The sequence below is a fragment of the Pogona vitticeps genome, chromosome 1 (genome assembly GCF_051106095.1).
Source record: "Pogona vitticeps strain Pit_001003342236 chromosome 1, PviZW2.1, whole genome shotgun sequence".
NCBI classification, from domain to species: Eukaryota; Metazoa; Chordata; class Lepidosauria; order Squamata; family Agamidae; genus Pogona; species Pogona vitticeps.
Window position 1 is genome coordinate 123,820,794 of NC_135783.1, and position 144,179 is coordinate 123,964,972.

Sequence of the window (144,179 nt, forward strand, 5' to 3'; positions counted from 1 at the left end):
GCCAAATTTTGGCTGAATATCAGGGAAAAACCTCTTAACTGTTAGAGCAGTACAACAATGGAACCAGTTACCTTGGGAGGTGGTGAGTGCTCCAGTGCTGGAGACATTCAAGAGAAAATTAGACAACAATCTGTCAGATCTGCTTTGATTTGGATTCCTGCATTGAGCAGGGGGTTGGACTTTATGGTCATATTAGGCCCCTTCCAATTCAATTATTCCATGATTCTATGAAATGTTTTCCAAGCTCAGCATCAATACACTTCAATTTATGGTTCCCAAGCTAGGACCCTCAAATATTCTTGTTTTTCACTGCCCAGAGATCTCAGCCAATATGGCCAATATTCATGGGTTCTGGGGGCTGCAGCTCAGCCACATCTGGAAATCCAAAATTAGAAGCCATTGCACTTTGTTGGACACAGGAGCAATAAAATGAGTGCTGTTCAAGCCCAGAGCTTAAGTCTGTTGACTAACCTATGTCTCCCCCTGCAGGCAGCTTCAAACCCAATGATCCTTTTGCCTCATCTTGAATCAATATCTTGGGACATACACAAAACACATTTGTGTCTTGCTTACATTATGTATCCATGTTTTCAAGAAATAGTGCTTCTGCTAACTGTGCCATCTCTTGGAATGAAGGAAATATATTTATTTATAGATCAAGGCCATATTTAGAGCAAATGCTGAAATTCCAGCATTTGCTCTAAATTGCAGCATTCTTAGATCAGTTACAAGTAAATTTTACCATTGATTTTAATTCAAGGATTGTCACAGAAGTGACATCACGACTGTTATATTCTTTTTCTCTACTCACTTTTACACACCCAAAATGAACACAAAATATTTCTTCATGGTCTATAGAAACGCAGCTGTATCGTTTAAAGTTGAGGGCTACTGTCTTACAGTAAATTTTGACACAGGGGGAAATATGACACTGAAGGGGGAAATGCTTATGAATAGACTGCTACTGAACAAAGTTGGACCTCTGTTGATTAATTCAGTGGGTTGTTGTGCAGATATTTGTCTCACTGCGCTCATTAGGTTTTCTTCCCATTAGGTGGTGTAAGATTTCAAGTTCAGGCCAGAAAAACATGCTAGAGGTTGCCCATGACTGGCAGAGGGATATTCTTATCTAATAGGAATGTCTGAATATCACAGCACAGCCTTCTTTCACAGGTTAGCTTACTTCATGTTTGGTCTTCAGAATTTATGCGTGGAATTTCCCTGAAGTCTGAATTCACAAATACAGAGAGATGGCACCTCTGTGACATTAACCAGCTTTCTGCTCTAATTGCGAGCCATCTCTGACATCTGTTTCTGGCCTTAGTTAGATTGTCAGCGTGTAAATGAAACAGCTGCTCCTGTTAAATTTCCAAAGACTACATGGATAAATGGCAAAAAGTACACCTACACAGTATATAAGTTTATTTCTCCTCCACCCTACCCCTAAGTGAGTCTTTGGTTGAATTTTCGACAAACCCAAAATCAATGATGAGAATTCATGACTGATGCAAATGCATTGAAAGAATTAAAGAGTATGATTATAGTTTATTTAGCTGCAGTGGTGCTCTAACTCCACTTCTTTCGTAAGTCAATCTTTGAATGATTTTTTTATTTTATTTTATTGTGGGAGGGATTCTACTGGAAATCTTTTCACAAAGGAAGAAAGGCATTTTTTTCCCCTGTGTGCAGATCACCTGCTGAAATACAACTTTGGAAGCAGACAGTCCGTGGCCATGTAGCCAATATTGGCTTTATTTTCCCAAAGATGGTTTGTTTCTTGCATTTTGCTTCAGATGCAGATTCGGTACTGAACCACTTTTAACAATAAAAATCAATACAGCAAAATACAAAACCAGACATTCTTGTACCTCCAACACTTTGTCTTCAGATGGCACTACAGCCACGTCTATTGGGCTGTCTTTGGATACGTGTGCGATTAAAATTCCCTGGCGACAAAGAGAAGAACATGTCAGACCTAAAGGTTTATTGAGTTTGTTAGACATTTCAAGGTGCAAAAAAAGGAGTCACTCCTAATGCTATGTAAGATTATTTTGTTCCTCCCTTTATAATTTGCTTGAGGATGTTGGCATAATGGGATGCATATGTTGATTGACAGGAGAGTACTGGATGAAATGACAGGTGTGACCATTGTGGCAGTTGTTGGGACTGTGAGAAAATGTTTCACTGGCTGTTTTCCCCAGTCCAAGGTGTACGTGTGAGTGAGTGCTAGAGAGAGCGAGGGTGGGTGCGTGGGTGACTGAGTGAGTGAGTACAAGGAGTAAATGATGAGTAGTGCAGTAGAGTGAGACGAGTAGGGAGATGAAGTTAGGTTACATGTAGATTGAGAATTTAGAATTCTGTAAAAGACTGTATGAAAGATCTTTATCCTGTTTGTATTCTTTGTTGTTCCAATCCTATATGATCCGTTCTGTTCCAAACAAATAAAAACACTTTTTTTGTATATTCAAACTCTCTTTATTTCCTCATGGCAGTCATTCTATATTCACCCATGTCGGCTTCTTGGTTACAGCTCAAACAAGTTGGGAAAGGAAGAAGAGAAATATATACAGTATCTTTTGGCATGTTTCCTGCTAAGGAACTGGTGGTGGCAACGCCAGCGTTGTCTAAAGGTTCTACCGAAAGGCTAAAATAAAGATCTTTCACAGAGTGAAGTGGAGACTGGGGAAGGGGCCCAGGCGCCTCAAGATGACTGCAGGCAACTGTGCGGAGGAGCATACTGGGAGTTTGATCAGGTCGTGGCAGTGACAGCCACAAGGACAAATCTTTTACTGGTGTAAAAGAGTTGGGGAGTTTTGCAACATGGAATGCAATTATTTTGGTGGGGAAATAAACTGTAAAAAAAAGAGAGAGAATTATTATTCAACCTCTGTTGGTTATTAGGGTCAAACCATGAACAGAATGGGAGAAAACGGTTTGCTTTATCTATAGGGAAGGAAGGACAATTGAAACGATAAGAAAGAATATGAGAGGGTGACTAGGAATGACCTGTGACATTAGCACATGCATGTGCACAAATGCATGCACACAGACAAACACATAAGAGCCCTGAAAAGGAAAATGTGGCTGTAAAATGAGCAGGTGGGACAAAAAGTCATTGCATTTGTGTGTAAACTTCAAATGGAGTCACCTTGAATTCAGGTGGAAAAATGACAATGGCATTTTCTAATGTGTGCCTTTTTGGATATAAATTTTTATTCATTCCATTTAAAACAAATTGTGATAATAAACCTAATAAAATATTTTATTATTCTGGGATTCAGCAGCAGGCAAGCTTTTTGTTCTTCTTGTTCATGCAACCATCATACACCACTAATGACTTCCAGAGAGAGAAGAGACTATGGCAGGACAGATCTAGCTTCAGTGCATGACTATTTCGGTGTCTCACAAAAAGGATTACAATTGGGGAAATGTGCAAGCAATAAAATGCACCTCTTCATTTTCTTTACATGAAGATGAGCCCTTTCCACCAGCAATGCTAATACCAAGACTCCCCATTTGACTGCACACAGTAATCGTTATCTGGAAGAGAATTATAGTTAATATTGACTGGACAGTTACACGCAAACAGCTAATGAAACCTAAGCTAGGTACACATGCATAGCCCTGCTCAGTTCAAAATGAAAGAAGGACTCACAGGGCCTGGGCTGCAGCTATTCACATAAAAAAAAATTCAGTGACACAGAACCGGAAGCCTGTGCAATGCAAACAGCTAGCTGAAAACCAACTCGTATCTCTCTTTTCCATCTAAAGCCGAGGAAGCTGTTTCAGTTCTAAATCTTGTGTGGAATCAAGAATGGACTGGATGAGGATGAATAAACTGAAACTTAATCCAGACAAGACAGAAAGGCAGATCAGGGAACAGGAGGGATGCAGCCTGTCACCAGGAAAACATAGTTGCATGGCTTGGGTGTACTACCAGATTCATCTCTGAAGACGGATGCCCAGGTTTCAGCAGGAGCCAGGAGTGGCTTTGCACATTTAATACATGTGTGCCAGCGGCACGTGACCTGGGCAATGTCTGATCTGGCCACACTGACTCCAGTAATACACTCTACATGGCCCTGCCTTTGGAAAGCAATTGGAAACTTCAGTGGGTCAAAAATTCCAGATTGTTAACTGGGGCTGGACACAGGGGTCACACAATTGCCCTGTTACAGCAGCTCCATTGGCTGCCCATCCATTTCCAGGCACAATTCGAAGGGCTGGTTTTGACCTATAAAACCCTAAATGGTTTTGGTCCAATCTAACCCAATGATCACATCTCCCTCTCTGAGCCTGCCCAGGCTTTAAGATCATCAGAGGAGGTCTTTCTCTCAGTCCCACCACCCTCACAGGCACACTTGGTGGGGACACAGGACAGGGCCTTTTCTGTTGCTGCTCCCAGACACTGGAACTTCCTCCCAGTTCTGATGCCTATTATGCCAATAGCACGGAAGCAGTGCCAAAGCTGCCACCCCATCACCAGTCACTCCCACATGAGCCTACCAAATATTGATACTCCCACCCATTCTCCCTTCAGTTTCCTACATCTTGTAGTTCTGTGCAATGGGCTTATGATTCATTGGCTTGTCAAAACTAAGTCAGAGATCACAATGTACTCCCCTTGGACAACCAAGGTGTGTGTGTGTGTGTGTGTTGTATCTGTAAAGAATGGAGAAACTGTAGCTATCCAGATATTCTCTGATTAAAACTCCCATAACCCACCAACATTGACCATGCTGGCTGGGGCGGATGGGGACTAGAGTCAAGCCTGTTTTGATACTGTATGTTACTAAATAAACCAGCACAAGATGCCAGTTTAATAAGTATGCTTTGATCCTTGCTTCATAAGGCAAGTGTGAGAATCCTCTGGCCTTTGGCATGTTTCGCACCACACTTCCAGTACTACATGACCATAGACCATGCTGAGTGGGGTGTTTGGGAGTTTGAAGCCCAAGACATATGAAGAACCAAAGTTTCTTTGCTCCTGCTCTAAAGGTTCAACTTATTTTTAATTCAAAAGACAATACTTGATGTCAGACATTTGAAACAAGAGAGGTAGATTAAGGATATGACTACCACCAGGAGCAAGAGGTGATGAGGAGAAAACGCCTGGCCTAGCACTATGCTTTTTTCAGGCATGAACATGATAAATAGTATCTCTGTCTGAATAGTTTTACTCCTGCAAATCAAAGGTGGGAGACTCCTGCCCTGGTTCAAAAAAGAACACACACTTCCAACCTGGAGCTTTTCATGATGGCTTGGTAGCTTTAAACTTCTAGAGGTTGTGAAATTGGAGATGACTTCCCTAGAAACAGGATGAGCTTTTTCTCCCAAACATCTCCACCAGCACTGAAGAATCCTTCAACACTCATTAACCCTTATGGGGATTCAGTTCCAACCATTCTCTGCCACAGTTGCCTTGTAAGAAGTTGAAAATCTTGGCCTACCTTGTGACTCTGGTAGACAGGAGGAATAGGCCTTGTAGGTACAAACAGTCCTTTGAGAAGCATTCAGCCCTATAAGGAAGGTGCAAACATTGCTTCAGGATAAAGAGTTACCTTCAAAGGCGGCTGGGTAGCATCTGCAGCTCCTGGTCCTTGGTCCTTGTTCTCCTTTGAAAACTTGCCATCATCTACTAGGGTGCTGTTTGTGGCTTCTGGTGGAACCGGTTGTCTGTTGCCAGCTGCTGCAAAGGGTTTTCCCTTTGGTCCTGCTTTCTGCTTCTCCTGCTGAAGACCAGCTCTAGGGGTTCTTTGATCCCGGATGTTATCACTAGAGTCAAAAAGACTCCCAGAGAATTTGGAGATGGGCTCCTGTTTGGTTTAGGGAACAAACAAACAAGCAACAACTGAAAGAAGAATTGTCCCAATGCATCAGCTATACTAACAACCTTGATATTACATTTGCTATGTAAATAACCATTCTTGGGAACAAGGAACATCAATGAAAACTGGAAAAAAGAAGTGGTATACCATATCAAGCCTAAAACAAAAATAACAAACACACAGCCAAATTGCTTGATAAAGCAAAAGAGACACAAAAAAACAACATGGAACCACCGTAAACAAAAAATCTAACTGCATCTCTCTATACAGTGGCTGTGTTCACATGCAACACTAAACCATTTCGTTGTACAAAGGAAAACTAGAAAATGCCAGTGCCTGTTATGGGTTGATAACTGCCATGGGCAAAGCATGGATACGATACTTCTTCAGACTATGGAGACATTCTGCTTGAAGGATCTGGAAAGGCTGTCATTGAAAAAAGTAATTTTTCAAGCCTTGGGCACCATTCAGCATCACAAAGTAAAGTTGAAGCTCACAAGCTTTGTTCTCCCATCCCACCCAACCCCCGCTGGCCATACAGCTGTAACAACCTTAGAAGCTGAAAGACACAGACTTATTGGATGCTGCAATACAAATCTTCAGAATGCTTGAAATTTAAGTCAGAACCAAAAAACGGGGGGGGGGGGGGATATAGTGCCAAATGATCCTTGTCACATGCAACAATGATTTTTAAACCAAGTGGCTCGCTTCCTATTTTGTTTTTTGTTAACAGGATAACCAACTTTTAAAAATCACTTTAAAAAGTGCCTAAGCTCCGAGTGTAGGTAGTTTTCTCTCCAAATTTTTACACAATAATGATAGAGAAGACTTCTAGACTAGAGATGGGCAGAAAACAAACCATGAACCAAGGGGGAAAAACCCACAAACTGGGCAAATCCGTGGTTCATTTTGGGGGTCATTTGGGGAACCTCGCTTTCACAAAGCAAAACACTGAACTTCTTCATCATTGGCGTTTTGTTTGACTTCGTTTCCCCCCCCCAAAGCCTCCCCCTCAGGTCTCCTCCTCTGCCACCATTGCTCCGCTGGGTAAGGACAGTCAGCTGTCTGGGGCCTCCTTCCTGCCCCAGGGACTCCTAGGAGACTTAGGATATTGTGGGAAGTGTGGTTCTACTGCCCATTGGGCTATATAGAGGGAACTCTCAAGGAATGTTGGGAGCCCCACCCCCACCCCCATACCCTAAGCATCCCAGAAAGTCCTGGGGCAGGAAGGAGGCCTCCGAAAACCTACTCAGGTGGGCAATGTGGCAGCGGGGGCCAGGAGGAAGCTTGGAGCAAGTAAGTAAGGTCAGTGCTGGATTCGATGAAGGGGCGTATGGAGTAGGAACCCCATGAATAATGTTTTTCGTTGTACTTGAGCTACACAGAAAGCCCCCCTTCATTTAGAGTCGGGCCTCACCTGAACAAGCCATGAACCTGCTTGTTTGTTTTTTTAAAATTCTCCATAGTTCCCGGTTCATGGACGCTGACAGACCATGAAGCGTCACAGCCACTGTGGTGACAGTTCATGCCCATCTCTATTATAGAACCCTGGTACAGACTGCAAGATGTGCAATGGAGTGTTTGGTGATGCCAGAAACAGAGAAACAAACTAAAACAATTGTATTCTCAGACACAGATAAACACCCATCATCAGTAAAAGCAATATCTATATTGAATCTGTTTTTAAGATATGAAGTCAGTCTTGGCTAGTAAACTAAATAAACTCTTAGACAGCTATACATGTAAGAATCAGTCTGGGTTTAATAAAGGGAGGCAAGTGACATACCCCACGATAAGGATAACCAATATATTACATACAGTGAAAAGGGTGCACTCCCGTTTTAACCTGAGCTTGCCACAGTTTGCCATACAAACTATAGGTAAAGGTTCCCCTTGACATTTAGTCCAGTTGTGTCCAACTCTAGGGCACGGTGCTCATCCCCGTTTCCAAGCCATAGAGCCAGTGTTTTGTCTGTGGACAGTTTCCATGGTCACGTGGCCAGCGCGACTAGACACGGAACACCATTACCTTCCCACCATGGTGGTACCTATTTATCTACTCACATTTATATGCTTTCAAACTGCTAGGTTGGCAGGAGTTGGGACAAGTGACTGGAGCTCACTCCATTGTGTGGATTCGATCTTACAACGGCTGGTCTTCTGTCCTTGCAGCACAGACACTTCTGCAGTTTAACCCACAGCACCACCACATCCCTACAAACTATAGCTAGCTTTAATTAACTTCATGAATCACAATAAGGTCTTGAGTCTGGAATAAGGTGTTTTCATCAAAAACCTGGATATATAGAGGCATAATGGTTTTATTGTGGAAGTCACACAAAAGCTGTTACTATCCATCCACAGTCAGTGTTTCCAATTCCTCCTACATACCTCTATATTTTAAAAAGGAAAACAATTTTTGGGGGGAGGTTTACTAGGATTTGCAGGCATGCATCAAAACAGGCTTGTCGGTGATCCAAACAAAAGCTCCATTGTTACAAATCAACAACCAGTCTTGGAATCGGCTGTGAAGGCCGGGGGAAAGAGCACGCTGATCTGCTAGTTTCCTACCGTACTACGCAAACACTGCCTGTCATTAAAATACACGTCCACCCAGGAGTGCCAGATAGCCTTTCTTTCAGGCAATATTTGAGAGTGAGGGAGCAGCGTGCCTGAAGTACACAGCTGTCAACATGGCTGAGAACATTTGCAACACTACTGGGCTAGTTCTGGTCTACATGCATTATACTGTATGTTTCCAAAAGATATGTATAAGGGAAGAGCGATTCTCAGACAGCATGCAAATAAAAACCATCCTGCATAAATCCACAAAATACAGCTCTTTGGAATGTTTGACAATTGAGACAGAACCAAATGGAAAAACATGGTACCAGTTTTACTGACTGTTAAGGATAAGCTAATGCTGTGAGGGGCAGAAAAGCAATTTATAGATACTATAGATCATGAATGATTAGATATGAAATTATTCTGATGGTATCCTTACTTTTGAATTTGGAAGCAGGAGGGGCACAGGGCACACAACACTGGGGTGGAACTTACATCCTCGTCAGGATCTTCCAGCTCCTCAGCTTCCTGTTCAGGACTGATGCGTCCTTCTTTCCATTTTTCATTGGCAGAGCTCAGTTTGTATAGGGTGCCTCCTGGTGCATTCTCCTTCCCTTTCAGAGAACCCCAGCGATGGCCTTGGGAGTTCCAGTTGTGGCTGCCATGTAGCTTAGGAGACTTGGGGACCCATTTCACTGACTCCTGCAAAGTGAGCAAGAGCAGAAGATTGAACTGGACACACCAAAGCACAAACAAGCAACCCCTCCCAGGCAGACAGGAGCTCGAGCGGATGACTTCCTTCTCATCTGGATGTGCCAACAGCTAGAGATGCAAATTTTTCAGCAGTTTTTGAGGTATGAGGTGTGTGGTTTTTAAAAGCATAATACAAAAATGTATGGGAAAATGAAATACATGCCATGTTTATTTTCCTATCAAACCTAAAGATATTTTACTACTTTAGCAATACAAAATTCTTCATTCGTAATTGGGTGAGCATGTAAAATTGCCCTATTTGGCATATTTGTGAAATTTTAACATATAAAAGTTTTCATTTCATAGAAGCAGAACTGTGAATATACGTATGCTGCAATAAAGAAGGAGCTGCTTATACCTAAGCAGCTGTATCTTAATTTTAGTATCTGATTGAGAAGCCATCCAGTCACTAGTGGTAGTGAGTGGATGAGTAACTAACTAACCCAATGGCTGAAGTTGGGAATAACTGGGGAGAATGGAATCCAGTTATTAGTTCCAACTAGAGTAGATCCATTGGAACAATGGGATCTTTCTACATCTTGACTTAGCAAGCCCCATTCACTCAATGAGTATAGTCTGCTTGGCACTAACAATTGTATTTATCAACCGACAGGAGTGAAAGAACTCTAATACCAGGAAAGAGGGGTGTACTTTCATCATCAGCTGTTGGTTAACTCCAATTTTTTGGGTAGAGACGTGCCAACTAGCAGGCCACTCGAAAGCTGAAGCCACAAACCCCTGCAGGACTGGTTTCCGTCCCCTTGCCCCTGCCAATTGGTCCTAAAACTCCACCACTGGCACAGTTTCAGAGTGACCACTTATATCTCACAAAAAGAACAAAACAGAACCAACCAACAAAAAAAAACCCCACATAATGTACATAAAATTTACAAATAGTGATTATATATAAAGATGAACATCTGCAAATAATTACCATATGTATTTTAAATGTAAATACCATCACCAGAGTCCCGTTGGCAAGCAGGGAACAGAGGGGCTCCATGGCCAGAGTACTGTACACCATCTTTTCTCTGCTGATCCCCAGCCAGTGATAGAGAAACTGGAGACCATACAATTGACAATATCAGGGATTTCCATTTGCCCAAAATGCTCGGTGGATTCCCCCATTTGTGCCAGCAATGAGGAAACAGGAACCACTCACACAATGGACCATTCCATGCAGGGTCAATAAATGACTGGATACTGTTGAATATTTGACTTCACCATCGTGAGAGATACTGTGTTTGGGAACGTTTCCAACCTCCCCTCTCCTGAGGGTTACCAGAGTTTCTGTTGATGAGCAGCTTCAAGGACCTGTTCGGGCAGAGACGACTTCAACCACAAGGCGCTTTGAAATGAAGAACAATCTTCTGATGACCCTAGACATAAGAGGACTTTCCTTTGTAAAGCCCTATGCATACGCAAAGAGCCATTTGGATACCATTCTGTAATTTCTTCACATTATGAATTGTGAAAGGGTGGTGGCATGTAGTAGTCTGGAGGAACTGGTAAAGACTACTATGAACTAGTCAAGACAAGTACACCTCCATTGCATGAAGCATAGAGACCTAAATTACCGCAAAACATTGCATGGTGACTCAAGCTATCCTTGATTGGGTTATGAAAAATGAGAAGATGGGACTTTGTGTTTGAGAAACAATTTAAGCTGGTGGCCTTCTTCCATACAGCTTGGCTCCTAACTGCCTCCTCCTGAGATGAAGCAATTACACCCTCTCACGATTATTTCATGTATGTGCTGTATTCAGGCAGCAAAAGGTTATCTGGAGAGGCATCGTAGGTGGCTCCTAGAACCTCAAAAGATGCAAACTTAACCCAGCGTGTGCATTCACAGAGACCACAAAGAAGAAGAATGGAGATTTTTGTTCACTTTGAAAGGCAAGCCAAGAGGTAGAGTAAAAATGCGCTCTCCCTCCCCATCCTGTGCTTTGTTTTTCTCTCTTGGCAAGTTAAGACCTTGCAGGAAATAGGAATTATTTCAGCTTGTATTTTAACTGATGCTTCCATTGAACATTTTAGGTTTTTCTCTTTAATTATTCCATTACCTAACCACTACCTTTAGAAAAGGTTGGGCACAGATTTCATTGAGATTAGGTGATGATAATCAGCATTTATAGGTTTTTATTCTCTAAGGATAAAATGGAAATATGCAGGGAATTGTGAAAAGATAACAAATGACAAGCATCCTTATATACAGTCTGCAGCAAAGATGTTATCAGATTTACATTGAACATCCCTGATTTAAGTATTCTTCCCCTTAAAGCAGTTCTGTCTCTAATGGCACCATCTAGTGGCTACTGACACATACAATTTCAAATGTGCGTAGCCGGTTTTCTCTGACTTGTCTCTGTTGCGTCAGGGTGTCATCCCATTTGCTAAATCTCATGGGTCATTTTTTGTTGCTGCTGCTGTAGAAAGAAAGAGAAGGGCTAAAACAGAGCACTACTGCCCTCTCCTCTTGCAGACCCTGTTGTGAGGAAAGATAAGGCTGCCTCTCTCCAACGTCCTAAAGAAAATGTAGATTATTCCCCCCTCCCAGTCATGAGAAGCTACCTGATTTGTAAAGGACACCACTTCACTGGAGTGAAATGCACCTCTTCTGAACACGGAAGGTGGGGAGTCTTCTTGTCCTTGCCTGTGGCTGTAAAACCCCTGATCAGAGAATGGCCCGATCAGTTCTAAAGATGGATGTGCCATTTGTGGAGTGGATAAAATAATCAGAGTCTAAATTATATTAGTGTCCTTTTTGCCCCCCCAAAAATGTTTCTTTATATTCTCAAAGATGTCAGAGTTATGGAAAGAGTTTCTTAACTGCCCAGAGTAGACCTTTGGTCTAGATAGGCAGGATAGAAATCCAATGAATGAATGAATGAATAAATGAATGAATGAATGAATAAATGAATAAATGAATGAATGAATAACCAACCAACCAACCAACCAACCAACCAACCAACCAACCAACCAACCAACCAACCAACCAACCAACCAGCCCCTGGAAAGATAACGTCAACAACCAAGTAACCAAATGGTTAAGTACGTAGTGTAGAAAGGTATGAAACTCTAGTTGTTTCCCTCTGCACTTCATGGAGAACGGAAGCAAGATTTATCTTGACTGATGAGCGGAACCATGGCAAGCTGTCTTTTACTTGGCCCAACCTGTTTCTTATTGTCTGTAGCAGCAGTGGGCAACTTGTGGCCCTTGCTATCCAGTTTCACCAGGGTATACATCAACTCTAGCCAACACAGTGAGTGAAGAGGAAAGATTGGAACTGTGGTCCAAGAGCCCATTCCTGAACTACACTGACAAGAAGACATTCCCCAAGATTTCAGGCAGAAATCTTAGAAAAGCTTCAGAATGGTGGGAATTGAACCAGAGATTTTATGCAAGCAAACCATGTGCTTTTCCCCTGAGTTCACCCCTTCCCTTGCATGTCAGAATGTCATGCATGAGAAAAAAAACTGCTCCTGGCCTCTAGTCTGCCCTTCTTCTCCTGCACTAGCCTACGGAAAACTTAAAATTTAAAAGCAAAGAGTTGGGTGTTTAATGCTGCATGCACACCCAGCAAGACACCTCTAATGCATCCGCTGAAGTGGACTTAGGCCATCATGTATTTCTCTGACTTCTAAAGTGCCACAGAACTCATTGTTGGTTCACTCCAATAAGCTGATGTGGCTAGGCTACCCATCTAGTTAGCCGAAACTATGTACAGTATTAACTGCCCAGAGTAGACCTTTGGTCTAGATGGGCGGGATAGAAATCCAATTAAATAAATAAATAAATAAATAAATAAATAAATAAATAAATAAATAAATAAATAAATAAATAAATAAATAAATAAATGTTAATGTTAATGTTAATGTTAATGTTAATATTAATATTAATATAGATCTACTGTACTTATAAAATAAAACTAGTAATTTCCAACAACAATCACAAAAATGAATCTGTCAGCAATATGTCCATCAAAAGGAACCCTTGGCACTAAGAGTCAAATGACATGATGCTTTTAATGTTCGATGCCCCCATCCCATGTTTTTATTTATTTTGTTTTTAAGATTTTAATGCTCGTAGAAGTATAGAACCCTTTGATCCAGATCCGGCCCAGAGGATATCAGGAGCTGACCATTAAAAGAATTCCCACCCCACCCTAACCTTTCCTTAGAATTTGCCACCACCACCCTTCTTCCATGCATTCGTTAGGGACTGTGTTAAGAAATCTGTTTTAAGAACCAGAGTGTAAGGGGAGAATTTAGGAGGGCAATGCCCTGCTTCTCTGCTGTCATTGATTTCTTGTCACCAGCAGATGGAGCAATTACAAAGAAGGTCTCAAAAGGAAGGTGCTTAACCTCACAGGAAACTTCAACATAATTTTACAGAGAGTTTTAGCATATATGGAATAGCTTTGGGTTCTGGGCTATACATTGCCACTATTCAAAACAGGGCACAACTGTAAGAAACACTTCCATTCTTGGGAGCTTGAAGGGCATTCAGAATTAATATGGGGCACACAAAACAGAACACTGGGACCACTGCATGCACTTATTGGGCAACCACAGATCCACACACAAATTTCCAGGGGGAAAATAATTTACATTACTTTACCAACCCAACTAGAGCAGACCCATTTGAATCAAAGGAATTTACACAGAAGTTGGCTCACCAAATCCCCACTGACTCAATGGCCCCATTCTAGTGTGGCTTACTATGTTAATATGTTAAACAACAAAATTTCACCCCTTGCATTACACATTAATTCTAAGTAACAAGGTTGCCATTATCATTTGGGAGCAACAAGGTAGCTATTTGTTATATTACTGTTACTCTAGCCTTGTAACTACTCAGTGCATTATTCTCTACCCATGGTAATTACCTACAGTAACTAAATTACTTCAAAATATTTTATTTCAAGCTCCAACCCTCTGTGCATTTTTATTCAGCCAATATTACAGTACTTTGTGGTGATGATAGTGAGATCAGCCTAAGACATTTTGTTGTCTTAAGTGGAACAGGAAATAATGCCTCTCACCCAGTCGGGTCAACCTGCATCATACTTGTGATTTTATGGGGTGGTTGGGTAGGGTTTTGTTTGTTTTCTTTTAATATGTCTTGCATGGTTTCAATATTTTTAACTGTATCTTTTAGAATACTTTGTAAGCCTCCCAGAGTAGTTGCATGCTCACTAAGTGGGCAGGGTATAAATAAATAAATAAATAAATAAATAAATAAATAAATAAATAAATAAATAAATAAATAAATAAATAAATAAATAAATAAATAAATAAATAAAAATACTGAATCATGGTATGTGAAGCAAAAAAAATTAAACTCTAGAAGCATCTCTCAAGCTCTGAGCAAAACAATTGCTCAAAATAAATTTAAAATGTAACCACCTTTTAACAGCATCGAAAATGGGCTTCCAGAAGCTGGTGCCTCATGCTTTCTAATGGCATATGATTGGGATAGTGTATCCCCAAACACTTTGAGAAGGGCACTGTTCCCCTACTAGGTTGCCTATGCCTAATGGTAAATTTAATACTGTATGATTGCCTGAAACAATGCTGTTGCCTCTATCAATGCACAGGAAGCAGTACCAGGAAGCTGATGTCCAGATTTGGCTTCTCACTCCACTTCAGTGACAGAAAATACACAAGTTCCTTGCCTCTGCCGTTGAATCGCATGTTTTTTTTGGGGGGGGGGGCCTTCGGTGAACATAACAATTACACAGGTTATAGTCAGATTGTTGGTTGGTAAATGGAGAAACGGGTATGGCAATCCCATGCTGTAGAAGACAACACTGAATGTATCAAAAGGTATCAGTTATTTTGTAGGACAAAAGACCTCGGGGGTCACACGTTTTACTACATAACATGTTTGCTTCTTTTACACTTTATCGTACTTGCAGCCACACACATGAGCCACAGAGAGGGTACGAAGCAGGTGGAAAAGATGTGCCAGATGGTCAGCACTGAAACTGTGCACTGAAGGGCAGGTTGTGGCTGCCAGTTTTTAATATCTCTTGTCATGAGGCATTTTCCCCAGGGTAATTAGCGGATAAGCGGAACCTGACAAAAGTTAGTTAAGGGTGTTTATCCTATCTAGTAAACTGATATCCGACAGTCGCATATGGACATTGCTTGCCATTTGTCTCCTGCTTACACTGTAGAGTGACTTGATGACTTTTCTCTCTGAAACATGTGTGCAGCATTATTCAGCTGTTTACAGAGGACAAGAAAGAGTTAGGGCACATATGTTCTTGTCCAAACACTCAGGGAGGGGTGGGTTCGAGGTTGGAGAAGGCCATCCCTGGTTCTCTGCCCTTAGCTTCCTTGTCACTTTTAAACTGCTAAATAATATCAAAGGCACAATGTCAACTGAATGGTATCCTACGATGGGAGCAAGTGTAGGGAGACATGGTCCCCACTATGCTTGATGAACCTTTCTGAGATTAGGGTTTCAGTTTTGAGGGCAGGAGGAGGAGGAGCCTTGTCTGGACTAAAAAAAAGTAAAGAAATGAAATAAACAAACGAAACCTAACAAAGATTCTTGAACCACCTTAAAAACTATCAAATTTTATTAGGTATGAACTTTTGTGGGGGGCAATCCACTTCAACAAATGGAGTATTGCCTTAGCTGCTGTGCCTGTGCCTGGGTGGGTGGAGGATTACAATCAATATTGTCTTGAGGAAACAAACATGCAAGAACAGTGATCTTTAACAATAGTTATAAACAAACAGCAGTTAGGAGGCAACCCAAACATCCTTTACACTTATAAGCTGGTTAAAATACACAGTGTCATCAAATGTGCCATCTGATGTACCACTGTGTATGTACCACTGATGGTACAGCAGTTTATAGCCCACCCTGGACACAGGTACAACCAACCGTATCTTGTGAGATGGACCTCTGGATCTGTTGGCAAAACAAGTGCCCAAATGAAAATTGGTTACTCATCAGTAATAATACTTCTCATAACAAGAGAGAGAGAGAGAGAGGAACCATATTCAGATGCCTACCGTGTCCTCACCTCTATTCCATCAACACGATCACAGGACCTAATAATGCTATCCAGAACATCAGAAGTTGACACACCTGCCCTGTGTGTGTGTGTGTGTGTGTGTGTGTGTGTGTGTGTGTGTGTGTGTGTGTGTGTGTGTGTGTGTGTGTGTGTGTGTGTGTGTGTGTGTGTGTGTGTGTGTGTGTGTGTGTGTGTGTGTGTGTGTGTGTGTATATCTCAATATTTAAAACCCAGTGGGAATCACGTCACTCATTGTGTGACGATAGCCATTCTTGAAGAAAAGGACTTCAGACACATAGCATAAAACCTGCTACATGCTGCTCACCGAGAAGCACAATGGCAGCATCAGTGCGTAAGAGCTGTAATAAAAAGAGAAGAAGAAAAAAGTGTCTCACTTGCCCACTTCTATAAAAGAAATTACCCGGAGACCTGTTATCAACCGTAACTGTGTGCAGGTGGCTGAAACTGGCATATAACATATAAATACTGTAGATTAAACACGGTGTCCGTGGCTGAACAGGGATGGAAGCTTTATCACATACTCTGTATACACAGAGCAGGTTATCAATGTCCAGGATGTTGCTAATCTTGAGTAACTTTAACCCTATTTCTGTTTGTTGAATGAACAGTCCCCAGGAAAGTGCTAATTTACTTATTGCATTTGAATTCTTTTCAATTACTGCTCCTCACCCATTTCCCCATCAGTGACTGAGACCCAGTAGCCGGTTGCAACTAGAATAGGCCCACTGAATCAGCTGGGATTTGGGGAATCAACACCTGTGTAAGTTCCACTGAGTTAGGGGGCCGTCTCTAGTTGCAACTTACTACCAGAGTTCAACCTATGTGAATAGAATTGCTAAGTAAAGCAATGGACCATAGATTGAAGTGGGATGCAGTTCAATAGCCTTCGCAAATACAGTACATTAAAAATGCTAACCTCTGTTAAATATACCGTAAGAGTCTTCTGTATTATAGGGTTCATTCATACCTGCAGATAGACTCCCTGTACTTCCTTCCCAATCACCCATCCATTCTAATTCTATAAATCCAGAACTTTAGTAATAGTTTTGAGCTGCTGCATCACAAAAAGTAAAAGGAATGTGTATCTACTTATATGGATCATTTGTTAACAAAAGCTCTTCATCTGTCTTCAACCAAAAACTTTTAGTCATACTTGGAAAATACACCTGCTAACTGGGATTAGATTAGATATCCTGCAGTCTCGAGAGACTGTGGTAACATGCTCTGTATGCAGGACTTGGAATTCAAGAGTGACAATCCCTTCCACACTGAAAACAAAGCTGCTTTGGGATGCTCTTTTGTTAAAGCATGTCCCTTTTAACAGTCTGGATCTCACACACACTACATTTCGATTTCACATTCATGGCAGTATATAGTAAATTCATTTATGCAAGTGCCTTGAATATAGTCATATTATGCAGTAGGACTGTCCTATCCACAGGATCAGTATCTGCTGATTAATTTGTCCACTGCCTGAAAATACTAAATAAAAAACCCTCAGAAATACATATTTATATGTATTTCCAGGGTGTATTTACCAGAATGAGTCACTAGACGGAACCAGAGACCATGCAATGCATAGTGTTTGATACTTCCACATTTTTCAACATGGCTGGGAGGGGTTTGGAACTCATCCCCCCCCCCCGGATGTATCTACTATACACCTATAATATAGTTCAATATGACCTTGTTTGTTTGCTTAGCTTAAACATCCAGATAATAAAACCTGCATATCTGTAAGTACAGATAATGGGCAATTATACGATGCACCATTCTAAAGCCTAGTTTGGGAGACTTTGATTTTCATACCAACATGCTCACTATCTCAGTGAAAGTTAGAAGTAGCTCTGCCAAGCATGAACAGGGCATCGGAATGTCACTCCCAAATCAGACACAGAAGTTACTTAAAGACAAAATAAGACATCACAAATTTGATAGGATCACACCAACATAACATGGCATTACTGTTGAGTATAACCCCACTCTTCCCCCATAATGCTTAGAAATTAGGTGTGACATTGCACAATGCCACTAGGCTAAGGAGGGGAGGTGAAATCCCCATTTAGACATGGAATGTTCATATTCGTATCCCTGGAGATAGGAATATGAATATTGGTACCACAGGTGCCTTGGAAAACTGGACCCTCCCTCCCGTACCAGCAGGTCCACTTAGTGCTAGCTGCATGGCGCACCCAGCTGGCATCATTCTTGTCACACCAATCTGGGAAGCAGACTGGCCGGCACTTCCCCACCTCCCCATGCAGTTGACCTCTCAACAGCAAAGTGGGGAAACTCTTCATTCTGCCTCCTCTCCAGAGTGGTTGGCTGTGCAGGAAGGCACCTGTGATGCCAATATTCATATTCCCAGGGATAGGAAGACAAATATCCCATGTCTAATCAAATAGTACAGCACTGAATCAAATAAACACAAAAACAGAGGAAACAAACCATGTAAGTTTTCTTTTCCCTTGAAGTCACTATAGCATCCAGTGCTAGACCCAACTTCTGCTCTGAAATTTGAAAACCCCAACGAGCTATGGAAGACTCAGGAATCCTGCCCAATATTACAAGAGAAGTAGGGAAAGAAGAAATGCAACTTACTCATTGTGCTGCTTCCTCTCTTTTGCATTTTTATAATGCCTACAGCAAATCTAATGCAAATATAGTCCAGGGTGGAAGAGAGAGATGCCTTCATCATTTGAAGTATGTATTAAATCCATGCAGTTGAATCCAGTCTTCAATTATCCGGCAGAAACAGCCTACTGTTCAGATTTGCCATTCTCAACTTTTTTTTTTGCCACAGTCATATACACAATATGAAATAAATATAGGTGAAATCAGGATTGTGTAAGTTGCATAATAAACCTTATAAGATGATGTGTGCTTTTCAGGCATGATGGACCACTTAAGACTTTCTGTGCTAAATTAGGCCATTCAGTGGTTCACCAAGCAGATGCCAGAAGTTTGGTGACAAAGACATTTTTTTAAATTAACCAAACACTTCACTTTAAAATACAAAGTTTTAGAGTTGGACCTCCTCCCATAGGAGTCATGTATATCACAGCACTGAGATGCATCCTATGTTTAGCAGCAACACACTATACCAAAAGCCACATCTGCCAGTGGCAGAGAATGTAATGCTAGTATGGAGACAGGATCCTTGGAAAGGTGATAGCCACATGTGTCCTAGATCCTTACCCTTGTTGGCTCATAACAGCACCCAGAGGGGAATTGGGTGAGTGAAAGTACTGGATTAATGCCTCCTTGCAGCTGGGTATGGAGTCAGTTCATCTTCTATCGAGTCTTCCTCTTTTCCTGCTGTTTTCCACCTTCCCCAGCATTATAAATAGATAAACATCCTAACCATACAGCAGAATCTGACCATTAAAATGCCATTTTTACAGACCTCAAAAAAAATAGCATCTCACTTACAGGTATGGTTCACACATGCATGACCATTATATCATTTTGGTGTAACCTGTCTTCATAAACCTGAACATTCTATCAAACACAATGGTTTGGCTCTTAAGATTAGTTATCAGGTGCACACAGGAGTTCCCCATCCTCTATCACAAAAGCCTTTATAGAGTAAGGGACCCCTCCTCGACAGTGTGGAACAGCATGCAGGGGGATGCTTGGGAGATGAAAGGTGAAGACATGTACTTTGGATCACGTCCTAAAGTTAACTTATGTTGGGAATCAAGCTTACTCTTCAGCATAGTCAAGGAAGCACCTAATCTCCATGTAATGAGTAATCTAAGTGGATAAACAAATTATCAGCCCTTCACATTGATCATCTGAAAACTCTCAGCATCCCTCGAAATGCTTTAAAAAATCAAAATGCTGCTTTGATGTTCCAAACCTGCTTCTCCTGCAGAACATATGGCACAGTAAGATCAAGTAGAACTTTTAATACATATTTTTGTAAGTAGCCTACCTAAATATTCTCAATATATTTCCATTAATATCATGACAGATGTTATATAAACAACATTTCAGAGAAAAATTGGTGTCTGTGTTTCACTACCTCCTACTGCAACCAACTGAGATGTGGAGACAAGTAGAGAGAGTGACTGTGATTAGATATTAACTATATTCTGCATCCCACCCCCTTCCAAACTTCAATTACACATCACGCTCATATAGGTTATCTTTCCCAAAGCATAAAATCCTTGAGGAACAGTATGCTATGAAACATGTAGATAATTCATGATAGGCCTTGCAAGTTTGTAGACCGCTACATTTTTTGTTTCAGTATTTTCTATTTGTCTGTGCAATGTCTTCAACACCTGTGAATCAATTTTCATATGTCACAACCAAGATCACACAATGCAACTGCCCCAAACATAACATGAATTTAATTTTGTCTGCATGTTAAAGTAACCATTTATTTCCACCACCACCCCCTTGTTTTCCTGGCAAGTTGCTAAAACCCACAAAAGTTTGTACATGAACACTATCCTACTTGAGTCTGGAAAAAAATGGTATTCAGCAAATTTATATTTTGTTTTGCCAAATTCAGAATGAATCTGGACCACATTTTATATCCAAATTATATTTGGGGTTAGAACTAAGCAGCAATTAGCATGAAATACAACTAAAATGAATTGAAATGCTTATGTCACCATAAGAAGCAATTTTAGTACTTGAGTAAAAAGGTCTTGAGCCACTAAGATTTTTCTTAATTGTTTTATTAGGTTTTATAGATATAAAACCTTCCACATATGTTTGAGAAGATCATGCCTGTACAGTAATAACATCCATTTTTCACAACTCATGCACTTGCTGTTGTGCATTTTGTTCAGTTTTTGAAATCTGCTTACAAAGGGCACAGTTAGAGGTGGCACCCGAAACTCTAGCAACTGCAATGCTTGCATCAGCTGAAATCTTTTCTTCATCAACAGTTTTTTTCTTAAAAGTGTGTGAGTGCATCATGTCATAAGGCAGTGGCAACCCAAGCATCTTAGTGTCATCGTCATGGGAAGCATGAAGATTAAAAATTGAGCTTTTTGCAAAGGGAAGGTTAAAGTTAATTCTTTTTAAAGTAGCACATTATCTAAAGAGTCACCGTTCTTTTTTTTTAAAGTAATCTCATTGTTCCTAAAATTTTGTTTGAAACTGATTTAGGCTGCATTAAGGCACATATAGATATGACAAATATGAATATCCATGGAGTTCATTGTGCAGAAATAGTAAAATGTACCGCTTAAAATTTCTCTTAAAAACAGAAATACATCTCTCCCTCCCTCCCTCTCTCTTCTTTTTGTTATGAAATTCCTATACAAAATTATAAAATTTACACCATCCGAGCTGCCAGAGAGGTTTTTTAAAAAGTGTCTTATTCCCATATAACTGCTTTCTCCCGATCATAGGTCAAAAGGGCAATACCCAGCCCTGAAGGAGAAGAAGACCCCTGAACAAACAGTAGACCACTCCCCTGTGTAAAGGAGATGCATGATTGTATGGTTGTGCCCCCCCCCCAGTTTATAAGAAAAAGAAACAAACACCTTAAAATCTGTTAAAATGACAACAATGGACATCATGGGAACAAATCACTGGCGAAGAAACAGGAGTTGTGCATGCAAAGAACAAGACTGTGGGGGGGAGGCAGTTCTCAGTGCACGCTGCGCCCTCTGCGTTTCAGAGGCTTGGACTGAAATAAGGCACTTTTCTTCCAGGGAGAAGCACCTTCCAAAGAAATGACACAAGGACGAGATGAGTCGGATTTCTGGTTACACACATGAGAGTTGGTTGAATGATATCCCGGGATGCAACAGTAACGATTCAACAGCGGGGGGGAAGACACAGGAGGCAAAATCTTGGAGGACATGAACCTCTACACGGAAGTGGTCACTCTGTCATTGGAATTATTGACCTCGTTTTTGTTTGAATCCAGTCCTTTAGCAGCATTCATATCATTCCGTAAATTCTCCACTGTCTTTTTCATGTTCTTTAATTCCCCAGGGTGTGGAGTGGCTCGCCTTAGAAGTGTCCTCTAAAAACAAACAGTGGAGTAAGTGATTTTCCTGGTGCTTCCTCTAGCAGTATATAAACACTAAGTGGCTTTTTAGACTTTGAGCACCAACATTTAGGCTCACAGTGAAATGGAAATATAGGTTGTCATCTTTTAAATAGCTGATTACTCTTATCAAGGGAAGTAGCAGGAATTTCAGCTGACAGCTGAAAAGACACAAGCCATGATGTAGGGGAGCAAAACACATTAAAAAGAAAAGCATGACCTCAGGTGGAATGTTACTTTCACACCCAACACAAAGCTCATACTTCTCCTACCACACATATACACAGCACTTCTTTGACTACCAGCACCGGCTCAGATCCATATTAAGTTAAGCTGCACTTACTGGAAACCTACTCAGTCTTCAGGTGCTACTAATTAGTCCCACTAATTTTTATGGGGATGAAGTTAAACTTTGTCTGGATCTAACAGAATGGAATGTTTCCAGTCTTAAGAGTTTGTAAAAGTGGTGCCACTCCTATGATATGTGTTTTTCCCTCAGCTGGCCTTTTAAATTAATAGTTTGGAAAAAGTTACTTTTCGAATAACTACAAGAAGTTACTTTTCTGGACAACATGCCTCTGAATCCCTTACCCAGAAACTCACATTGGTTGTGGGATACTAGTAGCTGAAGTCCAGAAATTTAACTCCTCCAAGTTCTGTGTTCCCTACAGCTAGCTATTCTTTCATCCAAAGGAGATTATCACTCCTATTTCACCAGCAAGGAATTAAAAAGGACTCATTAAAGCCACCGTGCTTCTCTGAAATATCAGACCTTGTCATGATGACACATGGCAAGTTGCTTTTGAAACAGATCACTTCCAAGAACACATTTGTGTTATAACATGGAAGTCTGTGGTCCCCAGAAGATGGAAAGAAGCTGGCTTAGAATGTTAAATAAAACTCTTTGGCAGCTTCAGTTTTGATTGTGAATCAGTGTTCATCGTGAAACAGAAACTTAAGTTGATATGATGAATTTCATGAGCTTTTAAAAGTAGTGGGATCCTGTGTGCACATTTTACCTTGGGTCACTTCATACTTTACATGGCAAACATGCCCATGTGGTCCACACTGAGGTTTGAAAAGGAGATGTACATTTAAATAGTGGATGCATACTAAGATTAATGCTCTTTAAACCCTGATACAGTAGTGGGCATTGTGGTAGACAGGCACTCATTCATGTGTAGCCCTGTTTGTGAGGATTCAAGAGATGCGGTTACGTATTTTCTATTTTGCTTATATGAAATATGACCCCGCTTAGAAAAGTGACTGTAGCACCTGTATGAAAAAAAAAATTGTCTCCACCACCATGTATGAGTTGACTCATGGGTAGCCACTATTAATTATAAAAGGAAGGAAATTTTATATTTCAGCTTTCAATTTTAGTTTTTCTGAAGAATAACTAAAGTGAAGGGACAGCAGAATTTGTATCTTCCATGTGTTGAGACAAGTGCATTACAAAATGATCTGGTCCAACTTGTACATAAGACACGTAAGATACAGAATCTGCGAACACGCTACTTACCTGGTTCTTTACAAAACACAAGTTGGGGAGCACCTAGCCATCCCCTGCTCCCCAGCTGTCACTTTCTACATGCATAAAGCAACATGTGGGCAGAAGAGCATTTCCAGCTTGTATGGAGAAACTCCTCTGAGGACATGCTGATTTGCCATGTAAAGTATGTTGCTTTTAATGAAACAGCATCAATACAAAAGGGATGGGGCAGTTGTTCCCCAGTTTGTCGGTTGGTGAAAACTGCCTAAATGTTGCTTGAAAGAATCTACACATGGCACCAACCTCAGTGTACTAGCACTACATGCCACAAGGCCATATGACAGACTAGACACGCCAGAAATGCTGGGCAGCAAATAGAACCTGACATCATATAAAGATACAGAAGGTATGTAAAAAATGTCATTCCAGTCACAAAATTTGAAAAGAGACAGCAAATCATCTAACAGAGAAATGTAGAAGCAGAATCATCTGTTGTCACACAAACAATTGGCAAGAAAATGCAGGCAAATGTTGTTCTGCATTGCCTGCCAAACAGCAGATGTTGATTAATATTATCTTGATGGCAACTGAATACTACTGTAAATGTAGCTCCTTCCAAAATTTTCCTGGAGGCTGCAGTAACAAAAATCAATGAAATGTATGGCCAGTTTCATGATATATCTCACACAGACTCTTGCTCTGTTCTTTCTGATTTTTTTCTTGCTTTCCTCTTTAGCCTTTCATCACTCTACCATTGGCTTTAGGCATAGTGATACAGGAGATGTGGCCTTCCAGATGCTCCTGGATAGCAATTCCCAGGTTCAGTGAATATTAAAAATTTAAGCCTGGCATTTTTAATGTATAAAAAGCAATCGTACTGGGGTTTCCCCAAAAACTAGTTGATTTAAGTGCTGGTAAACAGTAGAGGTCTCATAAGTGCAGTGACAGGTGCTCCCACTAGGCTCTCCTTCACTGGAGGAGAACACTGACCCTTCCTTCCAGCATGTCGGGACTTTGTTCCAGTATCCAATGTTTATGAAATGAAGTTGGGACAATGGGAGTGATCATGGGAAGGATGATAGACAGTGTGGCAGGGTAGGAGACAATCCAGTCAAACACATACAGCCCCAGCTCAAGGGGCTATTGCTTACAAAAACTCAGGGTCCAGAGGCTACAAACAAGAAGTCCCTCGTTTTACCCTGCTTTCCAAAAACTGCAGGGGACCCCTCTTAAAAAGGAAAGGAAAAAAAAGGAAAAAGAAAACTGGTCATAGCAATATCACATATAGGTGGACTTATTGCTGTACCGATTCTTTAAATAGTGGGGGTCCTGGGGAAAAAGAAGTATCTGTTCAGAAGTATTTAACAACATAACATTGGCACATATTACGATCTGCTCATATTGTATGCATTAACTCTAAGAGAATCAGGAGTACAATGAACCAGATCTACCACCCTGCATTTAAATTCACTTTCTGACAAAACATACCATTTCGTTATCCTCTTCATCTTTTTCATCTTCTAAAAAGCGGATTGCACTAACTCTGTTTACTGCCCGTTCATTCCATGTTTCATCTGACATTTCATTTACCAAGCTCTCCAGTGCACCGCATCGTGGCAGGTTATCTATCGTAACAGAAGACAGCAAGAAGGGAGAGAGAACAGTTTTTGCACGTTACAGGTCGACGTCTCCACTATTCAACAATCCAGATGTCAAGGTTTTTCCTGATGAAAACCAGGAATGGAAAAAACTATGCTTAACAGTATGGCAACATCCTCTTGAGAGATCAACTGCATCTGTGAACTGCCCGGTGACAAAGGGGGAATTTTGTGTATGTCTTCATATGAAAACTGTGAAGTGGAGGGGTGTATGCTTAGCTTTGTACACCCCAATTATTTAGACTGTCTGCCTCACAACTCTCGTTCCAAAATGCTCAAAGCAGCCCCCCCCCAGTTACAGCTAGAGATGAATAATCTCTTATATAATTTTTACGCTTGCTTGCAATAAAACCTAAGAACGTTCAGAGTACCAAAACATTTCGAAGAGCTGTTTCGAAACTAAGTTCAAGCCATTTATTCAGCAACATTTTAAGAGTACAATTATAGGGGAAAGGCAGTCAGGAAGCTATCTGCTAGAAACTATATAATACTTAAAACTTTTGGACTACCATTTCTTGAAAATCTAATAGATTGTACATTTAAAATATGCTATACACTTTTACGCTCCCGTACAGGAAAAGGAGTCTATTTGTTTTTCTCATTACTCTGACCGAAGAAGCCATCTTGCTTCACAGGGAAAATGATCTCCAACTGTATTTACCTTGGCAAGCAGGCTCAGAAGGCATCTGAGGAAGTAAAACACATGTTAAAATCTTTTCTCCAATTTCAGGGTCTGTGTCCGTCTGGAACGTAAGCAAAGGCTGGGACTGGTTGTCAGACAACCACAACGCTTTCAGCTTCAAGCTAGTCAGTGACATGGGAAGATGTAGCAACCTAGTAGAGAAAACAAAGGGGAAATTCTAGACATCCTTACACAGCTACAGAGTAAAAAGGTCTTGTAGCACAGTTGTTGCACTGGCTGCAACAGGCCCGCATGCTCACACCTCTGAAACAGCTGCCCTTTCTCCTTCTAGTAGATGATATAAGCCACCACATGCTCCTGGCAATGTCACAAAAATTTAGGATTTCTCAGACATTCTTAGAACAGAGTTTAGTACACATCACTCCTTCCAAGAAGAATGTTGTTTTACTTCATTGTTTCGTTTTAAGTCCAAATACACAAGGAAAAAAAATGATTACTATACTATGTGCTGTGAAGTCATTCTGAATTATGGCAATCCTTTCCAAGGCTTTCTAGGAAGAAAATGCCCAAAAGTGGTTTACCCTTCCCTTTATCTGGGGTGTGTGTGTGTGTGTGTGTGTGTGTGCATCGCCCTGGGACTGTGCCACTGGCCCAAGGCTACACAGGCCAGCTCTTCTCCCAGGTGGCACAGTGAGAAATTGAACTCCCAGCTCTTATTATTCCAATTCAGGAAGTTATCCAGCCAGCTAAGAATAAATACAGCATATTTATCCAGGTAAGACTTAGCCATTTACATAGTACAGTACTTAAAACTGAAAATTGCACTTTCCTAATGACAAGTGGGTTGTTTCTCCCCTTTAACTCAAAGGTAAGGAATCTCTGGGCCTCCTGATGGTGCAATTCCAAAAAGCCTCAGTCAGTGGTCCATTTTAATTTACTGTGAGAAAACTAAAGGTCGACCCATCCCAGTCTGAATTTGTATCCCTTTCATGCTTCACTTATCTTCCTGGGGAGTTATAATAAGAAGTAGTACTAGTGTACATTCATTATAAGTAAAGGATATTAGGCTCAAGGCAACAGGCAGGAAGTCACAAGTGCTATGAGCACCATGGGTGGGGAACTGTGGCCCTTCTGTTGAAACAGACGACAGCTCCCGGCGTTCATCATCACTCGCCATCCTGCTTGGGACTGATGGGAAATGATATCTAATAACACCTGGAGAAGGCTATGTCCCCTGTCCCTGCTATGAACCAGGATACTAAGACCCTGCATTACCCTTCCGCCCTGCCCCACATTCTACCAAAAAGACAACTTGCATTGCAACATAAGAACTTCTTTATGTAGCACAACAGCTCAGATAACGAAACTATAACCTTTCAGATCTTCTTCATAATGATGGAAGAAAATTAACAGAGAACTCTATAGGGGTAAGAGGGAAGATCCATGGCAGATACAGTGGGGTCTTGACTTAAGAACGGCTTGAGTTAAGAACATTTTGACTTAAGAACCGCTCTCATAGGAAAATATTGACTTGACGTACATACTTAGATTTGAGTTAAGAACTGAAAAAAACCCACGTGGGAGGCAGGGAAAGTGCAAAATTTGAACTTTCAGTTAACTGTTGGCCAGTGAAAAGGGTGCCTGTCTGCTTCCTCACTCCTCCCAGCGTTTAGAGAGTGGATTGGGAGACAGTCTTCAGACTGCCTGGTACTGCCTGGACTGTATTTTCCCTGCCTTCCCTGAACCTTTCTTGATCTAAGAAAAAAAGAAACAAAATATCCCCCTCTAGTGGTCAAAGGCAGAATAGCAGCTTCCCATTAGTTTCTATGGACGGAAAAGAGCAAATACGGATCAAATGGTTTTCAATGCATTCCTATGGGAAATGCAGATTTGACCTGAGAACTTTTTGACTTGAGAACTGCCTTCCAATACGGATTAAGTTCTCAAGTCAAGACCCCACTGTAAACTGCTAGATTCCTCCCGCTAGGCCCAACATCTTCTGCTTGCTTTCATTTTCAGCTAGTCTCTCTCTTTTATGGTTTCCCTTCCATTAGTTCCAGATGAGAGGCAAATGCCAGCTCCCAATTTTTTTATGGAGGCATCCTGAGGGAACAGGAGCACTTTGTATTCAACAAATCCAAAGCTAAGCCTGATCAACCTCGACAGCACACCGTAATTTTAACATTTTTTTAAATTGTGGAGCAACAAGAGCACACAGAGATTTCAGGATATGCAAGAGGAAGGCTTGCAAAAGCACTGGCCTGCCTCTCCAAGGAAAGACAGGTAGCATTCCCTTGTCTTTAAGGCATTCTCCCAAGAAGAAGAGGACTGCATCTTAAGATTTCTGGAGTCCATCTCAGAGCGGGAGAACTCCTGAAATTGTTAGACCAGAACTCCTAAAGCTGGCAATGGCTGATGGAAACTGCAATCCAGCAATATCTGGAGCATCACAGATTTCCCCTACCCTGATCTGTTTGTTGAAACCCAAAATCTTTATTAGAGATCTGATCCCTTCTGTACATCTATTTATTTATCAGCTACTTTAGTAAACTAAATAGCTGGAATAATTATTCTGCATCGCTTCACTAACTCTGACATAGTAAAGGACCCACCTCTCAGTTCAAAAAAGGTAATGACAGGGACAATAAACACATCTGAGTGCAAAAGTATTTTTTACCTATTTCCAGCAACGTCAAGGACATGAAGTTCTGTAGCTTGTGATATCTCAGGAGGAATCCTAGACAACCGATTGTCCCGTACCGATAAAACGTTTAGGCTGCAACATCCTCCAATCTGTTTCATTTAATTAAAGAAGAAGAAGATTGCATTATTGCTGCAGATACAATTTAATGGAGTATTCTTGTAAAACATTAAATGTGAGTACTAACAGCATTACTTTATCAAAAAGAAACAAAGAAAACAAAGAGAGCTGTATTAAACCAACAGTTGTACATTCATATACCTAAAAGTTTGCCCTCTGAACTCAGTTAGGTCAATTTCCTAGTAGGCACACATCAGACTGCAGTCTAGCTATGTTAGCAGTTGGTGTGATAATGTAGCCACTGCTTTTAACTGGGTTTTCCAGTTTTGCTCTATACTCCCATATGCTACTTTGTGGAGGAGATGTTAAGAAATGCATTTACATTAATGCCCGTACAGCTTCAAAGCTGAAACAGACGACAAAAATACTCACTGAAGGCAAGCTTGCGCAGTCAAAAACATGACTCTTTTTGTAGCACAAGAGTGTTTTAAGAAGCAATGGCTCATATTAGTCAAATACCTGCAGTTTACTAAATGGCAGTCACTGGGACTCCTTCTCCTAGAAGTAATATATATTCAATTCCTTCACTTTTAGTATAGAGGAATGCACCATTAAACACCTCTCAACATCAACAACCAGCCATTGACTCCCAAGTTTATTTCAATGACAGATCTACAAGCATTAATCTTGCAACAGGAAAAAGAAAGGAAGGCATTTATCATGTGTGTTCCAGTTGCACAGCCACTATTTGTAACTTTGCAATCCTAAACAGATATATTCCTGAATATATATCCTAAACAAATATACTCAGTTCCACTACAAAATTACTATAATTCTCTTATCCATGATTATTTGTACTCGGTGACAATTTAACGTGGCAAATATTCTGCATCTTGAAGACGTCAACTAACACTTAGATGTTATAAAGTTCAGAACTTCATTTCAAGATGGATGGAGTTCTGTGATAAAAGGCTTCAATACTGCCTATCTTTGTTAACATTTAACACTCCATGACGTGGTTAGCATTACCATAATCAAATTTCTCTTTCAGAGGGAGAAAAAGGTTTCCTTGTAGTTACCACTAATGCTAACAATCAACTTAAAAGGGAATAGTCCTGTTTGAAAAGAGTACAATCCCTGTATCAACAACCCACTTCAAAGCCCCATCTAAGCCTTGGTTAAAAGTCTAAAAATACAGCATCAAACAACTCATCAAATGCCAGCCAAGTTATTTCATTCAATCTGATTTTGGTTGAGACTAATTTTCATATTTCCTTCCAACCGACATCCCTCTTCTCTAACCACCTCTAACAGTATCCGTTTCATCATATAGTATTTTAATCTTTATGGTATAGTTCTGCCAACATAAATATTTTCATTATATTCCCTTTCATAAGAAACAGGCACAATTTCCTATTTTCATGCAAGGAAACCAGTAGTGAAAACATGAGCAAGATGATTATATATTGAATTTCTAAGTTACAGACTCTCCCCACAAATGAGAAACCATGCACTAAAACTTTGGAAGTGCTCTGACAGTTTCACAGGGTGTGAAGTGCCGAGAAACAAAAAGGTCCACTGTCTTCCTAATTGGTGCATTTCTAAAACGCAGAACGGAGAACAATTATTCTGATTAGTGAATGCTAGATGAGTCGGCAAATGATGCCTCGTTGTACACAAGGAGTGTCTGCTCGGAGCAATTCTGTCCCAGGAACAATAAAGCAGAATGAGTGCTTGGCCATGCAGCCTCCTCGAAAGCCTCCCACCAGTTAAGCTATAAACTCCCAAACTTTGGGGGCAATGAAAGTGCAGTGGTGGAGCCAGCCAGTTTGAATCATCATGCATTGAAAGCAGTCAGATGAAGGGAACTAGTGCAACTGTGGACGGAACAATACTTACAAGGTTACAAGAGTTTACCTGACTCAATTTCCAAGCAGCTAACAGTTAAGAAAAACACAAGAGACAGTTGTTTGGTTTTAACACATACAGTTATTTATATGGATTGGACAGCACCTTTCACGTATACACACACACACACACACACACACACACACATCCCATGAGACAATTCCCCCCCCCACCACAGAACTCAACGTTTCCACCACCCTGGCTGGCTTGCTTACACTTACTTACATAGTTGACACTGACCTCGAGTTACCTCTTGGGGAGCAACTTTGAACAATTTGATGGGAGAAATTTGCTCAGTAGACTGACAGCTGTGTGCCACAAGGTGGCTACGTGTCAACTGGTCACATGAAACTACATGGGAAGCTAGTTCCCTGTAATGTCATGCAATGGGGATATCTACTTGTGCCACACCTCAGCACCCATTCGAATTGTGAAGTAGCTGGGTCTCAATAAAAACTTCGCTGGGGTTGGGTAAGATTACCAGCTCCCCATGTAGTTAGTTGCATATATTCTGTTGTATATTTACTAAGCACAAATACTTGGCACATGGCTCTTTGCCACTCTATCCTCTGTGCTTGTGGAAAAGATCCAATGGAGGTGGGAGAGGGCAATACACAGGTATGTCTTATAGACCCCTTGGACTTATCACATAAAAGCTGGGTATTCGGGGCACAAAAAATGCCATGCACATGAAAGCAGGATTCCCCTGGTGCACTCTGAATATCACTTACATGCAGATATTTAGAACACGATCATGGGCTGGTGAGTGGTAACTGCTAAAGTTAAATGCTATGCTCCTAGGAGTCTCTTAGGTGAAAATAAAGTATCCAATCAAAACAAGTCATCAAATGGGACACAATAGCCTCTACTGAAGACCATTACTTGACTCTTTTTTTAAAAAACAAAACCAAACCCTGAACATCCAGACGTTGCATGATGCTCCCTTGCTTAAAGATGATCTTGATACCCAAGAACTTTGCCTGCAAATGCATGTACACCCCCAGGAACATGCTCAACATTTGTTTTCTTAACTGCTTAGTAAGATGTATTAAACTGTCATAAGCAGAAACAGATTCTAGTAAGAATTCACCCCCTCCATCAGATTATTGTAAATTCTGTAAAGGGGAAATCACTCACAAGCAACAGGGTCAAAGGTGGTATGAGAAAACACTTGTGTACACAAAGCCATTAAAATCCAGGAAATTATTTTGTTCAGATATAGCAATCCATTTTATACTTGCAGAAAAGCTGCAAAATCTGATTTAACGGAATGTTTGATAAAATAACAGACAATTAGAAAGGGTTACAAACCCCTGATGGCAATAATAACAACAATAATAATTAAAACTTGGCCTCTCTCTAAGTCAACTGACAAACAGCCAAAAAGGGTTCTACTGAGTAAGAAGAATAGTACATACATTTGCTGTGATACAAGAAATCTCTCTTCTCCCTGATCTGACAACTTAGTACAGACAAAAGCATTTTTATTCTGAAATGCAGCAATGTAGGTTAATTATTTATTATTGAAGCCCAACTTTCTGATTGGAAAGGGGCATACTGGAGCTGTTTCTGCCCTTTGTTACCATATCTATCTACAGAAGAGGTAACAAGAAGATGGGTGGCAATGCCACACAGTGAGTTTTATGCATGCATACATAGGTGTGATCATAATTCCATAAATGCAACATTAAGAAATGACTTACAAATGTAAAGCAAATCATTTGGATCAAGTACCTGAACGCTCATAAGATTGTACACCACCCTAGATAATATTACAGAAAAAGGCTGCTCTGTATCATAGTGTGAAGTAAAGATTAGTACAGGTGTGTGCGTGCGTGCAAATCAGCTCTTAAGTCCTATTGAAATTTAAAAGAGGCAGGAATCAAAGAACCTGCCCATCATTTCAACAAACCCACTGTTGCCTTCATGACGCTGCCTGCTGATATCCACCCACTAATTCACCCTATATCAAACCGTTCACTATTAAGCAACCTAGCCAACTTCCTCTGATCTCACCTGTCAGAATTCTGTGAAGGTTCCATCCCAACACTCTACCATAGAGGTTCTCATTATTACACTTAGGAGTTCATTTGTCATATTTCTGTAGGTGGCACTGATGAATATGATTAGCTGCCAAGCAGCCTGAATAGCTGGTTTATGTAACAGAGACACATAGTTCACCCCTTAGCAGATGGCATTTTAAGCTCCAAAAAAAAAGCCAGCATGCTGGCTGAGAATTTAGAGGTTTATGGGAGTTGTAGTCTGAAGAAGAATATTTTCCAAACTCTGGAAGTTTCTTGAGAGGACACAGGGACAAAATATGTTTTCTTGTGTGAATTACTTTAGCTTCAAATAGCAACTCTATGAATTGACTTTTTAAAAGCTGGCTACAGAATCAATCTACAGCATGAAAAGGCACTGAATAATGCTTACAGCATTGCCTACCTCTGTAGCACCTCATAGCTTCTAGCTCTGCAGTTTAACAAAGTGCATGCAGAGCTAGGCTGAAATGGTAGCCATGATGGGGAAGGTTACATACACTCATGCAACACTCATAGTTTACACTTGGATTGTGGCACACTTACAAGGAACTGGTTTAATTGGCAGGCAAAGACTTAATTGCAGAAGTAATGAAGAGTGGGAAAGGGATGTAAATGATAAACTTTACATTTCTTGCTGCAACCGACATCCTATCCTGCACAAAAGTTCCATAAATGTTGGCAGAAATTTAAAGGGGGGGGATGTGGGAAAATTTTAAAAAGCAACAGCAAACTATTGTGGCACCTTTCTGTACAATTTCAAACATTTCTAGATACACACCCACTAAAGAGTTTACTCAAGGACAGCTGCCACTGTACTGATGTATTTATGTTTACTGGAATTCCACCTTCCCCTCTCCACAAATCTCAAAGACCAGCAGATATTCCTCAAACAATCAAATGAGTAAAATTTCAGAATATATGCATTTTCCAGTTGAATTTATGAAAAGGAAAAACTATTTTACTTTCAATAACAGGATTCTTGTTCTGAAGTTCTTATCAACACATTTGTGTGAGGTAAGATGGCATCTTACCGGCTTGAAATTCAAAACTGCCCAACATCTTCAGAATAATCATATTGTATTAAATTCCATAGAAAGAAACAAAATTGATGGTTCCTGAGAAAGGGTTACAGAAGCAGAGTGCATGTTCTGCATGCAGATTCATTTCATTCATTATTCATTATTCATACTGTGTTTTTTTAAAATCTTGCAGAATTTATTCTTTTAATGTTACATTTTACACATATTTTAGATTGTCGCTGCAAAGTCTTAGGCAATAATGCTGTATTGAGTTATGCCATATGAAACAAATAAATAAAATAAGGGCTTTTATCACAGGGCCCGGAAAGATACCTGCCTGAAATGCTGAAGAACCACTGGCAATCACTCTCGACAAAGCTATTCAGTATAAGCCCATGTCTATATAAAACGTATGCAGCCTTTTGACTTGGGTTACTCCTTTGCTTTTTTGGAATACCTAGCATAAGGAAGTAACTTGAAAGGACCCTTGTTCAAGGTTGTCCCATTCTTGTCCTAAAATATCTAGGGCTGAGGGGTGTGGAACTTGAATCCTTACCAAAATCTCTAGAATATCAGCCCTAGATATTCTCAGTGTGGAACTTAAACAAGTCTGTAAACACAAATGGAGAAAACCAGCCTCCAAGCAGGAAAGGAAAAAAAAAATCTCCTTCAACATAGTTGAATCAGGGAGAATACACAATCTCCCTAATACCTAGTTTTACAGTGGTGCCTTGCTTGAAAAGGATAATCCGTTCCAGCAAAATCGCTGTAGAACAACATCGTCGTCAAGCGAAAGTAAAAATCCCATTGAAATGCATTGAAAACTGGTTCAATGCATTCCAATGGGCGAAATACCTCAGCATCCAGTGAAGATTCTCCATAGGGCAGCCATTTTCCGGTGCCTGTAAAGCGAGGAATCCATCCTAAAGCACAGCTGGGAGCCATTTTACACAGCGGGCGGCCATTTTGAACACCCGACGATCAGCTGTTTTGATCATCATTAAGCGATCATCATGAAATGATTTTTCCCTATTAAAACATTGTTTTGCAATCACAAAAGCGATCACAAAAACTTCATCGTTAAGCGATCTCCTCATCTAACGAGGTAATCGTCAAGCGGGGCACCACTGTACTTTCAGAGGAAACGTCTGGATGAAGAGGATCCACTGAACTGACTTTGAGGGCCTGAGTACTCCATTTGCACGACGTCTATGCCTGTGAGTTAACAGACCGACTCCTCCATCCTACTGATCCTATCTCTGAATACTCTTTCCATTTCTGAAGGCAGTAAATTACATTTCTTCTTGTCATTTTGACTTTCACACCATGTGTGGCTTTTCTTATTTATAGCACATGCTCATGTTTTGCTTAGAGCAAATGTTAGCAATCAGACAGCTACATTGGCAACAAAAAAGGTACTACCAGAATTCTGTCTGCTAACAAAAAAGAACGAAGTAGACTAAATATGCCCAGCAGCAGAGCTCCTGAACAGATTGAAGAACAACAGCTCATTTAACTGGGTGTCATCTAGAAAGAGTTTTCATAAATGTCTCCCTCCTTCCATAGCACTAGACTGCATCAATGATTAATCAATAGATAATAAAAACTGTGTTTTAAAATTTAAAGCAGATTTTATTGCTGAAATAATTTTTATTTAAAAGAAAGCCCTTTGAGATGGCTTTGGAATTCTAATTTAAAATGTAACTCAAAATATCTACCGTATTTTTCTGTTTACAAGACAACCCAAAGTATAAGACGAACCCCCTTTTTCTAACCCCAAATTTAAAAAAAGCAGGGATCAAAGGGCTTCCTTTTTGCTAAGCCCCATGCCTTGCCGAAAGGCAAGGAAAGCGGCTGTCAAAGTGACTGCCGCTTTTCCTCACCTTTTGAGAAGGTTAGCAAAAAAAGGCGAGGGCGCTCCGGCTTTAGCGAAAAAGGAAGGGAAGCCGTTGTTGCCCTTCCTTTGCTAATGAGGCAGGAAAAGGCAGGGTGCACCTCCACCACGGGAGGTGACAAGGCAGCAGTGATCGGGAAGGCGGGGGGGAGGCAGCAGCCAGAGATGCTGGAGCATGTGTGAATGCTCGTTCGCCTATGCCTCCTGCTGTCTCCGCCCCTGGAGGGGAAGGAGGGGATATGGCAGAGACTGAGCTGAGCCCCTCAGTCTCGCTGGAGGTGGTGATCGGGCAGGCGGGGGAGGGGGAGGCAAGCATCAAGAGGCGCTGGAGCGTGTGTGCATGCTCCTTTGCTCCTTCGCCTCCATCTCTGCCTCCTGCTGCTGCCTTGGCCATGGAGAGAACAAGCCGTGAGCTCTGAAAGAGGCAACTGGGTGACAGCGGCAGCAGCAAGAGGCACTGAGTGTGCGCACGCGACTGCTTCCTTCCGTTTATAAGACGACCCTCAATTTTTCCTCTCATTATTTTAGGAAAAACTGTCGTCTTGTACACCAGCATTCCCCAACCTTTTTCGGACCGCGGACCGGTTGAGGGGTAAGGACTCCATGCGCGGACCGGTTCGGGGGCACCCCTGCACTCACAGGTGGGCGTGTCACCCCCACAGGTGGGTGTGTCACGCTTGTGCGCATGAGTGGCACGCCCCTCACGCTCGTGCGTGACACACCCACCTGTTGGGCGAGCCCAGGGGAGGAGACAGGCTCACAAGAGAGAGTAGGTGGGCTGTCAGGGCTGCGCGGAACCCTTTGCCCCATCGCCCTGCGCTCCCGGCCAACAGAGCCCAGGAAATTCAAATGGCCTCCCCACCGGGCTCCTGCCACGGGGTCTCTCTGTGCTGCTGGCTTTCCAGCCAGGCTCTGGGAGGCTGCGCTGCCATTTGCGCAGGCGCACGAGCAAGCGCGTAGGCACAAACATCCTTTGCGGGGGTAAGTGTGTGCGGGAGGGCGGGAGGTCTGTCTTGGCAGCCCAGTTGGACCAGCAATGGGCCGCGGACCGGGGGTTGATGACCTCTGTGCTACAGTAAAATACAGTAATTATGGTATGTAATTCTATATCATGAAACTCCATTAGATATCATGAAAAAAAATCTGCAGTTCTCAAAGTGGGTTTGAGTTTCCAGATAGGCACTGGTTAACAGCAATACAGACTGATGAGCCCTGTTTTCTAACAGTATCTGAAGTCATTCTAAGGGCTTTCTTCTCTTGTCCCCTCTCCTTAACAAGATGCAGTACTGGAACTTCTTGGAATCCTTACCAAAATCTCTAGAATTGTTTTCAATTGTCTCTTTAAGTAAAGCTGATTCTAAGCCATTGCCTCTCCAAAACTGGACAAATTTAAGCCCATATTTTTCTCTCTGAAAGTGTACACCAGAAATGTCAATGAATAGATTATAGGAGTAGGAATCACCACAGGCAAAGAAACTGTGAAAACTAAAAGACAAAGGGCCTAGCGAGCAAGAGTCCATTTTTGGAAAAAAGAAAAAAAAAGAATGATTAAATTGACTCTGATTGTTCATTTCAACTGTGATTTCAATCAAATCCTCCCTGCACAGCACTACCTACCATGCTGTTTGTGTATTTACAGGGAATATAGAAAAACTGTATTTCCCTGCTTCTACTAGCATATTTCTCCACAGGATCATAATTTCTTTGGGAAATGGAAGAGGGCCATTCAATTCACAGAACAACATGGTCGCATACACTCCAAAAGCTATTGAAATCATCACCGCTGCCACCACTACCTCCTCCTCTTACAACATAAATTGTACTAAATTTGTAGTCTGTTTTTGCTGTAACGAAATAAGATGGCTTCCATTCTGTAACTCAGGCCTACGAAAGCTACCTATGCCATAATATACAACTGTTGGCCTTTAACGACTTTTACTTTAGAGAAACACAACCCACCCAAATAACAGAATCCAAAATCTGCTTTCCACAGCCACAGCTCCAGAACCAGAAGAGGTACGTATACAAAAGGGATATGCCAGCAACTATAAAGGCAGACAGGATCCAATTCTGCATTTTGTTCGCACTGATCCTAGATCTGTGAGGCATCTGGCACTCAGATGCCACCTTACAAGAACACACCAGCATAGTGCAGCAGTGCAGAATCTGCATCTCCGATGACAGCATTCTCAGCATCAATGGAATCTCACAGCACTGAGAATCCAACTATAAGTACTAATGTGCAGGCCCAAGAAAGAAAGCAGCAAACTTCAGATCATTTGCTAACACAATTTCAGACTCTGTGACCTTGACGTGAACTTTTGCATAGTAATTTCTGCCATAAAAAAGCTAAATGGCTAACTAGTAACACTCATAATTGCCTTGGACTTTCAAGGGTATTCAGCTGGAGCACCACACATTTATCCACAGTTAAGTGTTCCAGAACACTGCCCTAGCTGGCCTTCAGCTTCCTTTGTGCTTCAGAAAATACTTAAACACTTAAGCTTTGTAGCTTAAGAAGATGCTGATGAAGCAGGGTCAACATTAAGAGCCATCATTTCATAGTTAGGATGCCCATGCTTGAGAATGGTGAAATCTAATTACCTGTGCCAAGCCTCCAGATAGATATTATCCACAGTACATCTGACAGCAAACCTAAGGTTTTAATTGCATCTCTATGCCATTCTAACTCTTCATACTAACCTCTTCATGTCTACTTCCTCCCATCAACCCTGGTCCAAAGACTCCTACCAGCTAATGCTATCTAAGCTCCGTAAGCATTTCAGTTTGTTCTAACTGAGTGAAAAGCAGATACTTCACATTCCATCAAGTTTCCCTGAAATAATATGTAAGAAGAACAGGAGAAAATAAGGGGAAATGGGTACTGCTTACCTCTTTGGGTAAAGACACTAGTTTGTTTCTGTCCACATTCAATACATTCAGCTTCTTTAGCTTTCCAATACTCCTGGGCATGGTCTGTTTCAGATTAAAACAAAAGTGGTGTCAGAATGAATTAAGGGTATTGCAAGATTATCGAAACAGGTTTACCTTACAAAACAAAGAAGTACTGATCTCACAATATTTCTAGCTGTCACATTCCTTTTGTTTGTAAGCATTCGGTCAAGATTGTCCACAGTTGTCCTAGTTTTATCTTCACCATTAGGAGAATGAGAAAAACGGACTGGGGGGGGGGGGGGAGAGAGGACACAAACACTCTATGACTTCCCTATACATGGTGCCAAGCAACTGATAAGCAGGTATCATGAAGCTCACTGGCAGAATACTGTACAGATGAATAGTCTGGGGGAAAATCCTCACATGATATTGGGCAGGGATAGCAGACATGGAGCCCTGCAAATGCCATTGGCTACAATACATATCATCACTAAACCCTGATTATGCTTCCTAGGGCTGATGGGAGTTGAGTCCAACAACATCTGAACAGTCACATGTTTTGCCATCTTGGATTAGGAAGAACACATTAGAATGTGAATTCTGGCTTTATATTAGCATTTGACAGAACAGTAGATCAATTTGCAGATCAGAGTACCCCACTGTTGCATCTCCCTGCTTCATCACTTGCCCTGTCCCTACCGGTGCAACAAGCTAGCAAGGACCAGCTTGTATTCAGTGTGCTGATATGACTAAGTGATATCAATACATAAAGTTGACAGCAGAGTGAGCTGTCTCTATGTACATATGCAGTGCAGGAATCTCCAGACTGTCCAGTAAAGGTACCTGCCAACCTCAAATTCCTAAAACACACAATTTCTTCCTCTTCCTGCAGCAGGTCTTATGTTTGACATCACAGGCAGAAGAATACATTGTTCTGCATTATGCATCTTCCCTCTCTTAAAATGCCTTTAAAGACAGCCGGTCAGAAATTCAGTCAAGCTTTCAGTCAAACAATGAATTTGGGAGATTTATGACTTAAATCCCCTCTTGCATCAATGTCAGATAAGACCACAGCCTAAGTATTTTTTTTCTTAAAAAGTAATTCACATAACCAGTTACAGAGGGCACGTATTGCAAACAAAACCAAAGACTAAGAAAACTGTCTAAAAAGTGGGCAGAGGGGTTCCCCCTCCAAAATGCATTAGAAGGCACTTTTACCCACCAAAGAGTACTGAGGAAAAGAAAATGATAATTATATTACTGGCCACTCCTCTTTGGTAAACAGAACATTGTTGCACATTTATTATCTCCTGGAAGCAATATGTTATGAATAACTGTTACATACAGCACTGATGTTACCTGTCTGTCATGGGTTTGGAGGGAAAGTTCCATCCTATGGGGAGTGGAAGGCGGGACATCAGGAGGAGGGGCTGTACTGTATAAATATGTGATGCCTGTGTGGTGAGGGAGATGCTGAGAGACACTGGGTTGTGACGAAGCAGCAGCTGGGAAGAAGAAGCTGTTGTGGGAGTCTGTGTGTCAGACAGGGTACTGCTGTGTGTCAGAGTACCAACCTGATAGGTTCAGGTGTCTGTTGGGTAGCCAGAACTGATAGGTTCAGGGTCTGTGCTTCAAGTTAAGGGTTCTGGGTGAACCAAACTGTATGCTTGTATGAGTGAGGATAAGCCACGTTACTTTATTTTATTCACCTGATTGTTTTATTTTTCCCTGTGTGTATTTAAATAAACCCTATTCTTTATTTGTTTGAAAATCCATCCCTGGTCTGTGTGACTTCTTATAGGGAATGGTTGGTGGCAGCTTAGTGTAACTGTGTGACATATCCCAGTAGGTCTGGGTTTGTCACATTGATTGGTGTCCAGCGTGTGGGATACGACTGGTCCAGTTGTCCAGTGGTCCAGCAAAGCCTTGGCAAGTGTGCCCAGAGCAAGGGGGGTCTAGTCAGGGACAGTCTGAGGCGCGTAGGTAATCTTCTAGGTGTACCTCACGGGGAGGTGCGCTAGTAGAAGAACGTGCCAACTGGGGAGACTTAGATTAAGGTGCTCTGAGGCAGCCTAGTTTTGGCGGGAAAAAGCTGAGGCAAAACTGCGTAGCAACAGCGAGCTAGCTTGCCAGCTGAGAGGCCCAGCAGAGGGGGGTAGGCTCTGACTCGATACTGTTGCAAGTTAGTGCTGAAGAACAGCAGCAATCTCTAGGGAGAGCTGGTTCTGAGGCAAAAAGGAAAAAAGTGGTCGTTTTATTTTGAGGCTTGACTTTTAAAGCAGCCTGTTCTGAGGGGGGATTATGCCCTTGACTCGAAGCCAGATGGCCGAAATGAGTGAAGTGAAAGACCCCCAGATTGACCAAGGTTCTGAGGATGAATTTGGCTCAGTGCAGGGTGACAGCACAGGAGAGCAGAACCCAGAACTTAGAAAATTGCTCATAGCCCAACAGCATGAACTGAGGATGAGGCAATTTGAGGGAGGAAAGAATGGAGAGAGAGAAAATGGCGTTTGAATTAAGAAAACTGGAACTGATGAACCAGAACAATAATAATAATAGGGATTCTGAGGGAGGCCAATTGTCTAAGGCTGACCTGAAGAAATTCCCTGTGTACCACAAGGGAGATTGTCCTGAGGTGTTCTTTTCCCTAGTGGAAAGAGCGTTTGTGGACTTCTCAGTGAGGGAAACTGAGAAGATGACCATCATGCGATCTTTAATCAGTGGTAGCCTGGCTGAGGTTTATGCCGAGATGCCTGAGGAACTGATGAAAGATTTTGCAGAGTTTAAGAAACTGGTGTTTGCCAGACATGGGATAAATGCGGAGCAGCTGAGACAAAGATTCAGGTCCCTCACCAAGAAGCCAGAGCAGACTTTTACCCAAGTGGGGGCCCAATTGGTGAGGCTGCTTGAGAAATGGCTATCGCAGGAAGGGACAGAGACCTATGAGCAGCTTAAAGATTTGATAGCGCTGGAACAGTTCTATTCAGTCCTGCATGGGGAATTGAAATTCCAGGTGAGGGAAAGGAAACCGAAATCTGTGGCAGCAGCCGCAGAGATCGCAGATTTTATTTCCCAAATAAGAAAGCCCTTGGGTGAGGGGAAATCTGTAGGTAAACCCAAAGAAACCTACAGCAAGTACTCTCAGGGACCAGGGAAAAGCCAGCAAGGGGGAGGGGCCCATGGTGAAGGGAAGCCCTCAGACATGAAACCAAGACCTCAGATTTTGGAGGGAAAACCAAAACAAGATGAGAGAGAATCAAAATACACCAGAAAATGTTATTTCTGTCAGGGAAAGGGTCATCTAATCTCAGATTGTGAGAAATTAAAGCAGCTAAAAGGAATGGTGCCTCAGGAGTCTAGTGGGACCAAGCCAAAAGCTGTGTTCTGTGTCCAGAAAGAGCAAGGCTCAGTGTCACTGAGGGAGCCGGTTGCCATGACTACTCAGTCTGGAACAGCTACCTCTGCTGAGCAGGCTGAGGAAAATGGTCCTCTTGTGGAGGTAAAGCGCTGCTTGCTGGTGAAAACAGATTCTCAGTTGTTTGAGACAGCCGGGGTGGACGTAGGAATACTTGACCGTCAGTATAGGGGGCTGCGGGACACTTGTTCCCAGGTAACCCTATGCCATCCAGATATCATTCCTAGGGAGTTTATAATCCCAAATGAGAGCATGAAGGTGGCAGGGATTGAGGGGCAGGTAATCTCTCTGCCAGTAGCAGAGGTACCTGTCCACTTTCAAGGCTGGAGGGGAGTTTGGAGGCTAGCGATTTCATCGACTCTGCCAGCAGCCGTGCTCGTGGGAAATGACCTGGCTGAACATGTGAAACGGGTGCTAGTGATTACACGCTCACAAGCCACCACGGGGACAGTTCAGGGGGGTAATGATGAGCCAGAGACGGAAGCAGAGGGGAGTTCAGAAGCTGTGGTGGAAACCTTAACCACAGACAGCAGATTTGGACAGGAGCAAAAGGCAGACGCCACTCTCCAAAAATGTTTTGAACAGGTGACTGACGCCCAGCTAACACCTGAAACCCCAGTGAGATTTCTGGAGAAAAAGGGGATTTTATATAGAGAAACCCTGAGAAATATCTCAAAAGGGGGAGATGGGATCAGAAGTCAGCTGGTGGTACCTGAAAAGTATCGCCCCATGATCTTACAAAGGGGGCACTCGGACATGTTTGCTGCACACTTAGGGGTGAAAGAGCCCCTTGATTTGATCAAACAAAATTGGGAGCAGATCACCCAGGATGACCCACAAGACGTTGTGACTTACATAGACACCTTGATGAATGACCTAAGGAGAAATCTAGAGCTGGCAGCAGAAAACCTGCAAGCTCAGAAGGTCAGACAGAAAACATGGTATGACCACAAAGCTAGAGAGAGGCACTTTGACCCAGGGGAGGAAGTGCTTTGGCTTAGGCCCTGCAGAGAGAATAAACTGCAGCTCAAATGGGCAGGACCATATAGGGTCATTTCCAAGATGTCAGACCTGAACTACCTAATAGAGCAGGAGGAGAACCAAGCAAGGAGGGTGGTTCATGTGAATGCCCTAAAACCCTACTACAGAGGGGAACAGAGGGTTTTATTCGCGATAAAAGCAGCTGAGAGTGAGGAAGCGGAATTACCCTTTTGGGAGGGTAGAGGGGAAGTAAAATACAACCCAGAGGAGGTAAAGATCAGTCCTGCACTCACCCAAGACCAGCAGCAAGAACTAAAGATGCTGCTTAGTAAATATCAACAGGTGTTTTCCAACAAGCCGGGGATAGTGAGGGGAGTGATGCATCGGATCCACACAGGGGATGCACCCCCGCAGGCAGTATCCCCATACCGAGTAACGGGACCCTATAGGGACAAGGTGCGGAAGGAGCTGGACGAGATGCTGAGGGAGAACATAATCGTCCCCTCTTCTAGTCCTTGGTCCTCTCCGATAGTCCTTGTGGACAAGCCTGATGGGAGCATTAGGTTTTGTGTTGATTACAGGAAGTTAAACCGTGTAACCACTCCTGATGCCTACCCAATGCCCAGGCTAGACAACCTGATTGAAACCATAGGGGGTTGTCGGTTCATCTCATCATTGGACCTGGTAAAGGGATATTGGCAATTAAGAATTGATCCCAGGGATCAAGAAAAGACTGCCTTTTGCAGCCCTTTTGGTCTCTATGAGTTTCGAGTCCTGAGCTTTGGTCTCAGAAATGCACCAGCCACATTCCAAAGGCTGATAGACCAGACCTTGGCAGGGCTCAGTGACTTTACAGTGGCCTACATTGACGACATAGGGATCTTCAGTAATACCTGGGAAGATCACCTGATACACCTGGAGTTAGTGCTGCAGAGGTTAAGTGCAGCAGGGCTAACAGTAAAGGCCAGCAAGTGTCAGCTGGGTAGCCCAGAAATAAAATACTTGGGTCACATGGTAGGGGGAGGAATGATAAAACCCCTGGAGGCCAAAATAGAAGCAGTTCGTGATTGGCCTAGACCCAACACCAAGAAAAAGGTCAAATCATTTCTTGGGTTGGTGGGCTACTACAGAAAGTTCATCCCGAGGTTTAGCGAGATTGCGGCTCCGCTGACCGATCTGACGAGGAAGACGGCTGATGACCGCATCCCGTGGACCAGCGACTGTGAGGCGGCGTTCCAGAGGTTGAAGGAGGCGTTAATCAACTATCCTGTCCTGCGTGCTCCAGACTTCGACCGGGAGTTCATCATCCACACAGATGCGTCTAACAGCGGGGTAGGAGCAGTTCTGTGCCAGGAGGATGAGAATGGTGACCAGCATCCAGTGTCCTACCTGAGTAGGAAACTCCAAAAAGGTGAGAGACATTTGGCAACCGTGGAGAAGGAGTGTTTGGCCATAGTCTACGCGATCCAGAAGGCCAAGCCTTACATCTGGGGAAGACATTTTATTCTGTGTACTGACCATTCACCATTGCAATGGTTAAAGACAATGAAAACCCACAATAGCAAACTTATGAGGTGGGCTTTAAACCTACAGGACTATGACTTTGAAGTAAAGGTGGTCAGAGGGTCAGTGAACTGTGTTGCTGACGCCTTATCAAGAAGACCTGAAGAATGAAGACGGCGAAAGAACATGGACTATGTGTATATAATGATGACAAAAAGTAAAATGTACCTGTTTTTGAATTGGTTTGTATGAATAAAGGTAAATTGATGTAATGTATATGGTAAATGTTTAAATGCCTATTTGAAATGTTTAACTTAGAATGTAAGTAAGTATTATATGGTATGTATAACTGTTGTTGTGTGTTTTATACAGGTTGTTTTTTGGTGAAAAGCACCTTAGCTTTCCCCCTACAAAACAACTTATAAAGAGGGGAGGTGTTACATACAGCACTGATGTTACCTGTCTGTCATGGGTTTGGAGGGAAAGTTCCATCCTATGGGGAGTGGAAGGCGGGACATCAGGAGGAGGGGCTGTACTGTATAAATATGTGATGCCTGTGTGGTGAGGGAGATGCTGAGAGACACTGGGTTGTGACGAAGCAGCAGCTGGGAAGAAGAAGCTGTTGTGGGAGTCTGTGTGTCAGACAGGGTACTGCTGTGTGTCAGAGTACCAACCTGATAGGTTCAGGTGTCTGTTGGTTAGCCAGAACTGATAGGTTCAGGGTCTGTGCTTTAAGTTAAGGGTTCTGGGTGAACCAAACTGTATGCTTGTATGAGTGAGGATAAGCCACGTTACTTTATTTTATTCACCTGATTGTTTTATTTTTCCCTGTGTGTATTTAAATAAACCTTATTCTTTATTTGTTTGAAAATCCATCCCTGGTCTGTGTGACTTCTTATAGGGAATGGTTGGTGGCAGCTTAGTGTAACTGTGTGACATATCCCAGTAGGTCTGGGTTTGTCACAATAACATTGTTATTTCTTGGCTCTCAAAAGCATATTTTTATCTATGCCATCTTTATTGCATAGTATCTACAGCCAAGACATCCTTCCGGAAACAAGGAAACAAACCTACTCTTGCACTGTTACAATTTAAATTTACCAGTGTTTTTAATATGGAAATGTTAAGCATGATCAAGGAGGCGGGAAGGGAGAAAGACAGAATGAAAGTACAAGGTACTGCTACTTATCCTTGCCTCACAGACACCCAACTACTGTATCTGCCTCTACCCATCCTTGCAAGTTCTAGCCTAAGCAGTGGTTTTTCCATCACTGTGTTTCCCCACAGTGCTCTCTGCCAGATAACTGTGCTAAATAATTTGTGGTTATAAACTACATGTGCTTAAAAATAAATCCATACAGTTTTTAAATATGTTCTCTCATTCATCCCACATAGTTCAGTCCATATTTCTCCTACACTATAGCTTCCTTGTTATGCAGTAAGATAGTAAAATAAAGATGTAGTCAAAATTTTCCACATAGTGATGGAAAAATCACTGCCTAGGATAGAACTTGCAGGGATGAGTAGAGCTAACTGGAACGCTCAGTGGTTTAGGTATCTGGCTGCAGAACCAGAAAGTTTGCCGTTCAATTCCCCAGTGTGCTTTCAGGGAGGAGAGCCAGTCCTGTGTGGCCTTAGGCAAGCGGCACAGTCCCCGGATTCCCTCCCCAGAAGACGGGAATGGTAAACCACTTCTGACTATTCTCTACCTGGAAAGGGTCACCTAAGTCAGAATTCGCTTGTGAGCACATAGTTATTTTTATTAGTCAAATGAGTCAGGACATGGCAATCTAAGCCATCCATTTAAAGAGTAGGAACCAAACTTACTAGCAGCTGGTTTTCTGTGAGAACTAATTCAGTAAGGCTTTCACAGTCTCCTACTGCTTCCGGTAACTGAACAAGCCGATTCTGGTCAACCTTCAAGATGGATAGTTTTTTTAATTTTCCTGCACACAAAAGAGAGCAGTTTAGGCTAATCTGTTTTTAAAAGGCACCAATATCAGTTATGCAGTGTCAAGAAAGAAAGAAGAAAAACATCATCTCCATACAGTAATAGTGACTGTCCTAAAAATATTCAGATGTGTTTGCAAAATACCATCAGGTTCTTAAAACTCGTGGTGCTCACTAACTTACAGTCCTTGAAGATAATGCTTTACTATAAACTTCACTGAACATAGATTTTTAGGACCTTACTTTCATGTACATGTAAGACATTTCATGCGCTAAGTATACATAAGGAGGTCCACTATCCAGTCAAATTAATGATAGTAAACATCTTAATATGTGAAGACATCCCAAGAAACTGCTGCACATCAAGACCCCAACAACATCCACTCATCCCATCACAGACATGTAGATATCTGTGTGTTCTATATGTCTAAGTACATGTATGTGCATGTCTTGAAACTGAAATAGGGAGCACAAAGTCTTCAGTAAAGTACTTATTAGCACATTTACTTCATATCTTTCATGTCAAGGTGCTGTTCACAGGGTTGACTGCCTCGATTTATATTCAATTACCTTGTGAGAAATACTAGGTTGAAAGATTAAGGTTTCCCAATGGTACCACTAAGCATCCTAAGAGAGGAGGGATTTATTTCTAGTTCCAGATCCAACATCTTATCCACCAGCTACAGAACACTTATGCAGAAAGTTAACCATGATCAGGAATGGGCATGTCGAAACATTTCATTTTGTTTTGTTTTTGGTTCTTTCAGTGAGCTGGGCTTCTCTCTTTTTTGTGACTTTCATACACTGGTCTTTTCATATAACATGAAAGGGACTGCCTATTTCAGGTCATTTCACTTCATTTTTGCCTCTTTGTGCTTTCTGCCACTAACCCTAAAGAGCCCATAAAACCTACCTTCAAAAAAGCAGAAGCAAGGTAACAGAGAATCAATCTAGTCCAAAAGCAAGCAACAGTATAGCCAATCACCACCACCACCACCACCAGACAAAACAGTCCAAGCCTCCCAACAAAATACAAACTTTTAACAGAATAGATACATGTAAATTAATCACAGAAAAATATTTAAAAATCAATCAAACAGGGAAAGCACCCCTCAACACATAGAGGGGAATATAGCAAAATAAAATACATGAACATTTAAAAAAAATTAGAAAAGCAAACAAACAAAGGCAAGCAGTGTAATCAAAGTGCATAGAAGATTGGCAGATTTCTCCCCTACCCCAACCACCACCATTTGATGTATTTTCTTCTCTTGTTTGAGTCTAGCATAATAGCCAGAGGCAGGCAGCAAAAATAACCCAAGGAAGGATAGGACCTAAGTGGGAGGCCCTCAAAGACATCGGGGGGGGGGGGGATTCAGAAAATAATCCCAGGAAGGCATGCTGCCTAAGAATCAAAAGCAAAAGAATCAAAAGAAGAAGGGAAAAATTCTCCCAGAAGTCAAGGCGGGGAGGGGGGAATTCAAGATAGAGGCACAGCACAAGATATAGAATGCTAGGAAATCACACACCCACAAGGAAAGATTGAAACAAAAAAAGAGCACTCCCACTGGGTTCCAACCAATTCAGGCCCTTTTACAGATTCAAAATCCCTGCTGCCCTCTTCCTAGACACAGACTGGATTACAAACTTTCTGGGAAATTTGACAAAAGGGTGTAAGAAAAGTTAAATGAAAAAGGGAAACACAAAGGAACATGGCACTTCTCTTTTGTTAATATAAATCATTTGTGCTTTAGGGGTTCTCTTTCAGGAATCCTTGAAAGAACACTGAAACAGCAAAAAGAACTCTTTTCATGGCTCCCCCCCCTTTTTGTTGTTGTTGTTGCTGTTGTTGTTGTTGTTAGAACAGGGAAGTCCATCTCTAATGATGGGAGTTAGACTCGTAAGAGCATGTTTTGGTAGGAGTTCTTTTATTTAATGTTAAAGAGACTGATGAAAGCTAACTAGTGGTCTTATTCATTTATTTCCAGCTGTCCTTCCAGTGATAGACAATAATTTTCTATGAATGAAAAGATTTCATCATTGTGACACGTACTGAATCAAAATAAAAGTGATGACGGATTGCTGTGAGCTGTATCACCAAGAACAGGAAATATCAAAGTAACAGCCAGGATGTTTAGCAAGTGGGAGGAGGAGAAGGATAAAGAGGGGACATTTAGGCAGTATCAGACAGGATACAGAAATCAAAATAATGCTTATGCAAATAGAGATATTTCAAATAAGAGAATCCATGTCAAATGCTTTCTTAAGAGCATTCTCTTACCTGAAAACCATTATACTTCAAAGCAAAGCAAAGCAAAGCAAAGCGTGCTGCTTATATACCGCCCCATAGTGCTTCAAGCACTCTCTGGGCGGTTTACAAGTTAATTATGCAGGCTACACATTGCCTCCCCAGCGAGCTGGGTACTCATTTTACTGACCTCAGAAGGATAGAAGGCTGAGTCAACCTTGAGCTGGCTACCTGGGATTGAACCCCAGGTCGTGAGCACAGTTTTGGCTACAGTACAGCAGTTTAACCACTGCACCACAAGGCTCTTTTCAGTTAGGATTGTTTTATGTAAGCCCATCAAAATAAAAGGTGCTTTACAGAAAGAGAAAAATCTCTGCCCTGTAAAGGATGTTATCTAGATTTCAACAGTGAGGGAGACCGGCAGAGTGAAAGAAAGTAGGATATATTTCAGCAAATTAACTTGTAGGCCTTACAGTTCATTTAAACAGTGTGGGAGGACAAAGACGAAGCCGAAGGATTCACAGAAAAGATGGATCTGAGAAATAATGGAAGAATAAGAGAGAGAGAGGAGAGTGGAGGTGAGCGAGAGGTGGAAGTAGAACCAAGTCAACGATGTGGAAATTTCTGGCATGCACAAGAGCAAGAAAGAACGTACTGTGTACATCTCAATGTCTGTACACATCCCAAGAACCAGCTGCACATCAGGGCTAAGGTACAGAGTAGGAGTAAAAGCCTTCAGGGTACCTACAGGTAATAGAACTGAAGGACTGTAGTAGCATATGATAGAAAGACAAGAGGCCGAGTAAACTCCAACATTTGGGGTGGGTGTTGAAGGATAGGAAGAGATGATTAAAAGGGTGTAGTGGAGGCAGAATTTGGAATCAGAGGAGGGGTGCTACTATTTCCAAGGTGTACAGAATCAACGACTCTAGCAATAGACTGTTATACAAAGTACCAAGAGGCGGTTGCAGTCAAGGTATAAGGAAGCCAATCAAAGCAGAGGAAAGAAAGAAAGAATACAGTGATCTCAGCTATTTATATTTCTAGGTTATTGTAGCTCATATTCTGCAAAAGCTATTACCCATCTTTATGTTCATAATCACTGACAAGATCATATCAAAATATCAATTTGGGAAAATATTTTGAGCACCTTTAATTAGACTGCCTAAAACTAACCTATCCGTGAAACTGAGTGTTACAGTTTGACACACTGTGTCCAAATCTTCTTTCAGAACTACACAAATGGAGTAACTTTTTGAGGCTAGCTGCCTCAAGTTAAGAAATCACCATAGATATTACCAGTTGCATGGTGAGTCACATAGGTCAGTATGCAACAGACAATATTTATGGTGATTTCTTAACTTAAAGCAACTCACCTTCAAAAGTTACTCTACTTGTATTACACCAGTGCAGCTAGGCCAGGGGATTGGGGCCAATTATAACTTGTAATGGTGTTTGTTTTGATACAGAGTCAACTCTTTGTTTTTGTTTTAAAAAAAATCCTGTCCCTTGAATAATAGTGTGAAGACCTATAGAGCAGGACAATTACTTGGCCAAAAGAACACAGAGGAATGACAGAAGGCATAATGTGTACAAACATTATAAGAAACCATAAAATTATAAGAAACCTCATAAGAAATTAAAGCCCACCATGTTAATTTCCTTTTTCACTCTATAAAATGCAGTGTAACATTATGTTAAGCATTGTCCTATTTCTGAGTAAAGTTTTTTTTTACCTTGATGTAGAGAAACGCATGGCATAATGGCAGCTCTAGATAAATCAGACATACTACACATTCTATAGTAGGAAGGCCGAGAACTCTGTAGGGAGCTGCTGTTTTTAGCAGGGCTTTTTATGTTTGTTTATACCTTTCTTCAAATGTTACAATAAACTGGGGTTTAGAGTTACAAGAACAAGCATTTTGAAGCCTTGGGGCATATACCTCCTCCTCTGGTATGGCTACAAGTGAATCTTTTGCTTCCATTTTCAAATAATTGTAGATTCCAGATGAAGCAAATCAATTTGGAAGTTTTAGAAGAGGTTGTTGTGTTTGTCTGTGCAAGCATATCAGGCAAAATCCAAAGGAACAAAACAAGACAAAACATGTGGCACCTTAAAGACTATTATATTTTAATGTAAACTTTCATGGATAATGTCCACTTCTTCAGACATATGGAAAAAACATAAAATGCAGAATGAAATACAGAAAACACAAGTAAAACATTGAGAACATTCACTGCCTTTAAGAATCCTGGGTGTGTGGTTATATCTTATGTGCATTAATTTGTTCCCTATGTTTGGTGTTAAGTTTTATTGTAAACAATGAAAGTTTATTTGGATTTTGCCCAGTTTGAAAGTGTGGTTTATGAATCCAGCTGTTTTAATAAAACACAACTCCAGCTTAGGATTCAGACATAACATTCAAACTATCCAGAAATGCAAAAATAAGTCCAATGTCCTCACGGTTACTCCCAAGAAGGGAAAAGTGAGTGTACACACGTGAAGGTTGGACAAGCTCACTCTTCGTTGCTCTTAACAATGAAGTTATTCAAATGCTGCTTTTATCTTTATATTCTGTAAGATGCCCAGAGTAGATTCCTGAATCTAGATGGGTGGGGTAAAAATGGGACAAATAAAATAAATTAAATAAATAAATCATGCCAAAGCAAACACTGATAATGAGGATGCCGTTTATCAGCACTACATCCAAACCAAACAACTGTTGAAAAAAAAATGATATATGTTAGAAAAGACAAAGTACACATTACTCATCTATGTTTTATTTGGACTGGCTTGAAGAGTTATTCATCTCCTTTTCACTTACCTATGCCATCTGGTAGCACCTCAAGAAGATTCTGAGAGATGAGCAGGTCAGTCAAAGACGTCAGACCACTTATTTCTTCAGGTAGCTTTTCCAGTTTGTTTTCAGAAATATCCAGACACAGCAGGTTTTTCAGGGTTCCTATTTCCTACAGGGCAGAAATCTAACTCATGTTTCAACATGCAATACCCGGAGATATGACAGTTGTCCCATTACAACATTCTTCAGAGCAAAATACTACCCCTCCTTCCTGCGGGGATGACAACCCACATGTGATGATATCACAAGTGAGTCATCAGTAAAATTTATGTGTGCAACTCTGAACATATTTTCAACAGTCCAATTTAATTTGCTTTCAGATTTATGGGTACAGCCCAGTACTGGGAACCAGTCATTAAATTTTAAGCAACACCCAATTCTAAGTACTAACTTAAGGTCAAAAGATTAATATTTAAAAGCAAGGAAGATTAAAACAACTTCCCCTTTCAAGAGATCTAAGCAAATTAGTCCTTGCTAATTCATACTTCAATTAATACGTGGGACTTCTGTGCATTGGATTTTTTGTACAACAAAATGCTTCCACTGAGGTGAAATGTTAATCTTGTTGAACTATACACAAAGCATATTGTACAATCATATGATAAATGGGTCCCAGTTAGCTGGAGACATAGGTGCTAAACTCTGATTGCAAAAAGGACACCCATGATATTTAATACTATTTACATACAGGTACTCCATCCCCTTAAATTCTTGCCTACACACAATCTACTGTATCACTGATGGGCTCTTCAATTTACCAAAATCAACACAGCTGAAAATATGGCAGAAAGCAGATATTCCAAAACTGCTGCTCACACTGGCTGTAAGGAATGTCTCACTAATCCTTCAGCTTCCAATGAATTGAGTAAAGCCTCACTTCACATACACATATATACACAAGCAAAAACTAAGACACATAGTTATGTGCCAGAGGCCAGTGAACATTACTCTGTATGCAACGTCCTCCCAATGTCCAAGTAAGAAATTACTGCATAACTGGGCCTTCTATTCCATTCTCGTCAAATCTAAGTCTTTCAAGTTCTTTACAGAGGATGTAAACAAGAACAGAAAAGCATGAACAACAGAAAATCAGGAGGGCTCTCTGGAAGGTCTGAACACTGTAAGCTTGTGCAAAACATAGGCACCTCAGACACTCTCCAAAAGTCTTTGAATTCTCTGAAGTCTACAACTCTTTGTGCTATTCACATCTGTCTGGGGCATTCTATGGATTTATTAATCCTGCTTATGTTCAATCCCTAAAGGTAAATTCCCTGTGATATCCCTTGATATAACATATACAAGTTCTTTTAACGCTTATATTCCTGAAAAGGTTTGGAAATCTGTATTTAGTTGGCACTGAAAAGTTAAGTGAGATGGCACCAGGCGAAATTCTCTGGGGAGTGAGTTTCAAAGGCACTGTGTCACAATAAAAGATGAGTCACCTTCAGTCACCCTCTGCCTTGCCTCATAACTGAATCAGGCTCATTTGGAAGAAAGTATCCTTGACATGCCCTGATCCTATGCTGTATTTGTAAATGAAAACCTACCTCGCAAATCTGGAAATGGATCAAAAACAAATTGAATTGTGCTACTAAGATATGTCCTATGTGCCATGTTTTACAGTAACAGTAGCTTCTGCATTGTCTCTAAGCTTAGCTGTACAAACAACACATTACTAGAACCCGAAGTGCCAACCTATGCTACCTACCCTGACTCCTGATTTTTACAGCCCCTCTGCTTCTGTGTTTCTCTTTTGACACACTAAAGCACTGGTCTCCAACCTTGGGCCTCCAGATTGTTCTTGGACTACAACTCCCAGAAGCCTTCATCATCACCTCTGCCAGGATTTCTGGGAGTTAAAGTCCAAGAACATCTGGAGGCCCAAGGTAGGGGACCACTGATTAGGATCTCTTTACTGAGTTAAAAAATATTTAGATATGCATATCTGGAAAAGTATTTTATTGATGTCTTTGTTTCTGTTGGTTGCTCGTATATATTTGTATTTGGTTTTGAATACTGCACTGCCCCTCTGAATGCAATTTTTAGTAGAAAGGCAGGATATAAATTTAGTAAACAAATATAGCTAGCATCATATACTGTACTTTCCTCTGTGCTGCGTAAAATTCTAAATGGATATGCAACATATGAAGATGGGAAGTTTTTGAAAGGATGGAAATAAGTTATGTTCACAATAAAAAAAAGAAGTTAATCTTTTAAATAATCTAAAAGTAAATATTTGGCCATCTCATGAGAAGAGAAGACTCCCTGGAAAAGACCCTGATGTTGGGAAAGTGTGAAGGCAAGAGGAGAAGAGGGACGACAGAGGACGGGATGGTTGGACAGTATCACTGAATCTACTAACATGAATTTGGTAGACAGGAGGGCGTGCCATGCTCTGGTCCATTGGGTCACAAAGAGTCAGACATGACTTAATGATTAATCAACAACAACAAAAAGTAAATTTCGTGTTTGCTGAGAAGTGTTTCTTACCTGAGGTAATTCAGCCAGCTGGTTTCCATCCAGCCAGAGGTCTTTAAGGTTATAAAGTGCACCTATAGTTTCTGGCTGTAATACATGAAAGAAAAATGAATAGTACTCCAAACTGTGACACTAGAGCACACAAGGGAATACAGAACAACTTTAATTCAGCCAGATATCCTAGATGGCTCATTCAATAATGAATGAATTCCATAACTGTTAGTTGGGTTTACATTTGTCATATTCATGTCCTTTAAACAGAGTTCTTGCTTAACGGCAAGTAAATAAAACTATGGATAAAAATAAACAAAAATAATTGTGTATCATTCCAGTTCTTGACTGCTCTGCATGCCATTAGCTGGATCAAGGTTGCCAATCTAGTACTTTCATAAAGTGTTGGTTCCAGTGGCTATGCTAGTTAAGGCTTGTGAAATGTAGTTTAAATAACCCTGCAAGGTATCATGTCATTTACCTCTGATAAAGCCATCCTACGAATTTTTCAGAACAGAAAAGAAAAGGCAAAACTCAGCATATCGCAACTTCTTCTGTTTCTGAGTCAAGTTCTACTAGCTTCACACATACACACATATGGATGCACACACACAGACCTATACCTATCCCAAGTCATTGCAAACAAAAGTGAAAAGAAACGCCTTTCCTCTTCATTAAGCTGTAATACACATGGTGCAAGAGGAGAAACTGACAGCAAAGGATTCTTCTGCATGATCATTTTATTATTTTTGCATACTCAGTTCTAGTGACGTTGACTTTCTGGGGCAATGAGAAAACTTTAATCTATCTTTTTAAAAGGGACAACTGTTTTCCAAGTTTGTGCATGTGAGCCTGAGGGCGGATCTGAAGGCATCTCTGGTCAGAACTCTGTCCATCCTGAGAGAAAAGGGGATTAAGAAGGAAGTAAAAAAAGATGGGTGCAAAGGAAAGAGGGACAAAACAAGAGATCCCTGGTGGAAAGCAGGAAAAAGACAAGGAAAGGGACAAAAGGGAAGAACAGTTGAAAGAAGCAGGAAAGGAGAAGACTGGGATTAGTGGACATGAAAAAGCTGGAAAAGAAGTGAGGTGGGGTATGTAAGGAGGGAAAAGGAAGGCAGAAGTGGGAGCAGCAGAGGGAATGGGAGAGAGGAAGATCCTTCCCCTATGGTGGGAATGGATGTGGGTTGAGAACGTGTGGACCTACAAATGGGAGAAGCTCATGGTCCCAAGGGAGGAAGCTGGCAGAAGAAGGAGAGACCGCTCCCAAGAAGACATCATACTGGAGAAAGAAGGAGGCACAAGAGTGGAGGAGAAAGATTCAAGAAGAGAGGGCCAAAATAGAGAGGGAGAAAAGAGAGAAGGCATGATGGATGAATATGCCCAGGACGGTGAGATCTACAGCACAGGAGCCTGGGACCTTTCACACCCAGGAGATTCATCCATGCAAACCCAAGATGATCTGGGGGAAGAGTTGCCCTTGTTGCCACTATCACCAGGGACTTAGAGCCCAAAGGTGTAGGAGGACATTGGGAGCGCATCCTTGAAAATCCTTCCCTAGTTCAGGAGAAGAACCCTTCTTAAACTTTTAAGTTGATTGAACTAGTTTTCTGGATGTTCCCAAAATAAATGTTGCATGTCTGAAAGCAGAACAAGAGTCTTCTGTTTATGAGCAGCCACTTGTACAAGGGACTGATGAGCCAGGCTTGAAAGCAGAACCCCCACAGTGTAATGCACTGTGTTGTGGCCATATGGAAGACCTTCATAAGAATGAACACACTGACTAGACAGTGACAAATATGTGACAGGACAACTCTAAAATTCACAGAATTTTGTTTTTCTTTAGTTCAAACCACCAACCACAAAAAAGGGGCACATCCTCCTAAATTTTCTCAGGTTTTGAAGCTGAAAGCACAGATATCTCTGTTGACCTTTTGGGGGGGGGGGGGAAATGTTCACATGCTGAAAGCTTTAAATTCGAATGATACACTTCACATTAAATAATCGCAGAAAATTGATGATGGAAGATTCGTACTGGGCCTGTACAAGGACTTTATATACAGACCACATCCAATTACAGTAGAAAATTCAGGGATCCCACAACATATTTTAAAGCATGATACATGTTGTGGGTGGTCATGCCTCAGAAACCCAAGAGCCATGGATAGAAGTAACTAGATAATAAGTGTAACATCATTGAGATTTTTTTTTCTCCTTTTGTCAGGAGCTGCTGAAAAATATGGCTTCCACACAACAAGAACAAGAAGACACTTCTGCATCAGGACAGGCATACAAGACAATTGTAAAAGGATTACATATTTAAACTGAAACCGAAGCACATCCCCACTCTTCCTTTTTTGTCTTTAAAATTAGCTTTCATAATCACCGCATAAATATGAACTACCATTATTAGGAATTTAACCTCAGAATATTTTTAGTTGCCTTAGTCTGCCTTCTGTGCACACTTTGTGGTTATCAAATGAGAGCCTATGCTGTTTTTCATTCTTTCATATGTTGACTTCCAGAGGCACAGCAGAGGAGGGAAGGAGGCGAGAAAAGGAGCAGTTGGGATTTTAATCTTGACTAGATTTTCTCAATTTTTGTTGTGATCTTTTATATTTTTAGAGATTCATCTGCTCTGCAAATTTTGGATTTTCTGTCACATGACTTTAAGCTTGTTTTAGTATTACGTTCTGTACCGTTTAATATTAATTATCAGTAATCTTTGTGAAAGGAAGGGACAAGGTTGGCAGTTTTAGGTGTTCTACAAATCACGGTTCAAAAAATATTTACGTTCATGTTTTATTTTAGGAAGCTTTAATCCTTGTTGATGCATTGCAATTAAAAGGTGGAACAGAGATCAAAGTACAGGGCAGCATTCTATAGAGAAGAAAGGGTACAACCCAAAGCACAGAGGCTGCATGTATTCCCTTGAATTCTTATGCACAGCCCTTTATGGACGCTTAAACTGTCCCAACTCTATGGCTGAATTCAACTTCCGATGGATTTCCAGCCTATACCATTCTTCCTTCTAGCACTGAGGAAGGAATGGTTTTTATCACAATGGGCTAAACCGGGGTGGAAAGAGCCCTTTCTTCAACAACTCCCCAGCACACATCCATATATTGATAGCTCTTTCCCTGCTGGGCTAAAGAACTAAGAGAACTATCTCCCCTAGCAAGGAAAGGATGCTGGGATAACATATGGGTCGCTGGGATGTTTGTTTAGTCTTACCCAATCCAAGCTAGCATCACATGCAGTCCTCAGGTCTGAAAAGACTGGACATTTCTCATATTGGGGTAAGAAGATACTAGAACAGTAACAACAGGAATGCCCATCCTTCCAAGCTCATTACTGTTCATCGTATACACACACAACCCCCCCAAAAAAACCCGTCACATTCTCTTTCATATACAGTGGTGCCTCGCTTGACAACGTTAATTCGTTCCAGCGAAATCGTTATAGAGTGAAAACGTTGTAAAGCGAAATTAAAAAGCCCACTGAAATGCATTGAAAACTGTTCAATCGTTCCAATGGGCTGAATAACTCACTGTCCAGCGAAGATCCTCCATAGGGGAGGCCATTTTTGGTGCCTGTAGAGCGACGAATCCGTTCAAAAACACAGCAGGGAGCCATTTTGAGCAGCCGGCGGCCATTTTGAAAACCCAACGATCAGCTGTTTTGATCGTCGTAATGCGAAGAATTGGTTCCCGAAGCAGGGAACCAATCGTCACAAAGCGAAAAAACCCCATTAAAACATCAACCGCAAAAACATCATTGTGAAGCGGATTCGTCATTATACGGGGTAATCATTAAGCGGGGCACCACTGTATACCAAGCCAGAAACCAAGTGACCTTTGTGTAAAACCAGAGATGGCAGTGGGACATCTGTCACTGCCACTTTCATTGTGTCCTGCACTCCCAAACCTGGATCAGCCTTTCATGCTTCTTCGGGGAAAAAGCACAAATATAGGGAGCTGGATGTTATACGTTAACATAATGGAAAGTTTGAAATACTACATAAGTAGATGATTCCACAGAGTGATAGAAAACAACCTAGCTACAGTCAGCACTGATACAGTGGTGCCTCGTATAACGAGTGCCCCGTTTAACGATGAATTCGCATAGCGATGGCATTTTTGCCATCGCTTTTGCGATCGTATAACGATGTTGCCTATGGGGAAAAATCGCTTTGCGATGTTTTCCCCATAGGCACCATTTTCCCCCAGCTGAGCGGCGGGAGCCTCCGAAGGAGTGCTCCCGCAGCTCAGCTGGGGGAAAATGCCTGCGGTGGCCTCGGAAGGACCCTTCCGAAGGGTCCTTCCGAGGCCACCGCTGGGATTCCCCTTCCCCGCGGCTGGCTTCCCCGGCCATGGTCGGACTTTCAGGAGTCCGACCATGCATGGGGTAGCCTGCCGCGGGTGGGATCCAAGCCGCGGGGAGAGGGTGGGGGGATCCGGATGGATCCCACCACCCTCCCCCCACGGCCTGAGGAGGGTGGGAGGCATGGCCGGACTCCTCGCCAGGCACCGCGGCTCCGATCCGATCTGAGCCGCGGTGCCTGCCAAGGAGTCCGGCTATGCCTCCCACCCCCACCCCCACCTCCTTCGGCTTGAGAAGGGTGGGAGGCATGGCCGGACTCCTCGCCAGGCACCGCGGTTCCGATCCGATCTGAGCCGCGGTGCCTGCCAAGGAGACCGGCCATGCCTCCCACCCACCCCCACCTCCTGCGGCTTGAGAAGGGGGAGGCATGGCCGGACTCCTCGCCAGGCACCGCGGCTCCGATCCGATCTGAGCCGCGGTGCCTGCCAAGGAGTCCGGCTATGCTTCCCACCCCACCCCCACCTCCTGCGGCTTGAGAAGGGGGAGGCATGGCCGGACTCCTCGCCAGGCACCGCGGCTCCGATCCGATCTGAGCCGCGGTGCCTGCCGAGGAGTCCGGCTATGCCTCCCACCCCCACCCCCACCTCCTTCGGCTTGAGAAGGGTGGGAGGCATGGCCGGACTCCTCGCCAGGCACCACGGCTCCGATCCGATCTGAGCCGCGGTGCCTGCCAAGGAGACCGGCCATGCCTCCCACCCACCCCCACCTCCTGCGGCTTGAGAAGGGGGAGGCATGGCCGGACTCCTCGCCAGGCACCGCGGCTCCGATCCGATCGGAGCCGCGGTGCCTGCCAAGGAGTCCGGCTATGCTTCCCACCCCCACCCCCATCTGCTTCGGCTTGAGAAGGGGGAGGCATGGCCGGACTCCTCGCCAGGCACCGCGGCTCCGATCCGATCGGAGCCACGGTGCCTGCCAAGGAGTCCGGCTATGCTTCCCACCCCCACCCCCACCTCCTTCGGCTTGAGAAGGGGGAGGCATGGCCGGACTCCTTGGCAGGCACCGCGGCTCAGATCCGATCGGAGCCGCGGTGCCTGGCGAGGAGTCCAGCCATGCCTCCCACCCCTCTCAAGCCGAAGGAGGTGGAGGTGGGGGTGGGAAGCATAGCCGGACTCCTTGGCAGGCACCGTGGCTCAGATCGGATCGGAGCCGCGGTGCCTGGCGAGGAGTCCGGCCATGCCTCCCCCTTCTCAAGCCGAAGGAGGTGGGGGTGGGGGTGGGAAGCATAGCCGGACTCCTTGGCAGGCACCGCGGCTCAGATCGGATCGGAGCCGCGGTGCCTGGCGAGGAGTCCGGCTATGCCTCCCACCCACCACCCACCTCCTGCGGCTTGAGAAGGGTGGGAGGCATGGCCGACTGTGCTTGCAGCAGCGGAAGAGGTGCCCTGTGGAGGAGAAGGCAGGAGCCGATCTGTCATTTCTCCTCCACCGGGCACCTCTTCTGCTGCTGCAAGCACAGTCGGGGCAGTCCTTTGGGAGAAGCCGGGCTGCTCCGAAGAAAGGCAGAAGCCCATCCGATCTCCCCCCCCTCCACACCGGGCAGCTTCTCCCGCTGCTCCCGATGGTTGCGAGGGGAGATCGGATGGGCTTCTGCCTTTCTTCGGAGCAGCCCGGCTTCTCCCAAAGGACTGCCCCGACTGTGCTTGCAGCAGCAGAAGAGGTGCCCGGTGGAGGAGAAATGACAGATCGGCTCCTGCCTTCTCCTCCACCGGGCACCTCTTCCGCTGCTGCAAGCAACTTCGGGGCAGCCCTTTGGGAGGAGCCGGGCTGCTCCGAAGAAAGGCAGAAGCCCATCCGATCTCCCCCCCTCCACACCGGGCAGCTTCTCCCGCTGCTCCCGATGGTTGGGAGGGGAGATCGGATGGGCTTCTGCCTTTCTTCGGAGCAGCCCGGCTTCTCCCAAAGGACTGCCCCGACTGTGCTTGCAGCAGCAGAAGAGGTGCCCGGTGGAGGAGAAATGACACATCGGCTCCTGCCTTCTCCTCCACCGGGCACCTCTTCCGCTGCTGCAAGCACAGTCGGGGCAGCCCTTTGGGAGAAGCCAGGTGGTGGGGGAGAAGGCAGGAGCCGATGCCGTCTTCCCCCCCTCCCCCGAGGCTTCTCCCAAAGGGCTGCGCCCGATAGTGGGGGAGAAAACCGGATAATCCATTCCTATTGGAACGGATTATCCGGTTTTCAATGCATCTCTATGGGAAAACACGTTTCACTTAACGATGTTTTCCCATAGCGATGTTTTTTTTGGAACCAATTAACCTCGCTATGCGAGGCACCACTGTATTACTAATGATTTTTTAAAAAAATTTAAGTCATATTTGAGAAGTGTGGGAATTTGTGTATTAGAAAGGAACACGTCATGCTATATAATAAGCTACTGAAAAGTGGGAGGAGCTTACCAAATTATAAAGTTCATTGTTCCCTAGGTCCAGCTCTTCTAGCCTCTGCAGCTGGGCAACTGACCTGGAAAAACAGAAACAGTGTCGCTGTTGTTCTGCATACGATGCCAAAAGTCAGCCCTTAGCATTAGGCTGGGAAATTTTTTATCTTTTTTATCCAATCATGATATTCAAGCAAAGTTTCAACACTGATAATAAAAAAATTATATTTCAGCGATATTAGCATGTAGTAAGCCACTCATTTAAAAGTAGCAGAAGGAGCCTACCCAAAGAATATGGGAATGATGAACATATTTGGGGATTCCCTGGGCAAAGGTCCTTTCAGATCCTTTCAGAGTGTGACCACATTGGCAAAAAATGCAGCAAATGCTATAAGTTTGGGTAGGCTAGTTTGCATTTTTTTTCTGTTGAATTAAAGGGAAAGGTCAACATGCCTGGAATCCTCCCCATCTACAGTTTTCCTCTTTGCCATTCGTTTTAAACAAACGGATCCATTTGCATCAGCTCAGGTGAAGCAGCTGCTTCAACATATATATATTTATGCAGAGAAGTCTGGCAGCTGAGGGGCAGCGCAGGCAAATATTTTTGCAAATAATACTATTGGGCTAAACACCAATTGGGGAAAGTAAGCAAGCTGCAGGGATGAGGCAAAGAACCAGCTCACTATGTAGTCACATCCTCACTCTGGAAGCACCATTGGTTTGCTTCTAACACAAAAGAAGATGGTTTAAAAATACTGATGTGGAGAGAATGGTTGCAACTTAAACTATTAATGCAACAATAACAACAACAGCAGCAACAACAACAACAAAAAAACCCACAAAACTTACTCAGGTAAGTATGTCAACAAGTTCTCTCTTAATTCCAGTGATGCCAGGTTATAAAGGCTAAAAAGACAAAAGGAATCATATTAATCCTTTCTTTTTCAAGAATGTATTTTTTTAATCACAAGATCTAACCCAATCATTTCCTTAAGGCCATATTTACCTATACCTATTATACTTTTATACATACACAGAAAAAAAATATGGAGAGAACATACATTTTAGTCAGCAGGCTTTTTCTTTTTCTTATCAAAATACGCTTCATCCAAACTTTGGATTTAAAGATATACCATAATTTCTGTTGGACTTTTAGCCTCTTGCTGTGCTAACATGAGTTACTAAGAGGATGCTGAGTGTACCTGTGAAAATACCGATCCAACTTGACCTAAGAAGCAATGATTTTTAACACTGGAGGAATACTAAAGCTATCAGTAAATCTGAATAGAAATATAAGCTCTGGGACATGCTCTTAAACTTTTGCAAAGGAAATATTTTGCATTTAAGAGAAAACAGAACAAGTAGCTGTCAAGTGGCCTCTTGGAAAACATAGACATACGGATGACAAAGCATCCTTTACAAATGTAGTGAAGAATAGGAAAGAGATGGAAGAATAAGTTGTTTTATTCTATCATATAATGGTATGTACGTAACTTGAAAACCTTACATCATTGGACTATAATTCCCAGACTGGTTTGGGAGACTGGCCATGCTGATGGGGGGCATTCTCGGAGGCAGAGTTCATCAAGTAACTTATCCAAGCTCTGATTGCATGACAACATAAAATGCTTCTCTTTCTTCAACAGTTCTAATTAGAAAATATATTTATTTTGTAAATCAATATATTGGTTTCAAATTATGATGTCAAGTGTTTAGAAAAGTAAAAAGATTTAACTAGTCATAACTACTACATTGTGTGTTCATCATCTAAGTGACATTATAGGACTAAGCTTTTCACTTACACCCCATCACAGTAAAAGCCCCATGCAGGAAAAGCCTATCATCACCATAGTAACACTCACAAAATTCTGAGGGTTTTATTTTGAACTAAATAGAACACAAGAAATGGAATATTATCCCAATGCGGTAATCTGTTTTAATCCTTCATCCTCACAGAACAAAATAAAAAAGAGAAATATGCCCATATTTCCTACATCATAACTATATCTGCTCTACACCCTAATGGATTCCAGAGATGTAACCATGTTTATCACTTGTAGTCAGATATAAAGAACACTTGGGGGAACCTTTAGGATGAAAATACTTGCTGCCATGCCTGTTTTTTAATAGACCTGAACCGTGTCTGTCGGATGTACCATTTACTGGTTGGCAGATATACAAAAGTACAGGGAAGAACACTGGCCTCAAAGCTATTATGATGGAGTAACAGTTTATCGATGACAGTGTCATCGAAGCTACCAACATGAATTTGACCCAACTCCGGAAGGCAGTGGAAGACAGGAGGGCCTGGCGTGCTCTGATCCATGGGGTCACAAAGAGTCGGGCATGACTAAACAACAACAACAAAATAGTTTATCTGTGACATTCCAAGCTCAACTATATTAGAGATTAAGAATGGAGTAATCTATGCATAAGAATGCCACTTTTCATGCCATACAAAATTTAAAATCTGGGGGGAAAACTAAGTCCTGTGATAGAAAAAATTTCACTCCCCCTCCCTTAGTCTGCTGTTACCAGAAACATATTTTTAAATAAATGTTATTTCAGCACTTTCACTGCAGTGGCTCCCTTTAAAATCTGTATTTCAGAGCAGGAGTAAACAAAATGCAGCCAGAAATTCTTAAGAGAGTAACTCACAGCGTTCTTCATCACTAGTTACATTAGTTAAGCCTGATGGAAGCTGCAGTCTAACAACATCTGTGGGTTACACTTTTGTCATCATTGCTTTAAAAATAATAGCTTTAAAAAATCTAGCAATATCTTGCACTCTGTGATCACCACATACTATACTGAGACAAATGTGCCTGTACTTGTCTCTATGGCTGCTACAGAAACCTCAGGATGATATTTGATACTTGCCCTGTCCTGGCCGAATCCCACTCTCCCAGACACACACACACACACACCTGCTTCCATGCCAGTGCTACCTTAAGAGCTGGAAGGCAACATCCTTGTGTTATTTCTGTGGAGGTCCCCTGTAGAAAGCAGTGCTGTCAATACAGGCTGCTTGGCGGGTTCAGTGCCCTGCAACCGTCACACATTTTGTAGCTCCAGAGCCTCCTCTGTTTTGTTAGTTAACAACTGCAAAAATTCACAGGGCTGCACTTCAGATTTTTCACCATGGAACGATGTTCCTCAGGTTGGTGCTGTCCAGATGTTTTGAACTACAACTACTGTATCATCCTCAGACAGCCTGACCCACACATCTGTAGAGCAGCAGCCTGTACAAGGCTCCTATGGAATTATACAGTTCCCAAAATGATCAATTCCACTGTCACATATAACCCCATAATTTAGTGTATTTTCCCCCTTAAATGCAAAGATCCCTGAAAAATAAGGTTAACACATGCACACACTTTAAATGTTGTTATAAGAATAAAGCCCTCAAATGTTTTCACAGTCAAGCTCCCAAATCAGTACTTTAGAAGGGTTTTAAGAATCCCACGCAAATAGGTAGACCAAGGCTGGAGAAGATGCTATTACTTAAGTAACTTAAAATCATTGGTTTCTTTCTTCTCTCTCCCAGCATTCCAGTCATCTTTTCTGCTGGAACTACAGGACCAACTACAAGCCCGAAGTGAGTCCATTCTGAAACAATACCCTTTCAGCAAAGCCAACTTAATGGTTAGTTTGAATCTAGACTCATGCTTGAACATGGGAGCTTCTCGGTCAGATGTAAATAATTTGCAGTAATGTTGGCAAGGACTAATGCAGCTAAGCATTAACTAGAACTGTAACAGATGTGATCTATGTATACAAGTATATAGCCCACCCCATGTCCTAACTGATTTGGTACACTCATAATACCTGCGTTTCAGCCTCTTAGAGCTCTGAACATATTAGAATATGCTCTGCTGAGTAAAATTTTTGAATTGGATCTGAAATGGCATATCCCATTAAAATAAGGGCTAACATAGAATAGTAAATCACACTAGAGTAGACCCACTGAATCAAAGGGGATTTGGTGAGTAAACCAAATGGACTACTCTAAATGTAATTTACTATGTTAAGTAAGTCTCAAAGTAGGCCTATTTGAATCAGTGGAGCTTATTGAGGAATTGACTCACCAAATCCTCACTGATTCAATGAGCCTCCTCTAGTGCATCTTACTACACTAAGCAAGAGAATTTTGGCCTCTAAATGCTGGAGAATCTAGACTTTCAATATAAAGTGAGCTTCCAGTGATCTATGAATGGAGAAAGCCTTCAACTCAGCATAACTATGCTGTGTATCTTGAACTAGGTGTGGGATTTTTGGAAGTCATGAACTCCAGCCCCCAGTGTGCAAGAACCTCCCCTGTCAGACTTCTGAGGGGTTTAATCAAGTCGTAATATATGTTTTTATGTTCTTACATTCAGACCCAGGCAGCCATTTTCATCCTGCGGAGAAAACAGGGGAAATAAATGGACGAGGCTGAGCTCTGTGAGAGTTGCAAGGATTTATGGGTGTGGTAGTTGGTGGGTGTGACGGCCTCCTCACACGTCACAAAGGAGCTGCCACGTCACTCACACACACACTATTCACGCTGCCACCAATCATTCCCTCATAAATCTCTTCAGACAAAAATATGATTTTTAAAATAAAAACGTATGTTTATTTGTGAGAACAAAAGGAATGGTAAATCACTTTATCAATTAAAATAAAAGGCAATCTATATAAAGTATCACACACACACTCTCTCTTTCAGACCTTCTCTCTCTCTATATAGCACAGTACTTCACAATAGGTACAAGCCCTAACTCCCTAAGTCCCTAACCAAATCCCTATCTGACTCACACCTCATTCACTCCCCCCTTAAATACCATGGCTCCACCCTCTGAAGTCCCACCTCCCGTCATGCTATAGGCAGATGAACTCCAGCCACAGCAATGACAGGCAGATGACATCATCGCTACTGTAACAGTGGGGTTTTGTTTTGTTTTTGCCTAATGGACAGAAACTGCCACACCCATAAACCCAAAGAGCTTGGCCCTGCCTATCCATTTCTCTTGCTTTCTTCATGAGATAAAAGTGGCTGCAGGAATCTGATTTCATTAGCTGTAAGAACATGAAAAACATCTGTTAGGACTTTGACTGCTTGATTAAAGCCCCATGAAGTCTAGCTAGGGTCCTACAAACGTTTGGGGCTCTGGGTCATGAATTCTGAAAATATCATGCCTACCTTGAACATCAGCTCATTACTGCAATCACTATCTGCCACGTGCAATTACCGTGTTTTCCCGAAAATAAAACAGGGTCTTATATTAATTTTTGCTCCAAAAAATGCAGTAGGGCTTATTTTCAGGGGATGTTTTATTTTTTTAATGTACAACCATCTACATTTATTCAAATACAGTCATGTCATCTTCTTCTGGTTGCTGCATGCTGGTGGAGGGCGGGGTTTCACTTAACTGGGGCTTATTTTGGGACTAGGGTTTACAAGCATCCTGAAAAATCACACTAGGGCTTATTTTCAGGTTAGGTCTTATTTTCAGAGAAACGGGATACGAGGATATTGGCATAGCCATTAAATGCATTAACTTGGGCCTAATGTAGCAGATACAAAAGATGATGACTAAGAAGTTAAGATACAGAAGAGAATTACTCTTTTGTATCTTGGTGCTACAAATGGGAATAAAATTCCTCCAATGGGTGTGCTCAGATGTCACGCTAAATCCAAATTTATATTAGGTAAGATGGAGCAGCTGATGAAATCTCAGGTAGTAAAGCAAGTGAAAACTGATTTTGTTTAATATACTGAAGATAACAGTATTATTTGTATTTTATAAATTGACATACAATATATCCTTGGATTTGGACAGACGGGCACGTTTATATCTGTCCTTTAGGGCAGGGATCCCCAACCTCCTGGTCCGCGGCCCGGTGCCAGCCCGTGGCATTCGCAGGACCAGTCTGTGGAGACAGATCTCCCGCCCTCCCCCCCGCAAACACTCTGTGACAAACCCAGACCTACTGGGATATGTCACACAGTTACACTAAGCTGCCACCAACCATTCCCTATAAGAAGTCACACAGACCAGGGATGGATTTTTAAACAATAAAAAGAATAAGGTTTATTTAAACACACACATGGAAAAATAAAACAATCAGGTGAATAAAATATAGTAACGTGGCTTACTCTCACTCATACATGCATACAGTTTGGTTCACCCAGAACCCTTAACTTGAAGCACAGACCCTGAACCTATCAGTTCTGGCTAACCAACAGACACCTGAACCTATCAGGTTGGTACTCTGACACACAGTAGTACCCTGTCTGACACACAGACTCCCACAACAGCTTCTTCTTCCCAGCTGCTGCTTCGTCACAACCCAGTGTCTCTCAGTGTCTCTCAGCATCTCTCTTTACCACACACGCATCACATATTTATACAGTACAGCCCCTCCTCCTGATGTCCCGCCTTCCACTCCCCATAGGATGGAACTTTCCCTCCAAACCCATGACAGACAGGTAACATCAGTGCTGTATGTAACACCTCCCCTCTTTATAAGTTGTTTTGTAGGGGGAAAGCTAAGGTGCTTTTCACCAAAAAAACAACCTGTATAAAATATACAACAACAGTTATACATACCATATTATACTTACTTATACTTACATTCTAAGTTAAACCATAGCAAATAGGCATTTAAACATTTACCATTAACATTACATCAATTTACCTTTATTCATACAAACCAATTCAAAAACAGGTACATTTTACTTTTTGTCATCAATATATACACATAGTCCATGTTCTTTCGCCGTCTTCATTCTTCAGGTCTTCTTGATAAGGCGTCAGCAACACAGTTCACTGACCCTCTGACCACCTTCACTTCAAAGTCATAGTCCTGTAGGTTTAAAGCCCACCTCATAAGTTTGCTATTGTGGGTTTTCATTGTCTTTAACCATTGCAGTGGTGAATGGTCAGTGCACAGAACAAAATGTCTTCCCCAGATGTAAGGCTTGGCCTTCTGGATCGCGTAGACTATGGCCAAACACTCCTTCTCCACGGTTGCCAAATGTCTCTCACCTTTTTGAAGTTTCCTACTCAGGTAGGACACTGGATGCTGGTCACCATTCTCATCCTCCTGGCAAAGAACTGCTCCTACCCCGCTGTTAGACGCATCGGTGTAGATGATGAACTCCCGGTCGAAGTCTGGAGCACGCAGCACTGGATAGTTGATTAGCGCCTGCTTCAACCTCTGGAACGCCTCCTCACAGTCGCTGGTCCACGGGATGCAGTCATCAGTCTTCTTCCTCGTCAGATCGGTCAGCGGAGCCGCAATCTCGCCAAACCTCGGGATGAACTTTCTGTAGTAGCCCACCAACCCAAGAAATGATTTGACTTTTTTCTTGGTGTTGGGTCTAGGCCAATCACGAACAGCTTCTATTTTGGCCTCCAGGGGTTTTATCATTCCTCCCCCTACCATGTGACCCAAGTATTTTATTTCTGGGCTACCCAGCTGACACTTGCTGGCCTTTACTGTTAGCCCTGCTGCACTTAACCTCTGCAGCACTAACTCCAGGTGTATCAGGTGATCTTCCCAGGTATTACTGAAGATCCCTATGTCGTCAATGTAGGCCACTGTAAAGTCACTGAGCCCTGCCAAGGTCTGGTCCATCAGCCTTTGGAATGTGGCTGGTGCATTTCTGAGACCAAAGCTCAGGACTCGAAACTCATAGAGACCAAAAGGGCTGCAAAAGGCAGTCTTTTCTTGATCCCTGGGATCAATTCTTAATTGCCAATATCCCTTTACCAGGTCCAATGATGAGATGAACCGACAACCCCCTATGGTTTCAATCAGGTTGTCTAGCCTGGGCATTGGGTAGGCATCAGGAGTGGTTACACGGTTTAATTTCCTGTAATCAACACAAAACCTAATGCTCCCATCAGGCTTGTCCACAAGGACTATCGGAGAGGACCAAGGGCTAGAAGAGGGGACGATTATGTTCTCCCTCAGCATTTCGTCCAGCTCCTTCCGCACCTTGTCCCTATAGGGTCCCGTTACTCGGTATGGAGATACTGCCTGCGGGGGTGCATCCCCTGTGTGGATCCGATGCATCACTCCCTTCACTATCCCCGGCTTGTTGGAAAACACCTGTTGATATTTACTAAGCAGCATTTTTAGTTCTTGCTGCTGGTCTTGGGTGAGTGCAGGACTGATCTTTACCTCCTCTGGGTTGTATTTTACTTCCCCTCTACCCTCCCAGAAGGGTAATTCCGCTTCCTCACTCTCAGCTGCTTTTATCGCGAATAAAACCCTCTGTTCCCCTCTGTAGTAGGGTTTTAGGGCATTCACATGAACCACCCTCCTTGCCTGGTTCTCCTCCTGCTCTATAAGGTAGTTCAGGTCTGACATCTTGGAAATGACCCTATATGGTCCTGCCCATTTGAGCTGCAGTTTATTCTCTCTGCAGGGCCTAAGCCAAAGCACTTCCTCCCCTGGGTCAAAGTGCCTCTCTCTAGCTTTGTGGTCATACCATGTCTTCTGTCTGACCTTCTGAGCTTGCAGGTTCTCTGCTGCCAGCTCTAGATTTCTCTTTAGGTCATTCATCAAGGTGTCTATGTATGTCACAACGTCTTGTGGGTCATCCTGGGTGATCTGCTCCCAATTTTGTTTGATCAAATCAAGGGGCCCTTTCACCCTTCTCCCAAATAAAAGTTCAAATGGACTGAACCCGGTACTGGCTTGTGGCACTGATCGATAAGCAAACAAAAGGGATTGCAGCTTCTGGTCCCAATTGTTTGGATTCTCTGCCAAGTAAGCCCTAATCATGCGCATTAGAGTTCCATTGAACTTCTCAGTTAACCCATTACTTTCAGGATGATAGGCAGTGGTTTCCTTGTGCTTAATTCCACAGATTTGCCATAAGCGTTTCATGAGCTTTGATGTGAACGATGCGCCCAAATCTGTGATTATCTCTGAGGCAAATCCCATCCTGGACATATACCCCACCAAAGCATCGGCCACTGTGTTAGTTTCAATGTTAGTCAAGGGTATGGCTTCAGGATACCTTGTGGCATGGTCCACAATTGTTAGAATGAACCTGTTCCCCCTCTTTGTGGCCTTGGGCAAAGGTCCCACAATATCCACCCCTATGCATTTGAACGGAGTGTCAATCACAGGCAAAGGGCACAACTTTGCTTTGGTCCTGTCGCGGTTATTCCCCTGCCTTTGACACACATCACATTGTTTACAGAACTCCCTGATCTGCTTCCCTATGTCAGGCCAGTAGAAATTCTGTGTGATTCTCTGCTGTGTTTTGTTCACTCCTAAGTGCGCAGCAAACATGTCAGAGTGCCCCCTTTGTAAGATCATGGGGCGATACTTTTCAGGTACCACCAGCTGACTTCTGATCCCATCTCCCCCTTTTGAGATATTCCTCAGGGTTTCTCTATATAAAATCCCCTTTTTCTCCAGAAATCTCACTGGGGTTTCAGGTGTTAGCTGGGCGTCAGTCACCTGTTCAAAACACTTTTGGAGAGTGGCGTCTGCCTTTTGCTCCTGTCCAAATCTGCTGTCTGTGGTTAAGGTTTCCACCACAGCTTCTGAACTCCCCTCTGCCTCCGTCTCTGGCTCACCATTACCCCCCTGAACTGTCCCTGTGGTGGCTTGTGAGCGTGTAATCACTAGCACCCGTTTCACATGTTCAGCCAGGTCATTTCCCACGAGCACGGCTGCTGGCAGAGTCGATGAAATCGCTAGCCGCCAAACTCCCCTCCAGCCTTGAAAGTTGACAGGTACCTCTGCTACTGGCAGAGAGATTACCTGCCCCTCAATCCCTGCCACCTTTATGCTCTCATTTGGGATTATATACTCCCTAGGAATAATATCCGGATGGCACAGGGTTACCTGGGAACAAGTGTCCCGCAGCCCCCTATACTGACGGTCAAGTATTCCTACGTCCACCCCGGCTGTCTCAAACAACTGAGAATCTGTTTTTATCAGCAAGCAGCGCTTTACCTCCACAAGAGGACCATTTTCCTCAGCCTGATCAGCAGAGGTAGCTGTTCCAGACTGAGTAGCCATGGCAACAGGCTCCCTCAGTGACACTGAGCCTTGCTCTTTCTGGACACAGAACACAGCTTTTGGCTTGGTCCCACTAGAATTCTGAGGCACCATTCCTTTTAGCTGCTTTAATTTCTCACACTCTGAGATTAGATGACCCTTTCCCTGACAGAAATAGCATTTTCTGGTGTATTTTGATTCTCTCTCATCTTGTTTTGGTTTTCCCTCCAAAATCTGAGGTCTTAGTTTCATGTCTGAGGGCTTCCCTTCACCATGGGCCCCTCCCCCTTGCTGGCTTTTCCCTGGTCCCTGAGAGTACTTGCTGTAGGTTTCTTTGGGTTTACCTACAGATTTCCCCTCACCCAAGGGCTTTCTTATTTGGGAAATAAAATCTGCGATCTCTGCGGCTGCTGCCACAGATTTCGGTTTCCTTTCCCTCACCTGGAATTTCAATTCCCCCTGCAGGACTGAATAGAACTGTTCCAGCGCTATCAAATCTTTAAGCTGCTCATAGGTCTCTGTCCCTTCCTGCGATAGCCATTTCTCAAGCAGCCTCACCAATTGGGCCCCCACTTGGGTAAAAGTCTGCTCTGGCTTCTTGGTGAGGGACCTGAATCTTTGTCTCAGCTGCTCTGCATTTATCCCATGTCTGGCAAACACCAGTTTTTTAAACTCTGCAAAATCTTTCATCAGTTCCTCAGGCATCTCGGCATAAACCTCAGCCAGGCTACCACTGATTAAAGACCGCATGATGGTCATCTTCTCAGTTTCCCTCACTGAGAAGTCCACAAACGCTCTTTCCACTAAGGAAAAGAACACCTCAGGACAATCTCCCTTGTGGTACACAGGGAATTTCTTCAGGTCAGCTTTAGACAGTTGGCCTCCCTCAGAATCCCTATTGTTATTATTGTTCTGGTTCATCAGTTCCAGTTTTCTTAATTCAAACGCCATTCTTTCTTTTTCCAGAGCAATTTTCTCTCTCTCCATTCTTTCTTCCCTCTCCATTCTCTCTCTCTCTCTCTCTAATTCAAATTGCCGCTGTTTCTCCCTTTCCCTTTCTTCTCTTTCCCTTTCCTCCATTTCAAATTGCCTCATCCTCAGTTCATGCTGTTGGGCTATGAGCAATTTTCTAAGTTCTGGGTCTTGCTCTCCTGTGCTGTCACCTTGCACTGAGCCAAATTCCTCCTCAGAACCTTGGTCAATTTGGGGGTCTTTCACTTCACTCATTTCGGCCATCTGGCTTCGAGTCAAGGGCATAATCCCCCCTCAGAACAGGCTGCTTTAAAAAGTCAAGCCTCAAAATAAAACGACCACTTTTTTCCTTCTTGCCTCAGAACCAGCTCTCCCTAGAGATTGCTGCTGTTCTTCAGCACTACTTGCAACAGTATCGAGTCAGAGCCTACCCCCCTCTGCTGGGCCTCTCAGCTGGCAAGCTAGCTCACTGTTACTACGCAGTTTTGCCTCAGCTTTTTCCCGCCAAAACTAGGCTGCCTCAGAGCACCTTAATCTAAGTCTCCCCAGTTGGCACGTTCTTCTACTAGCGCACCTCCCCGTGAGGTACACCTAGAAGATTACCTACGCGCCTCAGACTGTCCCTGACTAGACCCCCCTTGCTCTGGGCACACTTGCCAAGGCTTTGCTGGATCACTGGACAACTGGACCAGTCGTATCCCACACGCTGGACACCAATCAATGTGACAAACCCAGACCTACTGGGATATGTCACACAGTTACACTAAGCTGCCACCAACCATTCCCTATAAGAAGTCACACAGACCAGGGATGGATTTTTAAACAATAAAAAGAATAAGGTTTATTTAAACACACACATGGAAAAATAAAACAATCAGGTGAATAAAATATAGTAACGTGGCTTACTCTCACTCATACATGCATACAGTTTGGTTCACCCAGAACCCTTAACTTGAAGCACAGACCCTGAACCTATCAGTTCTGGCTAACCAACAGACACCTGAACCTATCAGGTTGGTACTCTGACACACAGTAGTACCCTGTCTGACACACAGACTCCCACAACAGCTTCTTCTTCCCAGCTGCTGCTTCGTCACAACCCAGTGTCTCTCAGTGTCTCTCAGCATCTCTCTTTACCACACACGCATCACATATTTATACAGTACAGCCCCTCCTCCTGATGTCCCGCCTTCCACTCCCCATAGGATGGAACTTTCCCTCCAAACCCATGACAGACAGGTAACATCAGTGCTGTATGTAACACACTCCCCCCATGCACACCCACATGCACACCCACACACAGGTGCCCTGCCCACCCGCACATGCGTGCCAGCATGCCCCACTCACCTGCGAGTGTACCTCACTTATATGTGCATGCACATGAGCGCACCACACCCACCTGTGTGTGCACCCCGCTCACCCACGCATGTGCATGCCCCGTTCACCCGCAAGCGCACCATGCCCATCCACACATGCACACAAACATGCCACACCCACTCGTGAGAGCCCCACATGCATGCGCACGCCCTGCCCATCTGCGAGCACAGAGGTTCCCCCCACGCATGGACCCCACCCCCCAACCGGTCCGCTGTTCAGAAACGGTTGGGGGCCACTACTTTAGGACAAAGTAAGTACACAAAAAATGAATATTATACCATGAATTGTTTATGCTCATGCAATCGCTTCCTACAGCATATGTTAAAGCATACTGATTAAAACAAAGTCACAGATCCACCCTACATAATTCTAGAAGGTATCTCACTTCCTCAGTAAAAGATAGGGCACTACTCAGCTGGAAAAAAGACACAACAGAACACAGCATATGGAATGTTTTTTTTTGCGTATATGACCCACAAAAGTACCTTTTTGCTAAGTATAGTTTCTTACTTTATTCCCTCTTTGCACCATTCAATACAATATGCTTCTCTGCAGCTGCAACTTACGTTTAATATACAATTATATATGCGTGAATTCTAGCCCAATGTAAATGGTCACATAGATATATACATGTAGACCCCTGAAGCAGTGACTCACACTCATTGTACAGATAGCACAAGTAATACCAAAGTTACCAAAGTGTTTCTAAGCATTTTCAGAAGACTAGGGAGATGTATTATTCAAATTCAGGCCCCCTCAGACTGTATGTGGGCATAACATCACGCAGGTTATATAAAATAAAACATTACAAGCACAAAGAAGGAAAGCAAATAGATTCAAACAGTATTTTTGAGTACTTCATGTTCTTTCTCTTCCCCCTATGGAGAAAAGTCTAATTTTACACCAATGCATTCTATTCTCCCATTGTTTGCTCCCAGTTTTTGAAATATCTATCTTTATGTAAAATTGTTCTATATATATTTATTGTCCTATTTTTATGCTGTTAGCTGCCTAGAGTGGTCTTAACCGACCAGATAGGCAGGATATAAATAAAATAAAATAAATAAATAAATAAATATTCAAGAAACCCTACACTCAAGAATTGTAATAGGAACATGTAAAATAGACCTTTTACTCTCTTGAGATGTTCAGGGTAGCATTATCATACTGGAAGATGCTATAGTTAAAATGCTGAATAGCTATCTGCATAGCACTTATTTGTATATATATATATGAGAGCATGCCTGCTGCCAGCATTTATCTATCTAAGCAATCTATATCTTAATTCTAACTGTAGCAGAAGCATTCCTTGGCCCATACTGTTCATATGTGTGCGAATTTCTGCAGCTAATTTATGAGATGGTGGGGAACCTCTCAATCACATTCCTGCTCACATTTCCCAACCATGCAATCAAGATGTATTCCATTACCTCATCAATTAGCCACAATTAGTCAAGGCAAATTATGCAAACATTAACATCAATAGAACTACAACCCTTGTATCAAAATATACAGGAACACATGCCCTACTGCATTGAGAAAGGTTTGCTGAATTCTCCCTTCAGAAAGTTTTCTCTTACCCTTCAATTTGAACACAATGCAATCACCCTCAAAGAGTAAGGGTGACCATGACCCCCAAGGGTCCCCAACTCCTCAAACATGTGCACTGTGTATATAAACCTGGAATCCACAACAGCTTACACTGAAATATATATCTCAGAGGTGCCAGAATACTTCTGTATTGTTTCAGCTAAAATAGAAGAATGAATCAAAATCATCTGAAACACATGACTTCAAATCAACACACAATTATTTGAATCTATATGTGTCACACAATACATGAAAATTATCGTTTTTCACAGAATAATTTAGGTGCCACTTGTTTTTAAATATTTAAAAATATACATATAGTTTATATACCTGGCATAACGATAGTTACAATGCTTCCCTGCAAATATCAATTATTACATTTTATTCTAGAAACTGATTATATAAAATGAATATAACATATACACTGATACCCTAAGTGGAATAAACCTTCAGAACATGACCAAAGAGCCCAAAAAACCCACAACAACCATCAAACCACTTTAAGTTCAGTAGCGAGAATATAAAGATGAAATGAAGGATTCTAAGACTGGAATTGATTATTAATGGAGGGATAAGTTTAATTGTTCCTACACTAATGTAAAAGATTTGTTGCAAACAGAAATAAAATATTATCCAAATTAATTAAAATGTAAAACAAAGTTATATAGGATCTAAAGAAGTTAAGTTCTTCAAAGCCTCCACTAACTTCAAATTCTTAAGTTTCTCCTGCAGAAGTCAGTGGGAATTAAAATTATTGTTTAACCAGACTATGTACTGGATAGAATATTTATCTACAAATAAAATAAGCCAAAATGTGGGTTACCAGAAATCAAGAATTATAATGTCGCACTATAAAACTGGTCAGCAGAGCTGAACTAAGGCCTAGTCTAAAGCAACCAGCTGCTAGTGCTATTTTAAGATGAGGGAGACCAAGTATAGCAGATAACAAGATATTAATTTATGACAGAGGCTTCCCCCTCCCCCTTACAATTTTCCTTCCTCTTGTCAAAGCTCTAGGATTCAACTCTTGGGGTTCAAATCTGAAAGTGGTTAGATATCTCAGCAATTGTATGGTCACCTGTGAAGGATTTTGGTGAAAGGATGCTTGGCTTCATGGGCCCTGGCGGATCTCCTCCAATATTCTAAATGAAAGGAAATTCTTCTTCTTTCTATCAATGTACATTAAATCAGGCCCTATTCTTGAGCTTTTAATATCTTCTTTTTGTCATGTCTTGTGAGCAAACAACTAGCTAGCATTGCAAATGTTTTCAAAGCAAGGTTAACATGTCCAGCAATAATGCTATATGTAATATAGGAGAGTGCAGCATGCTGGCTAGAAAACTGAGCTAGGATAAAGCAGGGAACTCCTGCATTCAGATCTGGCCTCTTCCACATACTCATTCTTATAGAGAAGTTAATCCCAGTTACTTAAGATTTCTTCCTCCCCCTCACAATACACACTGTTACCTGCAGTATAGGGGATAAGATTACTGACCTTACCTTATAATTTCCCCTCCTGTTTGGTGCTTACCAAGGGTGCTGGAATGCCACTCCCATCATGTTCCATTCAAACTGGGAATGGCTGCAGTTGCAGATTGGCATATTGGGGCACAAGGGGGGGTGGGACTCAAATTGGGAAACACTGCCGTACAGAGTTACTACAGTGGACCCTTGACTTACAGACGGCTTGACTTACAGACTTTTTGAGTTACAGACTTCTCTGGCCGCAAAATTTAGGTTTGACTTTCAGACTGAGATTTGACTTACAGACCAGAAAAAAACCAAAATGGAACAAAAACGGCCTGTTACGGGATTAATCGGTTTTCAATGCACTGTAGGTCAATGGAGACTTGACTTACAGACTTTTTGACTTGAGAACCACCTTCCAATACGGATTAAGTTCTCAAGTCAAGACCCCACTGTATAAGGATAACTACATAATGCACATGAACAGCTGAAAAGTGGTGTACACATGTAATGCTTTATCACTCTAAATCATCACTAGGTCTTCCTCCAACGATCAGAGGTGGGAAACCTGTGGCACTCCTGATGCTACTGAACTCCAATTCCCATTCGTCCTTGTCAGCATAGCCAATGGACGAGATTTATGGAGTTGAGCCCTAACATTCTCAGTCCAGCCATAAGCACTCTTCTCTGATACAGGGCATTTAAATAATAAAGAAAATACTGATATTCATCATTGACCATCGATTTTAAAGAAATCTGATGGTGAAAACTGGGGAGCAGGGAATAAAGAATAAAATTGTGCACTTCCCCTTCTCTACTTCTCATTCTGCATGTGAAGAGGAGGAATTTTAAAGCTTTCAATTGTAATTTGAAATCAACCACAGTTTCACATTGCATCTGAATATAGGAAAGTGTGGGATGCTCTAACCACTGTTTGTTAACAAAGGAGATCTGACATCTCAATTGAATGAATCAATTTATTTTGGTATAAAACCATAGGAATACAACTAGCACGGTTACAAGATAATACCCTATCTACAGAGAGTTCAAAATTCAAAGTTTAAAATTTAATTTAAAATTTGAACCTTTTAATTAACCCATCTTCTTAGTATGAAATTTAATGAAATATTAGCAAAATTTAGCTATTTGTTTAGTTATAAAAGAGTTTTCATCATTTAAAAGTATTTCCAAACCCTCCTCATTTGCATCTATCTAAACATGGCAGGATAAAACTCTCCCTATGTGGGTGATGAAAGGGGCAATGGAAAAACAGATGTACCATCGATTCCACCTCCCCTTGGGGGCATACACAGCATCTTCTTATATCTCCCTTCGAGAACCTTTGGTGGGATAGCTGAGCAGCGAGCCAAAGTGAAAGCTCTCCTATAGACAGGATCTTCCAGCTCTGAAATACACCTAGCCATTCTCATGACATATCTGGCCTCCATAAAAGCTCTAAAAAGAGATCATGTTCTATCGCGTTGACGCTCTATATCTTGAACCCTTTGTTTGACATGAGATTCCACCTGTGTAATACTCTGAACCAGTAGATCATCTGGTGAGAGACCCAAACTTCCTAGATTGCTTTTAAGAGATCATATCCTAGGTTGAAAAGAGTTTTGAATTATCAAAGGGAGAAGGCCATTTTGGTTTGAGATGCTCTTAAGCCACTGACAAACAGAAGTTATTAGTATTCTAGCTTCTATTTTCATTTGACCCAGTTCTAATTGTATAAGAGCATCAAGGACACCAGGGAGCACTTGTAGGATGGACCGAAAGAATTTAGATTGGATCTTCTCTAGCACACTCAGATCAGTCAAGGAGATTCCCGTTATGTATACCATATAAGAGTTGAGCTAAGATTTTATACTGATACAGCTTCAGTGCTGCCAGGATGAAAAGACCTCCCCTAGTTCGGAAAAACCTTACAATAGTATTAACAGCATGCTTAGCTTTCTCCGCCATCCGAACATAGTGAGCACTATTTGCCCCTGACTCTTGCAAGGTCACCCCAAGTAGATAAATTTGCTCACTTATTCAACTTCCTTCCCTTTTATTAACCAGGATCTCTTTTTAGGGTGTCTGCCAAAGGCCATCACAGTTAATTATCCTTTACTGACATCTCAATTTGATTGCTATTATTTGTACCAGCTGTGGTTACAACACAACATAATTTCCTGTATGCAACAGTTTCAGGAAACAATTGTCTGCTTAAAACCACTTTAGGGACCTTGAAACTTCCTGCTCTAGCTCTCATAGGAAGGGGGCAGGGGTTAGAAGGGTTAGAAAGGCTAGGCTCAGTGGTTTAAGTATGAGAGTTTGAATTCCCACTGTGTCTTCTTAGCAGGGGCTGTTCTTGATGATCCATGGGGTCCCTTCAAGCTCTGCTGTGCTAAGATTATTATAATATATATTATATATGATTTAGCATTCAGTTTGAAACAAGGCAGATTTTATTTAAATCAAACTGATTCCTACAAAAGAGTGGCATTTGTTAATTCTTTGACTTTTTAAATAGATCTAAATCATTACTCAGAAAGTCCTAATTTAATTATGTGATTTCTGCCCCCCCCCAAATGCACTCATGCTATAACCCTAATGCATATTTTTCAGAAATCTCCTTTTTTACGTATCATCCACCTCAAATAATCCACTTTCAATGTTGCAAAGTGCATACCAGAAATGTTGATGAATTGAAAGTTACTGGATGCGGAATCAAGAAGATTGTGAAGGTAAAGGTTCCCCTTGACATTTAGACTAGTCGTGTCTGACTCTAGGGGGCGATGCTCCCCCCGTTTCCAAGCCATAGAGCCAGCGTTTGTCCGAAGATAGTTTCCGTGGTCACGTGGCCAGCGCGACTAGACACGGAACACCATTACCTTCCCACCGAGGTGGTCCCTATTGATCTGCTCGCATTTACTTGCTTTCGAACTGCTAGGTTGGCAGATTGTGAAAGATACCTATTAACTTTTCAGCAAACAAGTCTGCTGCTTTTGGGGTCATTTGTCATTTTAATCATTTAATCAAATGATTACATTCAAATCTACTCTGATCATTTCCAAAGTATGCAACTTCAAAAAGAGAAGGAAAGACTTGACTTCATTTGCATAAGGTTCCAGAGGGATAATAGGCAGAGTTGCTTCTCTGAAGGAATCAGTATCACTTAAGAAAAGTACTGAAAAGAATCCTTGGAGATTTCCAAAGGGCTTCCAAGAATTTCCAACATTATACCATGTTTGTTTGTGGGGAGGGAATCTCCAGAATTGCTTTCAGTCACAGTTGAAAAACAAGGATGATCTGGTCTATTATTTCTCATTTCCATGCATTTCTGCTAACAAGTACGTAGTTCTGGTGACACAAACCCAGTTTGAGAATTATAAAATTTTTTGTATCTCCTCAATTGAGTATTAGGGGAGATAGAAAGATGACTTATCTACAGAGAACTCTTGTGGAATCCAAGAAATAGAAACCCTAATCTAAGAATGCATTCTACAAAACTTCTTTTAAAAACGAAAATACATGTTCTCATAGTAGAGAACTAAAATTTATAATCCTTATTCCATGAGATCTTTGTAATAGAACACCTTTTAATTTAAAGCTATCATTACATTTTTAAAAAGGGAGAGCATTTTAAGAATACAATTAAGCATCTGATTTAAAATTTAAAAATCCATATAATATTTTATTTTATCACTAATTTTTATCATCAATTTCTACCCACTCTGGTCTGAATTGGGTACTGTTTCTAAGCGTATGGAAATCAACTGCTTAACTCAGCTATAAGTATTTAGTCATGCTTCATTCATGACATCATCCCATTAATACAGGACAAGTGTAATATATGCAAAGCAGTGTTCACCAAGTATGAGCATATTATAGTATTCAGAGCCATTCACAAATTCATGAGTTTACGGCTGAAAGGACAGAGAGTTGGCAGCTCATTCTTAACAGTCTCACTATTCCAGCTCTAGATGATGTGGCATATTTGGAACAGACTGAAAAATGTTTTCTGTTCAGAAGTATTTAGTCTGATAACACAGTTTACTCCTGAGCGCATTTCAGATACCAGGTATCTCATTATTAAATATATATATAACTATATATACTAACTTTCCAATATTTTCAGGTAATGCTTGCAAGGAGATATCATTTACAGAGAGACATGTTAGATTCTGCAGTTCAGGAAAGCTTTCAGGCAACCTGCAGAAAGAAAGTTTGAATCAGTCAGAGACAATACAAAAAAGATTTATTCTGTCCTCCTCAACATCTGGCTACAGAGAAGCCACGCCTAATGGCTGAATTCAGCAGTGATCGTATTTAATTACTATTTATTTAGTATACTAATCAGTAGAAATCTTGTAAGAACAGAAATATAAATACTGGCATAAGAGCACAAACATTTCTTTTTAGTGCAAACAATAAATACATTTATTCTTCAAAATGCAGTCCTTAATACCAAGATACCAATTAATATTAGCCCATCATACAAGGGAAGGAAAAAGGTAAATACTATACATAAATAAGCACAAGAGGTTGTGGGTGGGTGGTTCGGTAAAGTCACCATCATGATTTAAAAGCAGGGATAGGTGACTTTATGATATGCCAGGTGTGGACTGGAACTTCCCCATCCCTCAGCCTCACCGTCACATCGGGCTGATATATGTTGTTGAAAGGCATATTGTGGTCCTTGAACAACACACTGAAGGGCCACAACATGCAGTTAACAATAGATGTCCCTCTTGAATTGCATGGGTCTGAGCAGCACAGTTTTCGTTACACATGGATTTTTTTTCCAGTCAATCAATCAGTCAGTCAGTCTTTGCCTCTGGCCATCCAGAACCAGGGGCATGAAAGAGTTTCACACTGAAGGTGTCAAAGTGATCTACTTGCCCCCAAACACAACATATCTAATTCAGCCTCTAGATCAGGGGTCAATAAGGCCCTTTGAGGTTCATGACACACTGTACTGTACAGAAAAGACTATCACCTCAGGAGAGAGAACTGTTCTCTTTTATGTGTGTGAATTAGCTGTATATGCTTCACAGCTATGTTTTGTGGGTCATAACAGTTATACATGGATTTGAACTACACTGGGGTGGGGGAGTCTTGCACCCCAGCGTAGCTGATGGGAGAAGTGTACTTCTCAAATACGTCACTTCTTTTTGGATGGCTTTTCTCCTCAGCTACTCCTTCCCTTCAATTGCTTTCTCCATCCAACTGTTCTCCCAAGGACAAACTAAAAAAAGATCTCCTCTGTCTTACAACTCAGGCAGCATGGCCTTTAATGTTCACTGTTTAGAAAAAAAGCCAATCGATAGTTCATTAAAGTGGAGCAGAGCTATGATACTGAATCTATCCTCCCTGACAAAAGCTAACCATCATCAATCAGCTGCAGGCAACTTTTTCCTTGGCCCTACATGTGAGGAAAATGGATATCACAACCCACGTCAAGTGAAGAAACTGCCACATATTCAGTATCATCTTTTCGGATCTATAAAACTACCCAAGGCTTGACTGAAGAAAGAGCAAAAGATTAACAGCTCATTTTCGGCAGGTGAACACTGCCTCTAAGGAGCTAATTAAACAGTTTCTGTCCTCATCTAAATGTATGTTGTGGGCTAAACAGGAAGCCACTGTTGATATACTGAATAGGAAATACTACAACATGCTAAACATATATGATTCATCCACATCACAGGAGTATACGTAACTCCTACAAAGGCAACAAAGCAGTATACTATATGACCCGAGGCACAATATCATCTTTCTGCCACCGCTCACTTGAAAGTTGGCACTCCAGGATAAATAGCTGATGTTCATCCCTCATATCCATTCTTGGCAGTCCTTACATATTTAAATTGCCATTTTTCTTGGTAAGAACACTTGGCAGTTACAAACGCGTCAACATCCCCTTGCAGACTTCCGTATCTTCGGCTGAGGAAAATGGCTTCCATGTGCCATTTACAACTGTCACATGGTGTGTGAATATTGTACTCCAGTACCCTGATTATCTACCCTGTCAAGCACTAAAACCAGCTCAGAGACTTTTGAAAAAAATACAACATTTTTCCTTTAGCATTTTTGGACTACCCAATCAGTTTTGGATCACACCTTAATCCTCAAGTTTCAGATAACTGCCGCAGACTTTAAAAAATTTAATGTCTTCTGCTTAGGAACAGTATCTGTGCACATGTCACAAATCATTAATACCCCCTGAACTACTTCCTCATCTAACACTCATCATTCTCTCTTTCCCTCTCCTTCTCTGTACAAGCAGATTTTGTGTCCTACAATATGACAGGAATGCAAGTCTGAAGCCAGATAAAAGAAACACATATTTCTCAGCAGAAGCATGCAGGTGGTCTGTACAATACAATCATCAAAGGTCAATTGCCACTGGAAATTATCACCATGAAGCAGTAGGGAAATGTCACATAACATTTGTCTTTGCTAACATTTTCAGTTCTGTCCTCCAGACACTGCTGGTTTTATTTTCAGTTTATTTAAAAATTAATAGATAAATAGTTCCCTCATAAGGAGTGGGTAGAGATAAACTTCACATTTCAAAATGACCAATTATAAGGACAAGAACCACTTCACACTTATATAAGAATTTATTGTATTTCTATGAGGGTTACCTGGTGAGTGGATTTCCACTGAAGTCTGCTATCTGTAGTGATTTGCAAAAGGAGATGCTTTCAGGAATCTCAGGAATATCTGTAGAAGGAAAAAAATGACACAGTTAAAAATAGCAACTGAGAACCAACCTTGCAACCTTAATAATAAAATACAACACTTTTTAAAGATGCTCCCAAAACAAGCATCTTTTGTAACACACTGTCTAGCAAATATTTTTCTACAGCCAATGTTGAATGTCAGTTTGCATTTATGTCACCAAGGCCCACCACTAAGGGATTTCTGTGGAAATCAAATCAAAACAAATGAAAATCAAAGAATCATAGAAAATTTGAATCAGAAAGGGCTTATAAGGCCATCCCCGTACTCAATGCAGGAATTCAAATCAAGGCAAATCTGACAGGCGGTTGTCCAATTTTCTCTCGAATGCCTCCAGTGTTGGAACACTAACCAGCTCCCAAAGTAATTGATTCCGTTGTCATACTGCTCCATCAGTTAAGTAGTTTTTCCAAATCATATGAATTTAATCAAATGAAAACTTTAGAATACAGTAGTTCGAAATATCTCCCTGTTATCTTCAGCCCCTCTCCCCTCAAGGAGCCCTTTTTATCATTAAACTATTAGCTGAGGTAACATACCATTCCTACTCTCTTCTCTTTCTCGAAAGTCAGAAAAGTTATTCTCTAATAGCTGTGGAAGAGGAATGCAATATATCAACAGAAAATAGCAAATCAGTTTCTGGAACAGATTGCAGAAAGCAAAGTCAATGTACAAAGTATGGTGGAAGAAGTGAAAATGAAATCAGGGGAAGTTGATTTACAATTAAATAAACAAAAAACACAAAAACAAAAGTAATGTCCAATCAAGAAGAAAACAGGACTGCTACAATTGATGGCTATGAAGTAGAATAGGTACAAGAATATATATATAGGGAAAGTAATAAAGTGTGGGAAATCTAATGAGAAAACAGAAGTGGAAAGAAAAATAAGACTCGCATGGTCTCCTTTTGGAAAACAATGAAATTCCTAAATCCCAAAAATGCCTCTAAAATTAGGAAGATCACTCATAATTAATGTGTGTTGCCAGTACTGACTTATGCTGCCCGGGCATGGACTTTGACAAAAACTATAATAGAAAAGCTCTCAAAATCTCAATGAGTGATGGAAGACAAATGCTAAATATTAGATTGATAGATAAAGTAAGAAATTGGTTATTTGATAAAAGACAAACAAATAGATGTAAAAGAACAAATAGCATCATTAAAATGGAGATGAGTGGATGACACCATGAGACAAGTATAAGGATGATGGTATAAAGAAATAAATTGAGGGTAAACTTGCGCTGGATGGGGGAATATAGAAGTACCAAGACTAGATGAATAGATGATTTAAAAAGTCTGCAGGACCGGTATAGGTAAGAACAGTGGAGAACAGAAGCAAAAAGGTGAGGACTATATCCAACTTTGGATGTCAGTGGGCTAATAAAGAACAAGAAATAATATGTTAATGTCTTAAGAAAAAAGTCTCACAACCAGATACAAAAGAGGATGAGAATGCTACAGAACAGTGGATTAGACCGGGCTCTGAGACAAAGCTAGCTCTCTGTTCTATATTCACTCTTACAGTACTAACTAAATGGCCAAAGTACAGAGCACATACATAATTAGGAAGACTGTTTGAGACTAATTCTCCACTCTTCTTCACTAAACTGTCACCAAATTTGATATAGCTTTGTTTTTATTAACTACAGTGGAATGCCAGTCATCGTGGGGCTACGATAATGGGGAAAGGGAAGCCAATAAGCCAATATACTCTACGCACAGAGATTGCATTATATTTCCTACACATCAACTCAATCCTACTTCTCTCATGATGTTCCTGTAAGTCAGACCTGGGCAAAGTGCGGCCCGAGGGCTACATTCGGCCCACGTGCCACTCCTGTCTGGCCCGCCGGTCATCTCTCACTGAACAAGTTGAACATCAAAACCATTTATAGCTTTTTGTCTAAAGTTGATCAGTTGCTTATCTTTAACATACCGCAAAAAAACCTCTTTGGTATTTGTGAAGATTAACAAGTTTAAAATAAAAAAAAATCATCACCACTGTTTCATTTTATGCATCCATTGAAATGAGCTTCCTGAACACAAAAGATCTGTGCTAAATAAGACCTTTCAGCCCTGAACTTGCCATATGATCCTGTGGTTTTAGCCAAATGTATAGCACTTTAATAAGCAGGCATGATTATTGCCTCTCAGGGTTCCTTTCCTGAATCTGACAGGTCAGTTTTGTATGATTATAGGAACTTTGCAACTTCCTCCAAACAATTCTAAGCTCCATCATCTGTAACGTAAAAATGGGGATTAGTAACATAGGATTGTCAACCAATGAATTAAAAAATAAGATCAAAACACTCTGAAAGTAGTGTAATGCCCTAGATAAATGTTGTTTAAAGCCTGGAGGACCTATTTCTAGAATGGAGAAGAATTGCTGTTGTGGGAAGAAGGCATAATTCCATGCTTAATTACAAGTAATTAAGCCAGTGGCCAGCCAGGTCTTTTCAACTATTTATTTATTTATTTATTTATTTATTTATTTATTTATTTATTTATGCATTCATTCATTCATTCATTCATTCATTCATTTATTTATTTATTTATTTTATTTTATTTATTTATATCCCGCCTATCTAGTCGATAGACCACTCTAGGCGGCATTACCCTGCAAACTATCTTAATCAGCATTTGATTTGCACAAATGGAAAAAACTGGTATGAGGACATTTTGTCCTGCGATGTTTTGAATCATAGTTCTAGTTCCTTATCACTAGCTGTGCCAGTTGGAGCTTCTGAAACTTGAAATCCAAAACACCTACAGAGTAAAAAATGAAAAAAATAGGGTAGAAATTCATCATCATAGTTTTCCAAATGTATCCCAATTCCTGCTTTTTAATCTTGAGCTTCATAATATAAAGGCTATATAAATCCCAGGGAAAAATTTGATCCCACTTCCTGCAGAAGTTCTAGACTGAAACTATTGAGACCAAGCTCTGAGGCTGAAGCACCACTTCTACATTCTCCAAATCCATTTTTATGTGGTTTTATATGGATGTTGGGTCCTCTCATTACTTAAACGTATTCATCAGAGGTCTTGCATAGACATTTACCTTACAACAAACATGAAGCAGCAGAAAAAGTCTAGTCACCAGCTATGCAAGAGAAATTAACTCATGCACATTACATGCATGCATGCATCCACACACAAGGTCAGGTCACATCATACCCAACACAGAACAGTGATATAATACATCAAGGTGCTTATACAGCATATAGTTTTGGCAGGTGCTCCTTGTGAGGTACACTGAAAGGGTAACACAACCGACCTATCACAGGGTCACAAAGCATTCTGGCTTTGATTTTCATATGAAAGGATCACCTTTTTAAAACGAAGTACAGTATATTAATTAACTGCATAGAACAAGCAAACCTTATTCAGGAAAGCTCAAAGGGGGGAAATGCACCTGTGTAATCTTTCTAATTCTGTTTAGATATGGGAAGAACTAGGGAGTATAACAAATAAAATAGCAACGCAAAATATTAAGTCAGCCACCCAGCCTGCCTGCCCGTCCTCCTTAAAAAGGAGTCAAGGCAGCTTACACTACAGTATAAGACAATGTTTAAAGCTAAAAACAATAAATTTACGAATGCTAAAAAGGATCAAATAAATACCACTCTGAGAAATGGTGAACAAAAGCAATACTAAAAACACATTCAAAACAGTAAGGTACAACAATCCTACTCAGACAGCCGGTCACTGAGGGAAAGCTTGCCTGAAGAGAAAGTTCTCTGTCTGCTTGCAGAAGGATACCAAAGATGGGGCCAGCCTGACCTCCCGGGGGAGTTTCAGAGTCCTGGAGAAGCGACAAAAAGAGGCTCTCTCCCCTAACCCCACCAAATGTACCTGTGAAGGTGGGTGGGACTGAGAGAAAGGCCTCCCCTGGTTATCTTAACACTCAAACAGGCTCATAAATGGAGATGCAGTCCTTGAGATAGCTTGGACCCAACCTTTTTAGGTCTTTATAGGTTAGAACCAGCATTTCAAATTGTGCTCAGAAATGGACTGGCAGTGATGCTATAACGGGGTGGAGGGTGTGTAAATCCCTGTAACCAGCCCCAGTCAGCAATCTGGCTGCTGCATTTTGGACCCACTGAAGTTTCTGAACACTTTTCAAAGGCAGCCCCTGGTAGAGTGTATTACGGTCATCCAGCTGGGATGTAGGTAAGGCACATGGCAACGTAGCACTGTGGCCAGGTCAGACTTCTCCAGTAACAGGCACAGTTCGTGCACCAGTTTTAATTCTGCAAAGGCACTCCTGGTCTCCACTGAAACCTTGGCAACCAGGATTCAAAATTAATCCAGAAATACACCCAAGCTGTGCACCTATGTTTTCAGAGGGAACGTCTAACACAAGCCGCATCCCTATTCCTTGAGCTGCCTTTCAACTGACCAAGAGCACCTCTGTCTTGTCTGGAGTAAATATCAGTTTATTCACCCTCATTCAGTCCATTACTGACACCAGATACTGATCTAGAGTCAAATCAGTTTCCTTGGATTTAGATGAAAAGGAGATTAAGAGCTGGGTGTTATCTGCATACTGGTGACACCGAACCCCCAAACTCCGGACAAATCCCAGTGGTATCATGTAGATGTTAGGAGACAAAACAGAATTCTGAGGGGATCCCACAAGCCAATGACAAGGGTGATGAACAGCACCAGCATTTGAGCTGCCCCCTCCAGGAAGAATCTCTCTCTCTCTCTCTCTCTCTCTCTCTCTCTCTCTCTCTCTCTCTCTCTCTCTCTCTCTCTCTCTCTCTGTGTGTGTGTGTGTGTGTGTGTGTGTGTGTGAGAGAGAGAGAGAGAGAGATATTTAGGAGTGGTTTTACCATTTTCCCTTCATCAGTCAGTTTCCATGGTCAAGTGCAGATTCAAACCTTTTTCTCCATCACTTTATCCCACTATACCACACTGGTAAAACAGTGCCTCCAAGATCCATCCCAGAGAGACAGACCAGAAGGATACCATGGTTGATAGTATCGAAAGCCACTGACAGGTCCAGCAGAACCAAGTGAGGCACATTTACCCTGGCCAGTGGTCATCCATCCATCCACATTTCCCCTGGCATTGGTCATCTATCAAGGCTGACCAAAGCAGTCTCCATCTCATAATCACAGACATGAACCCAGACCGAAATGGATCTAGATAATTCAAGTCACCCAGGAACCCCTGAAGCTGAGAAGTCCCAACCTGCTCCAGCACCTTGCCCAAGAATGGAATATTAGAGGCTGGTTGTAACTATTCAATATTATGGGATCCAAGGAGGGCTTTCTCAACATTAGTCTTACTGTTGCCTCCTTTAAGCATGCTGGGATCCTGCCCTGCTGCAAGGAGGCATTCACCACTCCTCGTACCCACTCAGACAGTCCCTCTCTGGCAGCTTTTATAAACTTTTTATAAGCTATGCAATGTGTGCAGTCATCTGTGGAAAAGGTTACAGTACATACCAATAGCAATACTAAAAATGCTGTCCTTAATAGGTGCTCAATTTAGAACTTAATAGCATATCACAGGAAAAAGATTTATATGATAAAAAGAGAAACCAGAGCATATCACATTCTACTGTAACAAGTAAATATTTGCATATTAATATTTAATGATGGCTGGATATGAATAAATATGTGAGAGATTTAATTCCACACTCTTATTGCTGAAGCACCATAACGCCATTTGAGAAGCCTATAAGAACAGAACTATTATCAGTTTTTAAACAGAACTACAAGGAAGTGAACAATGTTGTTAACGTATATCACCTACTTCCTCGTTCTCTTTATTTACACTGAATAATAAAGCTATGAAACAACCTTTAGTCCACCTGATAAACATACTTATTTAGTCTGTGGGCCTGATAAACTTACTATTATAATGACAGCAATCATTGTCATTGGAATGTGAATACAAGTGAATCAGTTTGCAACAGAGTAGGTGGATGCTGAAAGATTCAAGTGTAGATGTAAAATAAGTGCCCAATGGGAGAAGGCATGCCACAGGAGTAGGGGATGTGTGGACCTCCAGGTGTTGTTGCATGACAATTCTGGTCAGCCCTAGTGAGCCCAGGCTATCTAGAGTGATAAGGGAAACTACTGCCCAAAATATCTGAAGGCATGTATGCCTCTACTCACAGCTTACAGCAAAAAGGAAGAAAAATCAATATAGTGAATATTCAGCAAAATGCCACAGGTCTTAACACAATTCTCTTTACATTCAATTCTTAATCCTCTATAGTAGCGTAACAGCAATACTAGGACAGAGCAACAGAATAAATAGCGCATTTCACTGCGAAAGGGAGATATACAGCACTATATCCTCCGACTACGGCAAATATCTTTTCAGTTGTAAGAAGCCTGAACAAAATGTCTGGTAGCTGGATCCTCTTGCAGACACAGACACTTTAGGAGAGAAAGGCAGGGCAGCTGCAACAAGTTCTGACCAAGGCTATTAAAATGGATAAATGAAGGGATGCAACAGAATTTCCGGTTTAACAAATGCATTTCGGATCCTATGCACAAAGGACAACACTAAAATAAAGCAACAACACAACTTTTTAATCATGAAGGGGACCTGTGGTGGAAAGGGGAAAGGTTGCAGCAGAGATGCTGCTAAGGCCCACGCAAGAATCTGAAGAGTACGTTCTGCTGCCCCTGAATTAGGAATTATAAAGAGCTGAGCATTTTTGCACTTGCTTGTATACTGTAATTGTCACTGCTTCTGTAAGTGGCAGACATGAGCTGCCAAGATCAAGAGCAGAACCAGATCAATTCCAGGAGGGGTGTGGCAGCTCTTCCAGGCAGCACGGCTTCTGTCGAAATCTGAGGCAGCCTCCCACAACATGATCCATGGAGCATTTTGAGTTAGGACTTACATTTAAGAAGATAACAAATGGATTCTTTTTCCTTACTTGAAAGCAGTCTCAGGGGAACCAATGCATATTGGCCTTCAGGGAGCAGATTTCCCCTTTAATCCTGAGTCCCACACTATGACCTTGATCCAGATGAAGGGCCCCACCCTTGGAATTACAGCTACATCATTTCAAAAGACTGATTTTTGAAAACACATGTTCCAGTCACAAAATGCCCAATATGGATCAGGGCCACAGCACAGGACAAAGGGTTGAAGTCCTATACCTCCATCTCATGTATTTAGGCTGGACCCTCAATATTTAAAATGGTGTAAGATAAAGACACAGCTACCAGTTATAGTATCATGTCATTTCACCCATACATCTTTCAAAACTATGCTATATTATACAATGCCGGTGTCTAAAGCGTTCTATGAGACCATGACAATAACCATTTACAGTGGTGCCTTGCTTAACGATGATAATCCATTCCAGGAAAATCGCTGTTAAGCTAAAACATCGTAAAACGAAATTAAAAAACCAACTGAAATGCACTGAAACCCGTTATGCGTTCCAATGGGGTAGAAACTCACCGTCCAGCGAAGATCCTCCATATGGCAGCCATTTTTGCTGCCTGTATAGCGAGGAATCCATCCCTAAACACCGCGGGGAGCCATTTTAAGCACCCAGTGGCCATTTTGAAAACCTGACAATCAGCTGTTTTTCATCGTCGTAAAGCAAAAATCGGTTCCCAAAGCAGGGAACCGATCATTGCTAAGCGAAATGCCCCCATTTAGACCATCGTTTTGCAACCACAATTGCGATTGCAAAAAGATCGTCGTAAAGCCGGGCAATCGTTAAGCGATGCACCACTGTATACTAAAATGTGACATTATTTTCAAGTACCCAAGGCACTAATTATCTCGCTGCAGCCCTCACAGCAAACCTGTAAGGCAGGGACAGGCAACTAGCAGCTCTCCAGATACTGATAGACAAAAATTCCCACAAACCCCCACCACTTGGTATGCTGACTAAGCACTTACAGACTAACATCTGCAGAGCCATACATTCCACACCCCTGCTATAAGGAAAGTCCATATGATTATCCTAGAGAGTCCCCTGACAGAGGCAAAAATCTGAAGCATGAGCTCCTTCCTTTGCAATTCAGCCTCTTAGGCAATGTGTTACATTATCAGCCTTTTCCTCCCACATCTGTCCTCGCAGCCTCTCCCATCTAAACATCTTCTTTTCTTTTTTAACAACTTTATTTTTAAAAAGTCATTTTCATATTCTTCATGCAAACATTTATCCATCATGCACTAAAAGCAAACAAAGAATTATATATAACTCTTTGGTTAGTTTTAGTGTACTTGTCCGCTTTATTCTAAGGGGACAGTTCAATGAATTAAGTCCAACCAGAATGATTTCTATCAGGTGAGTTGCTCTCCGGGCTTCCATTATTAATACACTATATGCAAAGAAGGGAAACCACCTTTCCAAGAAACAATCTTGTTCTGAAACTCCCCGGAACAGTCTGTCTCAACTTTGCTAATGCAATCTGGTGTGATATTACATGATACCCAATGACAGCCAAGCTTTGCTCTTTTCATTCCATTCTTACCCTAACAGCCGTTTTGGCTTAGTTATATGTTAGGAGCTTTGCCTATTTTAAACAGAGTTACTGCAAAATGTTCACAGCTTTTCAGACACGAATACTGAGAATATGTTCAACATTCCGCTCTGCTGGGCTATCACAATAAAGGTAATATATACCACTGTCAGATACCCAACTCTTTCAACCAGAGAATGCTCCACAAGTACACCCTGCCTCCTTTGACACTCCACTCCACCCCAACTCCTCTTTGTTGTGTAGCCCAAAGGCAGATTTCTCTGAGAGTTTGTCATTGCCATTGGCACCATAAGCAGAGCCAGTCGAGACAATGTATACCTGTACCACGGGAAGCTTCCCCATGTCCATATCTTGAATTCAGCAGCTGGCATTCCAAGCTTGTTCTTTCGTTCTACCACTTAGAAAAGAGACTGTACTTTTTTACATATGTACTTGTGAAACTGTATTATGCCGATGTATGGTGGGGCAGCTGTTTGCCTGGGCCTCCAGCTGATGGCTCTTTAAACTTGGGAGTGCAAATGTACAATATCCCAAGCATGGGGATGGAGAAAAAGTGCACATAATTGTATTTTGCAAAATAATGCTATACTGAGACGGTAAAACTTGACTCAGCTTGAACCATGGTGAAAAAAGGATTACACAAAAGAAATCTACGCCTACTCAAACTTACCATTTCGAGACAGATCAAGTTCTACCAGTTGCATGAAGTTGGCTATCTCTGGAGGAAGTCGCTGAATTTCATTGTCACTAAGCCCAAGTTTTCGTAACTTTACAAGCTGGAAAAAAGGCTGAAAGAGAAAACAATGTCCCATGAAATACATACACAGGCTGCAGGCATTCGTACTAATCCATTTTTATAAAAATCACTCTAAATCTGCAGCATAAAAAAGGGTCCTAAAGAAATAATAACAGGAAATGTCACAAACTAGTAAACATTAAGCATCACTCTGTTCATAGAGTCTGTCACAGATAGCCCGCGTTCCAATTTGATTAGGAGAGGGCAAATCAACTCCATGATCAATAAACAGACAATGCTGCGGTTGCTATTTTTGTACCATTATTCTCATGATCTTTCACATGCTTACATATAGTAGTACATCAGGAAAACCCAACTGGGCTGTTTCTCCCATATTCACACATACCGGTGTTTAAAAATGCATTTCTATATTATCCTAATGTTCTTATTTTCACTGTAGGAAAAACACCTGCTGCAAGAACTCTGTAGGCTTGCCCATGGCTATGGATGGGTGCAGATCCGCGAATAAGTGAGTAACAATGTGAATGTTAAGTGTTGACTTTGCCCACTGATCAGAATTAAAATTGGCAGTTATCACCTCTATTTTTGCATTTGATCTGAAAGTAGCATGTATCTCAATAATAGCTGCTGGGGAACAAAAATAAAAGAGTGTACTACAGCACCCACATTGTTTTTTGTGGCTTTCCCAAAGGCTTCTGGCAGGGTATTCTGCAAACAGAATTCTGAAACAAAAAAGGTTCTGGCCCAGTTCAAAAGGACTCTCATGACATTTTTCTATCCAGTGCCTTTCCAATAACTTAATAGCAGCTGAAATCCTATTCGTGTAAATTTGCACCACAAAAATCAGATGACATCATCATCTGGCAACAGGAATATTTAAATCAATTTAGTCAACAGAGTCCTATCCCTCACACTTCGGGTTCTAAGGCTCCCTTTTGTCTTAGGGAAGTCTCGGGAGCCTTGGCACCAGGGCAGATTGGGGGAGGAACTTTTAACAGCCAAAACTCAATCCCATATGGAAGCAGCCTCTGTCAGAACTCACCCTCTCCCATGGGGTTTTGCACATAGCAGAGAATGTCACAATTCCCACTGTGCAGCGGGGTAGTTTTCTACCTGATGACCAAAGAAACTAAAAGGGAACCAAATGCAGGTAGAGGAGATGTTCTACCTTAATGTTGTTACGAGGCTTTCAGTCAGTCCCACAATTTGGCCTAGGGAGTCACCACCATGTTATGGGGATGGAAGCACATTAAATATGAAAATCTTATCCCTATCTATCAATACAAGGAAGAACTTTATTCTCCCATTTACAACAGTAACATCATTGACTCTATTATGCCAGCAACCCTTCAGGGGCACCTACTTCAAGAAGATTATTTCTGCAAACCAATTTGCTCATAGCACTATACCCCATATTTATATTGCATTAATACTTACAGATTTTTTTCTTTAACTGGATATTACCAACTGTAGCAACTGCTGTGTAAACCTCAGTTGAATCAATGACTCAGGATATTAATTGCTGGTTAAGTTATGCTTTTACCAGTGTGCTATCACTACAGAACACAGAGGACAGCATTTCAAGTGCTCAGTGTAGCTGGACATTGATTGATCGAGTTGTAGCAAGGTGAGAAGTACAAGGTTTCTCTTCAATAGGCATTTTCCTTGGCAAGCACAAAATCATTGCAACCTTTACACTGAAATGAGTGGGAAACTCACTGTAAGTGAATATGGACTTATCAAACTCTCAAAGGAATGCCTGAATCAGATAGGGAAAAATATGTTTTTCCTAATGAAGAAAAGGATAACACTGCACTTTATTCATGTCATGCATTAGCTCACATCTTTTAACAAATCTACAGAAGATCTGTACAATTTGCTATGAGCGATAATGGGCCACAAGCCATATAATATGCCCTAATTTTGTTTTCTTCCCTGGTCTTGACAGGGCTGATGCATGTTGTTTAGCAAATCCCGTCAAACCAGAAAATCCAGGCAACCAGAAAAATGTTTAGACAGAAAGCTGTTATTTGTGTTTGTGTATGTGCTTGCTATCCAGCCCTTAAGAGATGAAAAATAATTCTTTCTTGCTTCTTCCTTGTTCCAACCTTGGCCTACATGTCTGACAATAGTAAAAGCAAACAGAAGTTGGGGAGGGGGAACATATTTTCTAACCAAAGTGGACATCTTTTAGCAGAACTCAATGTATGGAATTTGAATTACATGATAGAAGTTCAGAAACCCTAGTAATTCAGCAGATTCTACTGAATTTAGATGTGCAGCTCTTATATCCCAACAAAAGTCATGAGAAGGAGGGAAGATCTTCCTGTTTGCAAACATTTAATTTGAGCTATGCATCAGTGCAACTGCTTTTTGTGGTGATTTCCGACATCATTATGTCAAATGGAAACCCCCAAGTCTGACAACGCCAGACACTGCCTATTTTCAGGTTTCTATCTGGCATGCAGTATAATTATAATACTCCTGTGATGAATGCTTTGTCTTGCCTCCAGTGTTTCGCAAAATGGTGAGCATGAGCAGAAGCTATAACTAGGTTTTCGTAACAGCTTAAATGTAAGAGAGTTAGAATGAATGGGCAACTTGTCCAGAAGTAATCTTATATCATCATCATCATCATCATCATCATCATCATCATCATCATCATCATCATCCAGTGGTCAGAATCCTGTTGCTTAGCAAACTAAGTTACAGTTAGAGTACACCCATGTGAATCAATGTACAGAAGATTTGTCTCACTAAAATCCCCATTGAATCAATGGGCCTACTCTAATGCAATTTACTATGCCTAGCAACAGGATTTTGGCCAATAAATAGATGTAGGTACACCAGAGAATCTCTCTGGGGGCTATTGCTAATAAAGCAAAATACATTAAATGAAAAATGTATTATGTACTCAAAAACTCCAGCTAGTTTGCACACAATATACTAAGTACCACTGCAACAGCAGAACCTTTATGTTCTAAGAATCTGCATGTTCATGAAGGGCAGCTGCAATTCAAAACGCAGCCTTTAATTTAACAAGTGATGATGCACTGAACAAACAATTCTCCTATAAAAATCCTCAGCTCGCATTTCTGAAAGGTTCATACAAATTTAGGAACACTGATCTGGAAATAGAAGGTTCATCCATTATATGGCCATTTACATGCAAAGACAAGAGGCAGAGCAACAACTACAGTACAACTCAGTATCTGTTTAACATGGCCAGGAATAAAAACAGTTTTTAACAGTAATACCAGCTGTCAAACCATAACAGGAGGCTGCAAACATACAAGCCAGTAATTAAAACACTCTTACAAAATAGGAACAAAACATTGGTCTAACACCAGTGAACTGTGCAAGTCACCACCATCATGCTGAATGAAGACAAGAAAAACATGCTACATATTGAATCATTTGTATCTCTCTGTTAAAAGGCCCCAACAGCAGACTATAGGCCCATTCACACAGTGGGGTTGCCTCTAGTTGTTCTGGTATCTTCTGTTGCAGATTTGAATAAACCATCATCATATTTTTTTCTACACCTGGGGAGGATATTTTTTGCCTGGATGTACCAGAATGCACCCAGTCATCCTGTTATCACTTGTCCACGTGCATCTGGAACTGTTTTCTGATGTCTTATTCCCAAAATAGAGACGTCTCTCTCCTATCTCCTCTACTCTCTCACCGTTCACCTCATGGTCTCCTCCCCTTTCTTCTTGTTTTACTTGTCCATGGGGCGTGGAGGGATGGAAATTCACCGGAAGAAAATTTTGCACAAGGAGGCGTCATCAAGGGACACCCACCCACGAAGTGCATAAATCAGTATTGAACAACATAGTATACAAGTGACCACACAAGCTGATCCCGCTCTGCAGCAAACTGGAACAAAGCAGAACGAAACCACACCACTTGACGGTGGGATTAAAAGCCCTGGAAAGCAAGGGTTGTGTTTTTTCTCACACTTTGACACTGTTGGTATTAGTACCAGCCCTGCAATGTGTAGACACCATGATACATCATGCAGGGATGGTATGCATGGGTGCAAGAACAGTTGAAAAAAATGTTCAATGCAAATGGATTCTCTTATGTCTTGGCGTTTCACAAATAAGAAGCCAGGAATCTCAGGCTCATGTGCTTCGTGCTCTCTTTACATGTGGGAACAAATCCTCTGATCCCAGTTTGTGGTAAAGTATAATCAATAATAATCATGTGTCATCAATTCAATTCTGACTTATGGCAACCCTTTGAGTTTGAGGTCAGACACTATCATGTGTGACAGGGTAACCTCAACCCAACACTGAAACCCATACCATGGTTTGGTTTTACAACTGAATCTTCCCCGAGTGTGGACAGCAGTCAAGATGCAATCTGTGACTTTTGCTTTTCTGAACACAGCACATCCGAACAGAAGAAGGATCAGCAAAGCATTCCAATGCACACAAATGCCAGGTGGACGTGCAATTCACTTCCAATGGTGTGACATAATTTTATCCGTGCATTGAGGCTTGCAATTTAACTCAAGGCAAACAGATCAGCTTTTCCACAATACAGTTAACAGAGAAAATAATATACAAAGATTTAGTTTTTTCCTAGTGTAATAATGTGCATTAATACCAATATTTAACATGGCTTACCATAATTTAACTATGACTGTTTTTTCATCACCACAAATAAGAAAGAGAAAAATTGCTGAGGCAGTGACACAGTTTCTGACCCAAAAAGGCCAAAAGAAAATTTTGGCTAATCTTCCTAAAACCGAACTGGCAGAGAAAAACAAAATGGCTTCCAAACTGAAAAATTTTCAAATTGAAATCTTCTCCTTCATAGCATGCAAGGCTATAATAAATATCCATCACCTAGTATGTATCTTCAAGTATTCCTCTGAAATGCAAAATCAGAAGCATTTTTAAGAAGCAAAGAACTATTGAATATATTCTTGAAGGCTTTCACAGTTGGGATCTGATAGTTGTTGAAGGTTTTTTGGGCTGTTTGGCCATGTTCTGGAGGTTTTTCTTCCTAACATTTCACCAGTCTCTGTCGCCGGCATCTTCAGAAGACACCAGAACGCAGACAGAGTTCTAACTCCTGTCATCTGAAGATGCCGGCCACAGAGACTGGCGAAACATTAGGAAGAAAAACTTCCAGAACATGGCCAAACAGCCCAAGAAAACTTCAACAACCAACAGTGGTTCAGGCATCTGACTGTGGAGCCAGAGGTTGGGAGTTCAATTCCCCACTGTGCCTCCTTGACAAGGGCTGGACTTGACAACCCATAGGGTCTCTTCCAGCTCTGCAGTTCTAATATGATTATGTCAGTATATTTCATCACAGCACATTTTTAATTCAAGAAAAAAATGTTAAAGGACAGTACCCCACAGTGTACAAAAGAAGACTGGGGAAACTTTGGTCCTCCAGACATTTTGGACAATAACACTTATACTCCTTTACCATAGGGCCCGCTGCTCAGGGCTTCCAGGTGTTAAAGTTCAAAACATGAAAAGCTAAAGGTTCTGCAACTCAATATAAAGTACAGTATACCTATTGTTGTTGCCATGTGTTGTCAAGTCTTAACTGAGTTATAGTGACTCTAATAGGGTTTTCAAGCTAAGTGAGGCATTTAAGGGGTGGTATTACCAGTTCCACCTCTCCCCTCTGAATTTCCATGGCAGATCTGGAGAATCAAACCCAGGTTTCCTGACTCCTAGTCCATTATTCTACCCACCACACCACACTGGGTACAAAGTACAAAGTATATGTACCTGCTTTGCTCTAATTATAAATATTGATTAGACTGCTACTGTTTTATCCCAAGATTTGTAACTGAATAAGAAATCCAGTCTTAGCGAACCCAGTTCCATTCTGTAAAGAAACAAGGACTGCAACTTCATATGAATTCCCTTTTGCCCCCTTTTTATTATGAAATGTTGCACTATCCTGGGTTTGATACTTGACATGATATGACTTTTATCTGTATGATTTTCATTATGGCTATTGTTATTGTTTGTTTTATTTTATCGTTTGTTAATCACTCAGAATAGTGCACCACATTAATGGGGTGGTATATAAATTAATGAAATATAATAAATAAGGGAAACTAGGATAGACCAAAGCCCCATCCTCCAGATCCATTATTGCCTTTGGAGCAGAACAGGAAGCTCTCTCCCAGGAAGAATCCAGAAGGCAGAAAGGAACAACTGCAGGACTAGCAAAAACTGACTTTAAGGTGAGTAAAGCAAAGCAGGAAGTAACCCTCCTCTAAGTCATCCCATCCTGGCAGACAAATCGAGAGATAAAAGGGACAGCAGTTCATGTCATGACCATTTTCCTGGTCAGACATCCAGGGGGTGACCTAACTTCTGTGGACTTGCTGTCCTGGTGTCTTCCCAGAAGCCCATGAGCTAACTGAGAACAGTGGCTACAGAACCTATATTTCCCCCTATCAAAACAGGAACTTCATGAATGGAGTGGGTGGCAAAAAGGCCTGCCCCACAGACCTGTCTGTGTTAAGCAGCTAGAGATTATGTGCCCTTGCCACATCCTCACCTGAGGCAGGAGAATAGAATATGCTCTCATATAGTTTTCCCACCGTGACAAAGAAGGTATTTTACATGGTAATGTGCAAATCTACACAGTGAATCTAATCAAGCCCAGAAAAGTTTGGGAGCTCAATTCTTATCCTTCTGCTCTCCCAAAATCCTACACGGCATCTTCATCAGACACCAAGATTCAGGACTACATCCTCTTTGCTTCCATGTCCTAAGAATCTCTTTCCTATCCAGATCAGAACACTTGGCCTTCCCAGTGCCATACATTTAATCATTATGCTGAGCTTTAAGACTCTGTCCATGACCCATCATTTCAAGCTGGCTCACACCTATGTGTAAGTAGTGTGTGGTTTTAAGTTGTTGTTTTTAAATAATTGTCCATTTGGATTTTTACAATGTCCTTACACCTAAATGCTTGCAGACAAATGGCACACCTTGCACATAATGGTACTGCTCCAGTTGTAAACATACCTTATCTAAAGGCAACTGAGCACCAAATAATAGAGAGAGCACTTATTTCCACTGTGCACCAAATGATGAAGTGTTTTTTAAAAGCACAGTTGCAACCTATAGCTATTTTGTGATGTTTTACCTCAGACCTCAAGCTTTGATCTTACAAGAGGCACTCCTCCAGTCAAAGGGAGCACCATCAAAAAGTGCTTGCCATTTGCAGTTTTCACAAGCAAACAATCTATATAATTGGGAGCATATATAATTTTATCAGATTGGGAGTAGTCTCTTTTAAATGCTAACAGATCAATTAAACCTTGACACCCTACTGCTAATGTGGTAAAACTGCGGTTAGAACAATGCTTTCCTATTTTTATAGAGAAACAGTTCCTGGAAATTTATAATGGGACTCAATTCCCATTAGACTTGCACATTATGTTCCCACTGAGAGAAGCAATGTGGCGCAGTGGGTGGAGTGACAGACTAGGACTCAGGAGAAGTGGGTTCAAATCCCTCCTTCTCCATGGAAACTCACTAGGGAGTAGTGGCAATGGGAAACTGCTCCTACAACATTGAACATATCTGGACAAACACATTAGCAATGAAATAAAATGTACTTTTCTTTAAGCCTTGGACTCAACACCAGGGACTTCTATTCAGACCAGCAATTTTCAGTATCAAAAACAAAGAAACACTTCTTGGAAAGGGATGGAATACAGGATGCACTCAGATAGCAAGATATTTTATATTTTGAACTGCTTTGGGCATGATCACACGGGCATAGAGGGACCACCTTAAAGGTGATTACATCCAGCGAAGCAACCCTTTCCTGTGTGATCCACCATATTCCAGCTTCCCTGTCTGATCGCACCCAAAGTGTGTGAAAGAATTATCAACACGGTGCTGTGTCTCTCCCTTTAATAATGCCTGATGCATAAATTTACTGTCTTATTTTATCAATTTAGCTCATTATTATAAGTCACACATATATTCTAAAGTGTGCAAGGCATGGTCCCATCTTCTCCTCAAAACTGCACCATGAAATAAGTCAGACTGAAAGCAACTTGCCCAACATACTTGAGTTTCTTGATTAATTGGGGGATAGAACCACCAATCTTCCAAATCCTGGTTCAGTTTTTTAAAACGTTACGCCACACTGGCTTCTCACCAAACCATATGGTTAACAAAATATATTTCTCTCATGCCTATTCAGCAAAAGCACCAGCTTCCTTGATGAGAGAGAAACCGTCATCCACTTTTTCAGTCAGCTCACTTTTAATGGGTGGGCGAACACTAATATAGAAGTTGAATATATCCCACCAACACAACAAAACAAAACCTGAATGCTGACACTTTCAACCCACAGTTTATTTTGGACATCAAACAATTTAAAAGACCAGTTACAAAAACAGGAAACACTCTTTCTTCTTCTTGCTTATAACGAATGGGACCAAACCCGGTACAGAACTTCCAAGTATACGGCTGAAGAAAAGACGTTTCGGCTTCACAGGAGCCGAACTGCACTGGACAGGGAGAAAATGCTCCAGATTCCTAAGACACCAGTATCCAACCAACACCAAACATCTAGGTTCCAATTTTTGTCCAAGTGCACAATGCAACTCTGCCACTATGTACACTCAATCAGCAAGAGTTCACAGGATCACAGCACACGCCTTGAACAAACATAGTAACAAAAAGGACTTATAATCAAGGTGATAGAAATCTCAACTTTTTCCACTCATTCAAAGCGCATTAACAGTGGGGTAGAGGTTCTAATCCATGACATTATTACAACATTTCAAGTTAATTGCTGTAGAGCCTTTTATTTTTTATTTGTTTTTGGGAAAAAAGGGATTTGAATTGACATAAGATTGTAGGAACCCCTAATACTTATTTAGGAAAGAATCCACGCTCTTAGCACATTATAAACACATGCTGATTGTGTACACCTGGAATTACCAAAAGATGTTAATGAAGGGATTACTCAGGAGCCCATCTAAACACATTATAATAGTGGCTCACACTTCCTTTACTCCAGCCATCCCCAACCTGATGTCCTCCAAGTGGTTTTGACTACAACTCCCAGCATCCTGAGGTGGATGGAACTGCAGTCCAAACATCTAGCCAATTCCAATGGAACTTGCAAAGTTTCTTTTTAAAGCTAATTTGTTTTGCAACTTGTTAACCATCCTTAAAGTAATTCATTACTTATTAATTTTTTTAAAGAAATAACTAACTTGTTACCCTCTTTTTAAAAAAAAAAAATCCCTTATAAAATAATAGCAAAGACCTTGAAACATTCCACTCAAATTTCCTCTTAAAATGCTCTTTAAAAATCACTTCTAAAAGGAACTGAAAATTGTTTCTTTGCCTCCCTATTTTCATATCAATTTCAGTGATTATATTACTTTTGAAATGTAACTGCCTTAGAGGAAAAAATAATGGGTTTAACAGGTTACTTGTAATGTGTTACTTTTGATCTCCTGACAACAGGTTGGAGAAAGCTTCTCTACATGAATAGAAAGCTTCTGAACAGAATAATGAAACTCACACCAACAGTACATGGAGGCTACACTGAGAAATTTAAAGCAGCTCCTATTTATACTTCATGTTGACTGACCCTCAATGCCCTCACAAGTGAGTAGCAACTCTTTAATACAGAGGAGGGACTGCGGAAACCAGGTTAAACAACGCAAAAACAAAGACCAGTTAAGGGTACACACTCTTGTCACCTTAAGACACCGAGTTTGCACTTGAGTCACTTTTTTGTACCCTCATCAAATGCTAGCTAGCAGCTGCCTGACACAGAAATGTTGGAGCCAAACGTGTTATGACAACATATCTCACTTTGAAGGAACGCTTCACTCATTGCATTTACATGTGTTGTGTGTTAGAGCCAACTTACAGTGACCCTGATAAGGCTTTCAAGGTAAGTGAAGCATTTAAGGATAGAGATGGGAAGGCCTTGGAAAAAAGAAACAGGAAAATTGGGGCTGGGGAAGGTTTTTTTTTCCAAAGCCATTGTTTGTTTTTCTGGGGAAAAATGGGAAAAAATATGTAGTGTGGAACATGTTCTTATACAATGATAAATAATATGCCTATGACATGGTATTCAAACTGTTTAACGTGAAGACCTTAATGAAAGACTTCTGAGATTTCATGTATTTAAGTTCTCCTCAAATCAAGGAGCAGTTTTTATCAGTTTCACACACACCCCATGAGCTTCCATGGTCAAGAACAGATTCAAACTCAAGTTTCCTGTGTCACTCTATTCACTATACCACACAGGATACCACATATGTTTATGTTAGATTGCTATAAAAGACAAGTTTAAGAATGTCGGCTCTCTTAAATACACTCCAGACATATCCATTTCTTCAGTATCGGGGTGTGACTACATTGAAGAGCTGAATTGGAACAATTTGGCTTTGCTGTGATTTGATTCACAACCTGTATTACATCTGAAATCACAAACTGTGCTCCCACATGGGCTGTAGACTGATTCAGGAGTTCACTGTTCATGCTGATTGCACTGCAAGTTGCAGCCCACAGCAATGCAGTGAGGCTTCGCCCAAAGGTTGGAGCGAAGCAGCTGAACCCCCAATTGAACTGCCTCAGAAATCCCCTAGATGGGGTAGGATTCTTATATGTGTAGCCAGGAAAGAACCACTGGAGGATCTGGTGAACATGTTAGCTGGATGCTAGGATGGGGTGAGAAGAGTTGCAAGTGTCCCCTGATATGGTACAGGAGGACCCTGACAGGGGGTATGTGCCACTGCAAATGTACCAGGCATTTCTGCAGACAAAAGGACTTCCCTAGCTCTCAGCCAAGTATCCTGTCTGGAGATCCTTTCTCCCATCCACCCCCAAACTTCAAACTAGTACATTTCTGAAAAACTTTTCTATAGATAAATAACATAGAAAGATACTCTATAGAACACAGAATATCAAAAATTCGAACAATAATTTTGCAAAATATGTCATGATTCACAACTCAGAATGACTGTGTTCGGGTTCATCCCCTTTCCCACCACCCATCATTTATTCTTTTCCTTACTTTCAAGTAATGCATGGAAGAATTACTGATTGCTGGTAAAATAAACCAGCTTAAACTAGTTTAAAACTATATGGAATCATGGAATCATTCTGAGTTGTGAACCATGATGCATTTTGCAAAATTATTCTTCAAATTTTTGATGTTCTGTATTCTGAGACTGTGAAGTATCTTTCCACATTATTTTTCAATAAACGTTTTTCAGAAATATAGCAGTCGGAGAAGCTTTAAATGAGAAAGCAGCAAACCATACTCACAATGCTTTACTTTTTGCATGATTCCCTGCTCTGATCATCATGTTCACCTGGGGAAGCTGTTTTATGAAGAAGAAGAGGAGGAGGCTTGGGGTAGAAGAGGCTTTTTGAAGAGAGGAAAGTACTGTACTTGCACACACACGCTCAAGCTCATTCTCTCTCAAGAGGCTATATCACTGGAACACACCACCTACAGACATGCCTCCTCATATTTGCAAGAACGTATCAGCTTAGCCGCATGGGGGAAAAAAACCATTTGAATCATTCCTGCTAGAAAAAAGTAGAAGCCCTACAGCGGCAGAGAAAAACAGCTGATTTAGTAACAAAAAGGGTTGGACCAATTCCATTCTGCCTTTGCAGTATGTGGTCAGTAAACAAGAACTTCAAATTCACCTGTTTTATAAGCGGAGGAGCAAATCCTGCAGCATTTTACCATGTAGTTGCACTCTCAATTGAGATCCAGTTAACTCATATTAGACAACAGAAACAGGAATGTTGGTACGTCGTTTAAAAATACCAGTTAGAAAGCAAGTTTGACATGTCATCGTGTTATTATAAAGGGCAGAAACCATCAAAGCCTAAGTACCAAGACTAAAACATCCACAAAATGTGGGTGTGGCCCACTTGTTTTTCCTCCAATGTTTCATGTCTGACAGGATTAGCAAACCATAAAGATTAAAAGGGTAGACAAAAGCCCAGAAATGAACATAGACAATGGGACGATGGGAACCTCAACTGGTAATGCAAGGATTTGCTCTGCTGTCACCAGTTTAGAGAGGGCAGTTGTGCTCAAGAGGCTTCTCCTCCGTGTGACCAGAACTCCCAAGAACCCCTCCCAAGGGTGATGCTGGAAATTGTAGTCCAAACAAAACAATCTTTTCTAGTTTTACTACTAGAGGCTAGCTTGCATGTCTTTATTTCAGTAATGTAATACACTGAAACGGTTGGTTTGTTTTGCTTTCCTGTGGGCAGGGACTTGGCTCTCCTCTCCACCATCACTTTATGCAGAATGAGCAGCAATGGCAGTAAAGATTAAAGAGCATCTGGTGCCAGATTCATCAGATCACGGGGAAAACGGGGAAAGCTTTCACCTCCAGCTGCTGCAGAAGAAACCTATAATCATATATCATTACTGGATGTTACTGAATCTGTGGCTAGTTTAACTGGAAACAGGGACACATAGCTCTTTGACAAGAACTGGAGAATACATGGAACACACTGGATCCTCAAAGTTGGACATGGAAAATAAAATATGCACAGACAACATAGCTAATATATTTTCTATTACAGTAGTAGGACCTGATATTTGGGTGTATCCTTTCTTCGCTAGAACAGTTAATGGAGGCTGTATTATACCATAGGTGAAGCCAGATGGCACTTCACTACTGGATTTGCTAGCAGAAAAACACGTTCTTCAAAAGACCTTACAAATGATACAGTACTGGATCTCTCCTCATAATGCACTGTTGCAAACAATGATCTGAAATCCTAAGTAGAATATAGCTACTTAGTGAGAGACCTTCTGGGATCTGAGATCTTCCAGATGTGCCTGACGACAGCCTCCACCATCCTATTCAATATGACCATGTTGGCTGCAGATGGTATGAGTGGAAAGGGTGGATCAGGAAAGGATGCTGTTAAGCAACGGGCAAGCCCAACAGCTGAGTAAAAGATGGGCCCTGTGAAATAGTTTGTATCTTATTCACCTGCAAGTGAGCTAAAAATACTATAAACTATACAGTGGGGTCTCTACTTAAGAACTTAATCCGTATTGGAAGGTGGTTCTCAAGTTGAAAAGTTCTTATGTTGAATCTGCATTTCCCATAGGAATGCATTGAAAACCATTTAATCCGTATCTGCTCTTTTCCGTCCATAGAAACTACAGTGGAACCTCTACTTAAGAACTTAATCTGTTTTGGAATGGTGTTCTTACGTTGAAACGTTCTTAAATTGAAGCAAAATTTCCCATAGGAATGGACTGAAAACCAATTAATCCGTTCTGGCTGTTTTTTTTGTTATGTAGAGGTGCGTTCGTACATTGAAGCATTAGTTCCCATAGGAACTAATGCAAAGCTGGTTAATACATACTCTACCACTAGGGGGAGAATTTTTTTTAACCTAAGATGACCTAAGGTTAAAACAAGAGCAGGAAAGGTTTTTTTCCCCTGTTCTTATCTTGGATTTCTGTTCTCAAGTAGAAGCAAAATTTAGCAAATGGAGCTGTTCTTAAGTTGGATTGTTCTTAAGTAGAGACGTTCTTAAGTAGAGTCCCCACTGTAAATGCTTCATTTACCATCAAATGAAGGGAGCTTGGGGGGGGGGGGGCGGCAAGAAGCAATATTAAGAAAAAAATTTAAGGATCATGCAGATGTTTTTCAGCAAATAAAGTTAGCGAAGTAACTGGTTAGGTCCTTGTTCACTAACTACTGGGTACATTTTCTTATGAAGGCTCATTTCAAAGTGGTACATCTATTTGAAATTGTTCCATACTATGCATTTTTAACTCTGAAGAGATCTTTTTCTTCAAATACCAAGCATTCTCCAAAATCCGCAGCAACCGTGTTAGCATTCTAGCATCTACATTAAGTAGTTTATGAGGAGAAGGCATTAAAATTTTATCTTTATGGCAGCTAGGCACAAAGTGATTAGCTGTTCTGTGTAAATTAAGAAAAAGGGGCTAAAGTGGGAGCCTGGGAGCTACAATCAAACGGACTATGTTTTTAATATTTATGCCCATATCTAGCTTTCTTACTGACTGCTAATTTGCTAATTTCTCTTATATGCCCACCTGACACAGTCCTTCCTTAAAACAAAGGTGAGGAATCTTTACCCTTCCAGATCTTTCGGACTTGCAACTTCAACAGCCTCTTAATACTGGCTGGGATTAGGACTCTCCAAAGTATTTAGAGGGTTAGTTTTTGTTCCAGCTTTCGATCCACATTTTCTTTCTATATGCTGTCCTATATATTAAGTTTCATTACAAAAAAAAAGGATGAAATCTCTGAAAAATAAAATAAGGGGTCTATTATAATTATTTGCTACTGGAAGCAACTGGGTTTAGCCAGGTGCAGGCCTAGGCGTTGCTGATTTAACATGCCAGAGATCCAGTTTTCCACACCAGATTCACAGAGAGAAGGTTGTCATAAGATGTTATATTCTAAAAACAGTGGAAAAACATGACAGGACGTGACAACTAAACGCAGGGTCCCATCGTATTTCTGAAGATTTGCACTTCCGTCTATCTGGTTTAGCATCAGAAGTTTGTCAGGTGCATTCATATTGCTTTGGATAATGCCAGGATATATTATTTAATGAAAGTTATTGGATCAATGGCTAGCCAGCAGTTTAATCTGTGCATACTTGTGTAGCTCTTTTTTTTTTTTAACAACAGTCACATATTTTGGAAAACTCATGGGGACAGAATCCTACACACCAAAGTACAAATACATCTATTAAAGATTTGTTTAGCCACTCTAGTGCAACTCTCCATTATTAAGAACTTTCCAAGCCACACTGCAATTTTGTCCACATCCATTTCTTCGTAGGCTGAATAGTTTAAAAACAGTATTAGGATATGATCCGTGGAAGATATTCACCATGCAGTATAATCTTTTAATGGAAGAAAGGCACCTGAAAATATTGCAAGTTGTAACAAATCTGACTTATAATATAAACATCAAAACATGAAGTGTAAGGAGATTACTTAATTACTATTTTTATACATCACTATTGGATGTGTCTGCTGGATGGACCCTTGCCCTTCCTAGCCTATGAAAACAGCCAGTGGATGACCAGCCAAGTTGGTAAAAGCTGCCTGAATGCTTCTTTGCACTAAGGCAGGGCTCTACTCTGCCTAAAGAGGCAGCAGTAAAACAGTGACTGAAAGAGCCCTCCTTGAACCCTACATTACAGGACAATTATAGACCAGTATCCAATATCCCATTTCTGGCCGGGGGACAAGCATATGTATTGGCTTCTCAGCCCAAGGGTTCTGGGAGGAAATGTATTATTTGAATTCATTTTAATCTGTCTTCAGGCCTGGTTATGGGAAGAACTTTGATCACCTTGGTGACCTACACCAGGAACCAGAGGGGGGGGGAGTGGGTCCCTGTTGATCCTGCTGAACCTCTCAGCATCTTCTGATACGATCAACATGGTATCATTTTGGGTTGTCTCTTTGGCACGAGAACTTGGTAGTAAAGTTTCACAGTGGTCCTAGTCCATCCAGGAGGCATGAGCCCAAAAGGTGGTGCTGAGGGAGTGCCTATTCAATACAGTGGTGCCTCGCACAACGAGCGCCCCATAGAGCGATGAATTCGCTCTACGGGGATGTTTTTTCGATCGCTAATGCGATCGCAGAGCGACAGCCCCAATGGGCGAAAATCGTAGAGCGAAGGTCGGTAAGCGGTTCGCCAATCAGCTGTTCCGCTGCTACAAAATGGCCTTTCCGTCTCATTCCAGGGAAACTTTTTCTGTTCTAGACCAGAATCTGGAATCAGTAATGGACTGGATGAGGGCAAATATACAGAAGCTTAATTCAGATAAGCCTTTGTCCATTTGTTTGTTTGTGTCAAATAATTTGTGAGCTACCTTCAGTCCCTTCACCAAGAACAAAGAAGCATGAAAATGAAAAAAAAAGAATGAATAAAAATATTTAAAATTGGATAGAAAAATCCAAGTGTTCTCATAGCTTTAATACAGAGACATTACAAATTCTCCTCAAATGCAACCTGAAATATAGAGCCATCCATGACTTAAAGCACGAAAGGAACTTCCTCTATAACTATCCTTCCCAACCTACCCTAAAACATGTTTTCCATTTTGCAAACATGCTTTCAAAAGTTCACACTGTTATATGATCAGATGAGCATTAGCTACAAATTTTCTCACGCTTATAATTGTGAGAACAGAACTGGACTGGGTAACATCCTGTAAGAAGAACAGAAGCCAAGAGGTGACTAATCACCTGTGAAAACAATTATTAGGACAACAATAAGGTCAGAGGTTCTTTCCATCACAAGATACATTTCTGGAGCCCCTGAGATATATTGACAATATCTGTAGTCATTATTTCTCACAAAGAGTCAACACAGTGATGGCTACAGCAATGATTATATATATAGGTCCACAAAGGTTGGTGTCAAATGACAAGCCCCAGAGGTCCACACACTTGCAGCTGACATCCCACAATGTTTGGGAACCTAAGGTTCACAACAACTGGCCAAGAGGATGATCTGAAACTTGTCACTGGCTACTTGAAGCTGAAGAGGCCTGGCCTTATCATCTGCTGGATCGGAGATCTCCCAAGATGAAAAAGGTGCTGAGCCCTTCAAATGGAAGAGCAGCACCCAAGCTGAAATTATTTAGTTTCATATTAAGTAAGGCCTTACTCACAGTACAGTATCAGTTAACATGCCACAGCAGTTTGAAACCCTGCCATGCTTTAAACCTGATGTTCCAGAGAATCTAGGTATTTCAAAAGAGACCGCTCAGACAACCAGCCATCCACTCCAGCAACAAAACTTGGTAGGAGAAATGGAGCTGTTGCTTGAAAGAAACAATAAGCAAAAGCAAAAACTGAAAATATCAGTTCCTTGATTAGAAAGCACCCTCAATTTACAGTTTAATAATACACACAGAAACACATCCACCTTTGTGCCACCTTTCAGGATAAGACTTAAGAATTAGTTCATGGGAATTATACTCCATCCTCTAGATCAGTGGTTCCCAACCTTTGTTACTCGGATGTTTTTTAACTGCAACTCCCAGAAACCCCTGCCAGCACAGTTGGTGGTGAAGGCTTCTGGGAGTTGCAGTCCAAAACTCCTGAGTAACCCAAGGTTGGGAACCAGGGCTCTAGATGACATCAAGTTGAGGAGGATTGCTCTTAAGGCTGTTTTTGTTATGTATTTCTCAAAAAGATCTGATTTCTATATGAGAGGGACAAGCAAAAGCAAAAACAGGAATGCACAACATCCATAACCATACAGCAGGATAGATATCTGATCAGGTGACATGGTACAGTAGTTATTACCTGTTAGGATGCAGCTTAGAGAAAGGGGGCAAGATTAAGAAAGAGAAAATTAAATAGTACTTCTAAGCAGACATTTGATGAACTGCATTAGTTCCATTGGAACAGAGGTCTGTTGGCAGAGGAGATGAAAAGCAAATTCTAACAAGCCAGACTCAAGACAAACGATGAATGAAGTCCTGCTGTGCATTTCATCACAATGCCAATAAATGGAACGTTTTGGTGAATGTTCTTTAAACAGAACTCCGCTCATAGCCAGTTTAGACTATAGCAAGGACCAGCATGGTTAGGCAGAATGCTAGAAATATGACAACTTCTCAACCCTAGAAACACTTCCTGGACTTGGCAAATTGCTCACCAATAGTGAATGTAAAATGAGCATGCCGACAATATGCCCAAAGAGGGACTTTGTAACACATGACTGAAATCAGACAACTCATCAAGCCATGCTTTATGTGAGAAGTGTGCAACCTACAGAGGTCAGGGGACTACATTCAGTCACCCCTGGACTTCGGGAGGGACCCCAACCTCAACATTCATGTGGAATGGAAACCTTTTTTAAAAGAAAAATCCAGCAAATCCCCCTTGCAAACTCTTTCAGACAAAATAAAAATCACACTTTGTGTTATGTAGAAGATATATATGCTGCCACCCTTGCTTTATGATAATAACTAAGAACACAGGCCACAAATCAAATTTCTAAACATAGAACAAGCAAATAATGGTTCATGCCTGCCATCTTTGTCCCGCTCAACTTTCATGTCCACTAGTTCACTAATACCTCCCTGTTAGGAAGAGTGACAATTCAAACATCACAACAAAGCCCTCTTATGTGTTACTGAAGCAAAAGAGTCTTCTTGCATAAAAAGAGTCATGCTTACTGATCCCAACCCCAATACATGTAGACTTCTACACTGATCTGTTTCCATATATTCTGGATATTTTCTAGATAGGAATCTCAAGCCAGAGGCAGATTTCAATAAAGAATGCATGGACAAAAGAGGCACAGCTGGGAAGTGGTAAAAAAATGTAACTAGCAGTACAGTCTTTTTTCCCTTTCTGTGCACAGAGTTCTCTCTACACAAACCACACATGTACTAACTCCAGTTTAAGCTCCCTCTAACTGGAGTTAGTACAAACTATGGTTTGAATACCTACTTCAACACATGGTTTCTTATTGTGATTTGCTGGCCAAACACAAACTTTGGTTTGTCAATTCATACATCACCCCAGCAAACCACCTCTAACCATGTTTCACTCTGATGTCTTAATACTATGGAAATAAGAGTCATTCTTTAAACATCAAATATGTTATGATGAAAGCATTATAGTTCCAAAAAGCCAAAACGACAGACAGACAGACAGACAGACAGACAGACAGACAGACAGACAGACAGACTGACTGACTGACTGACTGACTGACTGACTCATTGATTTATTTAGTGGATATTTCACTTTCCAAAAACGATTGCATTAGGGGCCTTTCCAATGATTCTGAAGAACCAGTTCTAGTCAGGACAGACACTAAGAGCTGGATGGACTACTGGCCAGATTCCACATCAGATTTTTTAAAATCTTCCCACATAAGATGATTCAATATCCAGGCTCCTTCAGGTTTCCTTTAACTACTCTCCAAAAGTTTCTATTTCCTTTGCTATTAGGTCAGGAGTTCTCAGAAAATGTGCAGCAGAGGTGGGAATGATTTGGAATTCTCAATCCCAAGAGCCATCGTTTGACCAGTCAGAAAACAGAGGGCTATTTTCCTCACTGGATCAGGAAGACAGAAATGAAGAAGACACTCTCACCTCCTGTCTGACTTACACGGACACTTTCAGTTCCACAAAACAGTCCTAAATCAAGGAGATACAGTTCTGATACTGCTTCAATTTATGCCACACACCCTTCAACTAAGATATTCTTATACAATTCTTGAAAACAGCCAGAAAAACTTAAAAAGAAAAATAACTCCCCCTTGACAGCTGCTTGATCAACAAGATACACAGGTCAATGCCTTTTTCTTTCATTTTGTCTTAGGACCTCTATGTAGGTTTAATTTTTTTAAAAAAATCCAATCTAATGAAGTTGACTTAAATTATGATACAAACGGATTTACCTACGGGTTTCCTCAACATTCCACTTCTTCCTTTGGAGGAAAATGGATCTAGATTATAACGTTTCAAGGTAGAAAAGTCAGAGAAACTGAGTCCCCTACCCTGCTTCAAGCAGAATTCTACTGTTCATATTACATTTAAGAGCCGTTGTGCATAAGAACTATTTTTGACTATAACCAAAAAGCACTTGGCTTCACATGCTGGCAAGGAGAAATGAAACAGTAGTTAGTTTTCTACACTGTGATGATGGGCTGGATCAGTTCATGGAAAGCATCTCAGTACAATAATCCAGATTGCATTTACCTGGTCAAAGGCAAATAACTAACCTTAGTAGCAAATGTTATCAAAACCCACCATGCACACAAATACCTTGCTTACTCCTCTCTTGTTAGTTTGGAATTCTGGCTGCCAAAGTCCCAAACTTTCCCCACCCCCAAGCTATGAGTACTAGTCCTCCAAGAATCTCAAGACAGTGTACTGGCTTTTCCACTCTCAATTTACTTTTGCAGCAAGCCTGGAATGTAGGTTAGCCTGAGGGGCACTGATGATCCTGAGGTCATGAACTTTATGGCTAGATAGTCATTTAAACCCACCTCTCACCAGTCCTAGTTCAACAGAGGGGAAGGAAGTTGTTGTTGCTGTTCTATAGCATCAAGTGGCTTCTAACTTATCAGAACCCTATATGTCAATATCCCCAAAAATGTCCCATCATTAACAACCCTGAACAGGACTTGCAAATGAAAGAGTGTCATTCTTTCTAGTCAATCAATCTCATGTCATGTTTTCCTCTTTGCCTACTGCCTTTCACTTTTCCTCAGCAAATCCTCTTTTCCAGTCTTCTTATGATATATCCAAAGTTTAATCATTCTGGCTTCTAGCAAAAGCTGATTTGATCTAGAACCCACTTACTGGTCTATGATATCCATAAAAAAGGAACATAATACCTTGTGTGTAATTACAGCCCTGTGTACAAAATTATTTGATGTTTGGATATGACTGCCAAGGAGAATAAGAAAGAAGGTGTGAGGGGAGATGGACGGAGAAACATACGAATGTATATATATTAATAGTGTTAGTATTATTTAAATAAATATTTTTAAAAGACTCCAATTTTTTCAATGAACACAAAGGGAGCAAAATTCAAGAGATCCAACTTAAAAACCTCACACTATAATAAAACTATTAGGCTTAAAGATGCCATGCAACCTTTTGTTACAATGTTGAAATAATAGGCTAACATGGCAAACCTGTGAAAAGAGATACTTAACATTCTGTAACATGTTTGTATCCTAACAAAGCAAGCTGTAATTTCAAGCAAAGTGAAAAGTCCACACTACAGAAGTTCCCGAAAGACAGGTTTATTTAGGTATTACACTTAACTAACCTTTTACAATGTTTAGGTGTCCAAGCAGGTGAGGTCCCCTCCATCCTGTTTCTCAACGACACTAATTTTTAAGTTCATCAAACAAGCTGAGGTTTATGAGACTTTAGCACCACCTGTTTCTATCTAAATTCTAAGATTGCATTGGGAGTCAAGATACTCCATTGCGCAACACTACCTATGCAATTCCAACCATGGACCCACAGGAAAGAACAATGTTGGTCTTTTTCACTAAGAAAGTCAACGTAGCATGATGATTACAGCGCAGGACTAGGACTTGGGATCCCTGGGTTCAAATCCACCTCTTGGCTGCAAAAATACCCTGGATAATCCTGGGAGAATAAAACTCCCACAGTCTACCTAACTTCATAGAGTTGTTGTGACAATACAGATGGAAGGAGAGCCCACTTGACATAGAAAGAAATACAGGACATGAACATAACCAATACATCAATAATCATTTAAAAAAAGGCAGAAATTGCTCACAGATTGTTCTGAGTTTAGGGTTTTTTTTTAAATAGTCCTATTCCAAAGGCAATAATAGAAAAAGAAAGGAGCAGCAAACAGTCATAAAGCAAAACAAAAGCAGAAGCGATGAGCACAAGCTCAAGGTCTGCTATATTGTCCTTCTCTCCAAGTGGTACACTGCCTTTAAGCAAGAAGCATTTGCTCCTCCAGCACAAACCCTGTTGCCTCAGAGACAAGGACTCTGAGCAAGCTTTTCTAACATATATTCATTGTCAGGCCGCAGTCAAGGAACCGCACGGTCCATTAAAATCCATGCTAGGAAGAAATGCTGTGTCCTTCCTATCCTGTGGATCTCATTGCCATGGAATGATCAGATCATAATGCGGCAATGAGAGAAATCCCCCAGTTGTTGCTTTGACTCTTGACAGAATCTGGATCTCGCATTCTAATGCTCCCCCAATCTAGCACTAGGCCCAGTGTGTTTACAGCTTTTCCTACTTTCTCCCTGGAGCAAGTTTTCTTTACCATCCAGTGGCCAAAATCCTTTTGTATGGCTACACAGACAACATGCCTGTTGGAGCCAAATTGCCCCAAGCCAAGAAATCACAATAGACATTGTCAGTTGCATGCTGAGTCATACAACTCAGTATGTAACTGATAGTGTCTATGGGGATTTCTTAACTTGGGCAATTCACCTTCAACAGCTGTGCAGCTTGTGCTACACTAGCACAACTAGGTAACAGAATTTCAGAAAGTGCTTCCTAAATGCCCCCAATTTACAGGCCCCTGCCTGCTTTGTATAACAACCACTGTCCCTCAACCAGCTGCTCTAAGCACTCCTGTTTCTTCCCTTCCAGTCTTTCCTGACCTGTAAGATTTCATCGGAGGTTCGTTTAATCATCCTCTTCTTGCCTCACTGACCTCCCTCCTCAATTCTGCTCCTCAAGCTTCATACTCCACCTATGCTTTCCTTCAAATTCCCCTTAGTATCCTGTCTGTCATATCTCTGAGCTTTCTTGACTATCAACAGCTTGCCACAACATTAGGGACCTCATCTCCATTCTCAGTTATCGCCACAGGCTTTAACCCAGCCATGATGACAACTTTCCATTCCCTCACACAAACGGAAGGGCCAACTGATTAAGTCCCCTATGCTATTGAACACCCAATACTACTACACCAAATCAGCCAGCCTCTGTCCAACCTTCACGACCACAAGAACCACCTGATATATTTCAGCTGTGAATGTCTATAAAGAAAAGGGAAGTAACTACAATAATGAAGACCCAAAAGCACGAAGAGGACACCGACCTGAGTTCATAAAGAATGTTTCAGGGCTGCACATTTGGGCTTACCAGAAGACCTGTCTTAGATTCACTTAGTATAAACAGCAGAGTAACATAGAGAGACGCATGTGTTGCCTCTGTTAACTACAGTATTCTCGTATACCGGACCCATCTCCAGTTTCCTTTAAGAAAATATTATTTGGTCTGAAACCTGGGTAAAGGGATGCTGGGGGGGGGGTAGGGGGGTATTTTATTCATGATGCACGTTATTGTGTATATGTTTTTAAACACGGGGAACAACCATACGGAATCTCTTGGACAGAGTGAAATAACAAAAACTCTAATAAACACTGTAAGAAACTAGAAGTACTGTATATATAAACCAGGTTTGCAATAGTCACTGTATAAAGGAGACTGTTTAAACACTAGGTTTTTCCCTTTGTTCAAGCTCAGAGTGTGCATACCCATGGATGCATTAAACAACAATAAGGAGCAACTCCCAAGATCTAAGTGGCTAGACGACATGGCATTCCTCTCATGGGACCTGGTGCTTTGAGAAATGATCTAGTTCTATTTTGCCAAAGGACAGGATACCTAGGATTGTAATCCCAATTACAGCGGATCGAATGGTTTACTCAGCCAGAGGATAAACTCCAGAAGTGTCACTGAACTGATTACTCAGGAAGACAGTTTTCAGAGAGGGAGCTGTGTCAATCTCTTTCACCAACAACAGGAAACAGGTAGAAAACAAAAGTGAAAGTTTTGTGGCAGCTTTAAAGCTAACCAACTTATTCCAGTGCAAACTTGTTTGGAATGCAATCCAGTTCTTCAGCCACTCTATGTCCCATGTGTCTGAAGTGAAGTGCGATTCACAAACGCTCACACTGGAAAAAATCTGTTAGTCTCAAAGAACACACCGTACGTTCATTTTTGTTGTCTCATCATGACTGAACAACCCGACAACTATCCAGCAAAAGCACAATGCCACCTAGTCCTTATTTATTAGATTCATATTTCATCTTCCTGCCAAACCAACAGGACTCAAAGCAAATGAAAGCGAAATACAGCTGAAATAGAACAGATTACCCACCATTCAATGCACCACCAAAAATATATAAACACATACACAAAAAGAAAAGAATCCACAGCGCCAGTTTAATTAAACCCCTTCAGCAGTAATCCACCTGAAATGCCAAAGGCTACTCTGAATAAACAAGGTATTTGCCTGGTGGCGGAAGGATGGGCCGGAGGGCAGTTAGTGACTAAGCTCTGAAGGATATTTTCGCATCTGAGAGGAACCACTGAAAGGGCCCTTCCTGGAACAGTCCTAGGTATCTCTCTCCCCCCCCCCGTACGGATCCTACCTACGGGGATCATAAGCTGACGTTGCACAAGATTGTCTGTGGCTGGTATTGGCTGCGGGACACAATAGGATGGATTTTTTAAAAAAAAAAACAAGCAAACAACAAGCTGTCGCACAAATGGAAAAGCAGGTCTTGCAAGAGTCGGGGCTGTTGGCAGGAATGCAGGCGCCAATGCCGAGGCTCCTGGGAGGGGGGGGTGTTGTTTTCTGATCACTTTCCCCAACTTGTTTTTTTCCCTTTCCCACCTTCCCAACTCCTTCCTTAGGGGAGCAAAGGAGATGCAAAGGAGAAATACAGACGACTTCCCAGATGCAGCTCTAAGAACACTGGACTTGAGTGCTTCTGTGCGGCGCGACACCTTCCTGATACGAACCCGGGCGCGGGACTGGCCACCGGGCAGGGAGAGGGGCAGGTAGGCGCAGGCGAGGGCTGCATCTCCGCCCTCTCCATGGACCCTCCGTCTCTCCCCCCCACCCCCACCCCCGCGCGCCCTTGCCCGGTTCATAAGTACTCGAAGTGGTACTGATTTGACCAGTTCCCCCCCTCACCCCGCTCCTAATGGCTGCGCCCATCGGGGCACAGCACTTTCGAGAGGGGCCACCCCACTTCTGGGCCGGGGAGAAGAAGCTCACCTCTTGACCCAACTACGACCTCCGGAGGAAGTCCCCCCCCGCTTTTCCCTCCTTCTCCCTCCCTCGCCCCCCCCCCCAATCCTAACCCCGTCTCCGGTACAAACGCACTCCTCCTCTTCCAGGTCGTTTCACACTCACTCTCACACACACACACACGTGTACGTTCCTCGAGTTTCTCCTCCTCCTCCTCCGCCACTCGCGCTGGCTGGCTCGCTCGCCTACCTTGGGCAACTCGCGGAGCTGGTTGGCGTCCAGCAGGAGCTCTTCGAGGCTGCGACTGTAGCGGTAGATTTCCTCGGGCACGGCGGCCAGGGAGCAGTGGCGCTTATCGATAATCTCCACATGACGGTTGCACCGCCACAGCGGGATGCAATGAAACATCGCGGCGGCGGCGGCGGCAAGAACAACACCGCCCTCCCGCCTGCCTGCCTGCCACCCGCCGAAGCCGCGCCGGGCTCTCCCGGCCACTCCGGGCAGGGGCGGCGGGCGGCGGCTCACCCGTTCAGCGGCACCCCCTCCCCTCCCTGCTCTCCTCCCCTTCTCGTCCTCCCGGAGCGAGTTCCAGTTAATCTCCGGCTGCTTTTGCCCTCAGCCCCTCACAGCGTTGGCCCGGGCCAGCGGGCGCGCGGGGAGGTCGGGGGCGCGCGGGGAGGTCGGGGGCGCGCGAGGGGTCCGAACCCGCCCCTTAGCAACCCTCGCCGACGCCGGGCTCCGGAGCGCGCCTCTCCACCAGCCCGCCCGCCCGCTTAAGACGGCACCTTCCTTTCCTTTCTTTCCCCTTGTTCCCGTCTTCTTCTCCTTCTTCCTTCACCAAGTCCCCTCCGAAGCGGCGGCAGCTCCTTCGCGAAACATTCGCCTGGGACAGGAGGGGGGGGGAAACACTTTCCCGCCCCTCTTCACTTCCAGCCAGGAACGGGGCGCAACTCCGGCGCGCCAAGGCACGGGCGGGAGCCTTCCTGCTCGTCTCGCCTCTTCCAGGCCCCCCCCCCCGCTGCCCCCTCAGTCGCTCCGGGCCGGCCTCGGGCGTCGACGCCGAGAAAGCCCAGCCCGGTCCTCGTCCCGCGTCTTCGGGCACCTTCGCTTCGCTTCTCTCCTCCCCTCCCTGCTCGCCTCTCCTCTCCTCATTCATGCGCCTGACCCGGAACATTCAGGCTCTCCCTCCCCTTTTCTCCTGTCCTCGCTCGCTCCCCCCCCCTTTCTCTCTCTCGCGCTCTCGCTCTCTCTCCCCCCCCCTCCACACACACATACACACACACCTCCCCGGCTGACATCACCAGCCCTGAGCCCGCCCCCTTCTCCCCCTCCTTCCCGCTCCGACTCCAGTATCTGACCGTGAGGTTTCGAGACGCCGGCGAGTACGAGAGCGCGGCTTTCGCGTTGTTCCGCCGGGAACCTGACGGGGGAGGCGTGTGTGTGTGTGTGCGTGCGTGTGTGTGTGTGTGTGTCGAGGACGGCGAAGAAAGGCAGCGGGGGGGGGGCGGGCAGGCGCAGAGAAGAGGAGCGGGGCCGGCCGCGTCTGGCCAAAGTTTCCTCCCTGGGAGGAGAGCCGCGGCCACGCTCCGCCACCTTCCCTCCGTCGGTTTGCGAGTCCCCGCCTGGGGCTTCCTTGGCGGAGCCGCCGCGGGATCCTTGGCGCCTGCCCTCGGAAGTCCGTCCCGTGGAAGTCGGACGGGATCCGGAGCAACGGCGGTCTCGGGAGCCGCGCTTCCCAAGGAGGCGACGCACCAGCGCGCGTCCTCGTAGACTCAAAGCCTCTCAAAGTACAGTACAGAAGTGGTCCGAGTTGCGCCTCCCTTTCCCGCCCGCCAGCGGTTTCGTTAATCCGCTTTCACTTCCAATTATTTTATGACCTTTTTATCCTTCAGTTCCTTGAAGGAGCTTGAGGAGAGGGCAGCCTTCATATGAGGGTCTTGAAGGTTAGAGGGGGAATCAGGCCGTGGGGGGGGGGGTCACCAATTATGCTGGAATTTAGTGAATAAAAAATATTCCAGACACCCATCATGCAGGATACCCCTTTTCCACTGAACAATTATATCCTTCCCTGTACTGTACAGGTTTAGGAAGAAAGGCGATTCAGGCTTCCCAGACCTGGAGCCTTCTCGGTGTTTGAGTACAATTCAACCATATGTGTTATATATGATCAGAACATCAGGGTTAGGGATGGCTCTTTTATGGGTGTGGTCTCAAACCCTGCAGGTCTCCCAGAAATTATACACACAGCCCTCTCCCCTCTGGCAAATATACTAGGTATAACTAAAAAACGCTTCTCATACACACTTTTCATCTGAGTGGGCCCCTTCATTCAAATACCAGCATAAGGTTACTCGAAAAACTGAGCAGAGAACAGAACACCTGGCCTGTTTCAAGGGAATTTAGGTAAGAATACTGTTTTATTTCCTCACACAACTGTTGTTGAAGCACAAGACACCTCAGGACTGGGATGGCCAGCAGACTGCCTTCATCTCTATGTCCTCAGTGAGCAGCTCAGATTTTCAGTGGTGGCCATATTGGCTGATCTGCAGCCAATAAAATGTTACTGCAAAAATGGGAGTTCTAAAATAATAATTAAAAAATGATAGAGGCATCAACACACTAACACAGTTCAAGAACAGCATTCCTCATAGGCCAGGGATGGGGGTGTGTGCTATCACTGAGACGTTCCGTGTTGTTTTACTATTTACAGTACATTAAATCTACATTTTAATATAACATGGTTAGAGATTTCAGCATGGGAAGTTTTATCTATAAAAATTTAGTAACGAAACTATAAAAGCGCAGTCTTTTACATATAGATCTCAACCAGCATTCTATGCTGGCTGATAAATTGGCCACACTCTGGATCTGTTTTATGAGTTCTTTTAAAGGAAAGAAGTTGCATTGACGGAAGCTTATCATCATCATCACCATGTGGTCATTTGAGTGATGAGCCTTGGAACTCATGTTTATTGTCAAAGTGTTGCACAAGGGGTCTGCATGCCTTCATAAATGTGGGTGGGCTTACAGCACTGGCTTTCCCTCATCTTCCCGTGTCACACTATTATCTGACTCATGCTAGGCCTTATGCAATGCTATTGCCCCAGTGTAACAGGACTGCTATGAATCACTGCAGCAGTGTGTGCACATTCTATATGGTATTGCACTTCTGACTGTGTGGTATCCCATACTTCCTGGGATGCGCGGGTGTGGTGCTAAAGAATGTCTACTTGTTTCAAAAAGAAACTGCAGTCCAGCTTTTCTGAGGGACGGAGAAGCTCTCTGTTGAGACAGTGTTAACACTTCAACATGGTGGACGGCTGAGGACTGCAAGAGACCCTTCTGAGGGACAAGCCAGAATTACTGAAAAACAGGACATGAGTGGATAATGTGCTTGAGGACAAGAGCTGAGGGGGCAGAAAATGAAAGCAAAGTGAAGTTAATAACTGAAGCTAGGAGGAAACCAGGGCTAAGAATTTGGAAGGATGGAAGGGCCTCCATAAAATTCATAAGACCTTGACTTCCAGTAATTTTAGCATTTCATTTCTCAGAAGGTTCTTTTCCAAAAGCAGATGAATGAATCTCAGTGGGTCTATGGAACTTCTTCTCAAGTTACTTAAGGCCTTCATTGCAATTCCCATCTGATTGTTATTGATAATAAATTGCAAAAACAAAATTATGCTTTGGAAAGTGGGAAGCAACATCAAAGGAAAGAACCAACATTTCCCCAGGAGAGTGTGCATACATATGTGGTCGGAACTGGCTGTTTCCCAGAGGGATTCAGAAAACTATAAATCAGAAACTCTGGTAAAATGAACAAATCTCTTAATAGATGGGGGGGAAAAAACCAAAACATTCCAACCAATCCTCAGTTTACTGTTTGAAAGCTGTGGGGAGATAAACCCGCAGAGTTCTAAACTATCACCTACCATTGTAGAAAATATATCAGATTAACCCCTTTCTTCTCTTCCATAAGACATGCAAATAATGGAATGCTGTTTTGTTATATAAAGCCAGCAGTGACATAATAATACAAGGAAAGCTTTGGAAGTTGACCTACTATCAAACAGAAGTAAATCAATAAACTTATAGGAGTTACCTGTCATTTTTTTTAAATGGGTCTTGGCTTCAAAATGTTCTGGCGGGCAACCAGATGTGCCCAGTAAAACATAATCACATGATTTCTGGCATCATGCTAAGTTGGGTCCCTCTGGGAAACCTGCTGTGCTTATGAATGAGCTTGCATGCTGCTTCCTCATTCCATTTTTGAAGGGCCATGCATGGTTTGTTTCTTGCAAGCTCCAAAAAATAGGCCCAGTTTTGTTTTGTTTTGTTTTTTTGCTTGTTTTGGTGCCCAGAAGCCAAAAGAACAAAGCATAGATAAAAGATCTGTGATTTCTTCAGCTCCACATAACTGCAGGCAGGAGCTGTCCAAAGGTGGAAGCCAGCACGTTGGCTCTCCCTGAGAAGCCGGAATTCCACTGAGCTCTGGCTTGTTCTGACATGCAAGCCCAGTCATACTGGTATCATTCAGGTATCAGTGGCTAATATCAGAGCCTGTTCCAGTGTATTCTGTCCCACCAAACTGGAACCAACATATAGAGACCCTAACAGGACTTTCCAGATAAGTGAGGTATTTAAGGAGTCGTTTTACCAGTTCCTCTATACACACCCTGGGAGTTTCCATAGACAGTGATTTTCCATGTTTCCTGAGCCCTGCTCCATCACTCTGCCCACTGGGTATCTGTGCCTACATCGTACGTTTTTGAAGATTTAGAATACGTACTATAGATCTTTGTTTTCCTGTGTAGTGCACATGCAGAGAGGTATAAATATCTCAGATTCAACAGAAGGGTGACATACGCATACCAGTGATGAAAAACCCAGATTCATTTTGGGAATATCTGAAAATGAAAATATATTTTGAGGATAGGCATCAGTAAATGCTAATTGGCCAGATAGCTCAGAGGGCTGGAGCATCAGGATTTGGGAGTTCAATTCTGAACTATCCCTTCCAGGAGAAGAGACAGCATGTGGTCTGCAACTTTTGGCATCTGCATAGTCCCAGAGTACCACCAGAAAGAGGACCGGTAAACCGCTTACGAGTTGTAGATACCTGGAAAACTGGAAGAGTCGCCCTACTTCAAAATTGACAGCACATAATTATCAGCAAACACTGGCAATGACATTGAATTGAATCAGCATTCAGTGAGGTACCCATTTGGCCATTGAGAAAATTTAATGTCTCTAAAATTTTATATTCTATATGCATGTGGAAATACATGACATTGCAGAGATTTAACAATTTTTTCCCTTCAGTCTGGTATTTGGACAAACGGGCTTTGAATCTGTAGGATTTTAACAACCACCTAGGGAGAACTAGATGTGGCTGGCTACAGTACAGTTAGAACCACTGCAGTAAAGTTATGTCTTTTAGTAATTTCCTGGGAGTAACCTCAGTCTGTTGCAACAAAAACAACAAAACTCTTTAATGTGAAGCTCCTTAATGAATAGCATTGTTTGTTTGACATAAGAGTGTCACCGACTTCATCAGCTGTGTGGAGTGTAGGCTTAATTGTTTTTCACATCCTTAGATGAGGGGGAGGGATGTAATGAGTGAAAAGAAAAGGAGGGTGAAATAAATATGTAGGGTTTTTTTTAATTGTCCCTATTTAAGCCACAAAATACACAACCAAAACTCCCAGTGAATTCTTATAGACTGGATTGTCCTCAATGAAGTCAGGCAAACAGAAGGGGGGGAGGGTTGATAATGATATTAAACAACAGACAACAGTAGGGTGACAACTTATGGGTGGCAACACTTATATCTTTGCATTCTCACTGTATGCAGTGGTTCTCAACCTTGGATTCCCATATGTTCTTGTGCTGCAACTCCCAGAATCCTTTGCCACTAGCTGTGCTGGCCAGGATTTCTGGGAGTTGCAGTCCAAGAATGTCTGGAGACCCAAAGCTTTTAACCACCTACAGTGGAATAACAAAGCCAAAAGGAATTGAGTTGAAACCCTACAAGCCAGCAAGGGAATTTAGTTTTGTCCTTTGTAGCCTACATAGGGACACAGACTTTTTGGTGTGGCAATTCATCTTTTAAATAGGAGGCAATACTTTATTCGCAAAGGCTTTCACGGCCGGGATCTGATGATTGTTGTAGGTTTTTTGGGCTGTTTGGCAGAGTTTTGAAGGTTTCTCTTCCTAACATTTTTCCAGTCTCTGTGGCCGGCATCTTCAGAGGACACCAGAACACAGACAGAGTTCTGACTCCTGTCCTCTGAAAATGCCGGCCACAGAGACTGGCAAAACATTAGGAAGAAAAACCTTCAGAACATGGCCAAACAGCCCCCAAAAAAAACCTACAACAACCAGGAGGCAATAGTCTTTCTGAAAGTCAAATACATTTCTAGAATGTGCATCAGCGAACACTAGCTGGTCAGAAAGCTCGGTGGGTTGGAGCACCAAGGATTGGGGTTGGGAGTTTAATTCCCCACTGTGACTTCTAAGAGGGGTAAGTAACACAATCATAATCTTAGAACTGCAGAGCAGGAAGGAACTCTATGGATCATCAAGGTCCAGCCAGCTCTTGTCAAGGAAGCACAGTAGGGATTTGAACTCCCAACACCCCTGGCTCTGAAGGCAGGGACCTAAACCACCAAGCTATCCAGAGGGAGAACTGATAAACCACTTCTGAGTATGATATACCTAGAAAAATAGAAAGGTCACCCATTTTGAAAACTAAAGAGGACTTCCGCTCCCTTTCAGCTTCATTTCCGGCAGTCTCTGTGGCCCTCAGAGAATTCAGAGGACAGAAAACCAGGGCCTACTAAAGTTGCCTGCTCTTACTCTAACCACATTAATTTGATTCCTCTCAACCACCCAAGGATATATATGTTCTGATATGAGACTGACAGGCTCTTTTGGCCCAAAGTAATGGATCTCCCCTTTGCATGTGAAGCAACTGCATATTTATTGCACATCTGACTTTATATACATCTTTTCCAAAACTGAGGAAAAGACTCGATCAACCATTTTTTTCACAAGCTGACAAAGTCATGCTCTCATTTTCCCCCACCCCACAAAGTCTGTCTAAGATAGAGTTAAGTTGTGTGTTTGTTCTGTTATGTTCTCTGACTGTTTTTGTGGTTGCAGAGAGGAAAATAAATATGAGATAACCAAGATGTTTTAAATCACCAAATCAAATGCAGTTAGAGAGACACAGGTATGTTAGGATGGGGAGTTAGGGGCCTCATGAGTGTTAGGGGTTTGGGGCTTCTTTTGTAGAAATCCTTGCGAGCTTTTTGCCTCACAAAGGTTCTTATGAAAAAATTATAAGAGAGAGAGCTGCGTGATCCTCACAAAATACAAATGCAGGAGAAAGTGACACCTTTATTAGATCACTGAGTAAAATCAATCAGTGCAAGCTTTTGTGGATTCAAATTCACTTCTTCAGGCTAACCACCAGTATCTCATGAACAGCGCAGAAAACCCATAAATGAATGTCCCAAAATTTGTGTCAGAAGTCTGCCAGGTATGTGTTGTGAGTGGGAGGAAGGTACGTATATACAAAGTAATTGGCTGCCTCTGTTTGAATAGCTGGGTGGAAAAATCCAACCACATGTTAGTGGACTGAAGCATTAAAGCACATGCCCCAGAGGCCAGCTGTAACCAGCTTTGAGCTCACCTTAAGAAGCATACCTGGCAGAGGACTGCCATGAATTTCTGGAGGATTCATTTATAGCTTTTCTGCGTGGTCCACAATATACCGGTGCATTCCGGAAGTGGATTTTCATCCACAAAATCTTGTGCTGATTGTTTGAAACTTTTTCAGTGGTCTAATAAAGGTATCAACATCTCCTGTGTTTGTATTATGAAAAAATATGAATACAAGGCAGCTCTTTAAAAAGAAAGATCGTATTCGGCAAGAGGCATGAAGAAGCCACTGCAGTCTTTTATTTACTGTATGTATTTAATACAATAGCCACAACTGTAAGCCATGCACAAAACAGAAGTTAGAGCTATAAGATACATAAATGTAATAAATCAAGTAAAATCTAGAACAACTTTAAACAATCACAAAAATATCACCGTATTACTATAACCAAAATAGATTGACTGTCCTAATGAAATATAACAGTCTTCCTTGTATTGCCAAACATAAGCTTCACTTCTCCCCAGTGAAGTGTTCTGCAAACCTAGCAGTGCATATTTATGTATGCTAATTGAAGTTAATAGCCCTGCAAAAGATAATCACCTTATCTCTGTTTAGTGTTCCAAACAAATGTGATAATTTTGGTTCTACAACGGGAAGACTCTAATGTGCCTGAACTAGTAGAATGTGCCTGCTATATATAACCCATTGTTCTCAGCATGTTCCAGTATTATGGGAATGTAGCCCCACTGCACTCCAGGGCTGTTTCTGCTTATCAGCATTTGTCCATTATGTTAGCACAACGTAAGGTGCCCGGGTGATGGGAGAGGGTGTTGTTCTTTTCCCTAAACACGTTGCATTAGAAGAGTATTATGCAGATTGTGCCAGGGCACTCTTCTGAGGTCCTTCTGTTAATACAGGGATGGCAAGTTCCTGTGCTCTAAAGCATTTTGTTCTCCAAAAGAATGGGGAATCTCCAGTTCACAAGCCAGATTTGGAAGGCAATAATTCAACTTACAAGTTTCTTCAACCACTATTTCTGATCAGTTAGCAGAGATAACAAATAAGAGACTGTATGAAGATGAAACAGCACACCATTAGAAGTAGAGCTCTTTTTAAAAAAGGCAAGAGAGATCTGTTTTACCTAGCAGAAGATTTCCTTAAAACTACACATTGCAGGTTAGTTTGCTATTATTTTGTGATTGATCATCAGGAAATAAAGACAGAATTAGTTTGCAAATCTGGTTGCTCAGGCATGGAGCTTGGAAGGAAGCTACATGCTTTGAGGGGAAGCCCAAGAACAGAAAATACAGTTTTCTTAATGAGAAATGAGAAAAGGTGGAGTGTCTGGGGAATTTGAAGCTATTCTCCTTTGTGGATCACTGTACTTCTGCTGTATAGGAAAAGGAATTTTACCAGAAATTCAAAAGTGTGCAACAATTTCCACTATTACTATATGACTAGAAGGAATCATTTAATTAGTAATGTTAATAATAATAATAATTAAAATTTAATATAGTTTTAAAGTCACCTATATTTGTATATAATTTATTGTAACATATTTTAAAATCTGTGTGCTTAAGTCATGGTATGAAACTTGTGTTAAAATGTATGAGGCACAATCCAGTCCCACAAAGCACTTTTCAATTAAATTTATTTCAAAGGCTGCAATAAAAGCACATACTCCAACAGTCCCGTTAGAGTGCAACACTTCTTGCGCTGCTCATTAATGGCTGCTTCAAAGTTCTAAGGTAAAGGTAAAGGTTCCCCTTGACAATTTGTCCAGTCGTGTCTGACTCTAGGCGGTGGTGCTCATCTCCGTTTCCAACCCATAGAGCTAGTGCTTGTGCAAAGACAATTTTCTGTGGTCACATGGCCAGCGTGACTAGACATGGAACGGCATTACCTTCCCACCATAGTGGTACCTATTTATCTTCTCACATTTGCATTTTGTATGCTTTCAAACCGCTAGGTTGGCAGGAGCTGGGATGAACAATGGAGGCTCACTCCCTCATCTGGATTCGATCTTATAACTGCAGGTCTTCTGACCATGCAGCACAAAGGCTTCTGCGGTTTAACCCGCAACGCCACCACATCCCCTTTCAAAAGCTCTACCTCCTTACTAAAGATCATGGACTAACAGAAATGCTCATTATCATTCTACTTCAAAACTGAAAATTCTTTGTTTAATTTAAAGTGTGGCAGTCACCGGAGAAATAAAAGAAACAGTCTTCGACAGGGTAGGATCCTGGCACCGTTACTTGTTAACATTTATGCAAACGATCAATTGACGTTCCCATAATCCAGAAGTTTCATCTATGCTAATTATTTTGAGCTGACAGTCCAAAGGGAAACCTTTGAGTCCCATTGAGGATCAGCTAACCTCTTTCTTTACATTATAAAAACAGCCAGGTGAAACGTTATGTAACACTAACAGAATGTTGCCACCAACAATAACATACTTACGAAACTGGCTGGGGCAGACTGGGGTGTACACCCGCAAACAAGGAAAACAACAGCTTGGTGTGATAAGTGGGATGAGAGCATAGAAGCTCTCATCGGAGTGCCGTCCACAAGTAAGACCTCCAGGGAGGTACAGACTACTCCCCCGTCAACACCTCCCAGGAAAATACACGAGGGAATAGGTACCCAGGAACTAGAAACAAGTCTGTGAGGTCTAACAGTAGCAACCCAAACGGAGGGAGAATTGGCAGGAAGGGAGGAAAAGGGGAGGTCCATGGCAGAGGCGGGAATGGGGATTATAAATAGGGAAGACAACAATATCCCAGGTGGCTGGGAACTCATCTGGGTAGAAGACCCTTGGACTGGGAAATGGGAAAGGGTAAAAGTACCCGGAGAGGAGGCAGACTATCACAGAAGGAGAGGACCTTCCCAACGCCCATCTTATTGGGGTGAGTCCGAGGCGAGAGAGTGGAGGAGACACTGAGGGAAGAGAAAGAAGCAGCAGTGAGAGAAGCAGAAGAACGTCGTCGTGCATGGCGAGCTGAGAAGGTGTGGAGGGTGATGTACCTCTGGGACCGTGGGGACAACTTGCGGGCGAGGGAGACCCAGTATGGTGAGGGGACGAGGATGACGAGACCGCCCCATTATTGAGAGACGAAGGGACAGAAACAGAGGTGCCAGGTTATGATCCTTTTCTAGCCAGAACCCGGGACGTTAAATCTTTAAACCCGTTTGACTCAGAAGTGTGGTTGCCCTTGCGTGCCCCGTTGGCGTCGCAAGAGAAGTTAAGAAATGAGTCATTTAAAGAAGTTTTTCCTTTGCATAAAGAAATAAATACGAGTTTGGATTTTGAGTTAAAACATACTCCTGGTTTATTTGAACAAAAGAGAGTGAGGAATACCGAACCTTCACACTCGGTCCCTGTGCTACATAGTAGAATATACAAGTGTTGTATGGTATAAATCAGCACATGCCAAAGAAGTGGCGGTAGCTCTTAATGAATGATGATGGGTTATTACTGGCTGCCTGAAACCTACCCCTACTGTTCCTCCAGAAGTATGTCAAGAGGTGTAAGCTAATAATGAATGAAATAAAGCAATACGGCACCAAATCCATCCACTTTATGGACACCAACCTCCTAGACAATGGCTAAAATTGAGGAAACATTTTCTGCACAGATCTCAAGCTCTAAATATTAAAGCAGAAGAAGCTACACTAAATCTATAGAAAACAAAAACAACACACCTTGCCGAATGGATGAATGCTGAAGAGTGTCTCCCATCAGGTCAAGTCTCTAGCTGGACCATCTGGGAATCACTTAATAGACTTCAAAGCACAGTAGGAAGATCAGAAAATAATCAAGTAAAAGGGGGCTACTTGGATACGGGACAAATTTTCTGTGACTGTGGAGAAATTCAATCAATGCAATATTCACATACACTGTATCTTATATGTATCATTTTATGTATACTGTGTAACAATTTTAACATTTTAAATGTGTTTGAATTTCTTCTATATTTCATCTATGTCCATAACTATACATAATGAAACACTCTGGTACTAATAAAGAAGAAGATAACCATCCAAGTGAAATAAGGGTGGTGGCTGACTAGCTGCAGGCATTCCTGAAGGAAATTGATGGATTCATTTCAGTCGGAGGTTCAGGCCATGCCATGGGACTGAAACGGCACCGGTCACCTTGCAAGACAATCTCCTGGAGGAAACAGGCTGGGTGTGTGTGTGTGTGTTCTGCCCCGCAGGTCCTCATTGATCTTTCTGCAAGCTTTGATACCATTGACTGCGGTATCCTTCTGAGATGGCCATCAGGTTTGGGACTTGGAGGCTCTGTTCTTCAGGGGTTGTGATCCATCCTTGAGGGCTCCTTCCAGATGGGACAGCTTGGGGAGGTGATGTCCACAATGGTTTTCAATATCTATATGAAGCCACTGGAGGTGTCACATGGAGATGGTGGTATAGAATGGGGTGGCATAGAATTGGAAATAAATAAATAACTGGGGCATAGAAGTGCTTTTCCTTTAAGGCTACAGCCTCGGAGCGAACCCCATTGAACTGAGTTTATGATGCAAGAGTGAATAGATTTACGATGCAAGAGTGAATAAAACTGCACTGTCAATTGAGTTGCTTTATGCCCATGGGAAATAAATAAACAGAGTTCCCTGCGCTTAACAGAAGGGAAAGAAAAAGCCAGTGCACGCTCAGGGATTTCCATTGTGACCAAGATGCTGCCCCGTTCATAAGAGAAAAAGGAAGTCCAAGGGAAAGGAGGGGTCTATTCCGTAATGATAAGTGCTACACATGTGCAGGGTAAGGCCCTGGGTAAGAAGTTATACATCCTGAGAATAGTGGCATTTAAAACAAACGAAATGCCTAACGAAATTCTAGTCCCTGTATTCACATACATAACAAGTACACCCTGGAAACACCAGTGGACAAAGAGAAGAGCTTCACAGTCCACCCACGACATTTTGTCTACCTTTGCTGTAGGTCTGGAATCTATTACACATGAAAATATGCATCTTCCTTATGAGCAAACTGAATAAATGTTAATTAACTGAATCTGTAAAAATTTTACACAAGCATATCACATGTGTTCAATAGAAACGACATGCCAAAGTCCCTATAGATGTGCAGTGTGACATGTGTGATTTCTAATGGGTCAGTTTCCAGCAAATTCTTGTTATTATAAAGCCCTTCCTACTTCAGCTTCTGATTGAAAGGCCAAATCCTGTTGCCTGGCATAGCAAACTGCACTAGAATAGGCCCACTGAATCAGTGGAGATTTAGGGAGTTTCATTGAGTGTCCTTTAACAGTGACTTAGTATGATGAGGAAAGTCTCCAAGTTATGTGGCAATAGCACTTTCAAAAACCTCGTCATATATTTTTTAAAAACTGGTAGTACTATGACTAGCACATTCACCACACAAAGATGAAGTCCTGGGAGGCAGTCAATGAAGAAATGGAATAAATACAGATAAAAGACTGACCTTCTTAAAACCGTAGCTTAAGACCTGTCCATGAAAGCTCACACTAAATTATAGCCTTTAAGGTGCTGCAACATGTTTGTATTTTTTCATTTTCCATGTTTGTTTTGTTTTTGCCTCACCTTCCTAGGAAAACTAAAACAAAGCAGAATTTTAATTCTGGGATAGGTGGGAGGAGAAAGAGAGACTGAATGAGAGAAATACCCTTGGTTTAAAGCGAAAGTTTATGGCTGAGAAGGCAACATGTGGCAAAGAAAAAATTCAGCCCTCCGCACTTAAAACGTGGAGAGATTGATGCACCCTCTTTGGACTTCAGTGTCTGTCCAAGAAGAGGCCAGCTCTTTGATTCCCTAATAAATGAGAATACCTCTTCCCTTACTTAAGTAAGGAAACCCATTAAACACGGTAAAACTGCCTGCTCCCAAGTAAGATCAATTGGACAAGTGAAGATTATGTAAATGTGAACAGATTTCTATTGCAAATTTTCTGGTTATACATTGCACATCTTATCATAATTCTACAGCTTCTCTGGCTGCCCACATTTCCTGATCTGAAAAAGTTCTGTGGAAGGAACCACCTTGTGATGTTTTCCCCCCTGCCTTTAACTGAAGAGTGGGAGGCTAGGATTCGAATGGAGCTTCCAGCTACCACAGAGGTGATTGTATAAGATATGCACATACACACCTCAGTCACCTTGTAAATAAGGAATTATCCTGAATCTCATCTAGGAGAATTTCTCCTAAATTTCTTCTCCTTTAACATTCTTTTTGAAAGGTTTGAGAACAGTCAAAGTTCTCACAAGAGAATTTTTCTGGCATAGCATGATTTAACACTATCAAAGCCTGTCCTTCATGTCAGCTCTGTCAATCACTAGCCATGTTGTACTGTTTAGTTGTGGTGGAGGTTAAGGTACAAGTAGGGTGCACAAGTGTGTCCATATTTTGGAGTACATGTGATCTGAATTTCTCTCCTTTGGGGTGTATAGCTTTCGGGTGTATTTAAATGTGTGTGTGTGTGTGTGTGTGTGTGTGTGTGTGTGTGCGTGCGTGCGTGCGTGCGTGCGTGTGTGCGTGCGTGCGTGTGTGCGTGCGTGCGCAATTCATTCATTCATTTATTCATTACATTTGCATCCCTCCCATCTAGTGCTGGGGCACTACTCTGGGTGGCTAACAACAATTAAAATACCATGACCCAATGCCACCCACAAAGACATAAACAGAGAACCAAGAAACATTAAAACCCCCGGATATCCCCTGAAAAAAATGGAAACCTGGAAGATTAAATCAAAATCAATGTATTTGGGAAGGCTTTCACGGCCGGGATCTAATGGTTGTTGTGGGTTTTTCAGGCTCTTTGGCCATGTTCTGAAGGTTGTTCTTCCTAACATTTCGCTAGTCTCTGTGGCCGGCATCTTCAGAGGACAGCACTCTGTGCTCCTTTGGGGTGTATAGCTTTCGAGTGTATTTAAATGTATATGTGTGTGTGTGTGTGTGTGTGTGGGTGGGTGGGTGGGTGGGTGGGTGGGTGCAATTCATTCATTCATTTATTCATACCCCAAAGGAGCACAGAGTGCTGTCCTCTGAAGATGCCGGCCACAGAGACTGGCGAAACGTTAGGAAGAACAACCTTCAGAACATGGCCAAAGAGCCTGAAAAACCCACAACAACCATTAAATCAAAATCAGTTTGTCATTCTGTACTAAACATGTTGAAGAAGAAAACAATTTTAAACCACCATGTAAATAAACAAAGAAAGAGCAACAGAACTTCTTGGACTCAGCAGCTTGTTTGGATTTCTAATGAAACTACATCCCTTTACGAAGGTGAGACAGTTGTCTCTAAAATCTCTCTCACAGAGAAGGAAGGTGTTACTCACAAATCACACTCCTCTGAACAGTTAACAGGTGGCTCATTTTGTCCCCTGGGAAACACATTCCAAGGTCAGCCATGTTTCACCCAAATCCATTCATACTCAAGTGGGCATAGAAAGCCACACTTTTCACTCCATAATTACCCCTATATAGTTTTCACTTGGATAAAAGACACAAGTAGAAATTCTAGCTTTCAGAAGGCATCAGGACTGAGAAATAAAAGTGCCGCCTCAGTGAAGAATAGCTGTAAGGTAATAATTCATTTTTATAGACGAGATAATATGGTCATCTCATCAATCACAACTGTAAAGTATCTAGACTCACCATGTAATATCAGGTGAGTAAAAGGGAACTAGTAGACAAGCTGGTGGAATCAAGTTATTTTAACTAATCCCCATGTGGAAATGCCAGCCTTTTCCAAACAAATTAAGCCAAAGTATTTACCAAACAAACTTAATGATAAAGCTCTGGAAGGAGCTGGAAGCCAAACTTGGTAGACATCCAGACTTAATTAACAAGCACAATAATCTTCTTTACTTAATTTTCTAACCCGCTACTAAAAATCTCACCCCGAAATATGTCGTTTTATCGAACCTTTGTGTGTAATATATTGCTTCTAAACCAGCAGCACATACAATTTTACTGCATACCTCTGCTTGGCTCTCAGCATCGCATAAATCTCCTGCCAGGATTTATGCAGAATATTGATTATCCTCCAACGTCAAGCCCTTAATTTGCTGCGTTTGTTTACATGACCGGGAGCAGCTTTAGGATTGTTGTCAGTTGACCAGAGGGAACAGAGAACAGGGCTCCTGCCAGCTAAACCACTGGAAGAGAAAACAGTCCTGCAGCTGCAGGTTTCCTTTTGGTCTCAAAACCAGCAAGCCGCCCTTTCTGAAACTCCCCCATCCACACAACTGTGCTACAGGTACAGGAACACTGTGAACTGTTCCATCTGGGCATAGTACATTCATCTGAGAAGGATGGAACCACCCTCAGCACTATTTTTACGCAGGCATAAATGCTACCCAGAGTTGTTGGGAACACTCCCTCCCTAGTTAGGATGTTATATATCACAGGGGAGGAAATTCAGAGGAATCCATCCCTGAGATGGGCATGTCCCTTCCCATGTTGTTTTTCTGGCCAGCTTGTGGACCAGCAAGTTTGGGTACCTCCTGGCTGCAGAGCCAGAATTCTGGAGTTTGGTCCTCCACTGGGCCCCCCAGGAGAAGCCTTGGGCAAGCTGCACAGTCCCAGAGCATCCACAGAAGAAGGGAAGGGTAGGCCACTTCTAAGTACCCTGTGCCTGGAAAACTCTGAAAAGGGTCACCATAAGTTGGGACCATCGTTATTTTAATGTGTAAACTTATGCCATTCTTAGATGTTGGTGCCTCTCCTAGGGCTTAATTGCTGGGAGTTCTAACCTCAAATATGTGGTTTTTTGGGTTTAATCTCTCTGCTTTTTGATTCAATCAGTACTGCATGACTGGAATGTGAAACCATTGTAAGAATAAGAAATACTCTTTTCGTTGAACATTAGTGGCTTGAAAGTTGGAATTTCCCAGTTAAACGAGGAATGAAGAAACGGCCACTTGGATTGAGTTGTAAAGACTAGTATATGTTCAGCTCTTTAAGAATTTGAGTAGGAAGATTTGATCGACAACCAGCATTTGGGTAGATATGGCCCTTCCCAAAAAGTAGCCATGTTGGTCTGTTTCCGCATCTATAACAAAAAAAATAAACAAAATAAAAACAAAAATAGTGTGACACCTTCAAGACTATCAGAGCCAGGGAGTTAATGAAGGATACAGCTATAGAAACTGACATTTCAGAATGACAATAATGTCAATAACTCAAGTAATGAACTCTAAGAGTGTTGATTATGTAAACAACCTGGCATTTGCTAGAGTGACTGCCTGTCTGTCATGTAAGCATACATCGGCCTTGGAAGCACAACAGTTTTGAACAGGAACTGACTTGGGTGTTTCTTCTCTTCTGAATCAACCGGTGCTAACACTGCCTTGCTGTGTTGTGCACAGGACAAAGGGGACAACGTTTACACAAGAAAAGCAAGGGACACACGTCTGACATCAGACCAGGCAACTAGGGATTTTTTCCAACAATTCCCCGGGCAAAATTCTGGCGCCTCCACTTCAGAAACATGTATTTCCTTCACCTGGAACAAGCCCTAACCTCAGAAGCTCTATTCTAGGCCTCATTTCCTGCTGCAATGATTCCTTAGTGCCACTGCCTCCTAGATGCCATAGAGCAGTGGTTCTCAGTCTTGGGACCTCAGATGTTCTTGGAGTGTCAGAAATCCTGGCCAGCACAGCTAGTGGTGAAGGCTTCCAGGAGTTGTACAGAAGTCCAAGAGCATCTGGGAACTCAAGGTTGGGAACCACTGCTATAGAGGGTGCCTCTCAAAGAACGATGACACCCAAGAAGATGAAAAAATCTGTCCATTTTGCTTCTTTCTTGTATTCGATTTGAAAAAATCTCCAGCTCTTTCTATCCCACATAAGTTACTTGTGAATATTGGTGAATTCTACAAAAATGACCTAGATTTACCTCTCTCCGCCACATTTGCACACAACAAATTCCATAGGTTTCCCCAACACAGAGAGGACCAGGTGGTACCTATCTGTTATAGGTGATGAATGTGGTTCAATACACAAGAAATCAAAGCCAGACTTTTACAAACTCAAAGCCTTCAATCTAAATGGACAAACGTGTCCGTCTCACTTTTTCCCATGTTTAGAATATTTTAACCCCCAAGTTCTGTTCCTACTGAATCTGCACATTTGGAAAACCCTTTGTTCCAGTTCACTTTGGGGATGGACAGAACTAGTGAGCATGCATGCACTTTGCATCACATGTGCAGCAAAGCATTTTTGATGGACTGGCCCTTTGGCCTTTAGTTGCACAGCATCACTAACAGACAGGTGACAATGATTTGGTGCACATGTGCCCTCTCTTATTTCTGAAATGGTTAACCTGAAACTGGCTCAAAATGAAAAAGACCTGTCCTACCCCATCCCACACCCATTATTGAGACTCCTTTAGAAGTGAGTAGAAGTTGAAAGAGCACTTATTGCCTTAGATGTGCGGACAAATTTTGCCAGTTGACCAGAGGAAAAATACCCTAGTTGACTCTCCATCAACCATCGCTTTAGCTCCAGAAATCTTTTCACAAGACAGAAGGGAACAAAACTATCCTGCCATCTCCACAAACAGCAATCATCTCAAAGCAATAGGAACAAAAAGCAGTAAAAACAATTGCAATGACTTTAGATGCTTGTCCAGGGGTATGACTTGACAAAGTAAGGAAAAGAAGTATAAATAACTGAAAGATGGAGAAAGTTAATTTTTAGGACTTCAGCTCACAAAGTATCCCAGGCAGCATGTCCAGTGTTCATGTTGGTTGGAAACTGACCATGGGACCTCCTGGAAGTGTAGCACAACAGGTGATGTTTCCAGTCTCTGGAACAACCCACCTGGGATATTTTCCCTCTCTGGGTTCAGGACCATGTTTTTGACATAATCTCTGCCATTCCAAAGGTGCATAAAAGCAATTAGCAGCCTCCAGTAGATTAGAAGGTTGCATACATACCAATCAGGTAGTACTTAAGTGAACAGGTTGTATGAAATACAACCACTGTTTACACTTCTATTTAAAAAAATCAACCTCTCTAGGGGTCCTGGTGATATAATAAGCCCCACGGCAAAACTGAAGTGGCGAATGCTGTTAATCATTGCATTTAAGGCTATAAATAGTCATAGTCATTGAACCTCCGCAACTCTTTTCTTGTCCTCTCTATACAGGGAGAGATTGTACATGGGCAAGCCCTGGTCTTTTGTGTCGTGGGAAAACCTGATTTGTGAATCACATCAGGTAGGCTGTTTTGGACTTATTCTAATTTAGATTTGATTCACGAAACAAACAAGGCGAGAGGCATGTGCACAGCCTCCGAGGCTTCGTTGAATTACACGCAGTATAAAAGGTGCCGTTTCTTCAGTTCAGTGGCTCCAAGGCAAAGCAGGAAGTGCTCACAAGTTTAGCCCACGAGGGTGGCAATTTCTTTTCAGGCAACCTGGAGTGCCACCACCTCCACAATTTCTGCCTTGAGCTTGAAAATGAAGGCAGGAAATGCATGACTAATAATCAAGCCGAGGGTGCAACTTTATGCATGCATACCTGAGACTGGGAACAAACCCCATGGAGTTCAACAATGCTTGCTTTTAACTACATATGTATAGGAGGTACGGATAGGGTGGGGGAGCATGTGATAATTCACTAACTCTATGCCAAATTCCCACAAGGGTTGAATTTTGCTGCCTTTCAATACATCGGCTCTGCCGACACACCTACTTATCCACCCAGAAACTTTTTCATTACATTGACGCACAAAAAGTTTATATCGTTAGAAGACAATTCACTTTACATTTTTAGTCAACCATTTCCAGAATCCCCAGCCAGACCAACTTTTCCAAGCCCTACATTTAATGCACACTTGTCAAAACCATTCTCTTTGCAAAATGCATTTTTTTAAACTAGGTAGCTAGATGGACCAGGTTTTTTTCTCCTCTCTTCTTTTCTTTTCTACAAACAAGGCATTGCTCGCAGTTTTCCTTCTTTTCTGAGATCACTTCCGGCTTCTTCCTCGCCAACCTTTGATTTAGATTGAGTAGCATACCAGCAAGCAGAGAGACCAGTTCTAGGGGTTTATTTAAGCAAATGTAACCATATTTTCCTCCTGTACATGCTACCCAAATAAATTTATTTTAGAAATCAATAGCATGCTTTTCCTGTTCCCTAACATCAGCTCACTGGGCGGCAGGACCAAGCTACAGAGCCAGGGCTCAGAAGTTGGATTCTCCACTGTACCTTTTGGGAGAAGGGCCAGTCTGCGTGGTCTTAAGCGAGATCCACAGTCTCAGAGCACCACCACAGGAAGGGGATGAACAAACTATTTGCAAGTACTTCATGTTGCAGAGCTTTGAATTTGTAGTAAAATTCTTTTTTTGCTACACAGTAGGAGTACAGAGATACACAGCGGAGAATAGCTAAAACTTTCCCAGAGTCAACCCCTTTCTTATTAACTGGTACTTACAGTCTTAGTAGCTCACTTTGAGTCATTTGTTGGAGAAAGAATAAAAAATGTTTCTTCTCTTACAGTTGCTTGAAATTACAGACTTTTGCGTGCCGCTTTCTTTACTGCACATATATTTAGCATACAACTGAACAGATCAACAGCAAACAATCAACTGCCACCATCTTGGAAAAAAGAGAGGAAAAGAGCATTCTCAATAGTCACACTCTGTGCACCAGTCAGCAGCACTGGCAGAATATTAAATCCCGAATAATGCTTAGAGACACACACTCTGAGGGTTCGGGTCCTGGCTCTACTTTTTCTTCAAATAAATTGACAGACTTTCTTGGTTTAGAAACTGGTATTACATTTATTGGATTGTTCAGCAAACAGCCTATACAGGCATGCCCCGCTGGACGATTACCCCGCTCTACGACGAATCTGCATTATGTTGACGTTTTTGTGATCACTTTTGCGATCGCAAAACGATGGTTTAAATGGGGAAATTTTGCTTAGCGATGATCGGTTCCCTGCTTCAGGAACCGATTTTTTGCTTTACGAGGATCAGCAAACAGCTGACCGTCAGGTTTCAAAATGGCCACCGGCTTTCAAAATGGCCCCCCGCTGTTTTCTAGGATGGATTCCTCGCTATATAGGTGCAAAAAATGGCCACTGTATGGAGGATCTTCGCTGGACGAGCAGGTATTCAGCCCATTGGAACTCACTAAACAGTTTTCAATGTGTTTCAATTGGTTTTTTCGTTTCGTTTGACGATGTTTTCGCTCTACAGCGATTTCGCTGGAATGAATTAACATCGTCAAGTGAGGCACCACTGTATCTACAAAGGTATTCCAACCATTCTCTCCCTCTAACAACGGGTTAGGAGGGGGCTTCCAGTCTTCAGCTTTGAACGGATTAGTCTCCTCGGTATTCCAGGGTCCCAGCCAGTCCTGGGTAAAGTCTGTGTTTAATAATTGTCCATCCTCCAATTCCAATAGGAGTACTGTATCCTCGTCCTGGCCATCTGTCCAGATCGGGTTTCGGGAAGAGGCGTTCTTCAGCCATAGTCTCCCGAAGGACCTCTTGGCTGCTGCTCCATCATCAGCCATTCTAAACTTTCTCTCCTCTCTTTCTCAACTTTCTCCTTTTCCTCCCTCAACTTCTTCTTTCACTCCTTAGTCTCATGCTCCCCCAAATAGGAGGGCTTTGGGGTATTTTCACTCTTCCTTCGAGCATCGGCCTCTTCCCTTGGGACCCTCAGCTTTTCCACCTTTCCTGTTCACGGGTCCCCCAGCCAAATCCACTCCCAACCATAGCCCCATCTCCATTTCCACCTGGGGCTGTTGTTCCTTTCCCGCCAGAATATTCCCGCCTGCTCCAATGGGTCATCCCCTTCAATTTCTCCTCCATGTTCCCTGGGTTTGCCTCGGGTGGTCTTCTCTCCCTGGGAGGGGGAATGGGTGGTGTTTGCACCTCCTTGTTGGCAGAGGGCGGGAGGGACGGCACTCCCGTGAGAGGAATCTTCCTCTCACCAACACACACACACACACACACACACACACACACACACACACACTCCTTCTTCAGACATAGTCATCTTGGGTATTGTTGTAGCAACAATTCTGAGTGCTGCAGGCTTGCTGTTAAAAATCCCCAAAACAAATTATAACTCTTTTCCCGTTGTTTATAAATGGCTGCTGCTAGCTCTAGCCATATCACTGGAAGGGGCACAACAGCAGGATTTTACACATCTGGACTCTGCAGTGACTAGAAAAGGAAGCGGGGGGGGGCTGAGGGACAGGGACCACACCAGGGCCGGCTTTCATTGGGCACTAGATAAGGCCTGCACTTCCCATGGGCCTCCGGGGCTCTTCCTTCTACTTGCCCTGCCTGCTTGTTGCCTCTTGTTCCCAGTCCTCTCTCCATGTAAGCAAACAGCGAGGAGGGGGTAAAGAAAGGAGCCGGAGCTTCTCCCTGTCTTGCCTTCTTTCTCTTGGAGCTGCTGTTGCAGGGCTGAGCCAGAAAGGCAAAGCAAGGGAATGGCCTGGAGCGGCAACCATCGTGAAGAGGCTATGCAGGGAGATGGATGGATCGACACAGAAAGCATTGGGGCCCCAAAGCCACCACACAGAGGGGACTGCGCTCGCCAAAGGCATCCACAGAACGGTTGCATCGCTGCTAGCCCATGGGTGAGGCCCCAAAGAAGTTGGATTTCACGTCCCCTTATCCTCAAATATATTATTTGGTTTCCTGTCTCTTTCCTCTCGCCACGCTATTTACCGAGTTAAGCATTCTAAAAATACCTTTAATACAGATTACTACGTTTTCCCTGAAGCTAAATCTCCCCCAAAGAGCAATTATTTTGCTGCTGGGCTTTTTAATGGCAAAATATCCTGGCACTCAGGGAGAAGGAGAAGCATTATTTTAAAAGATACATTCGGTACCAGGCAAGGTTCCTCCCCAATCTGTGTTTGAGAAGAAGGGAAAGCTTGTGAAAATGGTGGGGTTGAAAGACAAAGGGATTTTAATTTGGAACATTTGAATAAAAATGAGAGAAGCCAAAAGGCGCTATATCACGATAATATGCTACGAATAAGGATACATTGCTTTGAACTGCACGGCCTTTGATCCTGTAAGGAATTGCACCACGGCCAGTTCTTGTGGACCCTTGTTTTTTCCGCCAGCTTTTTAATATTTAGTATTTAAATCATGCACTAGTCCTGTTATTGATGCTCATTTCATAATACCACACGGTGAGGAATTCTCTCTAGAAGTCTGTTTCACTTTCTTTGGACTAAACGAGCCAGATTCCTAATCTATCGGAAGCTGTGTCATAATATTTGGTAAGCTTCAACAACATCAAAATCAAGCCAGCGTTGAGCACAAGCTAGTTACAAGTCTGTGATGATTCACAACACTGCCTTAACACTGCTGTTGTTTTTACGGGTCTCTCTTTTCAAGTTCATGAGCTGATTCTTGTAGTGGAATGTTTCCCAACCTTCGGTCTCCAAATGTCACTGGACTCTAGTTCCAGCATCTGAATGTTGACTATCTATGCTATGTTTGATCAGAGTTGTGATTTGACAACACCTAGAGACCAGAGTTCGAAAAAAAAGGATGCTTTATTAGCTTCTCGTTTCCATATGCTGTAAACCACCCTGAAACCTTACTTGGTGGAGAACAGATTTAAAACATTGTAAATAGAAATGGGGGTATTTGTATTCATATATGAATATGAATATCCCCGCCTGGCTGGACTTAATGAGGGTCCGGCCCCCACTCATGCATCCACTCATGCGCCAGTCCTGCTTATCCCTCCAATCGTGCCCGGAATGGCACTCTCTTCCAGCTTGTCTGGCCACTCAGTAGCCATGCAGGGAGAGTCGTCCTCCCTCCTCCTGCCTGGAGTGGCCAGCAAGTGGGAAGAGAGCAGCGCTTCGGGGGCAATTGGAAGGATGAGTGGGATGGGCACCACAGCAGGATATGTGCGTGGTGTACAGTCTGGCCCCAGGGGCCGGCCTCCCATTAAATTCCGCTGCGCTGGGATATTTATATTCATATATGAATACAAATACCTCATCTCTAGTTGTAAACAAATAAATATCCATTGTTTCCTACACTGGAGGAGATGGGAAATTACATTCCATGGAAGACTTTGTCATTCACCTGAAGGTAGAAAGCTTGTTCATCTCTCTAATGCAACCCCTCCCATGGTTTTTAATACAGCCACAACTTTTTCAGTCTCAGATGGGATAACACAGCCCCTCCCCCTGGCCTGCTTCCCACAAATGGATAGCCATATCTTGATACATTTTATAGGTTTACTGGTAAAGACAGATATTAAGGAGCAGGTAAAAAAGGCTACCATTTGGCTTGGCGGCAGCAGCAACATAAGAGGCAGATCCCCGGATCAGATGACCTCCCTGCCCTCTGATCTCCACCATTCCAGCACATAACAGGGTAACTGCGGGGTTGTTGATCAACAATATGCACCCCTTACCAGGTGCAAACCCACTAGGCTGGGGGAGACCCCTTGGTTTCACGTGTGGGAGATTTTGGCAGCCTACCCAGCCCAGGGCTGCCCCTGTCAGTTCCTCACCCGCCACTGCGCCCCATCATATCTGAGGATAGGGAAATCATCTTGCCTGAGACAATGCCCACCTACCTCTCTGTGGAACTGCTCCTATGAATCAAATCGTCACTAAAGGTAGCAGGTGTGATGGAGTTGAAGCAGTGTGGGATATGTAGTCAGGGAAATGTAAAATGGAGTCAGTCAGGTTCTGTGTGAGGATGATTTGAGAGGCATTGGAATGTGTTTTTCTAAGTGCTATGAGAGTGTTTTTCTGAAGACTGGTACAGCCTGATAAGCTGAAGGTCGGACAAAGAGGCGCGTGAAAAGACTCGCCATTCCGAGCTAATTGGAGAAGAGATAACACACCTGGATCTTCATGGGAATTGAGGATGGACGAAGGTGTTACATCCCCTTGAGGCTGATTGGTTAACAGCCATGAAGTGTCAAGAAGAAGGGAGGAGTTAGAGAATGTAGAAAAGATGGAAGAAGAAGTGTGTGTTAGAGCTTAGTTATGAGTTAACTGATTTTTGAAGGATCTGAGAGATGATGATTCTTTCTGGAATGTGTTATGTAGTGGGATGGTAACATATGTAATTGCCAGAAGGAGGTGGGGTTGGCCCACCTTAGCCCATCTTAGTAGTGCTTCTTATTTTAATGGGGATTAGTTATTTTATTTAACTCTAATATTCTTTAAATATGTTCTTTATGCTAAAGTTTGACCAATATAAACTGATTCTATGAAACTCTATTTTTCTAATAAAAATAATTATAAAAATTCTAACAAAGGACTGGTCTCTTGAACAGCAGGGTCTGGCTAAATCCAGGAGAGTGGAGAGGCCACAAACTAGCTATCACTGAGAATCCTACCTAACTGAGCTGTTGTGAATTCTAAGGAACCACAAAGCCCATGTTTCAGTATTTGCAGAGTGCTGCATGAAGGTAAAGTACTTGTTTAAGGTCAGACTTGTTCAAGGTACTTACACTACACACTGCTGAGGTCTTAGGACTTGCCTCAGCGCACAGGTGGTAGGTAAGTGGCCTGTGGAAATCTCTGACCGAGTGGTAAGCACTCCTTAGGGAGGCTTGTGCTCCACAGCAGGACCCACACGGTCTCCACCATGGGTGGCTGGCACAGAAGACTAGAGGACATGATTCAACAACCAGCAGCACTTCTTCTGAAAATCCCCCACATGCAAGGGTGGCTGGGAAGAAGATTCCCAGCATGGTGGCACCTGGTGGTGTCCCCTTCTCCTGAGACACAAACTGGGGCCCCAGGAAGTGCCCAGGGTGAGTCTTGCTTCTGGGACGTGGTGGTGCTGCGGGCTAAACCGCAGAAGCCTGTGCAGCAGGGTCAGAAGACCAAGCAGTCCTAAGATCGAATCCACGCGACGGAGTGAGCGCCCGTCGCTTGTCCCAGCTCCCGCCAACCTAGCGGTTCGAAAGCATGCAAATGCGAGTAGATCAATAGGGACCACCTTGGTGGGAAGGTAACAGCGTTCCGTGTCTAAGTCACACTGGCCATGTGACCACGGAAGATTGTCTTCGGACAAACACTGGCTCTATGGCTTGGAAACAGGGATGAGCACCGCCCCCTAGAATCGAACATGACTGGACAAAAAAAAATTGTCATGGGGAACCTTTACCTTTTACCTTTTTATGCCAAGAACCAGTATAAAGTCACTACGGTAACTTTCCATCCTAATGCTCCCTTCAAGTTCCTTCTCCTTCCCATAGAAACAAAAAGAATCCCATAATTTCCTGGCAGTTATGGCTGTCTCCTTCCTGTGCTGAAACAAAAAGCAAGAGCAGCACTGAAATTAGTCAGGAGTAGGTTGCAGCTGGAACAAAAGAGCAACCTACATATTGCTATTAATTGTGAGTTAAATCATATTGGAATATATACATACTCTACCCTGATACAAACGCTCTTCAGAGTACAGAGGGTTGGGGGTGAGTTTAAGCTCTTCTTGATTAGCTTAGAGTTTGGCTTGAAAGAAAAAACTAGTTTTACACAGAATAATCTCACCTATCCAACCTGTTTATTATTTCTTTATTCAAGACTGCTGGGTTTTATCTGCTTACCTATAGCACCATTAAGTGAGAATTTATTTTGAGTAGACGAAACATAGATTGTGTTTTTATAGCTGCACAAGAGTGTAGGCATGATCTTGTGCTGGCAGAGCAAATCAACATTCTGCAACATTAGGCAATTCTAAAAATGGGGGCAACCCAAACAAAAAATCCTCTGACCAGCACCAAATTTGGCACAGGTGTCACATACACTCTGCTCTTGCCCTGTGCCAAATTTACGGCCCTGACAATTGCTTTGTGTTTGGCTGAGAAGTGGTTAACTGATGAAAAAAGGAGTCAACTTCTGGGATTTTCCCTTGCTTGATATCACTCGGTTCACTTTGTGAATGGAAGTCAGTGCAAGAGAGTATCCTGTAGACCAGTGTTCCCAAACCTGGGTGTCATGACCCCCCCCAAGGGGGGGATGTCATGAAGTGTTTTCTGGGGCATCACAGCTCACCTTATATGTGTTGTAGCCCTTGTCAAATAATTTCTCCCTTGAGCTTTCAGCGTGGGATATTAAAGTTAGTGTGTATGCATAAGAAACGGGCCCTTTACGTTCTGAGAAGGGATGACTGAGACTGCTTTGTTATTAGAGAGAGAAAAAAAGAAAAAGACAGGCTAGTTATAATTGCTGTTGCTTCCACTAGAAAGAGATTTTAACTATGACACTTCAGTTCTGTAGAGCCTAAAGAAGGAGAGGAAAAGGAAAAAGAAGGGGACACACACACAACAAACTCCCAGGAGGGCAACACAAAAACAAATGGCCAGCCTCTTCTACAGCAGGTGCAAAAAAGCTTTGTGCCAGTTTCTGGAGGGAATCCTATCTACGCAAAGGTATTTCCTCCTCCCTGGGTATCATGATGTCCTTCTGTCTCCTGGCCCGTCTTTGCAGTCCTTTGCCTTCTTGTCTCCCTTCCTTTAACCTCCCCCGGCCTGTTCCCTCCCCTGTTTTGAAGAGGTGGCGGCAGAGACAGTGGCAGGAGCAGTGGGAGGGCGAGCAGCAGCAGCAGCATCAACAGGTACTACCATGTCAGGCAACAACAACAGCCTGTTTGTGCAGATATGGCCAGAGGAGGTCATAGGTTACTTGGCTATGATAAAAGAAGGTCAAAAAAAAAAAGGTTGGGTGGGAATGACCGCTGTAGTCCATCTTGACTGTTGCCATTGGTGTCATCAGCATTCAGGCTGCCCTTTGCTAGGTGAAGCTTAGCATGTCTTTTCTTGTGGGCAATGTGGGCACTGTATTGTGTAGCAATGTCGGGCCCTTTCTGCTGTTTTCTTCGTCAAATTCAAGTTGGAA

General features: G+C 42.2%; 2 protein-coding genes across 2 annotated transcripts in view; both read right to left on the reverse strand.

The window, feature by feature from the left end:
• LOC140702237 (uncharacterized) overlaps window positions 1-10,170 on the reverse strand; it is a 12,984-nt gene extending 2,814 nt beyond the window's left edge. The window contains exons 1-5 of the mRNA XM_078386669.1: window positions 10,105-10,170; window positions 8,889-9,215; window positions 5,562-5,816; window positions 3,451-3,540; window positions 1,869-1,946 (exon numbers count right to left, since the gene is read on the reverse strand). Coding sequence (XP_078242795.1) covers window positions 1,869-1,946; window positions 3,451-3,540; window positions 5,562-5,816; window positions 8,889-9,215; window positions 10,105-10,170 — 816 coding nt within the window. The remainder of the gene's footprint in view (window positions 1-1,868; window positions 1,947-3,450; window positions 3,541-5,561; window positions 5,817-8,888; window positions 9,216-10,104) is intronic.
• Window positions 10,171-20,876: 10,706 nt separating this feature from the next.
• On the reverse strand, window positions 20,877-117,064 carry LRRC1 (leucine rich repeat containing 1). Its single transcript, XM_073000437.2, has 14 exons — window positions 116,898-117,064; window positions 92,010-92,127; window positions 82,765-82,843; window positions 80,237-80,326; window positions 61,559-61,615; window positions 60,729-60,792; window positions 53,981-54,055; window positions 51,455-51,599; window positions 46,259-46,377; window positions 38,530-38,613; window positions 28,691-28,806; window positions 26,032-26,204; window positions 25,201-25,337; window positions 20,877-22,196 (listed from the first exon to the last, which is right to left on the reverse strand). Exons 1-14 carry the CDS (start codon window positions 117,054-117,056, stop codon window positions 22,038-22,040), a joined length of 1,575 nt encoding a protein of 524 aa, XP_072856538.2. The 5' UTR covers window positions 117,057-117,064; the 3' UTR covers window positions 20,877-22,037.
• Window positions 117,065-144,179: the final 27,115 nt, after the last annotated feature.

What these genes read in the sequence shown, in the direction of transcription:
- LRRC1 (XM_073000437.2), bottom strand. Translation starts at nt 117,056, where the DNA reads ATGTTTCATTGCATCCCGCTGTGGCGGTGCAACCGTCATGTGGAGATT. An exon ending in ACTTGATCTGTCTCGAAATG is followed by an intron (nt 82,844 to 92,009) that starts GTAAGTTTGAGT and finishes TTCCTTCTACAG; the next exon opens with ATATTCCTGAGATTCCTGAA. An exon ending in AGCTGGCTGAATTACCTCAG is followed by an intron (nt 51,600 to 53,980) that starts GTAAGAAACACT and finishes TCTGCCCTGTAG; the next exon opens with GAAATAGGAACCCTGAAAAA.